This window comes from Beta vulgaris, chromosome 4 (genome assembly GCF_026745355.1).
Source record: "Beta vulgaris subsp. vulgaris cultivar EL10 chromosome 4, EL10.2, whole genome shotgun sequence".
NCBI classification, from domain to species: Eukaryota; Viridiplantae; Streptophyta; class Magnoliopsida; order Caryophyllales; family Amaranthaceae; genus Beta; species Beta vulgaris.
This window is the reverse complement of record NC_079205.1, coordinates 60592582-60714048: the sequence shown is the minus strand read 5'-3', so window position 1 is coordinate 60714048 and position 121467 is coordinate 60592582. Positions and strand designations below refer to the sequence as shown.

The 121467-nt window shown below is 34.0% G+C and overlaps 12 protein-coding genes, 1 long non-coding RNA gene and 2 pseudogenes across 29 annotated transcripts; 10 read left to right on the top strand and 5 right to left on the bottom strand.

Moving 5' to 3' along the window:
• Positions 1-9492: 9492 nt before the first annotated feature.
• LOC104890226 (tyrosine-protein phosphatase DSP3) lies at positions 9493-18160 on the top strand. Of its 3 annotated transcripts, none has more exons than XM_010675630.4 (6): positions 9493-9649; positions 15306-15506; positions 15744-15837; positions 17251-17299; positions 17405-17448; positions 17617-18160. In XM_010675630.4, the coding sequence occupies exons 1-6, from the start codon at positions 9630-9632 to the stop codon at positions 17875-17877; spliced, it is 669 nt and encodes a 222-aa protein (XP_010673932.1). In that variant the 5' UTR covers positions 9493-9629; the 3' UTR covers positions 17878-18160. The 3 variants fall into 3 exon arrangements, with proteins under 3 accessions (XP_010673932.1, XP_057250485.1, XP_048499556.1); XM_057394502.1 differs by lacking the exon at positions 9493-9649 and adding an exon at positions 13320-13393; XM_048643599.2 differs by lacking the exon at positions 9493-9649 and adding an exon at positions 14909-15192.
• Positions 18161-27539: 9379 nt separating this feature from the next.
• Positions 27540-29271, top strand: LOC130591214 (probable WRKY transcription factor 2; annotated as a pseudogene).
• A 3815-nt stretch (positions 29272-33086) lies between these two features.
• On the top strand, positions 33087-40670 carry LOC104890227 (hypothetical protein). Of its 3 annotated transcripts, XM_048643596.2 has the most exons (7): positions 33088-33479; positions 34311-34355; positions 35544-35657; positions 36970-37050; positions 37403-37567; positions 40203-40246; positions 40342-40670. In XM_048643596.2, the coding sequence occupies exons 1-7, from the start codon at positions 33168-33170 to the stop codon at positions 40400-40402; spliced, it is 822 nt and encodes a 273-aa protein (XP_048499553.1). In that variant the 5' UTR covers positions 33088-33167; the 3' UTR covers positions 40403-40670. The 3 variants fall into 3 exon arrangements, with proteins under 3 accessions (XP_048499555.1, XP_010673934.1, XP_048499553.1); XM_048643598.2 differs by lacking the exon at positions 35544-35657 and having other exon boundaries at positions 33087-33479; XM_010675632.4 differs by lacking the exons at positions 40203-40246; positions 40342-40670 and adding an exon at positions 37983-38164 and having other exon boundaries at positions 33087-33479.
• Positions 39326-40051, top strand: LOC104890230 (hypothetical protein). The gene has a single exon (XM_019248881.3). It carries the CDS (start codon positions 39430-39432, stop codon positions 39742-39744), a length of 315 nt encoding a protein of 104 aa, XP_019104426.1. The 5' UTR covers positions 39326-39429; the 3' UTR covers positions 39745-40051.
• LOC104890228 (probable WRKY transcription factor 2) lies at positions 39704-47289 on the bottom strand. Of its 7 annotated transcripts, none has more exons than XR_007273711.2 (6): positions 45865-47287; positions 44127-44297; positions 42849-43726; positions 42609-42767; positions 41493-42479; positions 41151-41390 (listed from the first exon to the last, which is right to left on the bottom strand). XR_007273711.2 is itself a non-coding variant. In XM_019248880.3 (6 exons), exons 1-5 carry the CDS (start codon positions 46267-46269, stop codon positions 41786-41788), a joined length of 2307 nt encoding a protein of 768 aa, XP_019104425.1. In that variant the 5' UTR covers positions 46270-47287; the 3' UTR covers positions 41151-41390; positions 41741-41785. The 7 variants fall into 7 exon arrangements, 6 of the variants coding, with proteins under 6 accessions (XP_057250484.1, XP_019104425.1, XP_019104424.1 ...); XM_019248880.3 differs by having other exon boundaries at positions 41741-42479; XM_019248879.3 differs by having other exon boundaries at positions 41151-42479; positions 45865-46501; positions 46894-47287.
• A 936-nt stretch (positions 47290-48225) lies between these two features.
• Positions 48226-51349, bottom strand: LOC104890231 (seipin-1). The gene is made up of 2 exons (XM_010675638.3): positions 50592-51349; positions 48226-49328 (listed from the first exon to the last, which is right to left on the bottom strand). Exons 1-2 carry the CDS (start codon positions 51306-51308, stop codon positions 48630-48632), a joined length of 1416 nt encoding a protein of 471 aa, XP_010673940.1. The 5' UTR covers positions 51309-51349; the 3' UTR covers positions 48226-48629.
• Positions 51350-54564: 3215 nt separating this feature from the next.
• LOC104890232 (uncharacterized) lies at positions 54565-66943 on the top strand. The gene is made up of 15 exons (XM_010675640.4): positions 54565-54871; positions 55674-55904; positions 56580-56894; positions 57663-57770; positions 59951-60140; positions 60972-61234; positions 62933-63062; positions 63398-63462; positions 63912-64160; positions 64237-64313; positions 64502-64593; positions 65581-65663; positions 66135-66206; positions 66362-66487; positions 66559-66943. Exons 1-15 carry the CDS (start codon positions 54743-54745, stop codon positions 66601-66603), a joined length of 2175 nt encoding a protein of 724 aa, XP_010673942.1. The 5' UTR covers positions 54565-54742; the 3' UTR covers positions 66604-66943.
• An 836-nt stretch (positions 66944-67779) lies between these two features.
• On the bottom strand, positions 67780-70798 carry LOC104890233 (putative 4-hydroxy-4-methyl-2-oxoglutarate aldolase 2). 3 transcript variants are annotated; one of them, XM_010675641.4, is made up of 2 exons: positions 70640-70798; positions 67780-68467 (listed from the first exon to the last, which is right to left on the bottom strand). In XM_010675641.4, exon 2 carries the CDS (start codon positions 68447-68449, stop codon positions 67949-67951), a length of 501 nt encoding a protein of 166 aa, XP_010673943.1. In that variant the 5' UTR covers positions 68450-68467; positions 70640-70798; the 3' UTR covers positions 67780-67948. The 3 variants fall into 3 exon arrangements, with proteins under 3 accessions (XP_010673943.1, XP_048499551.1, XP_048499550.1); XM_048643594.2 differs by lacking the exon at positions 70640-70798 and adding an exon at positions 70352-70485; XM_048643593.2 differs by lacking the exon at positions 70640-70798 and adding an exon at positions 68587-68610.
• Positions 70799-73613: 2815 nt separating this feature from the next.
• LOC104890234 (isopentenyl-diphosphate Delta-isomerase I) lies at positions 73614-79574 on the bottom strand. Its single transcript, XM_010675642.4, has 6 exons — positions 79211-79574; positions 77898-77953; positions 76359-76450; positions 75145-75247; positions 74921-75058; positions 73614-74153 (listed from the first exon to the last, which is right to left on the bottom strand). Exons 1-6 carry the CDS (start codon positions 79459-79461, stop codon positions 73897-73899), a joined length of 897 nt encoding a protein of 298 aa, XP_010673944.1. The 5' UTR covers positions 79462-79574; the 3' UTR covers positions 73614-73896.
• Positions 79575-85143: 5569 nt separating this feature from the next.
• LOC104890235 (uncharacterized) lies at positions 85144-85694 on the top strand. Its single transcript, XR_789653.3, has 2 exons — positions 85144-85296; positions 85411-85694. It is a non-coding gene; the product is annotated as an uncharacterized LOC104890235 (long non-coding RNA).
• Positions 85695-89608: 3914 nt separating this feature from the next.
• On the top strand, positions 89609-94354 carry LOC104890236 (uncharacterized). Its single transcript, XM_010675643.4, has 8 exons — positions 89609-89767; positions 90280-90303; positions 90715-90820; positions 90923-90991; positions 92042-92535; positions 92867-93128; positions 93628-93836; positions 94006-94354. Exons 1-8 carry the CDS (start codon positions 89613-89615, stop codon positions 94070-94072), a joined length of 1386 nt encoding a protein of 461 aa, XP_010673945.2. The 5' UTR covers positions 89609-89612; the 3' UTR covers positions 94073-94354.
• Positions 94355-96375: 2021 nt separating this feature from the next.
• On the bottom strand, positions 96376-101759 carry LOC104890237 (hypothetical protein). Of its 2 annotated transcripts, none has more exons than XM_048643592.2 (4): positions 101402-101759; positions 100025-101244; positions 98208-98943; positions 96376-96868 (listed from the first exon to the last, which is right to left on the bottom strand). In XM_048643592.2, exons 2-4 carry the CDS (start codon positions 101181-101183, stop codon positions 96670-96672), a joined length of 2094 nt encoding a protein of 697 aa, XP_048499549.1. In that variant the 5' UTR covers positions 101184-101244; positions 101402-101759; the 3' UTR covers positions 96376-96669. The 2 variants fall into 2 exon arrangements, with proteins under 2 accessions (XP_048499549.1, XP_010673946.1); XM_010675644.3 differs by having other exon boundaries at positions 101420-101759.
• Positions 101760-104616: 2857 nt separating this feature from the next.
• Positions 104617-107226, top strand: LOC104890241 (mitochondrial inner membrane protease ATP23). Of its 2 annotated transcripts, none has more exons than XM_010675646.4 (2): positions 104617-104786; positions 106422-107226. In XM_010675646.4, exon 2 carries the CDS (start codon positions 106436-106438, stop codon positions 107021-107023), a length of 588 nt encoding a protein of 195 aa, XP_010673948.1. In that variant the 5' UTR covers positions 104617-104786; positions 106422-106435; the 3' UTR covers positions 107024-107226. The 2 variants fall into 2 exon arrangements, with proteins under 2 accessions (XP_010673948.1, XP_048499548.1); XM_048643591.2 differs by having other exon boundaries at positions 104622-104779.
• A 304-nt stretch (positions 107227-107530) lies between these two features.
• LOC104890238 (wall-associated receptor kinase-like 8) lies at positions 107531-110816 on the top strand (annotated as a pseudogene).
• Positions 110510-115056, top strand: LOC125491569 (wall-associated receptor kinase-like 8). Of its 3 annotated transcripts, XM_048643590.1 has the most exons (5): positions 110510-110647; positions 112249-112751; positions 112845-113166; positions 113282-113461; positions 113748-115056. In XM_048643590.1, exons 2-5 carry the CDS (start codon positions 112293-112295, stop codon positions 114932-114934), a joined length of 2148 nt encoding a protein of 715 aa, XP_048499547.1. In that variant the 5' UTR covers positions 110510-110647; positions 112249-112292; the 3' UTR covers positions 114935-115056. The 3 variants fall into 3 exon arrangements, with proteins under 3 accessions (XP_048499547.1, XP_048499546.1, XP_057250483.1); XM_048643589.1 differs by having other exon boundaries at positions 112249-113166; XM_057394500.1 differs by lacking the exon at positions 110510-110647 and having other exon boundaries at positions 111005-113166.
• Positions 115057-121467: the final 6411 nt, after the last annotated feature.

Below are 121467 nucleotides of genomic sequence, written 5' to 3'. Positions count from 1 at the left end.
CTTTAAGTTAAAACTGACCGGTGACCCTAGCAAAAAGTAAGATAGTTGTTATAGATCAAATTTACGTACATAAGACTTACTACTTAACTTATTAGACCTAGCTAATCAATTTTGATTTTTTTTATAGTTACAATTAATTGGACCTAATTAGATCTAATTAGTGCTAGAATTATATATTTTTAATAGGAAAAAACATAAATTTAGTCGTATACTATCCAATGACGATAAATGGGTAGAACATTAGTGTTTTCCATTCTTTCAAATTTATTTGATATACTCATATTTGGTGTATTGGATATATCAAAATACATATTACTTTGTTGGATTTGTGTCACAAATCCCACATTAATTAATTCAAGCTTGCTTTGTAAGCTTCGGAGGAAATTCACACATACCTTATACTTTTTTTGGGCCCCCTCTCGAAAATCCGTGGTAAAATGAATTTTCTTTGGTTTGTCCTCGCACAGGGCCACTCTCATACCATTTTTTATATATTGGATAATTAGTGCTCGTCGTCGTGGACTTTTGTTACCTCTTTTGAGGGTTTTTCCCACGTTAAGCTACTTATCTTATCCATCTTTTACCTAATTTTCTTATTATCACTATTTGCTTCCGCTTGCGCTCCTAACCCCAACAACCTTCAGTTTTTCTTATTTCAATTACAGGAAGAATAGATATAATTTGTTTGTAAATAAACCAAACTGGATCATTATCATTCAATTTTTTATTTAAAGTACGACTTTTATCATACACTCGTTTGAAATGTACGACTTTTATCAATAAAGTACGACTTTTATCATACACTCGTTTGAAATGTGATTCCGTGAGTATGATACATGGACTAACTTTTTGCTCATTACTCATTTGGAAGACTATTTTTTAGCTTCATTCTTTAACTGAGACCTCCAAAATGAACAAAAAAGAGCCTTGAGTGTTGGTACACCCCAATGTATAGTGAATGCACTCCATGAAAGCCATAATTATTAAATATAAGGAGTTGTAAGTTTGGGCGAACTCGATCACTATCATTCAATTTTTTATTTAACTAACTTTTTCATTTTAAAAGTTAAAATTTCGCTACCATTTAACAAAATCCATTAAGTTTCACACAAATGACACCTTGAAACGCAATATCTTTTCCCAAGCCGCCACCTTCATATTACACGCACAACTATATACTATTATATGTACCACCCTCTACACGTACTTTAATCGTTTATAGAGAATTTATGATCAAATCGCATCTATATTATTGTCTTTTATAGGTCTTGATACACACAAACAAAAAAAAACCACCACCTCCTACTCATGAAAACAATATAAATAATAGTAATACATAAAGTCCTTTATAGATCAAATCAAAAAGAGTAGTTAAACTTAAATCCATGGGTCTAAGTGTTCTTGGCGGCGCAATTAGTCATGATCCATGACGAACACAGTCATGGTGCAGACTGCCTTGTAAACATCTAGGAAGAAGAAGAAAAATGGACGAATTCAGGTTGTCATTTTCCTCCTTATATGTCATTGATTTGTCCCAATTAATTCCAGTTCCCATTAACATATCCTATTCAAGAAATTTTATGAATCATCAGCCACATCAGGCATATCTCACGGATTCACAAACCCCAGATTAATATTCAATACGTCCAAAAAATTGTTGCTATTGTAGATGTATCTAATAGGTATACTTTAACTGATTTACCTGAAAGCATACATTAAAATAAACTCACCAATCCCAAATCGATATTGAGTATTATGTCTAAAAAGAACGTAGTACTATTGCTATTGTAGATCTAAATGAAATAGTGAACTAATTTACTTAAAAAGCATACATTAAAATAAACTCGTCTTTTGTGTGGCGTCGTACCCTTTAAAAATGATGGTGCATGGGATATTATAAGTAATTTCATATACATACATTATTAATTGTATTATTAATGTTATCAACGATCTGATATACTTCCTTCATTTTGAAATAAAGAAAATGTTTATCTCATTTTGACGTAGGAAGGTTAGCGGATAAGTTCGATAACGAAGTTCGTCAAAAGAGCCTGAAATGATTTCTAATAATCGGGCTCCGGAGTCCGATTGCTTAATGTAATACCTTTCTGGAAGCGGAACGGGCCAACGAGTCAAACTCACCGCTATGTTGTGACCTATAGGCTTTCTAAGCCATCCGAGTTCGTTTAGGGCCCAAAATCAGCATTTTAATTATTTTCGTGTTTTATTATTTCCTTAATTTCGTATTAGGATTTTGTGTTAAGTATTTAAACATTATTAGGTCATTAATGGGAGGCAGTTTTTGACTTATAATAATATCACAGAGTTCCTACTCTTTTCTTGTGGATTCCGGATTTTCTACAGATTTATCGCTGGTAAATCTGTTCATTCTTGATTGACATTAGCGCTTGCTTTTCTCCATATTTTTTGACTGCGTCACTTTTATCTAAGAGCTTTTTGAGAGAAATATTTTATTTATTTCAAAACAGAGAATATATTCTTGTGAGTAACCTTGTTCATGCTTGTTAGTTGTAAGTAACCCTAATCAATACTGCTATATTTGATCGCTCTATTTATCAATTGTAGTATGACACCGTGCATATATGAAATTTTTTTTTATCAAAGATGTTGAATATCGATATATCTATCCACTTAATTGCTATTTGTTCATGCCAAAAAAAAAAACATAAAATGGATCCATTCAGACCTATTTTAAATCTAGACGTTTGTTGATATGGCAACAACAAAATTATAATTTAGAAACTACATGAGGACCCTCTATATCATACGAAACATATTTTTACAATTGATAATCAAGTAAGCATGAATATGATAAAGATGGCTTATTTTGTTTTAGTACGGTATACCTTTTTCCCCTGTTATATTATTTTACAGATTTAGTTTATGGAGTCTTTGCACCTTGAACTTAAATACCATTATGGCATTATCATAGTCTATTTACCAAGCAAGGCTTGGCTTAGTGATAAGATTTGGTCTTATGATTTCAGAGGTCATAGGCTCAAATTTCACTAAGGGGTATTTGGGGTGAGGTTTCCCCATCCCTTTAAGTAGTCTAACCTGCAAACCTGACTGGTTATACGGCTTATACCTATGGCTAATTAATCAAGTCGTGTCGTGTTCGGGTTCAGGTTAATAATAAACGAGTTGAACATGTCCCAACCCAAATAAAAGTATGTATGATTAGATTTTGTTTCCAGAATTCTTGCTCTACAATTAGTATTTAAAAAAATTTCACCAACTTTAACACAACTTTTTAGGAAATTTATATTAATGAGTTGAACGGGTCAAAGCAGGTTAATTTCGAGATGAAAATGTCAATATTAACCTAATTTATTTAATTAAATGGGTAAGTCGTGCCAACACATTTTTATATCTCTGCTATTTTTCATTAGTATTTGATCCCTTCTTTATTTCTTGAAATCAAAGAACAAATTATACTTGCTCTGTTTTAGAACACTTGCAACCTTTCGCAGATTTTTAGGAGCATGATAGACCAGGAAAACAGCCATATTAATTATACAAAAATAATCTCAACCCTTACTATTCAAAAAAAAAAAAATCTCAACCCAAATTCACTTTTTTCAGGTCAGATTCTAGTTCGGTAAACGAGTTGGATCGGTTTTTCACAACCCTATTTATACATGTGCAAGGTGTCAATTCAGTAAAGTTTTTTATCTTACCAACTTTAAAAATAAATAAATTATCATAATCCATTTTTTAAATTTAGGAAAAATACAGAAGAACGAGTTCTAACATAGTTTTTATGTTAAAAAGAGTAGCATTTCATACGGTGTATAAATTATACTGCGCAGACTTTAAGCGAACCATGTATGTAACACGCACGCGAGTATGTTTGGGATAGATATTGCATGATCATGGCCATATATGAAATAGAAGTATAATTTACATATACATTAATACATGTAGCTAAAAAAGGTCTAAGACGGAATATAATATATTTATTTCATGTACACATTGCCAACTTTCGTAGACCAATCTTGTTAGTACATGAAGCACGAGTGCATGACGATTGACGCATCTGTGCACCCTAGAGGTCTTTCCCTAATTCCCTTGTACTCCTCAAAATGCTCATGAAAGATTGGCAAAATTGGCACCACAAATTATAGCTCGAATGCATCAAACACCACAAATTTTAATTAGTAGTGAAAACATACACCATAAACTATTGATGTGGGTGCATTGTGTGTTAGAAATAACACCAATAGTACTTTAAGGTCCATCATAAATGTTTTGTCGTTAATAAGACTGATTTTAGTAGTGGTGGTTCGATGAATCAGGTGAGTTAATGGGTCAAGGATCCCACTGTAATGACTTCGTTAATTGGATAGACTGTGGCAATAGTTGTTGCCATGCATGGTATATGCCCCCATTTTTATCATAACAAGGTTGCTCCTTAGTTTACTTCCTTCCATCTCCTTAATCACGACTCCTATGCCAATCAGTATTGCAATCGCATTGTCAATAGATACACCCTCGTCGATTTTGTTTTTGTTGATGAGGTTGTTGTTGTTATGGCACACAAGAGATGTTGACATTGACGAAGTTGGCTTGTGAGGATCGTTTGGATTGGGCTTGTTGGTTGGTGTGCCATTTAATTATTATTTTTAGAGTGAGAATTTTATAGTACTGAAGGCAAAGTGTAACGTTTATAAAGAGGCTGATTGGGGTATCCAATAACACAAATAACACGTGATTTGTCATAAATTTTCAAACAATTTGGGAAATTTTTCTAAATAAAAAGTAGCATAACACAATATATACTATATAATACTATGTAGTGCCCATTTAGTACTTGGGCGATAACAAATGACTTCAAGGAAAATAATTTTGTATGTAATTTTGTAAATACAGTTTCATATTGATGTTTATGGTAATATTTTTTTATGTAATAAACCCACCCCCAACATATATGATGATGACTTTTCAATCTCATGAATACCACATTAATATGGAATACTACATATCATGAAACCCTTCAACGCTCATTGTGAAGAAAAGAGATTTACTTATTGTTTAAAGAAAAAGGCTTTATACGGGAAATCATAAAGAAGGATTAAAAGTTTCATGTTACTTTTATCTTTTCAAAAGGGGGGACAAGGATAGAACAATTATGATTTAGATTATGGAATCATGGAATACTTTATGCTGAGATTAACATAGTCCAACAAGACTTATATGAAAAATTCTTACACAACAAAATAATACAACCAAATTCAATACGACATATATATACACGAACTTAAACCAAGATTAGGGTTGTGCAAAGATTCGGGTCCGACCGGATTCTGGACCGGATCGGATCGAAATTTGGACCGGACCGGATCAAAATTTGGACCAGACCGGAGATTCATGTATGGTCCTCGGTCCTCAAATAACATGATTTTGTGTTTCCGGTCTGGACTAGTTGGACTGGAATTCTTTTTATTTTAGTAAAAGAAAAGTTGATAGACTAAAAATAAGTTTTAAAAGGTAGAAAGTTAAAAATCTACTATTTATTAATTTAGTATTATTGTTATTAAAATTATTAATTTTTAATTAAATAAAATAAAAAATATTTTTTTTAAAAAAATATACATTCGAATCCAACAGGTCCAAGATCGGATTGGACCGAAAAAATAATTATGATCCGGTCCAAAAAAAATACCAACATCCGGTCCACCATTTTAGCCGGTCTGGACCGGTACGGTGCACACCCCTATACACGATATAAAAACAAAATCAACCGTTAGCTTATTTGATTCTACTATCAACTAGTCATATTTGTACAATTACAGTATGCTTGGTCTAAGACCGTCTTATTCTAAAGTTATTGTAAGTCTACCTTACCTTTTTTCGTCATAAAAGATTAACTTGTTAAGCTAAAATGACCACTTTTAGACAACTTGTCACCTTTACTTCTAGTATAAGGGATACTTTTAAGATAAAAAGTTATCTTGTTGTGTTGTCCGTCTTACATGAGATTTTTTTTATATATATATTAGATAGTTTTTTGATATAGTTTATGACCAACCTAAGATCGACACTAGACTTAATATGAATGCCATTTATTCACCCAAATAACCAATTCTACTCACATGTATATACGTATATATAAAATATATGATGACAAGGATGTGTTTTCTTCACACATAAATCATGAACTTATCTTAAGTAAATTAATTAAATCTAATTGATCTTTATTGGAACTTATTTTTAAGTGTTGTGTTAAACCCGATCATAACCATTGAATTTATTAGACCTAAAACTTATTTTTTAAGGTGAACGGAACACATGCGAGAGTTGTATTGTTGTCTGCAAAATCTTTTTTCTCCTTTGAAAATATGCTGAACGGCTTTTGAATAAAAAGTATGTTTCAAAAAATCTTCAAACAAGAAAAAAAAAGTTACAGAAAATAGTAAATTCTTGGATGAGAGTATGAGAGTATGAGACTATGCAGCTGTCGTTCTAAAATTCCCCGAAAAGAACTGAAGAAGATACTCCAAACTCTTTAGATGTCGAAATTAGCTCAACACTTCATAAACATAAAGTAGTTCGACACAGCAATGATTAATTTCTGATCGAATATTAAACAAAGCACTTTCTTTGTTCCAAGTAAGAAAAAATATGCCATAATTGATTTGCTTACGGTACTGTCACTACCAATTTTATAATTATTCATTGATTTGATTTATGAATAGATGATGATACTAAAGTCATGTTCTCTTTGACATAAAACAATTGAATTAGACTGAACTGATTAAAACTGAACTGAGCCGAACTGAATTGGTTGCAACTGAACTAAACTGAATTGAAATAATGAATTAAATTATAACTAATAGAAATGATAAATGGAGCTGAGCTGAATTGAACTGGTTGCAACTAATCACTGAACTATTGCAACTGAATTGAATTGAACTGAAAATAAGTTGCGCAGAACAAACCCTAAAAGAAATTTGAAAGATAATGTATGTAGAAAACAAGGAGAACAGAAGAAGAAAAGAGATACTTAAATTAATGAAAGAAAGCTAGAGTCTTGAAAATCAATGGAGATCTACAAGTTTCTCTCTCTAAACACCCTAATTATAAACTAATAATGATATAATATCCGAGCTCCTGAAATAAGGTTTAAAGTCCTATTTATAAGCTAAGATTAATATAAACCGACATAAGTTAGGTCACGCGAAAGATACGACATAGGCAGAAACATTAGTGGCTTTTGATTGCATGTTGCACGGTCGAGCATAAATCTGCACGGGCATGCATGCGGGCGAGGGAGTGGCTTCAACTCAACTTTGAATAGTTATAACTTTTGATCTAGAACTTTTTTTGCACATGTAATATACCGTTGGAAAGCTCTTGAAGTCTATATTCCAACCCAGTTGGAATGACATTATTATCATTCTTGTGTCAAAAATTATGGGTAAAATGGTGCAGAGATGTCATATTAGCTCATTCACATGTTAGCTCATCGGTAAGAGTTTTTGCATGAAAGAAAATTGTAATATGGCAGACATACTTGTCATGTCACATAAGACGGGGGTGGCATGTGGCATGCTATAATAATATATGACTATATCTAACACGGTTTGATGATAGATTACTTTTCCTTTGGGCCTCCACTAGGAAACTCCTTGAAAAGAAGGACCCTACTGGACCAGTACCTCTGCAGGTCAGCCAATGCTTGAAGTAGAGGATATAAGGAAATCCCTATTCCAAACACAAGCTAGTAGTAGGTTCGAACTTGTGATCTTAAAGTTACAAGGTGAGTACCCCACTGCTTCCACCAACCAAGTTTGGTTACACGTTATGATAATAGATACTGATATTGATTATATTTTTTACTCGTTACACAATAGGCTAAAAAATTACGATAGGATATTCATTGGTTGATTGAGGGATATCTCATTACTTTACATAGGTTAAACCTGTTATTAACTTTTAAAACATTACTGACCAAATTACTGACAATAACGTTGAACGGGTCCTTTGCAAGTTTGCAGGAATCAAAATTACTGACCAAATAGATTCTAGGTAGTATATAACACCGAACCAAAAAAACACCAAATCAACATAAGTAAGGTGCATAATAGTTAATAATTAATCGTTCTCAATCATATCGTTTGATTAATTTGAAGTTGTTACTGTTATTCGCGTATGATGGTTATTGGTTTGTGTCAATAAAGCTTTATTTGTAGTAGGGGTGGCTAACAAAAATATTTAAAATTGTCATCGATTGATAAGCTATTATAATAGAAACATACATAGATTTAGATGCTCCAATAATCTGTCAACGTACCTAAAAAGCTGCATTATTAACACTATTGTAATACACATACAGATTCCATGAAACAGAAATGACGTCCTTAGTTGGGCCCTTCATATGTGTGATGCTCTAATTATTATGAGCTTCTTCATTCTAACTTCATCAGTTTTCACTCGTATCGTATCCGATTATTCAAAGTATCACTCACTTTTGACCCAATAATTTGTAAGATGAAGATTATTTACAAGTGTAAGAAATTTGAGAACTCGCTTTATAGGGGGCAAAAATTGAACCCCTACGGTGAAAGGAGAGACAATTAATGTAAGCAGGTCAACCTTGATTCTTTATAAAATTGATTTGATGCATATGACTTATTTATCGTCTTTACATGAAGTAGATGAAATAAACATGGATGAATTTTTCTGTTGAGAAAAAATATATAGATGAATGTCAAATTTCATTTACACAAATCAATATACCGATAATTTAGTTATTTGGGTTAATTGAGGTCTATTGTATATTATAACCATCAAAACCTTAATGGTAACTAAATTACTAAACAAAAGCAAAATTTTGAAACATATAGAAAATCTCTCCTCATTAATATGTGACTAGTAGGTACAGAATTCTCATGACTTTGTTGTAATAAGAATAGAGAATTGCTATAAGTAGGGTTTGCCACAGCATTCTTCGTCTTCGTTCGAAGCTTTAATTTTCTAGCCATGACATTAATCGAGGGCTTTCTGTTTAATCCCACTGTGTCGTCTTTTATATTTTCATAAGACTTGACCAACTAACTCAGTCAACATCCATACTTTCATGTATGGGATGATTTATAAAGAGCCTAAAGTACATATTTATTCAAATAACTTCGATGTCGACATATAAATCTCATTTTTAAACAGTAGCTTATATTCTAGGAGATTTTATAATAGTAACAACAATATTATTCAGCAAAAGATCACTTTTAAATGAATAGTCATTAATTACTTTAACCATGCATATATAAGAACCTATTAATTTTCTTATATTAAAAAAAGTAGTGGTCCATAAAAAAAAGGCTAGAAAGATTCAAGAATCATATATCACTATATCAGCAGTGTGGCTTTTCTAGTTATTGGTGGGACGCAAGCATTTCATATTATCCCTATATAAAGAGTCAATTTGTGTGGACTCTTTCTTCCACATTGAAACATTATTAGTAGTAATCTTAACTAATTTCACCTACCTCACATATACACACTCTTTTTTCCTCTCTTCAATTACTATATCTTATTATTGGCTAATCCTATCTAGAATCTAGAAGTCTAGAAGAAGATTGACTAGTACGAGGCTATTTCAATAGATGGCATGCTTCAAATGCAGGTAAATCTAGCTTACTAAGTTTGGCAACTTTTATTAAGAATTGTTTATTAGTACAAAAAAAAATGTATGCATGATTATACCATTAACATGAAATTTTTTTACATTGATCTTTTGGCCTTGTGAATTTATGATCATATAATTTTCAATGCATGATGAGTTTGGTAAATAATCGTCTCATAATTTATATTATTAGATGTAAATTGCTTATTTAGCAAAATTTTATTTATAGATAAAATGATTTTAATATAATAAGTTTTAATTCACAAATACAATGATTATTGATAAGTTAAGACGAAATCAGATAAGCTAAAATAAGTTAATTAGACAAGTCAGATTGTAGAATCATTTAATACATCTTCGGTAATAGTTTAATAAGAGCATGTGGTGTTGAGTTTGTGGTTTCACCTTCTATACACTCTCGCAAGTCGAATCCCCACATGCAAGTCATAACCATTTCTTACGATAATATCATCATTGCACGTAAAAATGTTGTCATTCGATCCATCAAAAATATAACAAATATCATAAAGTATACATAATCGATTAAAAAAAAAATAGCTAACAAAAAAAATAGCTAAGAAGGATTTGAAATAACTACAAAAGCCACGTGTCAATCAATGACTTACTTTCTCATTAACTCACTAATACATCCATATATTAATATATATCTCCTCTAAGTGATTGTACAAGGGATATTCATCTTAATTTTAAAAAAATCTATAAATAGAACTATGTCTATATCCAACAAGTTACGTATATAGTGGGATTTAGGTGGAGTGTATATATATAAGCCAATAAGTTTGACCGTTGAAGTCAATGAACTTATGCTCCTTTAACACGGCGGCATCTTCAGCACTCATTCTTTCTGTTATTAACAATTTTGTCGAATTGGAGAAACCACGACAAAGTTTCTAAGAGTATATTAAAGGCGCATCACAGTGTATACACGCTGTGTGGCACCTTTATTCCTCTATTAGAATTAGCTTGCAATAAGATTTGAACCGTGACCTCTTGTTATTATACATGACGCTATTATCATATCAATCAAGTTTTAATCATGATTTAAGTGTCCACATTATTATATTTGTACCTTTTAATGTTGAGTTTTCCTTAATTTATCTTAATGAAAATGAAAAAAATGCATAACAAATTCGCAAAACAGTATCAACTCGGAGTAACGTCCAGGACCCAAATACTAGTATATTATGAATAACTGTCATCTACCAAGGATGTCTTGGCCTAGTGGTTAAGATTGAGGTGCTGTGAACGATAGGTCACATGTTCGATTCCTCCTCCCCTTCTTTGTACTTTGTACCGCCTTATAATATTTATGTGAACAATCCTCATACATTAAAAGACTATAAAATCTATTTGTCATAAGTTGTTTTCTTTCATTTAATATATTTTACTCTATGTCATCCACATATGTAATATATTTTCAATGTTATAAACAAGGAAAATAATATCATTATTAATTTCATATTTAAGATTGTTATAGTTGTTGTCCATGTAAGAAATCGACCTCATCCAAATTAAACTCATGATTAGTTGGAATATAAAACTAGCCAATTTTGTATTTATGAAGTTATAGACTTGTAGTGAACAAATGTATAGTCATAACTCATAAATAATAAGAAAATTATTAAAATTTATAGTGAGGAATGTCGCAAATATTTGATAATATATAACAAAGGCAGATTGAGAAATATAGGTCTGTTCAATATGATGAAAAATATCCCAATTAGTACGTTAGTCAATTATCTAGTTCCAAGAGTCTTGTACTCTTTTGGAATTTTCAGTTGAATCTTGCTAATTGAGATAATGTTGTTTTGATATATCTTCTTTCTTAAGGAACTATAATTTGACCTTTTGCTAATTTTCGAACGACAAAAACATAGGGAGGATTGAAAATGTTATCCAAGTAATATTGACTTCAACGTTTAATCTAGAGTGCCCTTCATATGTTGGAGTTGTATGTTGAAAATTTATTAGTTATCCATCTCAAAGAGAAAATGAAACAAGTTATTATCTTTTGATAATTTAGTTGATTGTCATTAAAACTTCCAATTGATACCATTACAAAATTCCAACCACAAGAGTTGCCAATACATTAGTGAGAGCGCAAGGCCTGTCTTAGTGATAAAGATTTAACTTCATGACTTCAATGTTATGGGATCAAATTTCACTAGGGACTCTTTGAGGTGAGATTTCCCTTACCATTCTCGCTCCTTCCAAGGAGTCTGGTCTGCAAACCTGAATATTTATACCCGTACAAGATATCAGTTCAGTAGAGTCATTTATCTTACCAACTTAAAAAAAAAACTCGCGCGAGTGCAAGAGGCCTAGCACCTAACTAATTGGACTCTCGTTTTTTGTGAACTATAGAGAAGCTTGGATCATAACTAAAAGCTGACTTTTATGAAGTTCAAGATGAAATTAGTAAGGTTCTAAGGACCTCTATTTTCAGTCATACACCACCTTACCGCGTTGAAGGAATATTACGTGGCTAGTAATTGATTTTTCAAATAATACATATATGTGAAATAAGAAAATATTTGTTAGATAAATAGATAGGGAAGTGAGTATAAAACTATAATATATATTACAATTTTCCCTATGCCTCTAAATACTTTACTTGATAAAATTCATATTTTTCACTTAAGATTGCTTGAGTGGTGATACGAGAAATCGAGAATACATTTACTATATACATCTGGTTGCATCATGTGTGTAATAAACGTAATGTAATTTTCGCTCATTTGCTCATTTGGAGTTTTTATCATTTCTACTCGCTTTGACCATTTAAGGTTGTACCCATTCAACTTTTATTTTGCTAATTTGGGATCAACTTAATAAACAATGGGCATTGAAATACTCTTAGATATATTCTATTTATTATAATACTATCAGGGATTATGAATTATGATAAACATGGTGGTGATAGGATTCTAACCTTAAAAGTTAGATCTATTAATACATATTGTTCAAAACTTGTCACAGGACTTTATTGAGGATAGAGATGGCAATGGGTAGGATCTGGACAGGGTCCTCTAGGATCCAGATCCAGATCCGTTTTTTAGGCAAAGATCCATATCCTACCCGGATCCGCTGGGTAATAAGAATGAGGATCCAGATCCAGATCCAGATCCGTATGGATCCTACGGATCCGGGTCCTAAATGGATCCAAAACGGATCCTTGTTTATTGTCTTCAAACTATCCTAATTTTCACAATAATTAAAGATTTTAAACAATAAAGTCATCTAATTTAAACCGAAAAATACATTTTATTTTTGAAAAGTAACCATTGTAACTACTTACAACTATTCAATTATCAAAATGTAGATTAGTTATCAACCCAATTTTCGAACTCAACTATCTAGTGAATTCGGACAAAAATCGCACATTAATTGGAACAAATCCAAAATTCAAGCGAAAATCCGTTTTACATGTAATAACTAATTTTATCAAAATATAATATTAAATTATAATAATATTATAAAAACGGGTAAACGGATCTGGATCTGGGTAATTATTTAGGACCCGGTCCAGATCCATATTTTTCAAGGAGGATCCAGATCCTACCCGGATCCATAGGGTCCAAAATATGAGGATCCAGATCCATCAAAAATGGATCTGGATCCACGGATCCGGGTAGGGTCCATTACCCACTGCCATCTCTAATTGAGGATGGGGGTTTGCCGTATCTTTTCCCTTATGAGATTGGCTCTTAAAGCAGGATTAAGGTTGGTCCATAAGGTGTCAAATTAATTGAGTCATTATTCTTTCCATATATTTTTGGTGCTAAGGTGAACTTGGAATTTTATGGTAGTATAACAAAATCAAACAACGGAGTATTAAATAATGGTTTAAGCTAATTAAGCCACCGATAAGCTATATTTTATAATAGTAAACAACTTGTTAAGCTCTGAAGATAACCCATGTAATTTATTTAGATGAAAAAAAATGTATCCTTTGGAGTTGATAATTTATCACAAACATAAGTCATAACTTGGTGGTTCGATGATGATTTATAAAGTGGAAGATTAAATATTTGAGATTTCTTAAAATTAAAGCATTTGTTTTTCACTATATGAGTAACAAAAGATTATTCTAAGAAATGTAATGTTGCATGCCTATGACACGACATCCATGTAAGCATTTGTCGTGACTGCGTGAGGCGTGACAGGGTACAAATCTTACCACATATTTTAATAATATATATTAATATTTTTTTTTCTGTCCATAAATATTGAATTAAATATACTACGAATAACTTTATTCTTTAAAATACTCTCAAATAACGAATTATGTGAAGAAGTAGGCTCTACTTCGACAATTAACATAGAAGTATAATATATTGTTAGCTAATGTAGTAGCGGTTTGATTATTTATTAACAATGAGTCTAATTAACTGATTGTATTAGCTAATAGTATAAGGGCATGTTCTCCCCGTCTTATTTTCAGTTCATTTCAATTTAGTTCAGTTCAATTCAGCTCTGGACAATGCTTTTATTCTCATATATTACTACTCATTTCAGTTTAGTTTAGTTCATTTCATTTCATTTTATTTCAATTCAATTCAGATTAATTCAGTTGTTTTATGCCGAAAAGAACAGACCTAAGAGTATTTGGCAAATAACTAATATATGCTTGATTGTATTTTAGCCTACTTTTCATTTCACACAATAATTCCAATCTTCTCTCACCAAAAAAAATCATCCCACTAGCTTTTTCAACATTAGAAGTTCAACCTTAAGAAGTTTTTCAAATCTCTATTTACCAAATACCAATATCAAAAAATTTAATCAATCAATCATTTAAACTAGATCAAAACCTCCAATTTACTCTCAAATATCTCTTTACCAAACAAAATCAAAATCGGATAAGTATGAGTTATATAAACTAACAACACACATGACACATCCATACACCAAAAAAGACCTCGAGCCACAATCCAACTCATACTGCTCAATTATATCCTTTTTTTTTAGGGGAAATTATATATTTTTTTAGAGGAAATTATGCCCTTTATAGAAGTAAAATAGTAATACTTCTTTATCTTTTTCCTTTCATCCAATTCACAAATCCCAAAAAAAAAAAAAAAAAAATTCACAAATCCCAAAAAAAACCCTAAAAACAATCAACTATCTGTTTTTTTTTTTACCTAATTAATCCTTAAAAAAACCTCACTCAAAGTATTTTTTTTTTCCAACAAAATCCAGTTCTAGAATTTTGTTGACTTGGTTTAACCCAAAATAATTAAAAAAATATATATTCAATTAAATAAAAAAACCCTATTTATATTCTTGTATATGTGTTGGTATATTAGTGAGCGTCTCCTTCACAAGAATCCTAACGGGCAACAACTTTCTCTCTCAAGAATCCTACTTTCTTCCTCTCCCTCTTTTTTCCCCTTTCTCTCAAACCCCATTTCTTTTTTCTCTCTCCTCTTTTATGGGGTTTTCAATTTCTCTATAAATTTTCCTCCTTTTTTTTCATAATGTGGGAAAATTTTTGAACAAGATTCTGATAATGTTTCTGGGTTGGTGTTGAAAAAATTTGATCTTTTTTGTTTTTCTTGCTTCTCCTGCAAAATTAAAGATCTTCTGTAAAAAAATTCCAATAAAATTTCATTCATTTTTTTGATTTTTGAAGAATGAGCATTATGTTGTGGGAAAAGCAGCAAAAAAAGGAGAAGAAGGATGAAAAAGAGGGTACCAAAATTGGACAGGAAAAAGATGATATTTTGATTCCTCCTACAAATTTTTCAATGGTGGAAGAAGGGCTTTATAGATCTGGGTTTCCAGAACCTTCCAATTTTGGCTTTCTTGAAACCCTAAATCTCAAGTCAATTATGTAAGTTTCTTTTGAATTTTGTTTAATTAATGTTATTTAAGGTTTTATTGGATATAGTATGATTAATTGGGTTTTTATGAATTTTGTTTTGTTAATGTGTTTAGGGTTTATTAAATATAGTATGATTAATGGGTTTTTTTTCTGAATTTTGTTTAATTAATGTGTTTGATGTTTTATTAGATATACTTAAATGATTAATGTGTTTTTTCTGACTTTGTTTTTTCAATGTTGTTGTAGATATTTGTGCACTGAACCATACCCAGAAGAGTATTTGAAGTTTCTTGAATGGCATAACATTCAATTATTTCAGTTTGGAATTGAGGGGACAAAGGTATAAATTTGTCTTTGTAAATTTTATTGAATTGGGATTGTTCATAGAATTTGATTTTTTTGATTCTTGTTTTTATGGTAACTTGTTCTTTTGCTGGGTTTTTTTATGGTGAATTTATGGATGTTTTCATGCTTATGTTGTGTATATATATAAAAAAGAATAAACCCAATACTTAATCTAGGGTTTGAATTTTAACCATAGATAGTGTGTCTTTCTTGGATTATTTTTTATTAGATTATAGATAGAAAGCATTATGATCTGTGATTTTTTGCACAAGTAAATGTGAGGTCTATCAACAATAAGATTATACATTTACTATTGAAAATGATATTTGTAAAGCTGGGATATTGAATTTCGTTTGTGTTTGTGCACGACTTCAAATATTCTACTCGTTAATCGGATATTACACTACCTTTACCTGGTTGTGAATGGTGATTTTAAATATGGGGAAGTTTGATCAAAAGCTTAAGAATGGTAGGGAGCTTGTTGATTCTTTAGATTCCTATCAATTTTGATGGATGATCCTTAATTAAAGGATATTTGGTTACTGTAAAGTTATTAATCTCCATATTTTTAGATCTTTTCTTCCATTCCGGGAGATAAGTCTCTTGTCTTAGTTATCTTTGACGTGTTTCCCTCGGTTCACAATGAGTTTTCTCCCGACCTTTTTTCATAGCATAAAGTCCGTGGAGGGAAATTTTTGAAAGTTACATATGAAAAGGGGATATGTAGGAAGGCTTATTTTTTGATATCTAGGGGATCATCTATACTTAAGATCACCGTACCATATTAATCGAACTTTTGACATGTGGTTGGAGCTTTTGGAGGTTCACATGAGTGGGCATAAAAGCCGCTTTATCTTTTGCCCAACATGACTAGCTTGAGTCATATATGCATTGAAGAATCTAATGGGCCCAAAAAAAAAATGTATGGATAGAGTTGGAAATGCAGGAGTGTTTTTGCACATTTCCCCCTTTTTAGAGCTAAAGTATATATTAGCTGATTGTATTGCCAATGAATTGTTAGCTGTTTCTTTCTTTAAGAGAATTGAAAATTGAGAACATTATCTTTTCTTTTGGGGTTGGATAATGGAGTTAGGTTGCTGAGGAAGTGAGAATGGATCCAAGTGATTAATCTTAAAACCCATAATATGTGAATTGATGGATGTCATATTAGCCTCTCTATGATAAGGTTGTTGGCTTGTTGCATTAGAAGACAAATTGTTCCCATGCATTATTGAGTGAGTGGGAATAAGTGTTAACCTTCCAGAACAGGAGAGTTGGTTCTTGGAAATTAAGTGACCATGTTATACATGTTGGAGCAACTCAAAATCTATGTCGTCGTGTTTTTTACCATGTAAAAACCTTGATCTTTATTGCTATATTCTTATACAATTGCTGTGGCTTATGGCAGGAGACAATCCCTGAGGATGTCATCTCTAAGGCTCTTAGCATTTTAATAGGTAGTTCTGCGTGAACTATTTTCACACAAATGTGCAATCCTCTTAGTTCACTTTCATGAATGCGCGGACTTCATTCATCTAATTTGACTTGCCTGTTGCTTGCAGATGTAAGAAATTATCCGATTCTAATTCATTGCAAACGTGGAAAGGTAACGCCTTAACTGCAATTTTACTTTTTTGAGTTCCAATGTTAGTCTCAAAATCCACTGTATCAATGTAGCTAGTTTTCTGTATTGAAATCACTTTTATAGCTGGAAAACAAAGGATATATTTACATTGATAATGTAGCTCATGTGGAACCATGCTTGATATTGCAGCATCGCACAGGTTGTGTCGTTGGTTGTCTTAGGAAATTGCAGAACTGGTGCATGAACTCAGTGTTTGAGGAATACCAGCGCTTTGCAGGAGCCAAAGCGCGATCAAATGACATGAGATTTATGGAGGGATATGATGTATTGCGCATTAGACAGTCGCTTTACAGCCTCATTTACCAGTACCATGGTTATGGTTCGAACAAGAGGCGTTTGCTCGACAGAGGAGAAGACAACACACCTAAACCTCGGATCAAATCAAGCTAGCCAAAGGGCAAGTTTCTGGCAAACCTTTTGTTTGCCAGAACTTTTGCTTTATTCTTTTATATACTAAGATGGGGAAGTTTTGTTTTTGCGGTGCTTTTGCCTACATTGATTCTCAAGTCACTTTGGGTCCTTTGCAACGATTGTTGATATCTCACATTTTTCTTTTTTCTCTTTTTTTTGTGTCTTTTTTTCTTTTATTATCCTCGTGACTGATTCCATAGTACTAATTTGAGAGAAAAAAAAGATGTATTTTTCATCAATTTAATGAAGGAAAATTGCTTTATACTGATGTATCGACCAAAGAAAATTTCTCATATTGTCTCATCTTTTTTTTTTTCCTTGAGAAACAAGTTCCATGTTGTCATATATGTCATTGCCAACCCAACTCTCTCGTTTTTTTTACACTGGAACATTGTTTGCATGATCAATTTGATGAAGATATATGTGTCAACATATACAATATTAGCCCTCTGATTATACAAAACAAAAGGTTAAATAAAACTCTCTGAGTTGAGGGGTTTGACTTGTCAATCAATTCATATGGCTTCGAGTCTAACCAATATCCATCTGAACTCCGTTTACTTGTAGGAGTACGTCTTGGATCTGCCAGTTATGTTATAGCCGGAATCCTAAAGTTGAGTTACCTCCGATATAGAGCTAATAGTAGCTCAGGCAAAATAAAGTGAGCTGATGTGAAAAACAATATCCATTTAAACTCCGTTTACATGTAGGATTGCGTCTTCGATCTGTCGGTTATGTTATGGCCCGAGTCCTAAAGTTGAGTTACCTCCAATATAGAGCTAATAGTAGCTCAGACAAAATAAAGTGAGCTGATATGAAAAGTTGCAATTTTTCATCATTATGAATCCTAAATTGTTTAGTGTTTCTAATTTTATTCAACCAATTTTTGTTTCAATTTTTTTCATTTTCTTTTATTGTTGCGTAGTATGAAAAAGATGTAAATGAATATTTCATTTATTGGAATGTTCATTTCCATCTCAAAAAGACATATATTAGGCAAGTGACACGAGGTATTGAGGATGAACCCACTATATTACAACTAGTAGTATTTGACTTTGTATATCAACTGGGCCTCCTTATCCCTTTCATTGTGCAATGTGCATGTGTTTATATAGTTGGCCTTTTATTTTGGTAAGAGGACCAACATCTTTATTTTTTTTCTTTGTAGTTGACTTGACTGCTTTTTGGAGTTAACACTTGCTTTTGGATCCTTTATCCTTTCTTCCAAAGAAGAGATGCATTGAAAAATTCAATGGGCACTAAGCTATCAAGTATTGGGATTTGCCGATTTGGGGAATGTAATGTAATGTAATGTAATGTTAGAATTGTCACATTGAATCATCTTCCCTTCTTCTAAATTGTTGGTTGAAACTATATTTCCAAATATCGAGTTTAAAATGGAGAGTTTGTCTTGTAACAGACCGTCTACTTTTAAATTAAAATTAGGCAATGGTAAGTTCAATATTAAAAAGAGAATAAGCCTAATAATGACTAGGTTAATTTCTTTCAGTGACTGATTTAATTCATTTAGTGACTAGGTCTACTTTTATATTTAAATTAGATCTTCTCTTTTAATAATTTTTGTAAAATGGATGAGTATAAGAATGTGTAGTCTTTTATTTTTTTTAATTAGGTGAGAAAATATAATTGTGAAAGAGTATATAGTGGATCCAATAAATAGAGCAAATCATGGAAGAAAGAAGTGAAAACTTTTAGTAGATTAGTCTCCTCAAAATAAAATATAAACATTTACTAAATTAGACTGAAGTAAAATTATTTTTTTAAGTGAAAGTACTAGGTCAGATTGTCTGACCCAATACTTTCTGTCAGACGGGCTCTCTCTCTCCTCCATATTCACACACCCACCCGTAGGTCGTATGCATATCCATTCTCTCTCCTCATTCCTCAACCTCCCTTTGACTTCCCCTTACTCCACCATCTTCAATGCCGTCCATGCTACGTACCTCTAACTTCTGGTTTTAAAACCCCAATCAAATTTGCCACGAAGCAACACAATCTGCCTTCAGAAACCAAAGTATTCACTACCGATTCAATCGCTTTGAACTCCTCACTAAACTCCGAATGCAAAACCAATGAAGAAAAATGCTCATCCACGACAAAACCAAGAGACTTCACAACATCTTCCAGCCTTGGCACCCATTGATGCAACCACCAGTACTTATACTCTCAAATCATTTTTGTAAGATCTAACTTGGATAATCATCAATAATATGTTCAAGATTTTCTCTCTCATCTTCATCTCTCCTCTGTTTAATGGTTGTCGCGCCGAATTCTTCACGGGTCTGGTATGGTGGGTTTCGTGGTGAGTTTGCCCGATTGATGATGAGAAATCAGAATAGTTAGAGAGAGGTAGGAAAGGTGTAAATGTTAACTCGTTTTTGGACGATTTTTTTCCAGTTAATGCTTATAATGTTTCAGTTGATGTCTCTTTCATTTCAGTTGATGTCTTTAACTTGTTTTTTACAGTTTCAATTAATTGATTTATTATTTCAGTTCATTGGTCTATTCTTTCAGTTGGTTGATTTATCCTTTCATTTGATGTTGTTTTTGTTTCATTTAGACATTTCTACCTTTCATTTGGTATTTTTGATTTTTGTTTTTCTTTAATTTTTTGATGTTTTCAGTTGATTATTGTATTCTTTCAGTTGAAACCAACTGAACAAAAATTGAAACCAACTGAAAAAGATTGGAACCAACTGAACAAAAAGTGAAACCAACTGAATTTTTTTTGAAACCAACTGAAAAAATATTGAAACCAACTGAAAGTCGTCCGACCAAATATTATAGTCAGACGCGTCTGACCCAATACCTTCTTTTTTTATAATTAGATGAGATAATCTAGTTGTGAAAGAGTATGTAATTAGTTGAGAAAATGTGAAGTTGTAAAAGAGTATGTAATCCACCCTTAAAATTGTCATGTAATCTTCCATTCTTCCAAATTTTTCATGGAAATAATATTTTCAAATATCGAGTTTCAGATGAAAGAGTACAAGAATGTGTGGTATTTAATTATTATTTTTTAATTAGGTGAGATAATATAGTTATGAAAGAGTATATAGTGGATCCAACAATAGAGCAAATCATGCACAGAAGAAAGAAGCAAAAACAATTACTAAATTAGACTAAGTACAATTACTTTTTTTTAGTTAGGTGATGTAATCTAGTTGTACAAGAATATATAATTAAGTGGATCTAATAAATAAAGCAAATCACAGAAAAGAAAAATAAAATTTGAGGGACATATATTTATTAAAATTAGAATGTGTAAAAGTAGGAAAAACTATATAAAACGGATGAAAACAAAAAGTAGACAAAACGTGTAAGATAGATGGAATAGATAATTTCCACGAATATATGTATGTGAAAGCATTGTTACTAAATATTTTTCATAATGACTATTTTAAGGATTTAATTACAGTAAAATTTAGGCACTCATACAATAGTAAAAACCAAGGGAGTTTGAAATGGAGAGAGAATACCATATGCTAAAATTGACATTTGACAATGTACATAAGTGTCCAAGGAGGAAATATATGGCTTCTTTACCCGGACCAGTGCCAAGATCCTTTTGACTTGTCTGGCTGGTCTTCCTACACTTTTGATTAATTGGGCCAACTTTAAAATGCAACTTTACTCCACATGGATTTTTTATGTGCCAAAGCAAAAAAAATTGTATAACAAAAGGACAACATGTAATTAAATTAACCAAACATAATCTAAAAACAAAAATTATTAAAAGAGACGGTCTAATTTTAATATAAAAGTAGACATAGTTACTAAATGGATTAAACTAGTTACCGAAAGAAATTAACCTAGTCACTATTGGCTAATTCTCTTCTTAATATTAGGTTTACCATTGCTTGATTTTAATTTAAAATTAGGTGGTATCTTATAAGACAAACTCATTTAAAAAATACAAATTGAAAAGTTACGAATCATTTTCCATATTAATTGAAGCAATCCTATACTTGATCAAAGTGAGGCCAGCCTAAAAAATGCGAGGATTCAGACATATTTATTGGGTCCAAATTCAGCTCGGTTCCAAGGCCCGATCCCAGTTTTTTTTACCTTGGTATGAGTTATGGGTACCTTAAATGATTTTTTCGTTCAAAATTTGATTAAAAAAACTCGTTGTTTTTTGCCCGGAAAGTGGGATTTGGGCCGGCCAGACTACTGAGCAATTTTTAGGCGTGGCCCAGCCCGACATTTGATCATCTCTACACAATTCTTTTATTTGAAAAATTCTTGTTGATTGTAATATTATCTTGTTTCATAATGAATTTTATCTATCTTTTTTCTCATCACATGAGTTCTAATTTATCTATATTCATGTCTCTCTTCCATAAAATACCGTACTTATAAAGTGAGTAATCTCCCCTTATATATATATATATATATATATATATATATATATATATATATATATATATATATATATATATATATATATATATATATATATATATATATATATATATATAAAGAAGAATCTTTCAAGCCATGTGGCGCAAAGTTAGAGCTTTCAAGCCCACGTGGCATGCTTTATTGATCAGAATTTTTCGAAGCTCAATGAGATGGTCCACGTGGCAAGGGAATCAAAGAATAATCCCCTCCCTTAATCATGCATATAATTGATTTGACTAATCTATATAATTGACGTCAATTACGGGTTTCAATTGATACGTAATCTATATAATTAAGGAAATAATTATTTAGGTTCCCAAATTTCACGTTTAATCAAATACGTTAAATTAGATTTCACGTAATCTATGTAATTGATACACTCAATTGCACGTTAAATAAAAAAAATACTGCAAATTAGTAATAAACATCGATGTCAATCACGGTTGTAATTGATACGTAATCGAAACAATTAAGGAAATAATTAATTAGTTACCAAATAAACCAACCAAGCTAATATTAAGGAAACAATTTTTCCTTACTATGAGAAAATTACATATATAAATAAATTAAATAAAGACCTAAATTATACATGGCCATACTTAGTATAAATACGAATGGTCCTTTGGCCTTTGTCTCACCACACCACACCATAACACAACTTATCTGAATAATAAAAATTAGAAGAGAGTAAAAATGGCGTCTTTAGGATGGCCATGTCACACCATAAAACAGTTTTTTTGTATCTTATTCATGCATGTTTACGAAATTAGCTTTAAAAAAATACTAAAATAACACAAATCTAACAAACCATATACTTGATACGTCCATAATTGAAGATTTATGTCATCAAGTCCCTTGTGAAGCACAATCCGCCTCAATTGAAGATTCTGCGTTACAAGCAAAAACGTGTGAAGAAGGATGGCACCCGAAATTGACACATTCTAATTTCTTTAATGTGGATGCAATGGTTTTAACCCTATTTCGTTCGGGTCGTCTCTCATGTCATAAAGTGTCAACTGAATTCACGCAAGATATGTGTTTGGATTCACCTATATGGGATTCTACTGAAGACGTTTGTTCATCAAAAACTGGGTTTAGGACCTACTTGGATTGTGATAAATGATGTTGTACTACCTACACACTTTACCTCCAAGGCTTAATAAAGTGTGCCATGAGTGTTTCGATGAATTGAATTTGGTCGACAAGAATCTTATTCGTTTTAGAAATAAAATTTTGTTGTGTTATATTGCAAACAATGACTAGGAAATTTGTTGTAGGTTGTCATTCAAGTTGTCTACAAACGCTTTTATATTAAAACTATTTAGGATTACATTGTATTTCTTACATATGTTAGCATATATTTTGTGGATACATTGTATTAAAACTATTTATACTTGTTATTATGTATGCAACAAAGTAATCAGTTGGTATGTTTCATATGTCGTAATAGCCTAATGTTTTTGCCAAACTGTTATATTTGTAATGTATATATTTCCGAATTTTAACTTGCTTAGGCATGATAGTAATATACTGCATCACGTATTTAAAATAATGCAAACATAAATTATTGTATCGTATTACTATTTCCCATATATATATTAACATTTTCTATTATTCCACCTTACAATAGATAAAAACAATGATGAAAGAAGATATACAAGGTTATTCAATACGGTTTAGTAGGCAATCAGTGATTTGACTATTGAAATGACTTGATCCATAATTAGGCACATATTTTACCCTCAGTAATTCAGGAATACGACAAACCATAATATAAGCTACTTTCTTACATTTTTAGTACACATAATTGTGGAACTTTTATAGAATAATAAAAAATTGAATATAAAGTTATTCATCATAGAATGTCCTTACTATAAATCTATAAGTCCGTAGAAATTAAAGCATGTAAAAAAATCATTCCACATGTAACTGATATAGTTGATAGTTATGTTGTTAACATACATAAGTCAAGCTAATTGAATATATAATTAATTTATCATGTATATAAATTCAATTAATTATTAATAATTACACACAAGTAAAGAGAACACTACCTTCTTATATTAACTTCAACCGTCTTTTTTCTCACATTATTTCTTCAATGGCCACCACCTTTTGCATGCAAAGCTCGAAAAAAACAAATATAACTTGTGTATTTAACCATATAGAAAATCAACTAAAATTATGAACTCTGAACATAAAATACGGCACGTATTCCCAATTCCGTATTTACAATACACTTATATTTAGTCTATTATAATTATACACAAATTATATATATATATATATATATATATATATATATATATATATATATTATATATATATATATATATATATGAGTTTCAAACAATGAGTTTTACTCACAATATATTTTATAACATGGTGTGCACACTCGTACATAGAACATGATGTGCACATGTTCATTGATAACAAGCCAAACCTACATACATGAATAACAAGCCGAATGAACACATGTACATGAATAATAAGCCAAATGAACAAATATGTATCTATGTTAGTACATGTTCATTTGTATCGATTTTAATATTCATAATCTAGTTTTTCATATTCATCGTGCGTATGTTTCTCTTTATACAGACGTGTATGTATTAATTTGGGCAATAGCAAAACTACTAAAATTTTGGAAAAATATGCTTTGTAACCTTATTATTCGAATTATCTTATATTTTCTATTGCAATTAAAAAGAAAAAAATATATCAGCAATTTTTTTTTGTTGAATTAGGAGTAATAGATCAGGAATTCAAGGCCGTATTTGGGCATGGGCGAGAGGGGCAGGTGCCCAGGGCCCCAAAACACATAGCCCAAATAAGTAAAGGTAAAAGCGAATAAAAGGAAAAATAGAAAAAAAATGGAAAAGAAAAATATCACTGCAAAACAGCAAATGCGGTCGACAATTAAACTTATTGCGAATTAGGTTTCTTATTCCATTCTCCCACTTGTTTTTCAAATTCAATGTCAAACGCTCGAAATTTTTGGATAATTTCTCTCTTTTCTTTGCAATTTTTGTTCTTTATTCGATTTTTTTAGGTTTTGCAAATTCTGAATTTTATTATTATTTTTCGACAAGAATTATTATAATTATTTGAGAATTTCAATGACACACTGTATTTTTTCATAGTAACAAGTATTATACATTAAATAAATTTAATTTTTCTAAAAACTTGAATAAGTTTTGTGAAATCGGATTGTTGCTGATTAATTTTAATGAACGACTGAACTCGAAATAGATTGGCCATAGAAGTAGACAGATTAGGCCATGAAAATATGTTTTTATTTTATGTCATGTTGTAGACCCTTAAAGGTTGTTAATGCATATAAATTTCAATTTTCTTTAGTTTTTAGTCTTATACTCCTACTTGTATTTTCGTTTAATATAAAATTTTGATATTTGTATATTGTAGAACTGCATAAAGAATCGGAGTAATAAAATGATAAATTTAATTTTACCCCTAGTGTTTTTTGTTCTGAATAAGTTTAGGTTAGTTCATAATATTTTATTAAAAATAGTGCAAAGCAAATTAATTAAAAAGAACAGACCAATCATCCATAATTTTTTTTAAATAAAATTTTGATATTATATAATATAAATAATTTTTTATCACTTTATTTCGGTTCAAGTTAAGTTTTTCCGCCTTTGGTCCTTCTATGATGGATGATTGTAACTTTATTTGTAATTTCTTTATTAATGATTTAATTGTGCATCTTTTCACTTTCTTTTTTTGGGTTTCTGATTGACATATTAAATTATCAAGTATTTACATCCTTATTTTAACGTCTCTTTCACAAATTTCAGACCAAAAAATTGTTTATTTTTCGGTCTAGACCGAAAAATAAAACATTAAAAAAACTTGGACTTAATCAGAGCCCTAATATGTAGGGTCGCCCTTGGGCTCCAAAATCTCATAAACGGGGCTGCAGATTTAGTGCACTGCCAGTATCGAATATCTCATACATTCGTAGAAGAGTGTAGTTTTATACTCTTAATTTGTTATGCGGTGGCTGGTTCAAATAACGAGTTGATTTTATGATAGTTTTTGCCTTGATGATTCGGAAGAATTAACTGTGTGACTTTAAGGTTTTGCACTTCAACCAAAGGTGGTGGAATCTCGAAACATAGGCGCTCGACCATTTAGCCAATTATGAGTGGTAACGCCCATCCCCACTTTTCAGTGGCAATGTTCATGCAGTAACTTTTCAGCAATTAGGAGTCCCCTCTAACCCCAACATAATTGACGATTGTTAAGTAAATGTGGGTGCCTAGGGAGCAATGCTTATTCTAGCTCAGTCAATTCTATGTTTTTTGATCTTCTTTTTTTTGCTATATCTAGTGAATGTCTTAATATAACACTGTCTTATATGAGTACTCTTATCTTATAAAATGTTTGTGCAGTTCTCTTTATTTGTTTTCCTTGTTGGGGCTGGGGATGGAGTGGAGAGGTCAAAAAGCATCTAAAACTTCTTGATTCACTCGTCACTACTTCACATCAGAAGTATGGAGATAGAATAGCAGGAAACATGATTGTATCTACAAATGTTCACGAACCATTTCGTTTGACATACTTATGTTTGATTCGTTATAGTCTAATTAGAAATTCATAAATTTCTTAGTAATAAATAAGTCTCACCAAAATGTTGAAGATCTTGTAGAAAAATATCTAGTCCTCTTACCGTGCTTGGGAGAGATGGAGTAGATTTTTGGAAAATTTTTGCAAGTCTTGTCGTGCTACTTGCTAGTGTTTTTATATTTCTTATACAACCATCATTTCATTATTCTTTGACTTTTTAATTATAAGGGGTAGATTAAATCAGCTCATTGAATTGCCTAAGGATCGAAAATAACCTCTACTATTGTAATGTTAAGCTGCTTACTTTTAGTCTCTTTACCTTGCAAGAAAAGTAGAAAAGATCTTTAAAAGTATTGGGTAGTGTTGTTGTTGGTTTGTGTTATGTTGACTCAGAGAGCTATAATCATGACCGACATAATCTTGACCGATCTTTATCTCCATGATATTTTTGTTTCACCTGTTTAATATTAAGCATCAGTTTTAAATTATTCAGTTTATGATGTTTTGATCTGATAAATAGGTTTTTTCCATTGGTGATTTGGCAACGAATATCAACTGTCAATCTCTAACCTCTTACATCCCTAGTGGACTTTAAAATTCCTGTGCGGCTTTGTAAGGATGTCGGCATGGATAACCATGATGAATTACTACCTGATAGAAAAGTTTCAGGACCGACTATGAATCCAAAGTCATCTACTTATCATCAACAATGTGACTCAAACATTGCAGCCTGTCTTCAAATGTCTCACGAAAATGGGACTTCTGTGCAAGATGATTCAGGGATTCGTGATTACTTGGACAGAGAGCAGAGTGAAATTTATCCTCACACTGGGTCTGTAAGAATTGCAGAAGATGACTACCATTGGAGAAAATATGGATAGAAACAAGTCAAGGGAACTGAAAAAGGTTGAATGTTCTCATGATGGCCAAATTACAGAAATCATTTACAAGGGTGCGCATAATCATTCAAAGCCTCAACCTTATCGGAAATCAACATTGGGCTTATCGACACCATTTAATGAGATATCAAAAATAGGTAATGATATTGGCTCTAGTATGAAAGCTAATAATGGCTCAGTCTGGAAAAATATACAACATGGATATACAGATGTAGCATCTGACTGGAGAATTGATGGGTTAGAGAGGACATCACCAACATCTATGGTGACTGAAGTTTCTGATCCACTTTAAACTCCTCAAGGAAAGCAAATGGGTGTGCTGGAATCAGCAGGAACACCAGAGTTCTCATCAACGATGACTAGTCATGAGGATGATGAAAAAGATGCTGCCACACAAAGAAACTTTGTGATTGCACATGAATGTGAAAACGAACCAGCCTTGAAAAGAAGGTACTGCATCGACATTTTTCATGTTGCACTGTAAATCAAGAAAATTGCATGGCACGTCTGAATTGATTCTTTGTCAGGAAGAAAGATAGTTGTTTTGTTGAGACAATTTTCGGTTCTAGGGCTGTCCGTGAACCAACAGTTGTCCTCCAGTCAGAGAGCGATTTAGATATACACGATGACGGGTATCGTTGGCGCAAGTATGGGAAAAAGGTTGTCAAGGGAAATCCGAATTCCAGATATCTCTTAACCCTTATTTAACCTCCCTCTTTGAACTCTCCTCTCCTTCTACCAACAAATTATTGTCTATGTGCAATATACCTTGAACTGAATAATTTACGTAAGGCAATTATAACGTTTTAAAAATTGTGTAGGAGCTACTACAAATGTACATCTACTGGATGCACGGTCAGGAAACATGTGGAGAGGTCCTCACAAAGTAAAAAAATTTGTGATAACGACCAATGAAGGAAAGCACAATCATGAGGTGCCGGTTGCTAGAATTAGTAACCATGCAAATTCAAGCAGTGGAAGTTTGCCTGTAGCTGCAACTAGTACCCATACGGTGCTAACGTTAACAAGAAATTCTCATATTTCTAAGCCTGAACCTCATATAGAAACCAAACTTCCTAGGCAATATAAGCTCTGGGACTCCAGTTTATCCCATGAAATTCCCTGCCCCGCCAAATTGCACTCCATATGGTCCTCTTGATTTGAGTAGTCAACATCCAGCTTATGCTAGTACTATTATACCAGACCTCCCAGATATTTCCTTCCCACTTCCACTAGGGTTTTCCCGTTCAGTTGCCAGTTATTGCAACCCTGACATATTGCACTCTTCGGTTCAATCCATGTATCCAGGACCGCAACTCAAACAAAATGATGTCCAACTCTTGAGCCTATGCAAGAGCGGAAGGACGATTCATTCATTGAGACAGAACTGCATACCATTGACCACACAAATACTTCATCTTCAGTATACAACCATGTCTCTGGAACATTTCCGTCTTGAATGTTCTTCTGCCCCTTATGATCATCACTAGATCAGTAATAAGGTAGAACTGTCTGACCTCTGTTTCTTTTGGGACCTCTTTCTTAGTTCCCAGCTTTATTTGGTTAGACGAAAATATGTTCAATGGAGAATTCATATCCATTTCACTTATTTTTTCTGAAAATTTTTGTTTGCTCAACTAAACACTCTTAGTGATGGCTTAGTTTTCCTGTTTTGGTATCTGTTGTAATAATGATGTTGCCCCGCTTTGCACTAGCAGAAGTCTCTTGCTCAGGTGTTCACTTGGTTCGATGTATTTCCTTTATCTCTATTCTCTCGGCCTGACCATTATGTTCCTATTTCCATTCTTCGGAATGCTGTCAATTTCAGATGTTCACTTGGATTACTTCAGAGGTGTTTTTCGAGGAAATGAAACTTTTCATGGAAATTAAATTCCCTGTATACCAAACGACCACTTAAAAAATGTTTATTTATGTTTTCCTATTGAGGGTGTCCCTATTAAAAAAAACCCTTATATACACATATCCAATGGTGTGATAGTTATGTACAAATATCTCCTTTAATTTATCATATTACAGACACACAATAGTACCAAAACTAATAGCATTTGAAAGTAGTTTGGGTACAATATGATTTTTTTTGTACCAACCTCAAGAGCACTTGATATCAATACATAGAGCCGGTTCTATTCACCTTAATTTTCAGTTCTTATTAAAAAAAAAAAATAGATTCTAATACGTTTAGATAGCAAAAATAAGATCATCAATAACAACAACGCCTAAATGGTGCAATACATGAATAACAAGTCGAATGAACACATGTACATGAATAATAAGCCAAATGAACAAATATGCATCTATGTTAGTACATGTTCATTTGTATCGATTTTAATATTCATAATCTAGTTTTTCATATTCATCGTGCGTATGTTTCTCTTTATATAGACGTGTGTATGTATTAATTTGGGCAATAGCAAAACTACTAAAATTTTGGAAAAATATGCTTTGTAATTGTAATTTCTTTATTAATGATTTCATTGTGCATCTTTTCACTTTCTTTTTTTGGGTTCTGATTGACATATTAAATGATCAAGTAGTTACATCATTCTTTTGACGTCTCTTTCAAAAATTTCGGACCAAAAAATTGTTTATTTTTCGGTCTAGACCGAAAAATAAAACATTAAAAAAACTTGGACTTAATCAGGGCCATAATATGCAGGCTCGTCCTTGGGCCTCCAAAATCTCAGAAACGGGGCTGCAGGAACTCTATCATTGAAATTCTCCTCTGTTTTCTACTAGTGCTTCTCGTTCTTTTGTCTGTTCTCTCTCTTAAAATTATCTCAAAGCTTTCAAGTAATCAACTAAGTTAAGTTATCCCTACCATTTAATTTGTCGCTGCATTTCTCAAGTGTTTCAGGTTTGTCCTACAAATCTTATGTTTTTTCCTCAATTTTGTATTAACAATTTTGTATATGGCTTTTTCGATTTCTTGTTGTGGGTACTTATTATATGTACTTTTATCTTATTTTTGCTCAACCATATTCAAAGCTTTCACTAATTAAAATCTGGGTCTATGCAAATACACCCAAGGCTCTGTTCTGTTCAATTTATTCTCGGTCTTTATAAGTTCAGTTCAATAAACATAAGCAAAAATAAGGTTTGACAGCCCGACACGTTTATAAAATAAGGTATAATATTAATAAGTTCAGATAGTATCTATTAAGTTTACCTAAGTAAAAATAAGTCGAATAGAACATACCCGAGTCTAAATCAATTGCTAGCCAATTAGAGGCTGAAAAATAAGGGATACAGTGGATATGTAGAACAAGATGACGAGGGGGAGAGAGGAAATGCTTAATTCAGATCTGTTTGAACATGTTTTCTTTCAGAACATTTTTTTGGTGGTAGATTCAGCAAAAACAATAGTACATTAATCACAAAAGTTGGTGTATTTATGCAGAAAGGGTAGTATATAAAATACTGAACATATGATCTGATTATAGACATATTATCAAAGTAATATTTTTGGTTCCAATATATTACTTTATTGATTACATGTACACCGATTTTTACTAGATATAGACAAAAAACATGTAGAACATGCCACTTTATTGATTACATGTACACCGATTTTTAGTAGATGTAGACAAAAAACATGTAGAACATGTCTGAATTGAGCAAAGCTCGGGGGAGAGAAAGAGATTGTTTAGAAAAATCAATTTCCTTTATATCAAATGAATGATTGATTATTGCGATTAGTGTCATACATGATGACTCGTTGGGTTAGTGGCATAGTGGTCATATATGATGGTAATAATCATGAATTATAATGTAATTTGCAAGAATCTTATGTCCATATCCATGGTAATGGAAAACAAAACATGTGGATCGGATTTCTTCATGAATTTCCATTACTACTTAATACCACATTTCAAAGTGGTAATAGATGGTAATTAAACTGGAGGAAGAAATGAGATGTTTTGGAATAAATTAACATTACCATGGATATTAATATGGGGATTCCTTTGCAAGATTACATATTTTTTTTTTGAAAAAGAAATTTCATTAATTGATGGAAAAAGAAATTTCATTAATCGAAGGCCAAAGGGCATACAATAGATATTAAAGAAAAACAAGATACAATTAAATAAGGTTAAATCAAATTCGTGTTCGAAGAAACTATAATGAACTAGATTGAACAATACAACGCAACCCCCTTGTATTTGCTGAATCAAACATCTATTGATGATAAAGTCTATCATTATGATATAGTTTGGGAGGAGCATTATTGATCGAGCCATGTTAACCGCATCCGAGATACCAATACCTTCATGTTGAGTCTTGAACTTGAACCAATAAGAACAATTTCTCATACCTAAAAATAAAAAAAAACTACACTCACAACTCCCATAGGGGAGAAGGAGATCTCCACAACAGAGAGTAAAAACCCCCTAACAGGGTATGAAGAAATCTCATAAAGAGATACAAATTTATTCAACAAAGCAAAAAAATAAACTAAAAACTGAAAAGAAAAAGGAAAGGGGGCTTACCAGTTACCATGGATGAAATTATCCATGACAGCCCCAAACCAATGAAAAAGGAGTAGGGGAGACTAGGGTTTTAGAGAGAAAAAAAAAGAAAAGGGGAAGCTAGAGTTTTTTTTTCCTTTGCAAGTTTACATTACCATTACCACTTTTAATAAACATTAGCTGTAAAAAGAATATTTTGCAACCTTTATACTTCCTCCATTTCATTTTACTCGCTACACTTATCAATTCATGGAATCCTAGGCATTTTTTGGAGAAGAGAGAGGTAGAGAGTAGAAAGAAAAGGGACCCAATGTGAGAGGAGAGAGATAGAGGGAGTTTATTGCCCAAAAAAGAAGTGTAGCAAGTAATATAAAACTTCCCACAATGAAAAGTGTAGCGAGTATTATGAAATGGAAGAAGTAAAATGAATGAAGTATCAGCGTTGTTAGAAGAAAAATTACAATGTTAAAATTATTCAACTTAATCAACTACTCCCTCTGTCCTAATTTATTTGCTACATTTTTCCATTTAGATGTATCCAAATTTATTTGCTACATTTGCAAATATTTCCATATATAATACATAGGTCTCACACTTTATTTACAAATTTGCCATCACTCCCTCCTTGGTTTTTGTAAATATTTTCATATATAGTACATAGGTCCCACAACTTACTTATTTGCTTTTTTTGTTAATTCTTGTTATGGCAATTGTCCCAACTCCCTCTTTGGTCTTTGTGATAAAACAAATGTAGCAAATATATTGGGATGGATGAAGTAGTATATCAGTTTCAGGCTTTGAGCACCTTACCCGTTCCAGCTTAGGTGGTGATCAAGTGGAAGACTAGATATAGAGGTGCAAAGGAGAGATGGTTTCACAATCATTACAGCTGCCACTGGCTTCATCATCATCTGCTGGACCTTCAATGTTGTCTCACCATTACCATCTGTGCAGCAGTAACATACCACTTTTCCATTTTGGTAATACCAACCATGTAAACACTCTTCTCTTTCTTTCCCTCAATCATGTCAATCGTCGTTACTGCCGACCAATGGTTCAACTCGCTCGTGTTAGCATGAATGATTCTGAGGCAGTATTCCCCACAACTGGAACAGATTTTGTGGAAGAAGAATTAGAGCCAACTCCTGAGGATCTCGAATGCATCAGCGAAATTAAAAGAGTAATTTTCTCTCTTCTGGTTTTGGTTTTGTAATTGTAGACTGTTTGCCAGTGTTATCTAATTCGCCTTTTGAATTCGCCAATTCGCCCAAAATGAGCCAAAAATGAACCAAAATCCGACCATAATTCGCTTTTTTCAAGTCGAGATTCGTGGGGGAATTAGGAAATTAGGTAACACTGTCAGTTTGCCTGTTGTTCTCTGCGTTTTTTTTTTTGAGTAAAGAAAATATCATAATTTTTTTTATTGTATGTTCAACAACTTCAACCTGTGTTTTAAGGCCGACTTTTGTAATTGATTTCAGCTACACGTAGTGACATTTTTAAGGTGCTGAAACAACTAGCTGTTCGACAAGGTAAGTAAAGATCAGTGTTACCTAATTCGCTATCTAATTCGCCTTTTGAATTTGCCAATTCGCCCAAAATGAGCCAAAAATGAACCAAAACAGACCATAATTCGCTTTTCTCAAGTCGCGATTCATGGGGGAATTAGGGAATTAGGTAACACTGGTAAAGATAGACGAGGCTTAAATTGACTTCAATTGAGACGCCATTTTCAGTAGTTCTAAAATTAAGAGCGGAAACTCTTTTTTTCTCCTTCTCTAACATGTTACTTCCCTTTGACTTAGTTGTTTGATGCATATAGGAGGGATTTATGTAACAGTAGCTTAGGGATCAATTATAGACCCAGAAGAAGAATTGACTTTAGAGTGTGAGAGAATAGAATGAGAAGTAAAAAGGCGAGAAAATTAAGAAAGAAAGATGTTTGATTAATATAATGCATCTCCGCATAGGAAAAGCTATTTATAGATTGTATTTGGATAATTTTGTGTAGGTTTTGGAGCTGCTGAGGAAGAACAGGGACATGATTTTTGGCGAGGTACATACTATCTTTGCTTTATACTGCGTAATATTGGCTCTCTGCTATTGAGTTGTCTCGGTTTTTCTTTGTGTTCTTCGGTTATTTTACTCCGCATTGTACCTTTGAGTTAGAAAAATTTTACTAGGGTAATTATTGAGGCAGAATGTGAAGTTTAATAGTTGTCTTCCAATTTGAACAGGTTCAATCTACATTGGCATTAGAAAGGCTAATAGATGATTTGTGTAGCATTTTGGCTTTTTTGTAGTTCTAGTTGGAAATGCATTCATGATTTGAAATCGGTGTTATGAACAACTCAAACCATAATCTTGCTCAGTAGTTGCTTAGAACCAAGATTAAATCCGCTGAAGCTCACTCATCATCTCAGAGTATGTTAACTCAAATACTGTAGAATAATGTCACACGTATTTGTTTGGCTCAATACTATTATATCTCTTGTTTCATTTGCCACAAAGTCTCAAGGCAGTCTCATTGATGTCTCTTGACTTTAACCTGTATTACGCTGTACTTGTAAGCGAAACAACCTCCTAGATACATCTATTTCGCGATAAGTTGCCTTTATCCTAACACGCAAACCGTATCTAAAACACGCAAAGTAGCTGGATAAATCTAATAAAAATGCTTAGAAATAAATCTTTTTAGCAAGCTAATTATAGGATTCCTACTAACCGAAATAATTTCAATTTTCTAAGCTCCGGTTTTCAACTAAATGTACATAATTAACCAATGTCCTCGAGCACCTGTAAATTTTTTGGACCTCTAACTAATCTAATAAATATATTTCCCAAAACATGTCTTCACAATCAGCACTCAGCAGCACATTCTGACCAGTGGATGGCAGTCTGGTCTTGGAGTTTAAGTTTATCAGAGGATAAGTGGCAATTCTTTTGGTGATTGTACTGCTAATTACTTTTTCCTTATAGTATTCTTCTCATCCTTGATTTTTATAGTACTACTTTCAACTTTATGTATGTATGCCATGATATTATGTAGTTGCACGCAACTTGGTGCTGCTGATGTGATTCTTTTTCTGCCACTTTGGCCTCTTGCTAGTATTAGTGACTTGATAGAACTTAGAAGTTTACTGAAGCAACTTTTTTTTTTCTTCTGGGATATGGGGTTTCTTGACAGAAAATACGAAGTATGTTTGCAATCATCAATCAATGCTTCCTTTGTCTGGTTTTGTAGGTCAAGTTGACTATTATGATCGAGGACCCTAGAGAAGTTGAGAGAAAAAGGTTAATTGGAATTGATGATTCCGATGGACCAACAAGGGAGGAGTTGGTTGCTGCTTTAGAAGAAGTAAGTTTGTCCCTTTGTTTTCTTCACAAATTGTGGTGTATTAAAAAAAATCTAAACATGTGGCTATGTCAATTCATTTGAGAATTCTGAAGTCTGAATTTCTTTTACATGCTGGTCATGAGATTCTGAAGTCCCTTTTCTGTTCTGCCTTCACATATTCATCTCAAACTATATTTACAAAAGCAAATTGAAGTCTCTTTCTAATTACCATGATTTGGATATAGCAATAAACTACAAAATCAAAGGCTTAAAATCAAACCTATAGACTATATCCATCGGAGGTTACCAAAAGAATTACACAACAGCGAGCAATTAACAGATTCTAATTTAGTAGCCAGAGTGAACACTTGTCACAAGGAACTGAGGAAGCGGAAAGCCCCAGAATATTTCACACCATAAGGTTTGCAAATTTTATTAGATTGGGGTGTACCAGATTTAGTGGCACGGGATTTGAAGAAACGGAAGCTTACCCTTATAATGCCACAGGGGGCTTGAATTCTTGAATTCCACATGACCCCGTATGTTGTCTGAAGGAACTGATCTGGGAGTGGGGTAGATATAAGGAGGAACGTCCCTCCAACTGTCAAGTCAGATATGGCAAGGTAGAAGAGGAAAGAAAGACAGTTAAGCATGAAGAATTGAAGAGTGTAGTTAGTTGTAGACTAGAATTCAAATTTCTTAATTCATGCCATGATAGATGCGAAGCATGATGTAACACCCATGAGATGGCACTTCTTGGACCCCAATATCATTACCTTGGTAACACCCGTAATGTTTCTTTGTTCTATATATGGTAATTGTATCTAACACTTCTAAAATAAGACGTCAAAACTTATTTTACTTTGGATACTTTATGTCGGACATGGATACATGTCTAAGTGCCTAACTCGTCTATTATTGTAAATCGTCCATAATTTTGTCCCAAAAATGATGTATCGAAGTAACGATACCTATGTTGCAGTTTCGAGGATTCGCCATGGATACTTGCTTTGATGTGATGATGTCTTCTGGGCCTCATCCAAAGAAATAGTTAAATTGATGAATTTTTTTGATCACGTTAGTTTAATGGCACTGCACAAATCTTAGAGCAAGAAATATGAAGTCTTAGGAATGTTGGAAATAGGACCATGTATGGGAGATTCTTGTATTTATTCTCATGGTCATCAATTAAGTGTATCATGAATGATCCAAAAATTTCTACTTAGCGAAAGTATATCAACAATTTAGCAGATTTTATGTCTATTTGTCATATCCTTCTCTGGAGATAATAGGAGGCTAATCACAACTTATTGCCTGTACAATGTTCATTCAGGTTAACGATGGAAAAATTCCAAGAAATCGTTTTGCCCTACGTATGCTCGCAGAGGAGCTGACTAACTGGCCGAATTTGGAGGTATTATTTTCCTGCTGAACTATATCTTAAGACTGATTTACTGATTGTTGTCCAAACCTTTTCTTTTGGTAATGTAAGATTTCTAGCTTTAGGCTAACATTGAATTTTTGTCTTTATGATCCAAATATTATTGATGTGAACTGCTCAGTCATTGACTTATGCTTTTTGTACAGAGTAATGTTTTTAGTGTTCTACCTTTGTATATATTGATGAGCGAAACAAAATTGGCAGATCACACTACATTCCCTATATCCGATCCAAAACTTAGTTCTCCCTATTACATTTCCTCAAACCAAAAAGCCTCTAAATGGTATTACCTTTTTTTCTTTTTATATTTTCTTCTTGGCTACAGGTAGCTCCTAAGAAAACAACAAAGAGCAGATCCCTTTACGCAAAAGCAACTGATACAGGTATTGATCCTAAAGTAGCTGCGAAGAGGCTCAACGTTGACTGGGATTCAGCTGCTGAGATTGAAGCAGCTGACACCACCGATGACACTGAAGTACCTAAGGCAGTGGTGTGTTTCTATTTGAGAATGCTTATGTTCAAAAGTTCATATTCTCATTACTTAATGCTGTAAATCTCAAATGGCTGGTTTTCTAGGTTAGCTAATCTCCCTGCAATGATATAGTTCTACCCTACAAGAAAGTCGTAACAAGTTAATCGGGGTAATTATTGAATAGAGGAACTATATGCTGTAGATTGATTATCATGATGCCTAAAACTTTGTATAGAATAGAAAATTGAGAATTATAAAGTCATATAGCTCTCATAATCCACAGATTTCAGATCTCAACTAATCAGAACACTTTCATTTCTAGCTTTCATACTTCGTTTTCCGATTGTCAGCAATTTATAGCATAGTAAGATTTATGATTATACCTCTTCAAAAGTTATTATGTGTGCTAACAGACTAGTTTATTGAATTCCAGGGTTATGGAGCATTGTACCTTGTCACAGCCTTTCCAGTCATAATTGGGATTTCAGTAGTTTTGATTCTATTTTATAACTCCTTACAATGAATTCAAGCTCTGTTTCTCCATAATGTACAATCTCCATGAATCAACCAATTACTTTGTCTACTGTGTATGTTGAAAAAGCTTGGTTCTTGTCATCTTGTGTAAATTTCTTCTTATCTTTCTCTATTTGGAGTGCTTTTCTACTGAGATGTCATTAGTTAAGCTGACAGTATGCATTACAATTCTTCGTTGTTCTTTCAAACGTAAAATGGATTCATGTGTATAGTACATGTATTTCCCCCAAAAAAGAAAAGAAAAAGAGTGGTACACTTTGGCATCGTTTACAAATAACTAAATAAGGCAACCTTTTAAGCACATTATTGTCTTTGTGCATCTTGGAGCTTGTCTTTAAGCTTGGCTCGTTAAATTTTGTTTGCAGCTTGACTCGAGCTCGATTAGCTTGACTTGACAGCTCGAGTTTTTTTAATTTGTTATTTCTTTATATGCTTATTTTACTAGTTTATGAAGTATGACTATTAATTATGAGGTAAATTTTAATTGCACTTGGTAACTTGGATCCTATTTCTCAAAAAATTCAAAAACTTTTATATTAAATAATATAAATTCTTAGAAAAAAATATATATAAAAAATTATGGAGTTGCTAATTATAATCCTAATTATAGTCTTTGTAATTTTGTCCATTAAAATAAAACCGATGAGTACTAGTTTAAAATTTTATGACAAAATTTTCTTTGATCCGCATTACTCATGTTTGATTATTAACAAATTAATACATCTATCCACTAGACAAACACAAATTCTTTGGTAAGACCGTCTGACGTTAAGCTTAACGCCAGAAGTCCATTAGTTATATTTTTTGGACAATTAGTTATACTTTTTGCAAGATTAGTTATTATGTTTAGGATAAAAGTTACGATTGTATAGTTATTAGTTATGATTTTCGAAATAGTTATAATTTTTTGTTCAATTAGTTATAAATTATTGTTAACAGGTTTGACGTTAAGCTTAATGTCAGACCATCTTACCAAAGACCTACTTCCAGACAAACTACTCATTAAAACTAAACTACTAGTTAAAAAAATAATTAACTCTGTTATGTCTTACCACTTATTAAAGTCCACCCAATGTTTTTCCTTAGGAGTTGAAGTGGCAAGTCCACATAATAAAACCACATCGAAGTGATCAAACATACCAATAAGGCAATTAGTAGATAACTTTAAAAAAAAAAAATCAAAATCCCTAAAATACCCCTCTTAAATCAAAACTTTCATAATCATAATAGAATACTATTTCTTTCACCCATTATCTCCCTCAACTTTATAAATTAGGGTTTTCTTTTCTCTCTCACCCCCAAAATCGCAATCCCTGAAACCCTAGGAGAGAGAAAATCCACAAATCATGACAGGAAAAGCAAAGCCAAAGAAGCACACAGCAAAAGAACTCGCCGCCAAAGCTGACGCCGCAACCACCAATCGTGGCGGCGGAAAAGCCGGCGTCGCCGATCGTACTGGCGCAGTAAAAGGCGGACATGCGAAGATGGAATGTCCTCTTTGCAAAGTCACAGCACCTGATGTGAAATCTATGCAAATTCATCATGATGCAAAACACCCAAAAATCCCTTTTGATGAAAACAAGATCAACAATCTTCATGCATCTGGAACTTCTGATCCCAACAAACCTAAACCTGGGATTCGTGGTAGTTTGAAGAAATAATTTTTTGTTATTGTTTTTTTTTTTTATGAAATTTGAAGTTGAAATCTAATTCTGTGATGTGGGTCTTTAGTAGTTTGTGGAATTATGTGATGGGTTGTTGGGATTATGTGAGATAAAGATGTGGGTAAGATGAGATGAGTTGAGGAGAGAGAAAAACAATGTTTAATTTTTGTTGATTTTTGTTGCTGTTGATGGTACTTTGAAATATTTGGGAGTTTTTTCATGTCTTTCAAAAAATTGTATAATTAGGGGCTGTACTTTTGTTTCAATAAAGTTCAGATCCTCAAAGTTCGTCACTTTTTCTAAATTTCTTGTTTTTGGTTGATTTTTGAATTGTAGGGTTTATAATTTTGATGTTTTATGATGTGATGATAAGTTATGTAAATTTGGACCTCATTGATAAGATGGGAAGAGATAGACTATTATGTTGATGGAAATTTTGCTGTCTTATACTATAGGTAGCAAAAACAAGTAGTTTGATGATGGTGGAAAAGATGGAAAGGTATGCAATATATAGAATAGTTGTGTATAGATATTATCTTTGAATCAGGGAAACCTTAGGTTCTAGCAATTTTCGTGCTAATATTCGAATTTCAGGAACGTAAACATTTCGGAAGCAGGGAAATTTCACGTCTTAGAGGTTTTTGTGCTTCATTAGTGAATTGAAAGCTATGAGTGTGAATCAAGATTGTGGAGGCAGTAGGAAGGATGTTGCATTCCACAGATTCTTGAGGGGAAGAATAATCTTTCTGGATTTACATTTAAGAAATTTGCTTTGTTGTAACATTCTGCAGATGAAACAATGGGCTAAAATCTTGCTTTTAGTAATGTTGTTTAGTATGTTAAAGATTGCTAATTTGCTCATTTCTGGAAAAGATGGCAAACAGAAAAGCTCAGTATATGAAATATTTATTTTTACTCTTATACATCATCACATATGTTTTTAACAGAAAGATTCACCATTCACCTCACCTGTGCCGGCAAGCGGCAACGAGTGTAAGCTGCAAACTCTTAATGCTGATGCTGTTATAGTAACTTGGAGAAGGAATTTTCAATCTTGATTAATGCTAATGTTGTCATTGTAACTTGGAGGAGCAATCCTTAATCTCAATTAATGCTAATGTTGTCGTTGTAACTAAGAGAAGCAATCCTTAATCTCGATTAAATGCGAATGTTGTCTTTGTAACTTGTATAAGCAATCCTTAATCAGTACATAATTAATGAGATAATGCAAGGAACTACTATCTTAGAAACAATAATGAATAAGCTTTCGAGGAACAAACTAACAAACATCAACTATATCTAGACAAAATAAAGGCACCACTTTCGAGGCTCTAGTGTTATCTCTGAAGTGTACTTTGCTGTTTGGTAACTATAGCTGTGAGAAACAAAAGAAAAACAACCAATTGATGGAACAAATGTGAAGAACAACCAATTGATGGAACAAATGTGAAAAACAACCAAATATTGGAGTAATTTTTTCTTAAAAAAAAAAATTCCATCATGAATAGGGAGCGGAAATGTAGAAATCAGGTATAAATGTCATGTTGCAGGTGGAACGCCAAGCTAGCTGTTTCCATGGCTCTCGAATTCTGATGTCCGTCTTTCCATTAAGAAGACACCTCTGAAATAATCCAAGTGAACATCTGAAATTGACAACATTCCGAAGAATGGAAATAGGAACATAATGGTTAGGTCGAGAGAACAGAGATAGAGGGAAGACATCGAAAAATTAACCAAGTAAACACCTGAGCAAGAGACTCCTACTAGTGCAAAGCGGCGCAACATCATTATTATAGCAGATACCAAAACAGGAAAACTAAGCCATCACTAAGAGTTCTTAGTGTTTGGTTGACCAAACAAAAATGTTCAGATAAAATAAGTGAAATTGTTATTCGTGGATATGAGTTCTCCATTGAAGATATTTTCGTCTAACCAAATAGAGCTGGGAACTACGAAAGAGGTCCTGAAAGAAAAAGAGACCAGGCAGTTCTACCTTATTACTGATCTAGTGATGATCACAAGGGGCAAAAAAGAACATTCAAGAGTGAAATGTTCCAGAGACATGGTTGTATAGTAAAGATGAAGTATTTGTCTGGTCAATGGTATGCAGTTCTGTTTCAATGAATGAATCGTCCTTCCGCTCCTGCTTAGGCCTCAAGAATTTGACATCACTTTGTTTGAGTTGTGGTCCTGGATACATGGATGATTGAACCGAAGAGTACAATATGTCAGGGTTGCAATAACTGGCAACTGAACGCGAAAACCCTAGTGGAAGCGGGAAGGAAATATCTGGGAGGGCTGGTATAATAGTACTAGCATAAGCTGGATGTTGACTACTCAAATCAAAAGGACCATATGAAGTGCTATTTGGCAGGGCAGGGAATTTCATGGGGTAAACTGAAGTCCCAGAGCCTATATTGCCTAGGAAGTTTGGTCTCAAAAATTCATTACCACACTCCATTTTTGTATCTAAATGAAGGGGAAGATCTTCTACATGAGGTTCAGGCTTAGAAATATGAGAATTTCTTGGTAACGTTAGCACCGTATGGGTACTAGTTGCAGCTACAGGCAAACTTCCACTGCCTGAATTTGCATGGCTACTATTTCTAGCAACCGGCAGCTCATGATTGTGCTTTCCTTCATAGGTTGTTATCACAAATTTTTTACTCTGCGAGGACCTCTCCACATGTTTCCTGACCGTGCATCCAGTAGCTGTACATTTGTAGTAGCTCCTACACAATTTCAACACGTTATATTTGCCTTTCGTAAATTATTTCGTTCAAGTTACATTGCACATCGACAATAATTTGTTGGTATAAGGAGAGGAGAAAGAGGGAGGTAAAATAAGGGTTAAAAGATACCTAGGATTCGGATTTCCCTTGACAACCTTTTGCCCATACTTGCGCCAACGATACCCGTCATCGTGTATATCTACATCGCTCTCTAACTGGAGAACAACTCTTGGTTCACGGACAGCCCTAGAACCGAGAGTTGTCTCAACAAAACAACCATCTTTCTTCCTGACAAAGAATCAATTCAGACAATATGTCGTGCAATTTTCTTGATTTACAGTGCAAAAGTGAAAATTGCCGATGCAATACCTTCTTTTCAAGTCTGGTTCGTTTTCACATTCGTGTGCAATCACAAAGTTCCCTTTTGTGGCAGCGTCTTCTTCATCATCTTCATGACTAGCCATCGTTGATGAGAACTCTGGTGTTCCTGCTGATTCCAGCACACCTGTTTGCTTTCCTCGAGTAGTTGAAAGTGGATCAGAAGCTTCAGTCACCACAGATGTTGGTGATGTCCTCTCCAACCCATCAATTTTCCAGTCAGATGCAACATCTGTATATCCCTGTTGTATATTTCTCCAAACTGAGCCACTATTAGCTTTCACACTAGAGCCACTACCATCACCTATTTTTGATATCTCATTAAATGGTGTCGATGAGCCTAATGTTGACTTCCGATAAGATTGAGGCTTTGAATGATTATGGGCACCCTTGTAAATGATTTCTGTAATTTGGCCATCATGAGAACGTTCAACCTTCTTCTTCACTTGACAATCTCCATGAGTACATTTATAGTAACTCCGAGGATATTCACTTCCCTTGACTTGTTTCTGTCCATATTTTCTCCAATTGTAGCCATCTTCTGCAATTCTTACAGACCCAGTGTAAGGAGAAATTTCATTCTGCTCTCTGTCCAAGTAATCACGAATCCCTGAATCATCTTGCACAGAAGTCCCATTTTCGTGTGGCATTTGAAGACAGGCTGCAATGTTTGAGTCACATGGTTGATAAGTAGATGACTTTGGATTCACAGTCAGTCCTGAAAGTTTTCTGTCAGGTAGTAATTCATCATGGTTATCCATGCCCACATCATTACAAAGCCGCAGAGGAATTTTAAAGTCCGCTGGGGGATGCACAGAGGTTAGAGATTGACAGTTGATATTCGCTGCCAAATCACCAGTGGAAGAAACCTATTCATCAGATCAAAACATCATAATCTGAATCATGCTTAACACTGATACTTCATATTAAAACAACAGGTGAAACAGAAATATCATGAAGATAAAGATCAGTCAAGATTATAGCTCTCTCAATCAACATAATACAAACCAACAACACCACTACCCCAATACTTTTAACGGTTTTTTCACCAGGTACCCTTGAGGTTTCACGAAATGCACCATGTATCCTTGTTTCGAAAATGCACCAGATGCACTTGTGATTTACATAAAATGCACCAAATACTCTTCATGAGATAAGGGTACTCATATAAGACAGGGTTATATAAAGACATTCACTACATATAGCAAAAAGAAAGAAGACTAAAAAAACATAGAAATGACTGAGCTAGAATAAGCATTGCTTATGTACCTGATTATCTACATCATGGAAACATGCCAAAGAAGTGGTGTCAGTACAAGGCTTGAACATGGCAGAACCACCATCACTTCCCTTGTCGACATGCGCAGGTGATGTAGACGTTGACATATGACCGTCTCCATCAGGGCGGCGTGATGCAAAAGTTCCTGTAGTCGGAGATAACTAAAGGATAAAAGAGAAAAGGCGTCAATAGAGTAAGTTACTGAACTTCTATTCATCGCTCCAAAATTACTTATAATCACCCCAAAAAAAGTTAAAATCACATTTATAACTTTTTTTTTCCCTATAACACCACCATCCACCTCCTGCCAGGCTACCACCACCACCATCGACCTCCTGCAAGGCTGCCACCACCACAATCCACCTCCTGCCATGCTGCCACCACCACCTCGAACCATCAGACCCCACACACCCCAACCAACAACCCCTTCTCTCACCACAAAATTTGTGGCAGCCATGAAGAAAAGCCACGACAGCAGGTACGTTCTCCCCCACCGCAGCTTTGGTTGCGCAAACCAGGCGAAATCTTTTTAGGCCATGGGCGAACATCCGGCCCGGACATTCACCCATTGCCTAAAAAAATTTCACCAGCTTTGTGGGTGGTGGAGGCGGTCGCGGGAGGTAGGTGATGGCGGTGGAGGTCGCAGGTGGCCATGGAGAGGTAGGTGGTGGGGTTGGTGGGGTGGTGATGAAAAGATAAAATATAAAAATGAATTTGAGGCGATTTTGAAGCAATTTCGGGACGATGTTTAACAATCCTATAGTTGATTGATGGTAAATATTATAAAAATAAAAATATATTCACACATTTAACACCATTGTGGTAAAACTAGAGGCACTATTTGAGTAAGTTGTCTCTAGTTTTTTTTGCTCGATTGATGTGTTACAATCTTGTATTATTCTATGTATTTTAAGGTTTAGTGGTTAATAAGCTCGTGGTTAGACTATCACCAAGAGGAGTTATATTCTCCCTATGACTTATTATATTATTAATATTAATGAAAGGTGTCTGATTAGGATTAAAATTTGTGAAAAATATTCTTTTGAATGATTAGATGGTTAATAGTGATATAAGCCTTTAGTTTGTGTACAAACTATTATTGTTTGATTCAACTCTAAAAAAAAAAATATTATTGTTTGATTAAATAAATTTGAAGTAATTGGAGTGAATAAATTCCACATTCAGATGATTAGGAGTGTATTTTAATCAATTTCTTATCAGGTTTCATATCAATTATATTACTGCAATTAAAACTATGCATACATGATACATGAGTCCAAATGCAACAATGAAAAATGTTTTATACGATGAGTCAATATATATTAATATAAATAATAATAATAATAAAATATATGGGGCCTCAAAAATTTGTTGGGCCATGTGTGATCTATGTCGCACGTACTCTATTAAAAAAGGAAACGGACAACCACTATGATCTTAAATTGGTTTTTTATTAAATTTGCTTCTGACATTCAAAGCCCGCCAAGCCTTTGCAATTATTTTTTTTATTTTTTTAATGATGATTGTCTCATGATGATTCTCTCCTACAGTTAGTCACTTGGCTCAAAGTACATAAAGCAAAATAAACATATGAGTTGATATAACAATATGATCAAAATAATATTTTCTATAATCTTTGCCAGACAAGATTCTAGACCTAGATGCTTGTATGTGTATGCCAGTACATGAAACATTATGAATCATAACATAATGAGAGAAAGAAATGACCTGTGAATTTGGCAGCAAAATTGGAGAGTCAATCAATGTGTGTGGACTACTATCGGATGATACTGTAACATAAGGCGAGCATAAAGCATTCGAAGATGGCAACAAGCTATTACACCTAAATAAAGGAACACAGATCTTTGAAGCATTGAATCCGCACTTAGTTGCCCTTCTCTCTGCTATGCTCATACCATTCTTAATCAAACCCGAATCATTGATAACCATCGATGAATTCGATTCATCGTGACAACCATTAGACAATGTGGACTCCAAATCAAACTTGGAAAAGCTCTCAACTTCTTTCTCAAGGTCACTACCACAATTCTTAGGTGTAAAACCTGGATATAATTCATTGCTACTCATCACCAAATCTCTCCATTCATCTTGTCCATCCTTAATATCTTCCATAAACTTGTCAACTACTATTATTTCACTAATTTACATTTCCAGTATCAAAATTCTGAAAAAATTATTAAAATTTTCGGTTAATATCTTCCATAAACTTGTCAACTACTACTTCACTAATCTACATTTCCAGTATCAAAATTCTGAAAAAATTGATTAAAATTTTCGGTTAATATCTTCCATAAACTTGTCAACTACTACTATTTCATTGATTTACATTTCCAGTATCAAAATTCTTAAAAAATTGATTAAAATTTTTGGTTAATATCTTCCATAAACTTGTCAACTATTACTATTTCACTGATTTACATTTCCAGTATCAAAAATCTGAAAAAATTGATTAAATTTTTCGATTACTCAGTATAGCAGAAAAAAATTAAATTAAAAGTTAATCAAAAGTAATAAATCAGCAATTTTACAAAATAAACTACTCCAAAGTCAATAAATTAGATGTATGATACTAAATTTCCAGAAAAGTTCCTTCAAATTTGTTCTACAACACATCAATTCCGTTCAATCTAAACTATTTATAACACATTACTAAGATGATCAATTCAATAAAATGGTAATAATAAATTCGTTCAAATTATTTCTCTAAAACCCTAAAAAAAATTGACTAAATAGTACCTCACTGAAGCTCGAACTCTGCGATTAACCTGAATAATTCTTCGACTTCGCTAAATTCAGTAAACAGCGAAAATTAAGTTGCAAACAGTGATTTTCTGAATTCTAAAAAAATACCATCAAATAAAAAATGGCAGTTTAAGAAAGTTTATCAAAATCATTTGAGAGAAAAATAAAAAGATAGAGATTACAAATTTTTAATGAGAGAAACCAAATTTATTAATTAAAGAACGAATTCCCAAATTGATTTTTTGAGTTTCAAGGTGATGAATCTTATAGATATGGGTGAAGTTTTAGGGTTTAAGAAAATATAAATGGAAAAACGTTTTTGATTTTCCTATAAATTTTATTGGTGAATTTTCGGAATTACAGTTATGTTATGCTTGCACGTGCAATTCCTTCCCGCCGCATATGCTATTTTTCTTCCATACATTTTCTAAAGGCAAAGAATTTTGTGAATTTTTATAGGAAAGTTCTCATTGATAACCTTTAGTTTTGACTTAATTTCCTACCATTTTTTCATTATACATACATCCTCGATCTAGCTGACGAATGTCTCGGGGTATTAGATATAAAATATATTGTTCTACTTAATTACTCGTATTTATACAAAATAATAGAATAATATAATTTCAATGCAAAGCATTTAAATGTATTAAATGTTTTGCATTGGAATTATACATTATTATATTATTTATATAAAAATGAGTAATTAAGGATTTGTTCTCCCCAACTTATTTTCAGTTCAGTTCAGTTCAATTTAGTTCAGTTCAGTTTAGCTCTTGACAATACTTTTACTCTCACATATCACTATTCATTTCAGTTCAGTTCAATTCAGTTCAGTTCAGTCCAGCTGTTTTATGCCGAAAGAACAGGCCCTAAGTAGAACAATATTATTCTTATCTAGCGCTCCCGGGTGTTTGTTAGCTTTTGTCATATATCCTTGACAAAAAAATTTGTTTATCAGATGCTCTTATTTTTTGAAAAATTTATCATATACCCTTGAGTTTCTTGAAATCATTAAAATGTCACTAATAACTAATAGTGATTAACTCGATTAGTCATTAATCCTACAAAATCCTAAGTAATCCCAATTAATCCTAATTTTCTCCTCTTAACCCACCAACATTCAACCAACCCCGCAACTCCCCGTTCCCTGTAACCCGGTGGTCCAAAAGAGGTCACAAGTTCCAATCTTGTTGCAAGCTAATTTTACTTTTGCTAATTGACATAACTTATATAGACATTGTACAATTGTCACGCACGACTCTTATTATAGTTGTATAGATATAATGTATTGATAATTTGATATCGATTAGGAGTAATAATAACTAATTGATCAATAACAATATTCCAGCAATTTTCATATCACGGAATTGTCTTATCTCCTACATAAAATCAACTTTAAAACAACAAATTTAACAATTACATCTAGAAGTCTAGAACAACAAAAAAATAAAAACTGAAGTTCAGATCTCCATCTACATCGGAGGAGCAAATTTGTTACCCGTTCATCACTAACCAACTTCCCATTTGTTGAGTTGTTTCCTTGTTATTAGGTGGGCCTTGTATTACTCTACTTCTGCCCTACAAAATTAACCATAAGTTCATGGCTACATTATTACATTCATGTAATGATGTAATCATGTACTATAATCACATTTGGTGGAAGCAACAATACCCATCTGAGTCCGGATCATCTAGAGTTTCAGTGTAACATATAGCTAAGCTGCATTGTTCTAACTTCCCATACAAACCGATTCCGAATCACCAATATCTTCTTCCATGTAAGGATCAATGTCATCTTTAGTTATAGTATAACTCGAAGCCGATGTCGAACCAACATTCTCTGTGAAAGTAGTACTCATACTCAAAAGCGCAGCTTTCCTCTTCCTCCTATATTGCTGCCATTTCCTAAGTGTTTCCGAGAATTCCCTTCCCTCGGATACTCTTCTTTCCGGTTTCCGTTCTCTCGTAATAGCCTCTTGTTCTCGTCCCTCATACCGGTCACTTGCCTTTGGTATCGGGAAAACCAATAGGTTTCTAAAGAAGCAGAGAACGAACATAAGAAGCACGGCATAGACATACAATGAAGTCCACACATAGAAAGTCCATTTCCAATTATGGACCAACTCTTTCACCCTAGGTAGCTTGGAATGCATTAGGATCTCGGCCTCGTAGATTTGAGGTAAGTAGGGTGTCCCTGCTCGAGGCATCAATGTAATCTTGACTGCTTCTGTTCTCATAAGGCTGTCCTCCTTGTACTGGAGCATTTGTACCTTGATCGTCTGAGTCTCTCGAGAGATTCCCAGTAGTATAGGGATTCCCATTATCAAGGTGCGCATTAGTCTAATAGGATGGCTATGGAATTGTAGCATCGATGGTTGGCTCGACCTCGCTATTAGTCTCCCGTTGGTTGACACAACTTCTGCCATTAGCTGTTTACAAAGATGTAAATTGATCAAACAGAGCAATTAGTAACACACTAACACCACTTATCAATGCTGCCTAAAGTAGCCTCATGTTAATTGAGCAACATAGATTAATATGTTAATGCACTAACCAACTACACTACCATACTCATGTTGGTCTTCGTAGGAGAAAAATGATTTGAATACAAGATAATATTTCTATTTTTAAATCTTCACATGCACGTTGTTAAATAATCTGAGACGTATTGTCCGAGACAAGAACTAGTTTACCTTCTCCATTACATTACAATTTACACTTGTGGTATATAAATGTACATTATATAGTGAACTTTTACAGGAATAATTTCTTTGAAATATAATGATACCCATAACACTTTCTCTGTTTTTTAGTCCAATTCGATGAGAGAACAATGTATAAAAACGAGCAATTGCAAGAATCGCTAAAAGGAACTAAAATTCCCAGACAACAGAAGTTGCGCAGAAAAGAATAAAAATTCCGGTACAATTGTATGGTAGCTGCACACTCGCAAATTCACTAGCACCATTTATTTATTATCTTGAATCTGCTCTGCGCATATTCTTGGAAAAAACTATATAGTCCACCATAGTATTCAATATTTATGCTTCAATTAACAACTTAACTAAGTAGTGATTCATATTTCCAAGGTAAACGTACGCAAAACACAAAATGATGGTACACTACTATGAAATTTTTTGCCTCTAATAATAATATATATTAAAATATGATAAATGTCATTTTATACGAGTTTACTCATGGTACACCCGGTGTACCCTTTACACCCAGGGTATTTTTGTAATAAATTAAAACTTTAGGTGCTCATTTGATACTAAATTTGCTCATATGAGCATTTTGCTCATTTGCTCATTTTGCTCATTTACTAATAAAAGTGTGCTCATATGGGCATTTTACTTATTTGCTCACTTGGCTCATTTGCTCAATCGCTCATTTTGCTCATTTGAAGAAAATAATCTCATGCTCAAGTGTACTATAAACATTCTCCATTTTATACATATAAATGTCAATAAACTTTTAACTAGTAATCAGTTAATTTGTAACTAACACATTTATAAAAAAAAAATTTATCAAATCAGCAGTCAAATCTCGTGAACAAAAAGTTAAAACTCTAATAACAAACTCTAAACTCTAAATTCTAACCCTCAAACTCTAAAACTCTTTTTGCCAAAGAAAGGCAATGTATGTTTCGACTTTACCAACTAAACTAGTTGTCGTTAATATAAAAACTTTACCTGAAAAACACCAATATCACGGTTGTAATCAGAATCAGGAAGCAACAAGACAAGAGAGACATGAAAAGTATGACCAACAGGAACACCACATCCAGCACTACTACTCTTACTCTTCCCTCCAAACACAAACACAGCTTGAGGGTGAACATCAGTATAATCAAAATGCAGCTTCTCTCTAACAAACACAGGATATTCCACCCAATAATTAACCAACACCACCCCTAAAACAACAGCCAACATCATCAACATACTCAGCACTATACCAGCATACACTGCACCCAATACACCATATCCAACCTTCCTAACCACCTTCTGAGCTTCAGTTTGACGACTCTGATGATGATCATCCGCATTCGCATCGATATCAGCACCACCACCACCACCACCACCACCAGCATGAGGATGATAGTAATGGGTAGAGTTGGTGGAGGAGATAGAAAATGAGGGAGTAGGGAAAGTGGTGAGGATGGAGGTGAAAGTGGTGGCTAAAAAGTCTACTTGTGTTTCTACTAGTTTTGGAACCCAATTTGTTACTACTATCATTTTTTCTAACACTCCTTTTTCTTCTTCTTCTTCAAACTCCATTTTTGTTGCAGTATATTTGAGCTTGATGAGATTAGAAAGAGAGAGAGATTGTGTGTTATTTGAGGAGTGGAGACTAGACATGAGCGGTGGTGTAACAAGAGGAGTGAACAACCTTTGACATGTGTCTTTCATATGAGGGATCGTTAGGAATTAGGTGTTCCCACATTTCTATGTTTTTATTTTTTCAAAATCTTTTGATGTCCTTATCATCAAGTATATCGAGTCCAAACATGCAATAGCCAATATGTTTATGCAACCATTATAATAGTAGGAAATTGTGGAAATTGTATGAATGCATGTGATAGGTTATTAATATTTTTTTTTAGGTAAGGAGAAAACGTCCTAATAGAATTGCAACTTCGTACGGGTTAACCTTTGAGTTTGTAGCCAATGTTTTTGGGAGTTGGGGAAAGAGAAAGGGTAAAGGAAAAGCCCCACCCTCAAAATGTCTTTAACGGGATTGTTTCATCGCTAGATATAAACCAAATTACTAAATTAAGTACTTTGGTGATAGTTTTGTAGTACGGTGACTCCTTAGTGGTTTTAGTATTACTTTTGATTTTTAAAGGTATTAGGATTGATTAAGTATAACTTTTTATGAGAGGGATTTCTATATTCTTCCTTAGAATTTCAACTTATAATTCCAAATTAAAAATTGATTATCAAATAGATCATTCGTTTTATAATTGATGCAACCCTTATTTTTTCAATGTAAGGATTTATAAATTATAACCATGAAATTCCACTTTGTACAAAATAGATACCAAAATTTTTCAAGATTTTAACTAGATAATATGTTCCATATTAATTTAAAATGTGAAAATAAAAGATAAAACACAAAAGGAATGAAATCACTTGGGTAAATTTGGAGGAAAAGAAGAAGGGAGATGAAAGGAAGGAATAAAATGATTTATTTTTATCCCTTTTTTTAAAACTACTATTGAATCCTTATAGCATTAGAAGGATTTTGAAAGGAATTGGAAGCTTATTTTTCACTCTCGATCCTTTCTGTCACCTTTTGGTTCCCTACCTTTAATTCTATAAGTGGTATACAAACAAAGTATTAAGATTGTTGAGATAACCCAATAAGATTTAGATTTATAATTACAATTAGGAAAATGATTTGTAACCCTTAGTTGCAAATAAAAAGCTAATGATGGAAACATCAAGGAATAAATAAGCATTAGTTATATGACATGTGATTGCGTCATTAATTCCTCAAATAATATTATTATAGGAAATGTATTTAATGCTTATTTGCAATTCTTAGGGGTTGCATATATCAAAATTCTTTTTCTTGTTTTTTATCTATTTATTAGGAGAGACAATAGGCTAGTTCCTAACATAGGACCAACCTAAAGCATCCTTATGGATGATAGAAAGAAACAGAAGATCATGAAGTTCAAACCAGCAATGAGGAGGCCGACTCGCGAGTCACCGTACCCTTGTGAGCCAGAAAAATCGCCGCTTGATTTGTTTCGCGAAAACAATGGTTGATAGAGAAATAATCCAACACCCTAAGATCCATCCCCGCATCCAAAATTAAACTATTAATTTCCCAAGGATCAACCAAACTTTCCTAAGGGAATTAATAACCACAAAGTAATCTCCACCCACAATAAGACGAGTAATACCTAGTGAACCGCTGCTTTAATTCTTTCTAAACCCCAAATTTCAGCAGTCAAAATAGACAAACTATGATGGAGACTCCCAGCTCCCATGATGAAAATCATTCCATGAGAGTCACGTATAATAAACTCAAAAGAAGTAGCACCATTGTATAATTTAGAGCCATCAAAATTAAGCTTGAATTCATCGCTATTGGGCTTAGACCACGAAGCCTCTTTGGAAATCTTCCGGGTCTTAGGCTTATGGGGAATGGGAAAGCATTCCATGAGAGTTAAAACGCTTTTTATCGTTATACGCACATATATACACTCAGCTTGTTTCATAAGTTTTTTTTTTTTAATAAGGTAAGGAAAAACCTTGACAAGTTAAGGGGAATAAAGGAGAGCCCAACTTGCCAAGGGTGAGAATTGATCCCACTACCTTATGCAACCGAGAGGGAAGCTCTAAACATGCACTACGCTATCCCTCACTCTCAGCTTGTTTCATAAGTACCTTCATTATATTGTTAACGTATGTACTAAGGAAATAATGAAATTAGTGAAAAATGGGTCATAATTTAACTTTTAATTGGTAAGAGAGAGAGAAAGTTGTTAAGATTCATCAATGTAGTTTAATAGATCAAGTGTTGAGAAATTGGTAAGAGATAGGGGGTATTATCGAAAATGGAATAATTAAGGCTCCGTTTGGTAGGGCGTAAAATATTTTCAGTGTAAAATGATTTTCATGGAAAACAATTTACAATGGAAAACACAATTCCAAAATTAGTTTTCCGTTGTTTGGTTCGATGTAAAAAAAATGATGAAATGAAAGGAAAATGAAAGGGAAAGTAAGGAGGTAGTGAGAGGAGTGTACAAGAGAGAGAAGGAAAATAGTTTTCCCTTCATTTTGAAAGGAAAATGGTTTTCCATCCTTGAGAGAGTAATTTTACCCCAAGGGAAAATGGTTTTACACTCTTTTGCCAACCAAACAATGTAAAACTGAAAATAGAGGAAAACAGTTTTCCGGGAAAACGTTTTACGCCCTACCAAACGGAGCCTAAAAGTAAGAAAAAAAGTGAGAAAGATAAGTAGGAAAGTAAAAGTAAGAGAGCGACACATTAATTAGGTGAACCAACTTATCATATAAGTAAAAAAAAGTGAAATGTTCTTTAAAGAACAAAACCCTAAATGACAAAATATCCACGTTAATAAATTTTTTTAATTAAAACAAAGAGAGTAGTCTATAATTATATTATTTAAGGTTTTTAGTTATTAAGAAACTATTTTATATCATAAGGTTTTTAAAAAATTTAACCATAAATATCTACTTAAAATGTTTCCAAAATGGAAAAAATGATAGTCTATAGACAAATTATAATGATTTTCTATTGCTATGATGAAGGGTTATTAATACCTTACCATCAAATTGATCAATTATCCCTTATTTTTCCATTAACCTAGTAATTAGACTCATAAGTAAAATGACTCAATAATCAAATCCTACTTTCTAAAAAAACTTGTACAAATAATCCTACTCCATATGAGCCATGAAGGCAGTACAAAGTACAAATAAGGGGAGGGGGGATTCGAACTTGTGACCTATCATTCACAGCACCTCAATCTTAACCACTAGGCCAAGACATCCTTGGTAAATTCCCTTCCTTTCTTTGTACTGTCTTGATAAGTCATAGGCATAAAAAAATTCACATAATTTTTTTAAAAAGAAAAAGTGTGCTAACTTTTAAAAATACCAAAAATATTCCCATTTACATAATTTGGGAATAACACCAAATTTCCCAAAAACCCAGCAATTTCCTCAAAACCTCAACTTAACACATTCAAACCCAAACAAACCTCGATCCACAGCGTAGAAAAACTAGAACAAGGAAAAACAGTGTAATTAATACTGCAAAAAAAAGGGTTTTAAACTGCTGAGGTTTTAGGAAGATTACAGAGAAGATGGTGCAAAAAAAAGCAAGCAAAGCTCCAGAAGATGCTGAAGAACTTACTCATGTTCCATTGCAAGCCATTCTTTTGGCTGATAGTTTTGCCACCAAATTTCGCCCTATTACCCTCGAACGTCCCAAGGTAATCTTTTGATTCAATTAGTTCAATTTCATTTAATTTCCTGTTGAATTGATTGGTTTATGTGCTCCATTGATTGATAATCAATACCCATAAAAAGTTTTCAACAAATTTGACATGGATATTGAGAATTGATGATTTTTGGAGGTTTTAAAGATCATTTATTTGATGTTGTATCTATCTGATTAAGGGTTTGTTTTTTTGGACTGTTTATTATGTTTAGTTGAAATTTCATGTTTAATAGCTTTGTAGCATGTGAACCCATGTCTATGATTTTTGCATTGGGGTTGATACTCCCTCAATTTCTTTTTAATGGTTACACTTTGAGTTTTGACACTATTCATAAATTTACGCTTGACTTTCATTTGTGATTAATGGGTAAGGAAAAATATTGTCATGTGGTATTTTGTTCAATTTGTGTCGATAAGTACTTTTCGAATATCAACTTTTTATTAATATATACAAATGCAAATTTAGCGATATTAATGTTCAAACATACATTGAAAAGGTAGATGTAAATATTAAAAATAGAAGCGGAGGGAGTATTTTGATATACTCTATGGTTGTACCAAAATCATAAATGTTGTTTAGATTAATGAAGATTAAACATGGTGTATTCAATTCTTAATAGTGAAGTTTTGGAGTTATGATTAGTGTTGTTGTGATGACTTTTAGTTACATTATTCTGGGTTTAATTCGGGGTAAGAGAATTTGTGAATTTGTTATGGTTTTGTTTGTGAGGATTTATTGGGGTATTGTTTTTCTTAAAAGTATTCTGTCTATAAGAGCTTTGCTGCTGTTACAGGTACTGCTACCCCTGGTTGGCATTCCGATGATAGATTACTCCTTGGCGTGGCTTGAATCAGCTGGGGTGGAAGAAGTGTTTGTGTTTTGTTGTGCGCATTCAAAGCAAGTGATTCATTACTTGGAGAAGTCTCAGTGGTTTAAGCATCCAAACATGGCTGTGTCAACTATTGAGTCCCACAATTCGATCAGTGCTGGAGATGCCCTGCGCTTGATATATGAACGCAATGTGGTAAGCACATATCTTTATACGTTATGCTACCCATTTGTTCAATGTAAAAGTGATTTGTATATTCTGTTACTATTAAGTGGTAAAGTTCTCCTATTTTTCTTTTTCTAATCATTGAGAAACAAAATTGCTCATTTCTCTGGGTAATAAACGTTGCATTTTATTTATTTGGTCTCTGCTTTTCTCTTTTCCTTCCCCTTGTGGGTGGGAATTTTTATTCTGTCAGTTACATAGGAACTGAGGAAGTCGGAGACGACATATGAAAAACTCCTTTCCTAGCTCCTGCCCCATTCTTGTACTCTTTGTTTCACTATCTTTTGTCGGCAAGTCTGTGTTGTATTGAGCATTGCTTCTACTTTCTACCTTTCCTCTCACTCAATGTCTTGTGGTTCTGTAGCAGTTGGTGTCAAGCACAAACGCTTGCTTAGTTAAAGGTTTGCTTCTTCCATCTGAATGCGTAGCAAGTCATTTGACTTTCACTTGTACTTTGTGCTTGCTTGCAATGGTTTCTAAACTCGTTTGAGAAAATTAATTAATTGAAAAGCAGGTTTGCTTCTATGTTTGGTTGTGTTCTTATCTGGCATTGCTTTGTTTTGTTTGAAGTGTGTATAATGAAGTAAAGATTTGCCTTTCTACCTGTTGCATAAACTTTCAATAACTATATCTTTCACGCTCTAGATACATGGAGATTTTGTTCTCATTACCGGGGACACAGTAAGCAACATGTCACTTGCGGAGGCACTTCAGGAACACAAAGAAAGAAAGAAGAAAGACAGTAATGCTGTAATGACTATGATTATCAAAAAATCGAAGCCTTCAGCGATTACTCACCAATCACGACTTGGCACAGATGAGCTGTTCATGGCAATCAACCCAGACACAAACCAGCTATTGTATTACGAGGATAAAGCAGACCCTGTCCAAGGAACTATAACACTTGAGAAGTCGTTGCTGGCTGATAATTCCTCAGTTTCTTTGCACTATGATATGCAGGTATGTTCTCTAAACGTAAATCTTGACTAATTTTTCTAAACCCTCATGCACTTTTTTTTTATATGATCCCTTCCTTGAGAATCATTAAGTGTATATCTGGGGCAGCATATCAAAATATTATCTTGTGTCTCGTGTAACTTCTTCAGCAACACCTCCTGTTTCCTTGATGTTCTCTAAGTAGATCCTTTGGTAGTCCGGCCGAAAAAAACAGAATATTGTCTTGTTCTTTTGATCTCCATGTCCGTCTACTTTTGCGGGTTTGGTAGTCGCACTCAACTATTTCCATGGTTTGCCATCTAACAAACTATATAGGGCTCTGAAGAGGTATTTTCGACACGTGGCTTTGGTTTTTCAGGGGCGGCAGTACCTTAGGTGTGAGTGATATTGAAGTAGGAAGACTAGGAACCTGCCCACACATAGCTTTTTTAGCATGTAAAAGGTTTATGACGTGATTTTAATGTACGTGATAGCCTCCTTGTATCATTTTTGAAGATAACAATTATAGAATTGCAAGATGGTTCGTTTGTTAGAGTGGATCCTTGGATTATTTGTTTACTCTTAAAGGTATATATCCATCATTGAGAATTATTGCATTATTGGGAAATCTTAGGCACACTATATCTGTTCACAAGACCTGTTTCATTTCCATGCTGTTGCTGCTTAATTTTGTTTATGTTGGTGGAAATATCCACTCACCAAAAAAATAGGTATAGAAAATCTTTATTTATACACTGAAATTCTTGTCGTAACTGTCGCTTCATTTTGCAGGACTGCTACATTGACATATGTGCTCCAGAAGTCCTTAGTCTTTTCACAGACAATTTTGATTATCAGCTTCTTCGCCGTGATTTCCTTAAGGGACTTCTTGTGGATGACGTACGTTGATTCTTCTATGAATTTTATGCCAGCTAATTGAAATGTAGGAATATGATGCCAGATTGGAACTCATTTCTTGGATGCTTTCATGCTGATTACTCTGTTATGTTCAACTGGGTCTTTCTCATTTTGTACGTCTCTTTTACTCTTCTACTGTTTGTGAAATAATGAACATACGTACTTAGGAATTTGGCTTGTGATGAGACCTTTCAATCAGAGGCACGGTTCATTAGGATGCGGTAAAAAATGCTCAACTCTGGAATTTGGGTTAACCCTCCGGTTAAATTGTTAAAAATCATCTTGGCCTTTTATTTTTTGCTTGATTACTATAGTAGTTCAGGAACCTAGTATATAGTAGGCAAACTTTAAATATTGCGAGGCTAGGAAATTTGTCTTTTCTAATACCTAATAACTACTTTTTGGGTCTGGGTAATATACCCCGGTAATTTAATAAGACAAAAAGGATGTATCTTTTGGGGTTGACATTTTGTCACAAGCACAAAGATAGTGACTTATAAATGTGAGAGGCCAAGTATTTGAGACTTTTTACAATCATCTTTCTTCCTTTTATGAGTAACAAAAGGGCATTGTAAGATATGCCATGTCACTTATGACATGGCACCATGTCAGCATTTGAGAGAAAGGAGGGCAAAACGTGGCAGGTTGCTTTTGTGCATGCGTTATAATAATATATATCGATTAATGTTTAAATCTATTATTGAGTACATCATCTTAGTTTTTACTAGGCAATAAATAACTTTTAGTTTATTTTAAGCACAAGATATCTACTAGACAATAAACACTTCTAGTTTATCTCAAGTACATCATATCTCCAATTGGCAAAGACTATAATTAATCCATGATCTTCACGGCATCTGCGGTGGCATGATGGAACTAATGCTTGTCGTGGGAAACCATGGGGGTGGTGGGAAGGTGGGGGGGAGATGTAGGTAGGGATGAGATATATGTGAGAAGGGGAAGGATAGGCGATAACCTGGCCATGTGAGATGAATGTTGTATTTTTATGTGTGATGTTCAGTTGGTTTAGGGTTTTATTAGAGCTATTATTGGGCTTGGGTGGTTTTGTTATGTAATTAAAGATGTAAGGGTGGTTATATCTAGTGTACATTTGGTTGAACATAGGATGCCATTTTTCCCTTATGATTGCAATTCCTAGGAACTGTGAAATTTTGTTTGGTTGATCTTGGGAAGTAAAACTTTCGATGAGATTTTCCACTTATCTAGGACGACCTAGGTAAGTAACTTCCTCCATTTTTTGGGAACTAGAATTTCCTAGGAAGTAAAATTTCTATTTCTATTTTTTAGTCAACCAAAGAACTCCAAATACTTCCACATCCTAGAAATTTCTACTTCTCATATCTTTTCATGTCAACCAAACTAGCATTTGTGTCTTCAATTAGGTGGTTTCGAGATTGATGGCATTGGTTAGGGGTGGTTTTGTGCCAAAAAGTCAATGCTAACTTTTACAATCAAAGTGCGCCCTTCAATAGTTTTGTGATTCAAAGGATGTGTGAGGGTGTTTATGTAGCTGCTTGGTATTTGCCAAAACGACTGTTACCTAATTTATGGTACTAGAATGGGTATCTAGCTTGTTGAGTTAGCCAAAAAGTGTATTAGTTGCATGTAACAATTCGCCTTCTTCAGATTGTAGTTCATGGGGGTCTAGCGAATTATTTAACGCTGACCATAACTATTTTCTGGCATGATGCACTTGAATATGTGCTAGCTCACTGCTTATGTAATGTTATTTATTAGATGATCTAGGCTCTCTTTTCTTCTGTGATTATCACGCTTGGCATTGTACTGCCCACAAGTAAACTATTGCCATGATATTTCCACAAGATAATAGCTGGAACTCCGAAACTTACTGAAATCTCTTGCGATTTTTCTACTTGAGTATTTCTTTCTGAGTGTTTTCCACACGGTTTGGTTGTAATTTAAAACTTCTCAACCAGCCAAAGATTGATTCTCATATCTGCTTGTAAACAAAGAAACTGTAGCACATTCCTGCTCACGCCTACTTTAGGTCTTGATGGCTTGATGCAACCTGTATGCCTGTATGCTGATATCTTATGACAAACGATTGTGTTGGTTATATTTATAAGCATCGTCTAATTATGCATGAGATTTTGAGTTTTCCTATCATTTTTTGTCTTCAGATTATGGATTACAAAATTTATACTCATGAAATTCGTTCAAATTATGCTGCTAAAGTTGAGAATTTTAGAAGCTATGATACCATCAGCAAAGATATAATTCAAAGATGGACTTACCCTCTGGTACCAGACATCCAATCTTTTGGAAGTTCTGTGATGAAACTTGGAAGGCAAGGAATGTACAGCGCTTCAGGTGAGGATGAGAAGCAACTAATAACCTCTGGAAAATTTACCCTTAAGCTTAAAGATACTCTTTTATGGCTCAGTAATTTTTTCTGTAGATGTTTCTATCTGATCACATCCAAGGTCTTATAGAAACTTTTCACTTGCTAGTTTAAGTCTATCGATCCATGAAAACATACAGAGTGGCTAAATTGACGATGATAATCTTTCTTTTACCCTTGATTTGCGTCTAAATTGCAATGGCTGTGGCGGATTTGTCACTGCTTTAGATTCTTCTTACCTTTTTCAAGTTTCAGCATTATCTTGTATTTTCTTTTTCCTTAATTTGTTTTTACTCACAAATTCCATCTTTTGGTGTCTTACAAAGTTACAATATTTTTGTGATATGAGTTATGTATGTCTCCATGAGGAGGAAATTAAAGTGGGTTTCAGGTTCCTGTGTGATACAAATATAAATTTCGGAATCTGATAATAACCAACTATTTTTTGCTGATTGAAAAAAACAATTTTTTTAATTAACATCTTGTCAAGCAAAATCTGGGAATTTAATGTGGATGTTTCCTTTGGCTTCTCTTTGCTTTGAAATGACCCGTTGATTATTATTTTGCTAGTAGATACGGTGTTCTTAATCTAAGGTTTATGTGTCATGATGGCTTGCCAGATTCTTATTTGTGAATCATTGATCTATACTTGGACTTTTAATCTCTTTTCTCTTCCTTGTTTGTTTATGCTATACTTCTTGTTCCTTCTTTGTTTAGGCTGCAGGAATATGATGCTGCTACCTTAATTGCCTTTTATTGAAGTTATTTTACACTCTGGACTTACTTGTATATTCTTCCAGATATAGGTTTATCGAGTAATGCACAAATTGGTCCTTTTACTCTTATTGGTAAGGGATCCACTATTGGCAGCAACAGTAAAGTTTCGAACTCTATTATTGGGGAAGGGTGCAAGATCGGCTCAAATGTTACAATACAGGGTTCATATATCTGGAATAACGTCACCCTTGAAGATGGCTGCAAACTAAAACATGCAATTGTATGTGATGGGGCTGTGATGAAAGCTGGAGCAGTTCTGGAACCTGGTGTCATTCTGTCATTTAAGGTATGAATGTCAAATTTGTGTTGATGTAATGTGATAGAATGAAATGGTAGTAATTGGATGTTCAAGGTAATTGGATTTGATTTGGTAACTTTAAAATATCTTTCTATCTTCATTTACAATATTTTTAAAACATTTGAGAGGATTTTGGGGGGTGTTATGTTGGGCTAATTATATTTTAAAATTAGGTAAGTAGTTTTTTTTAACCATATTAGGACATAGGGTTTTTCCCCCATATATCATATGCTTCTTTGTGAAGTTGATGATTTCTATACTTAAGTTGTAGGCTGTAGCCCATGTCCTTGTAGCAAATTAGTAAATTGATGCTATGAGACTGGGTATCTTCTTCAAGTTGCTGTAATAAGGCTAATGTTGGTGGCAGGAGCTTTCTACGCAGGATTTCAAATTGAAAATTCATCAAAGATAGTTGGAGGAGATGTAATAGGGGTTGTGTTTCCTATCTTGCTTGTCAATTATGGTTGACAGCCACCTTAGTAGTGGTTGCTTCTAGGGTGGTGGAACTGGCTTCTTTGTTCTCCTTGTATGCGTACTTTGGTATGGATAATGTTTCTTTTTGTAGGAGCCTAGGAGGCAATGACATCTTATTCACTGTTTTGCAAATTATAGTACTATACCATATCTTCCTTTCTGTTAAGGCAGAGAAGATCCGGAATGCATGTGATTATTTGAAATGTAATTCACCTATTGGAGTAGTCGAGTTTTATAGAGGTTAATGTGATGCTACCATTCTTGATCCATGATGGCCATTCAAAGGATTAAAAGGAAATTTATGGAAAAATGAAGACAATATTTTTGTTGGTTTTCTGGAGATAAAATGAAGAAATCTAATATGAACTTGAATTAAAACCGTTGCACAAAGCTTTAATCCAAGATTCAACCACTAATTCTCATACAAGCTTCAATTAACGGAACAAAGTGAGTGATATTGTAGAAGTACAAAGTGATTGAACGAGGGAACCAAATGTGATGGTGTTCTGCGAAGTTTATTTCAGATTCCTTTGGTTGGATAAAGCCATAAAGCAATGGATAATGGAGCACAATTTGACTTTTGGGAGTTGAATTCCCTTTTTCCCCAACTCTATTGTCATTCTATTTACATCACAGGTAGGTATGAAGGAAATGGTTGGCGACAATGTCCAATTACTGTTTCTTTTTCTTGGAGGGTTTTTATTTTAGTGGGTGGCAGAGGTGCTCATGGATTTGTTAGGAAGCCCTGCTTCTTAGTCCCTTTCAAATCATCCATCTTCAAGTGTAGGTGGGGGATTCTTATGATTGTTTTGTTTTTCCTCCTATAATAGGTTTTATTTCCATATTCCCTTGATTCACATTCTTTCTCCCGTATTCAGTCTTTTAATAGAGCTTGCTGAACTCTCTTAGCACTCATTTATTTATTAGGGGCTTTTGCTACGCTCCTTCTGCTTGTATGGCTTTCTTCTGGGCAATTTATGTTCTGATTTTGTGGAGCAGTATTTCTCATTGAATTTTAACGCTCTGGTCTTGTTTTTAGTATTCTTCCCTTGTTTTTTTCCTTTTAGAAACTTCAACTTATGACTACTTCTCTTTGTTGTTAAGGTACATTTTGTTGATGAATATCTAACTTTGATCTGTAGTTATATCTTTCATTTGGTCGGCGTCTTATGTTTTTCATCCATTCGTGTCTCAATCAATTTCATTATTCAGGTGGTTATTGGGGAAGACTTTGTAGTTCCTGCTTATTCAAAGGTTTCTTTGTTTGAAGAGCCAACTTCTCAAGATAGTGATGAAGAGTTGGAATATGCAGACAGAACCAGTGCGATGGCAGAAATAACATGTATGTAATCTTCCAGCATGGGACACATTACTCTAAACACTCAAAAGAGAGAGGGGGGAGGGGGAGGGAAGAAACAACACTCAGAGCTTCACATTTTTTCTACTCAGTGACCATGCCATCAGTTAGCTACATGGGTTGAGTCCTATGTGATAAGTTTGTTAATTCTTCTTGAGTCTTTCTTTTCTTCTTCTATGATCCCTCAATTGATTCTTCTCAGACAAACTCCTTTGGACGTCCATCATATATTCAGAGCTTTGCAAACTTCTGTCTTGTTTCCTTGAGATTTTCACTGTCATGTGCATGTTTATGTTCTCAACTGCTATTTTACTGTGCAGCAATCAGTGCTCCAACTGGGATGTTAGATGGGGAATTGGCATCCAGAGCAGCTGAGGCTTCTGAGGTATTTTCTGCACTTTGCAGATTGCATTGGTGTAACCCACTCCTTGTATATGATATTTTGATTGTTTACCCATAATACACACACAGTAGTCAGTACACTTGCATTCTTAGGTGCATGATTTAGGTTACTCTATTGGAAGTAGTTGAGACTGTTGTTTAGATAATCTGGGAGAATATTCGTCTCCAGAATCTTAATGTTTCAATAATTCTTGGCGGTTGTTGGTCTAAGTGGTCTTTTCTTCTATATGGAATTCCCAATCTGTCACGACCAAGAATCAAGCATATTTATCTTTATTTTTTTCGTGCCCATCTTGGATAATTTATGGTTTATGTGTGCTGTTTGTGTATGCACTCATGCGGATGTGTGATTGCATGTGTCCGGGGGGGGGTTATCTCAATCAAAATATACCAGCCATGTAATATGCTGACATCGTTTCTTTTACATACAAGGTTGGTGCTAATGGTGCTGGCTATATCTGGTCAGTTTGTAAAGGACGAGAAGAAGAAGAATGGAGACATTCAGTTGCACCGATTTCTGAAGACAAGCTTGCTGAGATCTTGCAAGCTGCTCCTAGTGTCGTGGACATGCCTTCTCTTGGCAGTGGCACCCCTCCGAACTCTGGAGAATTGGTCCGAGGAAGTAATCAATCTGATAATTATGATAATGAAGATAACATGATGGACTACTTTGAGAAAGAGGTAATAGTTGAGGCTTATTGCCCGTTGTCGGTAATTTTCTAATCCCGCTCAAGTCAATTTCTCCCATTTCTTGCAGGTTGAAGCAACTTTCCAAAGAGCTGTGCAAATAAATATCAAGGATGAGAATGTGATATTGGAAGTAAATTCGCTACGGTAAATTGTCCGTTATACATTATTGTTTACTCTGTCCATAATTTCTTGGAAATGTATCCTGCAAGTAATCTGATAAGCTCTGTGGTTGGTTTTTGAATTATTTGTCATCAGTTGACTGTCAACACCCTGTGTTTAATTCAGGGAACAGTGCTTGGCTAATTTTGAGGCTGATATATTTGTATTTGCAGCTTGACTTACAATATGAGTGCTGCAGACTGTGCTGGAGCTTTATTTTATTCAGTGATGAAGTTGGCTTTAGAAACACCACATAATTCCAATAGTGAGTTTTCTATCACTGAAGTACTTGTAATTGCATATTTGTTACGATATTATGTTGTCTTGCTTCATTTCCTGGTAGGGGTAGGACTATATATTTACCTTTAGCAGATAATGAGTAATCAGTGCAAGAGATGTCAGGCTGTCTATGCCCGCTGAATTTATTCTTCTGGCATTGTTGTTGATTTTGTCCATCCCATGTGTTTGTTAAAGTTTTCTAATTAGCCTTGCTTGAATTGCCTCTGGAAAGGTTCGTTTGCTTTACTTTGTGGTGTAATGCTATTTTAATCTTCTGTAACTTTCTTGCAAATCAACTGATTAAAAGAGCTGGAAATGCTAGCAAATTGCAAGCCCTTGGAAATATTGCACTGTGAGGGTTTGGTCTTTTGTTTGTATAGCCACTCAAGCTTAGTTCAAGCATGAGTGCTGATAAGTAATAAAGACCCACTTCTCTGTTCACATCAGAAATTTGGGACGATGTAGTATGAAAAAGACGCAAAGGGTTGTCACTAAAGGAGGCTAAAACAATCTCATCCCTCAAACTGTCATGTAACAATTTATCTACAAATGCAAAAAAGGTGGTATGTAACATCCAATTCTTACTCTAGTTATAGAATAACCACAAAATCAGGGACATGATTTTCTTGATGCAAGCATGTTCTCCCTTCAGTAATTGCCTTTTTAAAAAAAAAAATTACAAGTGCTCCCTGGCTTTGCTAACTGATCTATCCTCCAAACTTAACTGTGAATGACTTGCAAGCAGGACCAGATGTGCAGATCAACGATCCTATGATTGAGATTATTTAGACCTTGCTTTTTTCATACGCCCTAATTCCCTTTTTAGGGGTATCAATATGTGAATGCGCGGGTAACGACCCACCCCGGGCATGGGGGTGGAGCTTAGCTTTAGTTTAACTGACCATCATTGCATCATCACATGCAATTGCTATTATTATCTGATTATAAGCTGTCTTCAATTTATATTATCCAGGCGAACTCTACAAAAATGTGGCCAAAATAATCAATACTTGGAAGAAGCTTTTAAAGTACTACCTATCGTCCATAGATGAAGAGGTGAGTACCAATGTCTGCTGACAATTAGATCAGAATATTACCTACTTCCATGGGTTGGTTAGATTTTAGTGGATCATGAAATATCTCCCCAAAAATTGCAACTGAAAATCTCATTTCTCCTTTTATTTGCATTTTAGACTACCAATAGTCAATTTCTGATTTGATGACCTTTGGTAATCAGATGTGCTTTTTTTTAGATTGACACTGTAACTATCAATTGCTCTCCTCAGTGATTCTAATCTACAAACTCAGTTGTCATTCTATTCAATGTTATTATGTTGCTGGATCTGAAAAAAGAAAAAATTTCCATAGAATTTCTTATGTCCCACTAAATAAAGTTCATGTAGAAACTTGTGACTGAGACACCAATGTATGTCACACGGCTTTAGGTAGACATTCTTAGTGAGATAGCGGGAGGAGTTTGATATTGCAATCTAGTTCTTTGCTAATTTTGTAATATTTTTATTGCAGATTGAAGTGATACTGAAGTTTGAAGAAATATGCGGCGAGTCTGTAAGAGAATTGTCTCCTTTATTTTCTCAGGTATATCAACTTCTAGACGATCAATCCTGATGTGTTAGATGTACTGGGGGGGGGGGGGAGCCTAGAAAGTAAATGCTGCTATGTGATTTTGTTTTCTTTCTTGATTGCATGCCTGAATTATCCTGATCAACTTATTGTTGAATCTTTATTTGCAGATCTTACATCTTCTGTATTCATGTGATATCATCCAAGAAGAAGCAATACTATCATGGGAATCTGAAAAACAGGGAGCCGATGAAGCAGACAGGGTGTTCTTAAAGCAAGCTGAATCATTCATTGAAGTAAGAAAATATATACTTGATAGGATAACCCACCCTTGAACATTTTATTCATGTATTACGTGTTGGTGCAGTGGCTAAAAAATGCATCGGAAGAGGAATCCGAGGAAGAGGAATGAGTAGTCGCGAAATCATCAATAATGGATTGATCACTGCATGGACCATGAAGCTGACAAAATGCCGGGATTTTCTGCAGACAATCATGTACTAACTCTGACATGAAGTCTGTTTGATATTCTTGCTACTCCATATTGCAATGAGTTCCTCATACGAATGATTAAACGGCTTATAGCTTGAAATGACCCAGAAGTCATGCCTTTGTAACCTTGCCATAGTTAACATGATCATCATCTAATTGTGGCTGAGCATGTCAAAATTTTGAAGTGGGTAATTGAGTCCAGTTGTAATGTTTGTTTGGCGAGCATTATTGAGAATTAATATATATTTTTCTTCATTTCATTGCAACATGTAGAGTTCCACTGGCATACATAACTTTAACTATCAGTTATCTATACGTAAAGTTTATAGAGTTAGATATTTTTAGCAGTATATATTAAAATGAATCTATCAAATTATACATGATTACGGGCTTGCTCTTTTCGACATAAACCAATTGAATTGATTACAACTGAACTAAATTGAACAGAACTGAACTGATTGCAATTGAATTCTATTGAATTATAACTATAATAAAATGATAATTGGAGTTGTATTGCAACTGAATTGAACTGAACTGAACTGATTGCAACTGAATTGAAATGAACTAAATTGATTGCTACTGAATTGAACTGAACAGGCCCTACGTTTATCTTTATGGATATATAGTAGATATGAATTCTAGTAAGTTATCTTCTTCCACCTCTCCATCTTTTTGTTGGATGGGGGACTTAACACTTAAGAATCCCCTTTTTCTCGCCATTTCCTCTTCCATTAATCTTTCAAGCAAAGAATCTTGATGGAAGTTGAAACTTTGAAACTGATTTTATTCTGTACATTTTAAGAAATAGTTGATTCAATATATTTTATTCTGTACAGCCTAAAAGCCACAAGTTCTGAGATGCTAGTAGTGCTTTAGTTGCTAAACCAGCTATTTATAGAACTGAAGAGAATTAGCGAAACTAATACTTACCTAATCTAAATTACCCTAAGCAAACCTTAAGTGCACCCAAAATTACATGATCTTACCCTGAAATTTAAGCGCGGTTAATGATAAATTATGATTAGTGGTGACTTGATAGACCCGAACTGAAATTGATACAATCGAGAAGCAGCGAAAAAGCATACCAAGTTTAAGATGCACAAAATACATTTCATTATTGCAAACTCAAGAAAATGGTACATTATAAGCTATTAACTATTTATATGGTCCAAATAAATAATATATATTCTCAAATACACTCACAATCAACATATTTCAATCGACCAAATAAGATAAATTTGCCATTTGCCACACTAACCATATGATCAGACGCAAAGTTCAGATCGCGATACCAGAATTCCATCAGTGTCAGCATAAATCCATTCCCCATCACTGATTCTCGTCCCAGCGATAGTTATTGGTACATGCTTCTCCCCTACACCTTTCTTGTTAGCCTTCATAGGATGCGAAGCCAAAGCTCTGACCCCGATATCACAGCCGTTTATTTCATCAACATCCCTGATGCACCCGTTCACAACTATTCCTGACCACCCATTGTTCTGAGCTTGCTGTACTGGATTACCTCCCAATATCGCACATCGCAAGCTCCCTCCACCATCGACAACGAGAACTCTACCATTGCCTTTCTCCTCGAGAAACTCACGGATTAGCACGTTGTCTTCGAATACTTTGAGGGTGACTACGGGTCCACTGAACACTTGTCGTCGCCCGTATATCTGAAAGATCGGCTGTAGGGCTCGCAACTCACCACTTTGAATTAGATGTGAGTTAGCATCACAAACTTCAGCTGTTGCCACTAAAGCCATGTATGTTACTTCAAGGACCTGCAGGAGAAATCATATGCAAGGATGTTCAGCACAAGTATCAGTTGCTTTAACCATAATTGACAAACTATGACAAAACAAGGTAATCAGGTGGATTTTAGACCTAAATGAACACATACTTGTGTCACCAAGATCAAAGCTACTTGACTGTAATGTAGCATTCTTGTAGATTTTGGAAATTGAAATACAAGAGATGTGATATTAGGCAATCTCTGACACAACATGACAAGAACATGAAGTTACTAAGAGAAACCCACTGGATTTGATAAAGTTGGCTTATTATCCATTTCCCTAGCTACATTCTATGTAGTTCTTTGATATATTTTTGCGAACTCCCCAAGATCCACAAGAGGGCAAACACGACCTCTTACCCAAATTACCAGCTCTAATGAACACTATCATGGATTTAATAAGGCTCTCGTCTTGGGTATGTAATGAGGAGCCAAGCTAGGTGTACGCAATCCTAAAGAGAGTGTATCCACTTCACCCTAAATCAGACTACACTAAGCAACTCTTTCTTCATTCTGTTCAAAGTAAGTAAAAGCAACATGTTCGAAAGATGAACTTGAATTTTCAAGGCGTTATCGGATGAATCTTTTCTCATCCATAATTTACTCTCCGGTATCACTAACTTCTTCCCTCTGCAAAAAATTAAAAAAAAAATAAGGGAGCGAAGAGGGGATCGAGGACGAACAAAGAAGGCCAAGGGAGAAGTCGGATGGGGAAGAATCATTGACATGTAAGTTAGTAAGGTGTTTTCCACTTATTTAACCGATATTTTTCTACTTCAAAACACTTCTACTAGAAAGATGTTTCACTGCCTCATCTCGCAAAACATCTAAAGTAATAAATGTGACTCAAGTTAATGTGTAACTCTCTTGCTATAGAACATCTCAACATTCATCTATTTGTCCGCTATCATACACAATTCTTTCCTACATGATACAAACACAAGGCGGTAGCATAGACAACAGATCCTAAATGATATTATCGAACATGAGGAGCTCAAAGTTCCTCACCATTATATATAGTTGGGAACATAGCCCTCTAATATAAAAACTTCCTAAACAACCCATATGTCTCCATATCCCCCCCCCCCTCCCCCTCTTCAATTTTCCCCAACAACTTCCCCGTTCTGAACACAATCTGCTCACAATTACAAATTTGGACCACCTCGAGTCCTTGATTAAACGTAAACAGTCGAAATGAACATGAAAGCCCTGTTCTCACCTTCTTCTAACTGAAGTACACTGATTTTTACTTACTAAAACTGATGTCAACAGATCAAAACTGATATCTGCTCATTCACTAGTGTTTATGTCATATTCAATTACCAATTCTTACCAATTAACATTCATTCTAGTGATCAAAGCCGATTTTCCTTAATTACAACTGATCACTAATCATGAAGAGGCAATTTTATAAGTTCATCATGAAAGCCTCTAATTTTAGCACTAATCACCAAAATATAGCCACTGATCTACCTTGCAATAATTCATTAATCCATCAACTAACTCAAAGTTAAAAGAGCAAAATAACAACCAGCTACAATTAACATTCCAAAGAAGAATTTAATCTTAAATTAACTTTCAACATGCCCAAAAGTCAATAATTTGTCAAATGATCTGGGAAGTTAGTAATCAGTTAGACAGTTACTCATCTTTCCTAATTTTTTTTTTTTAAAAAAAAAAAAGAAAATTCATATAAATCCTATATCATTATGAGATACATCAAGTGATCAAGATGTGAAATTTTAAAAATATGACTTTATTACTATTCGCAGCATATATAACCAGAAAATATCACAAAAAGAATCAGAAAATTTATTGCCCAGAAAAATTACAATCTTTAACAACAGAAACAATAACATTAATAACAACTTACTTTAAGATTTGATTCAAAATGCCCATAATTGAAACAGATTCAGGTATCTAATCATTGAACAAATATTGACATGAAAAACATGAAAATTGAAATATAAGAGAATATCAAAGTATAAAATTAAAAAAAAAAAAACCCAAAATCCCATATAAATTAACAACCCAAAGATTTATCATAATGACAAAAAAAAAAAAAAAAAAAAAGGACTTCTCCTTTTATATTATTGATCCAAGAAAATGTAACAGAAATCAATTATAAAGAGAAAAAAAATGAAAGTTGAGAATAAATTACCTCTCAAATGAAAGCTAAAACTTGCAAGAAATATTCTTTTTAGATGGAGAAGAAGAAGATGAGAGAGAGAGTGAGTTAAAGTTGTGATAATTCAGGCGTCTTCAATCAATCTATGACAGGAGAAATCTTTTTCTTTTTTTAACTTTTGACATTTGTATAAAATTAATATCTTAAATTAATCTTAAGAAAGGAAATAATGACATACGAATATTATTAAAATTATAGAGTAGGATTGTAGGAGTGTCGGCTTTAGTTACTAGTGAGTAAAATGGTACGAGGATGAACAGTCATTATCCTAAAATTAATATCATGTGGATTTCTCCTAAGGGAATAGAGACAAATTACTAGGAGTAATCACATAAATTGTGCATCTCTTTTGTTAATTATAATTTTAGGACTTTTTCCATGAATAATATTAAAGGGGTATTAATTTCTTCCATGCGTTAAATTTGAAATTAATTTTATGAATATCGTCAATGCAGGATAGCACGCGAGAAAAAATATACTTCCTCCGTTCCATAATAAGTAAAACACTTACTATTTTAGAACGTTTCAAAATAAGTGAAACATACCTTAAATGGAAAAAAGAAAGTGACAAAATGACAAGAGTGCCCATCACAAACTTGTGTGGTTTGCTTTTCTCTCTCCTCCTTTTGATAATGAAAAGGGTATTTAATGACTTTTTGGCTTTTGAAAGTGATGTTTATTAAATCTTGTGCCCAGATCCTATGTTTCACTTATTATAGAACGGAGGAAGTATATATTTTTCGGCAAAGTAAACCACTACTCTTATAAATTTCAGAACTTATTCCATGAATAATGTCAAAGGGGTATTAATTTCTTCTATGCGCTAAACTTGAAATTAATTTTATGGATATCGTCTACGTAGGACAGCAGGTGAGGAAAAAATTATATATTTTTCCGCAGAGCAAATCACTACTTAGACTAGCGGTCAACTTTAAATTAAGTAGCTACTGATGTAGCGGTTTACGAGGTAAAATCGCTACTTTGAATAGCGGTTTATACCGTAAATGACCAGGAAGTCCAAATGGGAAAATGCACGCCACGTGGGAGTTGTGCGCCTCGCGCACCTGGCTTGTTGGGAGCATGGCGCATGCTGGTTGCGAGCCGCGCAAGCCAGGTGCGTGGGTAACACATCTCCCACGTGGCGCACATTTCCTCCTTTTGTCTTGCGTTGGTCTTGTTCTGTAGAAAATTTTCAAAAGTAATGTTATTATAGTATTTTCCAAGACGAATCCAATTATATAAATTTTATTTATCATATTATGAGAAATATTTATGATCAATTTAAATTTTATAAAACATAAATGTCTTATATTTTGAAACGGAAGGAGTAATAGTTTATCACGGTCCTTTTATATATCATGTGTATGCCATAAGCCACTCAATTGTAATTGATGTTATGTGACCATGTCTACAAGAATATAAGACTTTGTTTTTTTTGTTTTATAAGACTATGTTTTTTGTTTTAACAATTGGGTAATAAGACTCTATGTTAAGATACATAGATTACCTCCAAAGTAAGAAAGCTTAAGAATATAATCTCCCATATAATGATTGAGACAGGCATATTTAGGCTATGTTTAGTTCACCTGAAATTTTCTGATCTGAACTTATCTGATCTGATCTGAACTTATTTTTTCTGATCTGATCTGATCTGAACTTATTTTTTCTGAACTGATCTGATTACAAGATCTTATCTTTAGATTTCTCTCAATATATAAGAAAAAATATAGTCATGTGGGGTCTTGTTTGATTCGTCTCAATGAATACTTTATTAATATTCAATCATTATAATTTTTACTAATATGTAATGAAAGATATTTAATAGTAAAAATGAGTTTAAAAACTGACAGATCTGATCTGATCTGAACTTATTTTTTCTGATCTGATCTGATCTGATTAGATCTGAAATAAGCAAAAATAAGGTGAACTGAACATAGCCTTAGTCCATTAAAATTGCGCATCACCCAGGACAACGGCCTACCACCACTACTTTTTCATGTGATTGTATTCTTGTGAAGGTTGATATCAAACCATTACTGTTTATGATAATCATTTTCCATTTTATCACTATTTATCAACAAATTTTGACAAGTTTTCTCTCACTGTTATATAAGAAAAAACATATTTAAGCGGGATTTTGTTAAATTCGTCTCAACACGAGAATCTAAAATATCAACTTTTTATAATTTTTACTTATACGCAATTAGAGATATTAACATTCAGAAAACATCTCGATAAACGTGAAAACGCAAATGGTGTAACTATTTTAAAACAGAAAAAGTATAATATTTCCTTACTGGTATAATGAGTTTTCGAATAGTTTGCTTCTATGTAAAGTATACCATGATACCCAAGCATGATCCATCTATCTCAGTTCATAGTAATTTGTATGTTCAAGCTATTCTATAATGACTTGGAAGTTGGAACCACCATCTTAAAATGTCATGAATGTTCCCCATACTAATCTCTAACATCCCCAATGTCCCCTATAAGTCGTGACATAGTAGTATATGCCCAATGTCCCCTATAAGTCGTTGTGACATAGTATTATATGCCCAATGTCCCCTATAAGTCGTTGTGACATAGTATTATAAACAATTTACGATATAAACCGCTATACATTTGCCTCGTAAACCGCTACCGACTTAACTTAAAGTTCAATTACTACTCTGAGTAGCGGTTTGCTTTGACGAAAATTTAAAAAAATTGCGTGCTATTCTATGTGAACAGTATTCATGGAATTAATTTCAAGTTCAACGCATATGAGAAATTAATACCCCATTTGAAATTATTCATGAAAAAAATTCGAAAATTTTCCAACAGTTAAAATTATTACACCTATTTCTTAGCCACCCAATTGAGCTTAGAGTTGGAAAGAAAATGAGAGTTTGGATGAGCTTATTCAAACCCATGTTCAGAGACCAATAAAACCAACAGCCCAATACCATATCATAATCACTGTCTTATTAAAGAGCATTATAAATCTGTTATATCTCAACCAAGAATAAGTCCACTCTCAAATTACAATTCCAGAAAATTCAGGTAAAATTTAAGAAAATTACAAAAGCATAAACAAGCTTTTCCTGCTACTAGACAGGACAAGTGTGGGGGCAAACAGGCCAAGGCAACAACAGATCTTTTTTCCCTTTCTTTTTGACATTGCTAAAAGACAACAAACACAACTTTTTTATAGGAGACTAACAGAAATAGTAATCTTGAGGAGCCAGAGATTAATCTAAGAGCCTGTGAATAGTAAGCATATCAGCAGCTTCCTTAATGGTGCCCTTTTCAACATGATCCCACCAATTGTACAAGAAGTTATCGACGACAAGCCTGAACCAAGGAGAGAGCTTCACACCCTCCTCACCCGCATCAGCTTTCCGGCAAATCTCCTTGAGATCTTCTCGGCTGACGTACTTGGCATCAGCCACTTCATCAGGGTTTGGTGTCATTGAGACATCTTTTACAATGAACAGCAGGTAATCAACTGCAACACCGTGCAAATTTGAGTCAGTCCGCGAACTAACTTCAAGAAAAAAGCACACGGGAAGAAAGATACAGTCGAACTATGACGCATACTCCCTCCGTTCAGAAATTATAGTCTCTTAGTTACATTCATATACTATTTTAGTCTGCCCAGAAGCCCAGCAAAAGCTGTCACCTTTTCTCATGTAGTCATGATTTATGATTCGGTTTTGCAAAATGCCGCTACTTATAAATTATAATAACTGATGAGAAGATGATGGAAAGGACTCGATTATTAATGAAGGGGTTCTTATGTGAATTCATGTAATATCTTAAAAGTTTGGTATGTGGAAATGGGTGTATGGGGATTATAGGGTGTGGATAGGGACAGGAAATTGGTGATTACTGATTACTGATTGGAATTCATGCAGATATTGCCAACTCCCTGTTTAGTTGGTGATGGATTAGGTTGGAAAAAACTAGCAAATTTACACAAACCACCTTAGTAATACCCTTCTCCTTTCTATTTACTAATGGCATCCATGTTGGTAATTTTATCCAGTACCTCAATTCCCATATTACCTCCCCCTAGGTATTTGAAAGACGGGAATACAAGCTATGAACTCCTATTCCCCTTTCACCCTTGTACTCACAAACAAACAAGGCTTACTGAGAAACTGGAATTGGAACTCCCCCAAACCCTCTATTTCCCAAAAACAGGTGCCCTACATAAGGGGGTGGAAGCAAATAAAGGGGACGTAAAAACGGAGATGGAGTAAAAGAAATTACGCTCATGCTCTCCCCATTTTCCATCCGATGGAGCCTTGTACAACATGCGTCCAAGAGGAGTAAATTGATCAACTGGCACATCTTCAGCTGGAATGCCCAGCTCATCTAGAAGCTTCCTCTGTGCAGCATTCCTCACACCTAACAGCAGAGAGCAATTGGTTGAAAATTTTTGACCCAAAAGTGCAGAAATACTTAATTGCATAAATTAAGAGAGATTTAAGTACCAAGAACATCCTCCGGAATCAGCTCTGATTCACGATACAAAGGATGACTACAACACGTATTGGTCCACACAAGCGGAAAAGTCACCTTTGTGGAAGAACGTTGCTGTACATAGAATGAACAAGTCAAGAAGCTGATTTAACACAACATTATCTCAAATGTCTACTCAAAAATCCCAAAATACATCTACTCTCGCCCAATGCTATGTAAGAATCATGTTACTCAGACTCTTTATTTCCCTCAAATACCCATGTTGGATGTTCAGAACTTGAGTACAGGTATAGCCTATGGACACTTCAACATAACAATTTGGGCTGATTATGTAAATTTTGCATAAAGTAGCTGGTTCCGACACTTGGATACCTGCTCGTATTCGATATGAAAACCTGAGTCCTCGACACTTTGGCACACCAATGTTGCACTATTTTGACTCTTACAGGCTAGCCACAAAACCTATGACTAGGAGTTACATGCAAAGGGCAAGGATTAGAAAGGTAGGGGTTGGTTGTGAAAAATGACCACGGATGCATGATAATCCAAAATCAAAAGTTACAGAAGCATGAATTCAAACTCCTGTTTACAAAATTGGCAGTTAGCTTCCTCTTGCTAGAAACGCATACTGTGCAGGGTCAATAAGTAACCAGGTTACAACTAACATAACTAAGAGCTATATAGTACAATATGAAAGTAAACTATTTCCAGTAATTGGATCTTGACACTAGCAAGACAAAAATGGAATCAGATTCAATGCCATACTCTAATCTGTTATAGCAATGTACGAATAACATTATTGCTTTAAATAACAAAGATGAGGATATAAGACAATAAAAAATTCAACATTCAAATCCATTTTAAAGTAAAATGAAAACAGAACTACAACTTTTGACAAGGACTTTTGGGGGTAAACTCAAGGCACTGGATGGAATTTGAATTTTGACAAGGAATTCATTGATGGATAAGAATCAGATGGGTCAAGCAAACATATGGTGACCTCTGAGACTCTGCATACAAGAGCATCCAAGTGAGGTTATCGTCTCATCGACAGGAAGTCCGCTAGTTCATTTATGCATCATACATAAAGTGTAAGGTTCTAACTTAGAGAAGATTAGCTGATCTAACCTAAAGTAGTTCTAAACATCCAATTATAAACTTTAACTTTTAGATAGAATGGTGAACAGACATTTGTAACCTTCCAATGGTGAAGCAGTTGAAATACCTGAAGAAGTAATTCATATTTTGAATTGAACAAGAATACGCTGAAAGCCCGGTGAAGTGCCTTCCCTGCATTGATGTTCTCCATCAAGTGACCTGTAAAGTATAAGCAAATACAAAAATTAGATGGAAACAAGCCCAGGAAACCCCGCAAAAAAATGAAATAAGGCAATGCCACTATCATAAGTAATGCGATGTCCCAGCTGTCCATTAAGGAAACATCTTAACCCAATTGTTCGTTTAATCTCAGTATGCAATTAAGAATTATCTATACTTATTTATTTCCACTGTCATGTTTCAACCAAAACTGACAAGCTATATTTCACAGCAACCGAAACAGAAGTGGAAAAAGAATTCAAAAACAGGAGTTTAGAATAAGTAGCAAACAACAAAATGTCCACATCTTGACTATGAACACGCAATACACACCTTTGTAAGTAGTCTAGAAGCCAGTTATGTAGATAATGATAATAATAATAATAGTGTGGAGTTCAAGTTTGGAGATATTTTAACTTCTTAAAGAGGTATTAGTGGATATCAAAGGTGATTACGAGTATCTAGAGGTCAGAAATGCCAAAGAACCTACAGGTAACAAATTAATAATAGCAAGACTTTCTGCCAAGTTTCTTAAAAGTCCCAAACACTATGACTCAGACTCGGGGAAACATAACCTTCGCTAAAATCTCGGCGACAGAAAGCTGAGAAGCATTAAGAAGGGCTATAAACATAATAATAATAAAATGAAATCCAAAGAACAACAAATGTTTGCTCACTACACACAAAAACTCCAAGCAAACTAAAGCTACATTGATCCTAATATTACATCATATCACTAAAGAGCTACTAATTGGATTTCCACCAGCAAATCTTATAATTGGATTATGCAAAAACTCAAGATAAACACCATTGACTAGTTTATCTGAAGGCATCAGGCATCAAGTGGTCATCAAGGTTTGGTTTGCGCTAAAGATACCACTTCCCATTCTATGCTACTTGAGTTCACCAACAAGATCCAATAATTGTTCTGACTTTCATGCTTATGACTTATGAGGATCAAACTTGAGTTTAGGGTGAAGCACCAAACATGCAAGCCAATAGCGGTCGCTTTGGTTTGCATGTTCGGTGCTTCACCCTAGTCATAAATGGTGGTAATGAACGCATTGTAGTGTATATCTGTAAAGGGAATCCTATGTTATTACCCATGATAATGCTACTTCATCCCAAAATATCCATTTTCTTCGTAGAATTTCATTACCACTTGGGAATGTGGTATTGGTGGTTATAGAAAATTTATAAAGGAAAACCAATGTTCTGTAACGAAGTTTCATGAAATTTTCTTTAACAATTTACACTATAATTCATTACCATTACCATTACCATTACCATTACCATTACCATTACCATTACCATCATATATGACCACTAACTAAACAAATATAGACATTGAGCTACTGATAATTAGGGGTTGAATTGACTAAACACTGATTTAATTCTTAGCAATTAACAGTATCTCCAAACTATCAGAGGAGGCAGAAGAACTCACAGTTGTACTTGGTATCGTGGCCGATTACATTATCAGTCTCATCCACCAAGATACATCTGTAAAATAGTTAGACAATGCATTAGAAAAGAGGATATAGCAGAGTCTTGTGCAGTTTAGTCCTTATTGGCAATCCAAATTGAAATATTAGGAAAATGACCCGAGATTTGATACATGTCGACAGCAAACCGTATAAGCAACATGAAGGCATGTCAATATTTAGATCCTAATGCACTCCAACACTTTGAACATTAAGCACAAGGTACATATTTCCAGCATGAAGGTTCATGTAAGAACTCTGAGATGCACCATATCGATTTGTCACAGCGAAACCATCAAGGCAACAAAGGCACAGATCGGATTCGTCGCACTTGTAAAAAGGAACAGACCATCACATTAACATAATGAGCTTAGAAAGCTAACAAAAGTCACAAGGTCTAGTATTTGGCAACTGATCTCAGACATAAAACCATTAAAAAAAACTAGCTTTTCCCAGAAAGAATAGCATCATTCAACCATCTTTGTAACACCCATTGACCAACTAACATCAATACTTCCTCCCCTCCACAAAGAATGCAACACTTGCATTTTCCCACCACTATACAAATAATAACATAATTATGTGAGATCTTGTTAAATTTATCTCAATGTCTAGTTTCAAAATACTTCCTCCGTGTCTTTTTAAATACAAAAATTAGACTTTCACGTATAACAAGACATTACTTTGACCATGTATATCTATAATTACATATAGTTAAAAATTATAAAATTTACATATTATAAAAGTGGGTCATGAGACGAATTCAATAACATTTCAGCTAACTATGTTTTTCATTATGTACAAATCATAAATCTTAGTCGAAGTAACAGATGTGATTGTGAATAGTGGAAAAGTCCAATTGTTGCATTTAAAAAAAAGGAGGACGTATATTTTTTGACAATTTGCACTAATACATAATTAAATTTATGTATGGTCCGTCAAAGTAGTGCATTGAAGACCGTGAAAACTCAAGTGTACAAAGCCAATGAAGCATATGACAAAACATTTGCTACCATAAAAAACATTACCACATGAATTACTGAAATTCAACATAATCAAAGCATAACCCAGATCAACATTGATCATAAATAAGAATCTCCAATACTCAAAACAACAAAATTCCATACCTTGACCAATCAATTAAAAAAAAATCAAAATAAGCTGAACCCAGAAACAAATTAATCAGTAACAATCAAATTCAACTAATAATCACAAACTTTCTAACAAAATGAGCAAAGTTTTGAAAAGGGTAATTTTATAGTGAAAGAAAACTCACTCATCTTCAAACATAAGTCGTCTTTGAACAGCATCCATGGTAGAATCAGCAAGAATGTCATCCATGGTAGAGGTGACCAAAGATCGAGCGAAGAAAGAAGGAGAAGAAGAAGAGAGGAGAGAGAAAGAAGAAGAAGACAGAGATTTGGGTTTGTTAAGAGAGAGAATCTGGGAAGTTTTGCTGAGGAGAGAGAAATTGGGAGGATTAAATTTATAGACAGTGGTGGCGAAAATTTTGAGATGAGATGCCATTACTATAAAGTCTATACTATACTTGGGACGATGATGATAAATTGATAATTGAAAATTGTAATGAACATTTTTATTTTTTGGGAGGTTTTGTAATTGCCAATATTTTATATTTGGGTTGTGTTATGTTATGTTGTAGTAGCAAAATTAATCGTGTTTATTGGTTATTTTCTACACTTGAAATGGATGTTGTACATGAAATAATCGTGTTTATTGGGTTTTTTGGCTATATATTTTTCTTACGTTTCGTTTCCTACGCATAATATATGTTGATATAGTGATATGCATTATTTTGAGTGCGAACGTGTCATAGAAGTATGATTATTTATGTCATGTTTAGTTAATGTGTGAAGAATAATATTTGGTAACAATCAATTTTAAATAGTAAAAATCGGTTAGAAAATAAGTTTTCGTAGAGACCAGATTTTCATTAGTTCTAATTAGCAAAAATTAATAAAGTGTGTAAGAGAGAAAAAAAAACATTAGAGATCGTTAATTATCAGTTTATACTAAATAGTAGTGTTGTCAGCAAAAATGAGTAAGTGATAATAGTTCTGGTTGAGGGGATATTCTCCCCAACTTATTTTCAGTTCAATTCAAATTCAATTCAGTTCAGTTCAGTTCAGCTTAGGACGATACTTTTACTCTCACATATCACTATTCATTTCAGTTCAGTTTAGTTTAATTCAGTTCAGTTCAGTTCAATTCAGCTATTTTATGCCGAAGAGAACATGCCTTGAGTGGAAATAAGATGATGTGAACATGGTTTTGATTTGTGAAGTTTTATTAGGTAATGCTCATAATATGAGACCCGATCTCGTTTACGTCATTGTACTTTATGACCTTAGCGTTCCATACACCCAAAAAAATCAAATACCATACTTTGATATTGCTGAAAGATCTTAGTATTCGTACATATTTTAATGTTCATGATTTTGATATATTAGGTTCACTCGTTAAAACTCATTTCTAAAAGTATTGAAAGCTTTATTGCATCACTTTGCTCGTACAAATAATAAATCAATATTGTCATGTTATTTTGAAATATACTTGCGCCATTTTTTTTCTTTGACTGTGGAAGCTAGTTTGCGTTTTTTTTTTTTTTTTAATGTTTGTACTAGGAACATGCATTATAAGTATTTAGTTTGAATATAATTTATCGTCTATCCAGATAGTCGAATAGCGAAAAAACATAGCATGACTCAATTTTGTTTCAATTTGAGTGAGAACATGAATGTTTCAACGTAAAATCGATAAAAAGAATTGTCTTTTACTGTTTTTAAACCCAAAAGAATGAAAAAATGTCTAACGGGAGTTGTGTTTTAGTTTTTATTCACTTGTCATCTCATAGTAAGTCAAATTTAGTTTTTAAAAACGTGGCCTTATTATAAACTAGTTAAATTAACGTATTAAATTAAATACCCTTATTTGAGCAAAAAAATTAACAAAATAGACGAATAAAATCATATCAAGTAATTCTATAAGATACTTTCTCAACCTGATCATACATTAAGAACACAAATTAAAACAATATCAAAATTTGATTACAAAAGTGTAAATTGAAAACACAGAGTTAACAAAATCAGTGGTGATTCTATAACAAGATCTGATTCTAGCAAGATCTTTTGAAGTTTAGATAAATATGACTGGAAACAAAAACAAGTTGATTTGAGATCATATTCATACGTCTTGATTTTCTAGATCTGAAATTATTAATAATAGAACAAAATAAAGAAGTTACTTCATATTATAATCATGAAATTGATCTTCTTTTTTTTTTTGTCAACTTATGAAGTTGCTGGATCTGCTTTAGGAAGTATATAGGTAGATGCATGATACACATGGCTACATTGGCCTTGGCTCGTGAAACTCGAGGGACCTTTCTTGTTTATTTCTCTTAACTTCTTTCCATATTTAAGGTCTAGGAGAGCTTGTACACGTTATATATTTCTTTTAAATTTATATAATCTATACTTTGTGACCATTAACATATTTTATGTTGATTATTGTTTGTGATTTATATACAAGTAAAAATATAATTGTATGAAATTTTATTAGATTCGTTTTAAAAAATATTTTTGAGATACAATATATTGGTACTTAATATTTTTTTTTAGATAGCAGAGTTGAAATTTCTTGTAAGGAGGGGAAATTTGGGGATTCCTCTTGCAATGAATGAGACTCAGTCTTAGGATCATTAAAATAGCTGCAGGGATGGCAATTGGACGGAGCAGGTGTGGAGGTACCACACCCACATAAAGTTCTCATCTCCATTCCCGTCCCACCACCCGTTGTAGTGGAAAATTCAAGACTCATTCCCGCCCCTACCAAGTACGTATTTAAACTCATCCCCGTCCGCCACCTGCATGGGTTCCCGCACCCAATTCGTACTTACTTCATCCCCCCACTACCACCCGCATCGGTATCGCACCCGCTTTGTACCCACGTCATACTCACATACAAATTAATATAACTATGTAAATGGAATTTTAATAATAAATATGCGGGGAGGATGGGGATGCAGCGGGGCGGGCGGAGATGCGGCGGGTCGGACGGGGCAGGCGGGGACGGAGCAGGTATATCATAAAATCCAAACCCGCTCCATCATCCACTACGGATACGATTTTAATCCTTAGATAGGAGGTGATGACTGATGACAATGTCACTAAAATATCACCTACTGCTCCCGGTAATACTTAATTTTTATAAACGAAGTTCGAATCACTATTTATTATGTATATATATACTTCACTTTTTAATAGAGTACTACTTTTAATTTGTACGAAATTTGATGTTTTTTATTAGATCTCTATTATATAAGGCAACACATTGGGGACACCAAAAAATAGAAAAAGGAAAAAAAAAAAGATAGAGGATAACTAACTGTTTTTCATTTGAATGAAAAAAGGGGAAAAAGTATGACATTTAAACTGAACATCGATTTTTTGAGAAAACAAAATATAAAGACAATTTTTCTAGCCAATTAATTTTATTTTCTACTTCATTTGTTATCACACATTATCGCACGCATTGCGTGCATGTAAGACTAGTTATCATAATAAAAAAGTGTCATTTACAATAATTTTTAAATTATTACATTCTATATAAATTTTTAAAAAAATTATATTACTTATTAAGTAGGACCCTACTTTTATAATTCGCAGTGGGCAAGTGATAAATTAAAAAACGGTTTGGTCAACATTAAAAACACACAAGTGAAATTTTGAAGTTGTCTGTTTGATAAGAATATTGGAAGTGTACATGAAGATTTTTACTTCCAATTAATAGACAACGTGTTTACCTTCCCCTAAATAAGTGAGACTTTTGAAGATCGTTTTGGTGTTGTCCTTCAACAGGTTTCCTCTCATTCCAGGTCGATTTCATCAAGACCTTTGTCCCACATCCTCTTTCCATCGCGCGAGATTAGTATAAGTTGGTCTGAATATGTAATAGGTTGTTTTTATTTCATCGAGTCTGTAGGAGCCAATGAAGCTCTTCTAGTTTCCTTGGCTTTGTCTTCCTTTTAGTTGTACTAGTATTAGGTTGTACTTTTAATTTTACTTAATGCACAATTTCTCGATGTCCAAAAAAAAAATAAAAATAAATAAATAAATAAGTGAGACTTCCCCTGATCAACAAAGTAACTTGTAGAGAAAGAGAAGTAGCAAGTCTCTTCACTACTAGTACAGAGGGAGAAAAAAAAGGTTGCATTTTTCGGATAAATGAAATACTTTCTGCTATGATCTTCCAAGTGTTTGCTCCATTGACCATTAGGACTAAGTAGCTTTTCTAATTTTTGATTTTGGTGAAGTTAATAAGAGATAAAATTGGTGGCAACATGTGTAATGAATCCGAAAGTAAGATGACGGGTTTATATGTTTGTGTAGAGGACAATTTTTAAGATCAAGTAGTTGTTCACTTGGACAATGCTACGAGATAATTTGATAAGAGAAAAAACATGTATGTATTTATTTGTGGTCGATATTTTGCCACAAGCACAAGTCATGGCTAATGGCTTGATGGTTGTATGATGACTTACAAAGTGAGAAGTCGAGGGTTTAAAACCTCTAACAAATAGGGTGATCCGTTTGCGCTCTAAAATTCTTAACTATGCATATATATATATATATATATATATATATATATATATATATATATATAATATATATATATATATATATATATATATATATATATATATTATAATTTTGGCGACAAGTACAAACAGATCAACTAGGACACTAATTTACCTTGTCTAGCTGCAACGGCTAAATTATGAGTTGGGGTGACATCCGTTCTACCTACTTTCCTTATTTCACAATAACTAAATTCCCTGCGTATGGCTCTAATATCGTGCATTAATGTGGATATCTCAAAGGCTTGATACGGGCTATCGATAGCTCGAACAACTTCCATTGAATCTGAGTGAACTTGAAGGTGTCGGATTCCTCTCAGCTTTGCTTCGTACATGCCTCGATAGACAGCATAAGTTTCAGTTTGAAGAGACGACGAGGCGACAATTATTGAATTGCCTTCAAAGGCTCTATCCATATTTACATAAGTTGACCAACCAATTCCTGCTCGTGGATGCTTATCCTTATGTCTTTTCCAGGCACCATCCACTAACATGACACAAATATCTTGCTGGCAATTAGAAGTTTGGGAGCTCGGGATCTCCTGTTGGATTCTAGATGAGGAAGGGATATTATTACGATAAGTTTCCCTTATTTTATTGCTCTCAATACATTCTCTGAGAAGGGCTTCTTTTCGTTGTATAATGTTTGTAGGATCTTCATATAGAATATATATTTTAATATAGCGGATTTTGCAAAGAACAACAATCTTTAGATATTTTACTAGTAAAGTTCAATAAGAAAGTACTATATATTGGTTGGTCAAGCTTTCAAAAAAAAAAAAAGCAATGCGTGCAAAATTTACTAGATAATACATACAGCAGTAATTGGTTACGTCCCAAAAAAAAAAAAAATCATTGGTCATGTTGTATTCTAGATCCTTTCTAGAGTAACAACTGTAATTTCAAGGAGACATGGAAATGCATAAGAACTTTTAAATGGAAATGGAAAAGAGATAAATCTCTCTACGTGTAAGTGGAGAAAAAATGAAATTATAGCAACATCCGATTCATTATTTACAGATAACACATATAGTAAATAATTTACAAATCTATCATCATGCCTCTCGTATCGAACTAGGCAGGGTCCGACTTAAAAATAGGTAAAACTGTCCTTTTGGACTAAATTAATGAAAATTCAGTTTAGTCCGGACAGATTTTGTTCAATTCAGTTAATTTTCTCTCACAATTTTAATTAAGTTTAACATAATTCAATTCAATTTAGACAAATCAAATATAGTTCATTACAGACAAATTAAGTTCAATTCAGCCAAAAAAACATAACTACCCTATCCGTTCCTAAATACTCCATCCACCTTATTAGTTTATCGGTTTCTTTTGCACAAAGTTTTAGAAAACACAATGTTGTGGGGACATAAAAAGAAAAAAAAAACTATTATTTTAAATTAAAGTTGTATGGATGTGTGATGAAAAGTTAGTGTTTCCATTCCAAAAATAGAAACAAAAATAATAAATAAACTAATAAGAAACATCCAAAAATAAAAATACGGATAAACTAATAAACAACGGGTTGTAGTAGACTACTCCACTACTAACACTACTACTCTATTCTCTAGTAAACTCACCAATTAGCATCACTAAACCAACTACACCCATAGCCGATATCTGGAAGAACTCCTCAATGTGGAAAGACAAACCTACTGGAATTAAGATCCTTTGGATTTGGACCATTGGAACTGCTGCTGGTACAATCGCTCTCTTTCTCTCTCCTCCATCTCCATATATCATATATGATTTCCCAGTAATTTAACTTCCATGTTTAATTTAACTTTCATGTTTAATTTTCTACTTCATTGCAGTTCTTCTTACTTGCGTTTCCAGAACCCGGGTTCGAGACATGGAAAAACTCATGGACCAAAAACAACATCATCATCAACAACAACAACAAGGGTTATCCTCCGTTGATACTGTTCTTGTAGATAGTTCTTTACCGTCTGATGATAATGATCATTAGAGAAGATCAATCATAAGAACAAAGGATAGAAGAATTGTCTCCTTTTTTTTTTAATGTTTTGTTTTATTATTGAATTTTAACAGGAATTCTTGAAGAATATATGAAGTTCATTGAGATGTTTCATTGCTATATTGTTCTGAATTGTTCAAGGGAAATTTAGGGTTGGTTTTGTGTAATGCATGCCAAGTGTTTGTTGTATTGTTTGAATGAAAAGCCAAATAGGCACACCTTTTTTTAGGGCCCCCTTTCGAAAACCCGTGGTAAGATGAATTTCGTCTGGGTTGCCCTTGCACAAGGTGACCCAGATCAGGTCCAACAAGCCCCAATCTCCCCCCGCCCCCGACAATATTGAAATTTTGCTTCCACCAAGATTTGAACCTTGGGCTTTCATGTGGGAGATAAGAAGTCATACTTGAACCCAGGGGTCCTTGGTTCAAAATAGACACTGTGTTATAATGTGGGTGTGAGAATTATTAACGAATAAATATAATTTTATGTGGTTCACTAACAATGTGTGTTAGCCGAGTGTGTCTTTGTTGGGTTACTCGAAGGGTGTGCTCGTGGAGGTTCTTACATTGTAAGGCTTATGGGTGTTGGAAATTTCGAGTCTTCGGATTCTTTGAGTTTAGCTTATGGGAGAGGTTTAGAGGATTCCTTACACTGTGTTGGCATTTGTGTCAACTTGTCAAGTAATGAAGAAGAGTTTTTCAACTTCTCAATCTCCAAGGAAAAACTCTTCATGAGTTTATTATGCAGCTAACTTGTTTGGTTGTGCTATTACCTGCTTGTGATTTATTTATTCATTGGCCTACACTTGTGCTCACAACTATGAACATTCCATTTCTTTTACTCTGTTGTTTCTTTGTTTTGCTGTCTCCAGTGGTAGTATTTCGATTTAGCCGAATGAAATGGGTCATTATATTGCTGGTGGAATAAGTACATGAACAAGAATGCGGACCCTTTTGACAGGAAGAGTTTCATGAATGTTTTAGTGAGATTATGATAAGCTGAATCCATTGGAAAGAAAACCTGATTTGACCTGGTTTATGTGATGATTCAAGGGATAGATTATGTTCATCTAGACCTATCCAGACTCTAGTTTAACAGGGTCAAGACCATAAAATATCTTGACTCACCATTGTGATATCTGATATTAGTTGCATCCACGACTGAGTCCTCCATCCTTCTTCTCTATCACTAGTATAGGACTGAAAAGTAGCACAAGTGGTACTAAGGAAGGAAATTGGTGAGTGACTGTATATCATATTTCATAGCTTTGGCTATGCAAATATTGTTTAGTTCTAGCGAGTTCCTCGATACAACAGCAGTACAAGTTGCTGCATTGCCCGAGATGTAACTGCACAGGTGGTGTAGACTGTGGAGGACATGAGATTTGCAGTGAAATGACAAGGTCTTGTATAATGAATCATAGACGTCATGAGTACTTAGCAGTTAGCACCGTGATCTGCAATTTAGTCCTGCAAATTACGGGAGGGTTGGGGGAGGGGGGTGAAAGAGTTTCAAGGAGCAAGGTATTACTGAGAAGTTACAAAGTCTAAGAATCTAAAGCAATCTGATATATATGGTCTTTATCAGATTTGAGAACAGGTCAGAGTTTAACACTTTGGTGAAGACCTCTTGGTAACCCCCCCTAGTGCTGTTACATTCCGACTTTTCTGAGGCTTGAGCCGAGACCTTTGGTTAAGCTGGAACAACAAGCCTGTTACAAGCTTATCCAGTTATCCAAGTACTTGTTGGTCACATTCTGAAAGACTTAAATCTTTCAGAATTGATCAAATCAATTTATGAAGACATCGATTTGATAACTTTAAAGTCCTATTTTCGGACATGAGGCTCGCAATATCTTTTTACTCACATTTTGTATACAATTTTCTCTTTTTACCGCACCTTTTCCATTTCTCTCATAAATATTGCCCCTTCCCCTTGGTTTGATGAACAACAAAGCAAGTGAATTAAGTGAGGCAAGAGGTGTATCAGTGTATGTCTCAGTGGAGCCATAAAGGTGATATGAAGTGTAAGAACCATACTCTTCTATGTCACATTTTGATTCGTTCGTAACATGATCTGTGTATGTGTTTCGAACTATCACGTTTATGATTCCGGTGCTGTGATCTCCAAATTTTTGGTTGCTTGTATCACAAATCTGGCAACGGGTAGTTGGGAGTATTAATCAAACATGTGAACTTTGTCAAAAAAAGAAGTGGATACAAAGCCTTGAAGTGCCCACTTAGTTGAAATAAGTTAGCTCAACAGTATCTGTGTCTCTTTATCTGTCTCCATCTATGTGTGTTTCTGAACTGGTTGTGTTTTAGAAGTGGAGGTATTGCATGAGCTTTTGCTGGCTGGGATAGGGATTTTGATATGTTTCTTTCTTGTACTTCCATATAGGTCACTATAAGGAACTCCTCTCTTTTAAATAAAGTCACTTATTTTCACTAATGATCAATATATTTAGTTACACATTAGTAATTAATAAAAACAAAACTATAGAATTTGATTCTTTGAAATTGGATGTTGAATAAGTCTGAATTGAATCAAAGCAGATTTCACATGATGATTTCGATATTTATGCAAGTGATACATTGAGTGTTTATCAACTTTGATCACGCAAGCAAGTAAATGAAAATAAAGGCTTATTTGGTTTTCAATTCAATTTACAAATTGAGTGGGAAAAATTCAGATTCTGGTTTTCAAGAATTCAATTTACAAATTGAGGGCATGTTCTCCCCAGCTTATTTTCAGTTCAGTTCAATTCAATTCAGTTCAGTTCAATTCAGTTCAGTTCAGATCAGTTCAGTTCAGTTCAGACTAGTTCAGTTCAGCTCTTGACAATACTTTTACTCTCACATATCACTATTCATTTCAGTTCAATTCAGTTCAGTTCAGATCAGTTCAGTTCAGATCAGTTCAGTTCAGTTCAGTTCAGTTCAGTTCAGTTCAATTCAGTTCAGTTCAGTTCAGTTCAATTCAGCTGTTTTATGCCGAAGAGAACAGGCCCTGAGTGGGACAAATTCAGATTCCGGTTTTACTCACTAGTTTGGTTTGTTAATCTTGTATTGGGCACTGTTTGCAAATTTTGTTAGACTTGAGCCGAACTAAGCTCATGGGTCAACTTGCACGGCTTGTCCACCTATATCTAGCATTTTTAACGAAATATTTTAACTAGTTGTAAAAGTATAGAAGATCAATGTTGCTTGTAAGTAGTAAAACTCATTCTTTTTTATAATATTGTCAATAATTTACATTGATTAAAGCACAAATCACTATGACATTAGCTCACCATCCATTTCGAGCCAATGTTATGATTTTGACTTGATTAGGCCTATGTCGGATTGAGCCTTACCCAACCAAGCCCAATTGCTTCAGGCTAAGTTCAAATAAGATAAGATTAATTCAAATAAGTTGAGACATACTCTTAAGTTCACAATAATCATGACTTGGACATGTAAGTGATATTATCCAACTTTAATCATCGTAAACACAACAAGGGATAGCTCAGAAAGCTTTCTTTCAGATTCCATAAGATCCTTGGACCAATTCTCATAACCTGCCCATGTCACCAGAAAAATGAACCACTGCAAAAACGATATATAAGATAACCCTATAAAAATCTAAAAGTAAAGTTATCAAGCAAAAACTAAGTAGAAAGACTATATATCTAATCTAATTGTTAGATATCTAAACGTGAAACAGAAAAAAACTCATAGACCCATTTCAAGTGAAATTACAAAATTACCCCTACACTCACGCTTTGTCCCTCCATAGTTTTTTTTTAATTTCTATTGTTGTTTTTCTTCTCATTTGAATAAAAAAAAAAATAATTCTACATTCCGATATCCAGTCTTTCTCATATAACTAAATAACCATATCACTAATTCATACCATAATCTATGGGTATTATGCTATACATCAAAAATCAAATCCAAAAATAATAATAGTGTGATTATTTTCCTAAGTATAATCTCTAACATTTTGACACATAACATGATAACACATTTTAAGGAAACATAAAATATTTATAAGTATATGAATCTCCTAAATATCTCCCAAGTAGAAGAAGTAGCATATATTTTTCTCTCTCCTCCTCTCCGCCTCCTTCTTCTTCTCTCTTTCTCTCTCCACAGCTTCGCCAGAAACACATACGCTCACTTCTTTCGATCCGTCTCGGCCTTGTTTATGAGGTAAATCTTTTCTCTTTTTTTTTTAATTTCATTTTCTCCTTAATTTTCTCTCATAATTTTTCTCTTTCTTTTTTTTCATTTCGCCTTTTTCAATTTTTTTAGATCTGATTTTTCAACTTTATTACCTGATAATAATTTCGCCGATTTTTTTTTTTTTTTTGTTCACTGTAAGATCGAGCATGGTCTGGTAATTTTATTTGGTTTTTGTTGTTGTTCTTCAATTATTTGAATTCACTGATTGTTTAGTTTGTGCGGAATTTTAATTTATTTTTTTATTGAATTTTGTTAGCTAGGGTTTTGTGTTGAATTGGGAATTTAGGGTTTTTTTGTTTGTTTGTTCATGTTTTGATATCTTACTTCAATTCATATCTAGTTGGTAGCTTCATTTGGTTCTTGAATTATCTGTTAAATTTATAATCTTAAATAAGTTTGATTTAAAGGTTTTATGTTTTGGGATTTGTTTATTGATTTATTCATTTTTGGTTGATTTTGATTGTTTGTTCTTGATGCAGCTCGAAGGAGAGACCCACTCTAGGGTGAGTTTCAATTTCTCGTTTTCTTTTTGAGTTTCAATTAATTATCTTGTTATTATCAGCTGAAGTTTTGCTTTCGTATTTATTTGACGGGTCACTATCTCATGATTCATAGTGTTGTAGTTGCTCATGAATGATTAGGGGTTGTCATGTGTATGAATTAAAGAAAGGGTTAGGTATCCATTTCGGCGTCGATAAATTAATTGTACGAATGTGTTCCCTTTTGAGATGTCACTCTTAAAAATGAATCGAATTTTAGACCAAATTTAAATATGTAGAATTTAAATGGTGAGTATACTGTATGGAGTGAATTTGCTAACAGTGTATGATTGCTGGTGGTTTATCTGTTAAGTTTCTATTGATTTTCTTATGTGGAAAACTTATCCTGATTTGGGTAATTTGTTCTGGGTACAGTGGTACGCGGATCAAGACCCGCAAACGGAATATTGCAGCTCCTCTGGACCCTGCAGCATTTTCAGATGCAGTGGTCCAGATTTATTTGGATAATGCTGGTGATCTGGTATTTTTTTTATCCGCTTTTGCTGTTAGCTGTATTTGATGTTCTAATTAGATATCTTCATTGTAACATGCATTTCTCTGATAAATTGTTTTCTATCTATAGGAACTTATCGCAAAGAGCATTGAATCGTCGGAACTTGACTTCTCAAGATACGGTGACACTTTTTTTGAGGCAAGCACCTTTTTATATATCCCTTGTGGAGTGTAATGCAATGTTTTCTGTGTTTGTGTGATGTTTTATGACAGTTTGTCTTTCTGTAAGATGCATGCTGCTGTCTGGTTGTAGCTTGTACTCTTTGTTTATTGAACTAATGATTAAAGGCTGCTATCTTCAATATGGTGGAAGGAGTAGCATTATCTTTGTGATCTGCATCAGGAAACTTCAGCACCTGTCTGAGCCACAAACCATAAACTTTATATAAGGAAAAGAGATGTACTAATGAATTCCACTTCAAAGACGAAAGAATGAAGGGGTGGGATTACATTTTAAGTCCCATATTGGGATGTGTTCCAAATTTATTTACGTAAGACGAGAAAACATGGGTATTAAGCAACTAGGAAAATTAAAAACAGTAAGACAGTTTTGCTCTAATCTCGTGGTTTAGTAGTAGACAGTTTTCGATGGTTTTAGATATATTAAATCTTGTGTTACAACTAGTGTTGTCTAATCTATGATACAAGAGTGGGTATGAGCACGCAAGTTACTACCTAGTCTTGTAACATTAGCCCAAAAGTGTACCCACCTTTATTGTATTACAATACGCAGGTGGTTTAGCATATTGGGCAACCCTTGGTGCAGCAAAATGTGAGAAATTCTTTAACTTTTTAAATTATCCCAATAAAGAATGATTACATGTAAACTATGACATGTAGGGAGGTCACTCTCCTAGGTTTGACCAGAGCTGGACAATCATAAGTTGCTTTGTCGTACCGGAGGGCAAAAAGGGAGTCGGTCTATACCCTTTGATTTGTTTAGATATTAATCTCTCGCTCCATTTTCTGTAATTTTTTAAAGATGTCTAGATTTTGAGGATGGATCTCTTGTTTTATCTCTCATCTGTTGTCTCCACACATTGTCCTTGATTTGTTATTTTCCGAATGCCAACTGTAACGCAAAGTGTCTTAGCTAGATCACTAATTTTTTACATTATGTGCAACTTTGAGAATGTCTGACTGGGTGCTATTAAAATCATGTGGAAGATAACAAGTGTTTTAATTGCAGGTACTCTTCACTGGGGGCCGCACACAACCTGGAACAACTAAACCTGATGAGGGGGAGCGCCACTCTTTCTCTGTAATTCATTGTGAACCTAAACGTGAAGATATTTTGCCATCTGTATTTTTCATACAGAAGATTTTACGCCGAAGGCCTTTTCTTATAAAGTATCTCGAAAATGTCATGCGAAGATTCTTACAGTCTTTGGAGCTATTTGAAGACAATGAAAGGAAAAAATTGGCAATTTTCACTGCTCTTGCATTCTCCCAGAAGCTGTCCGGTCTGCCACCAGAAACAGTGCTCCAGCCCCTCCTCAAGGACAATCTTGTGGCAAAGGGGCTAGTTCTTACATTTTTAACAGACTTCTTTAAGGAGTATCTTGTTGAGAACAGCCTGGATGACTTGATTGCACTCTTGAAGCGTGGGAAAGTTGAGGACAGACTGCTTGATTTTTTCCCGTCTTCTAAGAGATCCCCTGAGGCTTTTTCTGAGCATTTCACGTGAGGATACCTTCTTATTTCTACTTGTTTTGCTTCTTTGAATAGCGTGCTTTTGAAGTATATCTGTCACATTCCCCATCTGTTTTTGGGCTTTCTATACTTCTGCTTCTTCATCATAGTTGGTGCTATGATTTTTGTCCACACTGCATTAAGGTGGTCAGTGTTAACTTAAATGTACAAGTTGAGCTCAAGTTATTTCAATTATAGAATCCTGAAATAAGTACTGTTTCGTAATTGAGTGCATTAGGAAGTCTGCTGCATTTCTCTCCCCATCAAAAGAAACTTGCTGGTTTTCTGATGGCTACTTTTTTTTTTTTTTTTTTCCTTTCAGCAAGGAAGGTCTTGTTCCATTGGTCCAGTACAATGAGAAAAGGATGTTTGAGGTGAAGCTGGCAGAAATGAAGTCTGCATTAACAACTCAGGTAGCAGAAGAAGCTGATGTAGAAGAAGTGATTGAAACCGTGAAACTTCACGTGAAAGATGCTAGGCTCCCTGATATTGAGGTTGTTCGCCTGCTGTGGGATGTTATCATGGATGCTGTACAGTGGTCTGGGAAAAACCAGCAGCAGAATGCTAATTCTGCATTGCGCCAGGTATGTTTCAAAGTTTAGACATCTTCTCAAAGCTTAAGCAATGTTTTTTTTTTTTTTGCTTTGTACTTTCTATGAGCACATACAATGATGTTTTACTTAGGTCAGTTTATTGTGGGGAAAAAATTGAATGGTATATACAAGATGTTTTTGCTGAAATATAGTTGGCACAGTGTGTGAAATCTAGTTGTGATCATTTTGATTGTGAATTTAGCCTCCTGACTGGTCTGCTTGCCCTTATGCTATATCACACTCGAGGTAATAGATAGGTTATGTGTTTATGGTCACAAAGCATGACGCACCTCTTGCTTCATCAATCCCTTATGCTTGCGATTAGTTGCTTCGTCCATCTAGCATGATCCGCCTTTTGCTTTGTCTAAAATGTATGCGTATAAAGTAGCTGACCATGTGATAAAGAGGTTATCTATTTTCTGTTCTGGCATATGGGTTTGGGGTGGTTTATCTTATTCTTATGTATGTCCTTGTCTGTCTCATCTAATAGGTCAAAACCTGGGCAAAGCTTTTAAATACCTACTGTACCAGTGGGAAGCTTGAATTAGAGCTCATATACAAAGTTCAGATCCAATGCTATGAGGATGCGAAATTGATGAAATTGTTCCCTGAAATAGTAAGGTCCCTTTATGACTTAGATGTGCTCGCGGAAGACACTATCCTTCACTGGTTCCGTAAAGGAACAAATCCCAAGGGCAGGTAAAGTTTCCAATTCCTGATAAATCAACTTCTCTCAAGTTAATCATCGTTCAGTTTCCATATCTTGCATCTTTTGTTTTACATATTTCCCTATATGTATATGTTTTCGTTTCTTTCTTTGACGAGTAAACTGTGTGAATTTATTTTTTTATGTTTTGGATTTTTCCAGGCAAACTTTCGTGAAGTCGCTTGAGCCCTTTGTGAAATGGCTGGAAGAGGCAGAGGAGGAGGAATGAAGAACTCAGTGGTTGTTACTGCAGGAGTTCCCCTACCTTTCCTTCAAGTACCCTTTGTCTTCTCTAAGCTTTGAGTGTTTGCTAACGACCGCGAATAATATTTGTTATGTTTCTGAATTGTGATAATACGATTTATGTATTTGCGATCGTCTTTTCTTTTTTCCTCATCTTTCTTCAGTTTGTTATTCCCCATTGATGATTTGATCTTGTTCTGTATCATGAAATGGTTTTATTAGATGCCATCGGAACAACCTTATGAAATTATCGGGCATGTTTGTTTTCTTTTTTTTTGTTGATATTTTGGTTTGGTCTTGTGGTGAGTTCGAAAGTAGATACTTCCTCCGGTTCTTTATACGCATCATTTCCACTTTTGAGAATATATTCTCTTTGGGCCTATTTCAACTAGCTTATTTTCATTTCAGTTCAATTCATTTTAGTTGAATTCATTTCACAATTTAGTTAAGTTTAGCTTTGGATAATACTTTTACTTTCACATATCACTATTCATTTTAGTTTAGTTTAGCTGTTTGTGCCGAATAAAACAAGCCCTTTCTCTCCTAACACATGAGGGTACACACGCTGAAAATTTCGTTAGTTTGAAAAGTATAGAGCTTTGTCTTACCCATAAAATAGAAGAACTGCCCTATTATTGAAGGACACAATTGATTGAGGATTGTATTTAAATTATTGACACATATTCTTTTAAAATTATTTTGAAAAAATGGAACCAAAGGTTTCCTAAGCGTAACTAGGGGAGCTTTTTTTTAATTGTTAAACTTAAAATTTTTAATACCAAATTTTAGGACCTATTTTGTTAGGATGGTTTATATAGATATGTGGTTTTATAAAATTCTAATTATTAGATATATGAATGAAAAATAGATAATATGGCTAGTAAGGTACACGATTTCTTCTATTAGTTTTAATATATAACAAATTATCCATAGTTTTTTTTTTGAAAGAAATAAATAATCCATGGTTGCTGCTCAAGAATTTCAGCCATTTACTAAGTTTCTCAACCATAATGATCGAAGATTAAGTTTATTGGTTAACTAATATGATATTTGACTCCATATTTGATTAGCACTTATCAACCACTTGTATAATTTAGGGTCGATTTGATTCAATTTTTTTTGTCTTATCTGAACTTATCTGATTTTATAAGATATTAAATATGTTAAGATAAGTTGAACAGAACAAGGTCTTAATTATCTGGCAAATAATGGTGTGATGTGATCTAGATGCAAATTCGCCTCTATTATTGGTTGGAGTAATAGATACTCTGCTGTTTGATGCTACAGTACAGATTAGTTTATGTTTGAATTAATTATTCTGATCCCAAAATGCTGACTTAAACACCACTATAATAAAACAAAAGAAAAAGGAAGAAAAAACACCACATAAACCAGATTTTCAGATCTAGAGTATAAATTTGTTGATTAAAGGACCTGCCTTTCAGAGGGTTGTTAATTTACTTGATACTAGTATATGTTTGGTATGTTCTAACAGCTTAAATAATAATAAGACGTCAGTTTTCAGTGTTCATTTTTGTTATTTACAATTTTCACATTTGAGCTAAAATTCCCACAACTTTATATTAATTCGATTTTGGTCATTTGTGGATATAAGTTTTATTTTCATTTTTCAGTCACCAATTATAAACCATAGGACATTACACAGTGTAGGTTTCTAATTGAAGAGTAGATACAAGAAAGATCTGTTCACCCCCTTAATTATGTCTAATTCCTGTGTTATCTCCTAATCGTTTCTCTGATGAAGGTGGATAATCCTAACTTCAATAGATCACGGCCACCAATGTCGAAATTAACCCCCAGTCGAGTCGGATTCTACAAAGAAATTAGGCGTTACTTAGCTTGAGGTAAAGTGATGAAACTGAATAAGGGAGTGAAATCTTTTAGTCATCTTTAGGGTGCGTTAATATTCTCTTCTTTCTCCCACCACTACAAGCATATTAGTACACCTTGTCGGTTGTTCCGCAACCATTTCACTGCCATCTTCTCGCCATCGCAAGCGACTCATTCTCTCAAGCTTCGAAAAATCTCCTCCTCCGACTTCAGTTAATTTGCATCCATCAAATGACATTATAAATGATAGCATTTACCATTATTTATTAGTAGAAGTATATGGCCAAATTGAGAATGTGAATAATCAATCTGGTAGAATTAAAAGAACGGAAAAAATTAGTAGTTCAAAATACAAGGGAAAAAAAAGTGTAGCAACTAATTTTTTTTATAAAATACGCATAACTAAAACGTCGTTCCCATGCACGAATAACAAATAAATGAGTGAAGGAACTTCTAGTTCAGGATTCAAAAAGTGAATAATCAGCAAATTGCAATTTACAATGAGAAATGGAGGTGCAAAGGGAGAAGATCAGGAAATCACATTTAGTTACTGCTGAGTTCTAAGTACAGGACAGTTAACAGTTTCATGCGTGTATATATACATTCATATACAAGTCAAAAGTACCAAAAAAAGGATGACTTTGTTTCTGGATATCACTTCTGCAATGTAGATCAGTTGTATTTGCACATCAGCTGACAAAGAACAAAAAAAAGGCGGCTTACTGCATCGCCTTACTTGTACTGCAGATCACTCGACATGGGAGAAAAAAAAGGATCCTCTCTTCTCGTATAGATGTCAATCAACTGTCTCGCATACTTTGTAGCAAGTTCTCTGCAATCATCACGATCATGCTCTTGCAATTCATCCACTGACTTCTTCATTTTGCCATTTGGATCCCCGTCTATCAGAAATTTGGCTAGAGTACTCACCCTGAAAGCAGAGTACATGTTTCAGACAATATAATACTTCCTTCGTTTTCAAAATATTGCAAAAGTTACTTGTGTACTATCCCCATGTTTGCTTTGAGCATTTTATGTATAAATTTCATTAGATTTTGTCTCAATGTATATTTTCAAAATATTGACTTTCTAAATTTTAGACTAATAAAAAATTAGAGACATTAATAGTCGAAGTTGTTTCTCTAGCTTTTGTAGTGGATAAGATGAAACAAGAAAACAACAATAATTCCCCTTACCATATGCAACTAATCTACAAACATTTAAGACTCCAACAACTGCCCAAACAAAAATCTTTCCACTTAATAACCAGAGTAATTAATCAAATACAGTACTAACAAGAAGGAATCATTCTATTCAGAGCATGAAGGAAAATGATGATGTTATCATGATGCCAATTAACATAGAAATGCAATAAATCTCCTACAACTGCCTCTTCAATTGCTTCGTGCCAGAGCTTCCAGTACATTTTCCTTAAAATATATGCTACTCGGAATTGGCCACTTGGTTCCTCCTGCCAGACATGGATACATGTCTAAGTGTCCAAGCGTTCAACTCGGAGATTTCATGAAAAGTTCCATGATTTTTTGTCGAAAATGAAGTATCAATGTCCGTACCCATGTTAGCATGTCAAGTATCTGACACAGGACTTGACGTACAATGAAGTTTTACTAACATTAGTTAAAGCAGTCAACGTTTTTGCATGAAAGTGATGACTGATCTCTCAACATGAAGAAAGAAGGCAGTGTGCTTCATACATCAGGATATTTGGCTTCGGATGAAAAAAAGGGATTATGAATGAAAAGGCACAAAAATCACATAAGTAGATAGGGATAGAACTAAATTGTATGAAGACTGGAGATGACATCATATGAGGAAAATCATGATTCATAAAATAAGTATTGCATGTTGACTAGCCAAAGACTGGGTTTGTGTAAAAAGAACTACTTTTGGAAAGTATCCTCCTTTGCCCAACTGGTCTAAGACTTTTTGGATGTAATTCAATCACTTGGTTCTAAAGATTAACTAATTCATAGAGCCAGAAATCAAAATTCAGGACTCCTACATGTTTTCAAGTAGCTCAACTAGATTAGCAATAAGAGGAAGTAACAAGTGAGTTAACGACCAACACAACAACAAGATAATAAGCAGCATTAGGGATATTTATGAACTATTCTTCCATATCAAGAAACTTCAGCAATATCATGCATATACTCACAGGTCAAAAGTATTGCATGCTTAACTAATATTCACCCTCAGTTAATCAGAATTCAAGAAGAGTGAAATATGTATATAAAGAAAATAGTTGTTACCTCTCAAAATCACACTCCTTCAATCCTTTGCTTCCTAAAGAGACTGAACCATTCACCCCAGAGGATCCAGACTTTTGTTTTCTATGCAGTGCACAAACTGCTTTGGCACAAAAGTCAAAGTCCTGCTTAAAAGCACAAATCATATCAGCAGAACATTCCAACTTTTTGTTCTGCTTCCTTTGCCGAAGAGTGGTCATGTAATCTTCAACCTGAGGGCTCAAGAGTCTATCAGCTATTGGAGTTCCATAATTATACATCTTGTCACTACCTTTCCTGTCATCATCTTTTTTGGAAGTATCTATTTGCCCTCCTCTGCTGACTTCACATCTTTTTATAGTTGCCAATTTTTGGCTCTGGGAAGTAATAAATTTATGGTCCCTTCTAGTAGGTGAAAAGGCATCAAGTGATGGTTCCTGCTTGACTTGTTCGGAATGCACATATTCAAGTTTCCTGGTCTTAAGTTTTGGGTTCAGGCTATCATCACTAGAACCATCATGATTATGCCACTCGGGTACACTTCCAGGGCGATGCCGTTTGTTTTTTCCACCCTCGGCATGCTTGGGATTCTCATCATCATCATCATCAATGATGATCGGGGTCCTCTCATTCCCAGTACCTCCTCCTTCTCGTGAATGTTCTGCATCGAAATCCAGTTTCCTCTGAACATCTTCTACAGATTGCTTGTCAGACTTCAAACAGCATCTTGATGTATTGACACAAGAAACTACAGCAGAATCTAGAGTAGAAAGAAAATCAGAAAGGGCAACATGCTTTTAGCCAAGAAACATGATCATATAACAAAAGATCATTAGATAGACCACATAGAAAGCAATATTCACAATGGTTTTGTAAAAAAAACGACCAGGAGATTAAGCATATTCCACAATCAAATAAACACTATTCCTAAATATATAAGAGGCTTCCATGCCATTATAATTGCAATAATGAAACTTTACGCATATGATCTTCCTTCTTTAGATAATGGGATTACACATGTAACCAGGTATGCGAGCAGTTACATCACCACCAATTATTTGTGCACTTTTGCACTCACAATAAATTTATTATGCTAAAAGAAACAGGTAGAATTTCAAAAATAGAAAAAGCCAATTTATGCTATTTTGCATCCCATATTCCCATAATAATGTTTCTGGATTCTCACAATTTTACATTTCGCCTATGCCCTAAACAGCAGTAAAAAGTAAAAATTTCCACCATGGATAATCTATGCTACCCCTCTTAAAAAGAACAACCAATGAACTGAATAGCAACTTTCACATAGATTCCATGAGCTGATTGCATAACAAGAAGACAAAAAGTGGATGTTGTTTACATCTCAGAGCTATATCCCTGTAACAGACTAGGAAACATGTAAAAGAGGATTAACAAAATATATATGAAAATAAAAATACAAGAAAAAACCAAACATGCAATCCAGTCTTGCATGGATCCTCAGCATTCTCAGGGTTGGCATAACAACCCTAATCATGCAAGGTCCATAAGGAAGATATATGAAGAACTTGACATCATTAGTCATGAGTAATAACAGACAATGCTAGCATAATAGAAGCAGCAAAAGAACCAGAAAGATGACACGGCAGCAGAAGTATTCATTTGACAAAGTCATTATTGACTGAAGAGCATTTCACCAAAAACGGTATTCATCAGTTTCAACTCTCAACTGAATGTTTGAACCTCACAGACAACCAATATTCAACACTCAACAGCATGATGTGTCACTAATCACTATGACTAAAAGCAAGATAAACGGACAGCAAATTGATCAAACACAGAATAATTACCAAAAGAGCATATACCTGCTTCCTGAGGGTTTCCATATTTAACCAGTCCAGCATCGCAGGTGAGACCAATTTCTTCAGAATCAAGAGCCTTGATGATTCCACATAATATTTTGCCAATATGGGTACTAGCAAAGCTTTGATATTTCCCCAGATCCAAGCACAGACCAGTGATCACATCTCCCTCAAGCTTCGAAAACCTCTCTTCCACCTTCCCCAACTTTGCTGTAAATTCCCTTTTCTCCACAACTAAACTCTCTTTCTCCTTTACAAGTTCTTCAATTAGCTTATCTTTTTCTTTCGCAGTTTCTATTTTCCCCCTCTCCAAAACCTCCATATCCTCTGAGAGCTTCTTGATTGTCGCATCCTTGTCTTGGTTGATTCTCCTCAATTCTTCAGCAAGAGCATCAGATTTTGCCTTTTGCTCCTCCAAGGACACATTCATCTTTCGCATCCCATCCAACTCTTCCCGCCAACACTTAAATTGAGCCTCAACTTGCCTCTTCTCATTCTCCTTCTTCTCGAAAAGTTCTTTGATTTTCTCCTCTTTCTCTTTCTTCAGTTCTTCAAAACGGACATCATAATTTAGCTTTTCCTCCTCCAGAAACACATTCCTCCTCTGAACCCCCTCCAACTCTTCCTGATGAGCATTAAATTGAGAATCCTTCTTTCTTACAAGCTCGTCTATTTCTTGATCCTTTTCCCTCAACTTTCTATGCAATGCAGACATCGTATCACTCATATCAGACAAGTTTTGAATTAGTTCTTGCTTCTCCTCCTCCAATCCCCTAAGGTCGCCAAGCGATCGACCATACCTTTTATTAGCACTCTCCTCCTTCTCCTTCGCCAAGCTCAATTCCCTGGCTAAATCTTTACACTTATCATCATTTATATCAGACTCCCTCAGCAATCGACGACGTTCCTCCTCACACAAATACTTCTGCACCTTCAACTCCCCAAGCTCCGCCTCCAAAATGTCACTCTTCTCCCTCAAACTTGCCACTATTTCCTCTTTCTCTCTCCTCAAACCCTCCTCCCTTGCCCTCAACTCTTTCACTGCTGCCCTAAAATCGGTTTCGAGAAATGAAGTTTTCAGGGACTGAATTATATCTGTAATTGAACGATTCCCAGAGCAATTGCTGCTAGTGGGTGTTTGCTTCAACGAATTTGAACTCATTTTTTTCTACCCACAATACAAATTTCAGAATTTTCCACTATGTTAACATCAACAATTAGCCCTACACAACAAGAGAAGATTTTATGTAATTTCTGTTAAATTAGAGCCATAATTCTTCCAAATTGAATGTATACATAATAGTACATGAATACAAGTACACAACTACTAAATATAACAATTTTATCTAAAAAATCAGAGTAAATTTAGAGGGTTAGTACCAGAATTTAGAAACTGACCTTCTGGGTGAAGATTGTTCCCAGTTTTGCGCATGAAAAATACCCAAAATCAGAAAGTATGCTACAAAATGAAGATGATTATAACGAGTGTTAACTCATTTGAATGAACACAGGGAATTTGGTTGTTTTTGGCGATGGGTGAAGAGAGATGAAGTTGTTAAACGGAGAATGGAAGGACATTTCTCGTGTAAAAATGGCGTGAAAATTGAAATTTTGCAAATTTATGGGAAATGACAACTGAGAATTCAGACTTGTTTGGTTCACAGTCTTCACACTTCACGTCTGTTCACTGTTGCATGTTATGGGAAATGTTTGCATTTATTGAATCCCCAATATATCACTACACTTCTTCGTTTATATAAAAAAAATTACACCTGTGGAGTATTATTAAAGATACTTTTGCGTTTCAGTCGTGTTCTCTTCACTTTTTTAAAAACTAAGTTTTAGATGCAATCGGTTTAATTTTGACGGTTTAGTTCACTTCAAATAAGTTTAATTAGGTTTAATCAGGTAAATAAATTTTAATTATGTCCAATAAGTTCTAATCAATTATAAGAACTAAGAAGCTTCAAATGTCAATAATTAATAAATTTAAATTAGAATATACTGGTCCACAATGATTTTAGATTTTAAAGAATAAATAACTTATATTTTGAGGAGTTAAAGAATATAGGTAAATAAAAACTCTCAACCAACCAAAATATCGAGGGAAAAACAATTTACTCTCCCTAAAAAAAAACATTTTCAAAAAGTGCTTGAAAGTTGAGAAGTTGGGTTAGTGCTAATTACTTTTTTTTATAATTGGTTAGTGCTAATTACTAATATTGCATGGGATAATTTTTTCATTTAACAAATGGATGATAAAAAAATATAAGTCATAATTGATTTTACTACTTTTAAAATGTAATTTTTGGTTGTAATTTGAATTTTGGACTAGTATATTGCAACTTTTTCCTAATTTATCTTGTTTTTTTTTTCTCCAAATGATTCTGAACTCATGCGGGTCAATTCCTGGATCCCGTCACTGGGGTCATCTATGATAAATGACCCTCTCATAGGGAAATAATGTAAGACAAATAACGTCCTAATTTGGAAAAGAAAGACAAAAGACCTCCTACTATATTTTCAAAATTACACAATTGAATATTCAACGAACTGCTGTTATTATTTTTATTGTAATTCGAAAAAAATGACTACCTAATATTGTAATATGCTATAATCTATTAGTGATCTTAAAAATTATTACTCCCTCCGTCCCAAAATATAGTTCACATTTCCATTTTGGGTGTCCCAAAATATAGTTCCCATTTCCATATTTAGTTCCGCAGTTTTTCGTAATTTGTCTAGAAAAACCGTGTCCCATCATTTATTTGCTTCTTGAAATTTGTTTTTTCCTTTGTTTATTCAACCAAAATTTTACAATTAATGCTCTTTCACCAATTATTCTCCACTCTCTCTCCTAAAATCATCTTTTCCCATACAACATTTATTTAAATAAACAAAAAAACTTTACTATCTCTCTTATATTCTACTTGCATAAATTACTGTGAAAAAAAAGGAATTGGGAACTATATTTTGGAACGGAGGGAGTATTATACTATAATTAAGGCTCCGTTCGGCTGAGCGTAAAACATTTTCAGTGTAAAATGATTTTCATAGAAAACAATTTACAATGAAAAATACAATTCTAAAATTAGTTTTTCGTTGTTTGGTTCCATGTAAGAAAAATGATGACATGAAAGGAAAAGTAAAGAGGTAGTGAGAGAAATGTACAAGAAAGATAAGGAAAAGGAAGGAAAACGGTTTTCCGTTCATTTAGAAAGAAAAATGGTTTTCCATCATTGGACTAACAATTTTTCTCAAAGGAAAAATGGTTTTACACTCATTTGTAAACCAAACAATGTGAAATTGAAAAGAAAGGAAAACAATTTTCGAGAAAAATATTTTACAGTCTACCAAACAAACCTTAAGTAAAAGCATTGTTTTCTACTCCCTCCGTCCCAAAATATAGTTCCCATTTCTATTTTGAGTGTCCCAAAATATAGTTCCCATTTCCATATTTAGTTACACATTTTTCCGTAATTTGTTTAGAAAAACCGTGTCCCATCATTTATTTGCTTCTTGAATTTTGTTTTTTCCTTTATTTAATCAGCCAAAATGTTACAATTAATGCTCTTTCACCAATTATTCTCCACTCTCTCTCCTAAAATTATCTTTTCCCATACAACATTTATTCAAATAAACAAAAAATCTTTATTATCCCTCTTAAATTCTACTTGCATAAATTATCGTGAAAAAAGAGAAATGAGAACTACTCCCTCCGTCCCATAATATAGTGCTCACTTCTCATTTTTCACAAGAATTAAGGAAAATGAAAGGAGTTTTAGGATTTCACGAAAATATATATTTAAGTAAACGTTTATTGAGTATTTTTGTCTTGGAACTAGTTTTTTTCTTCTTTTTTCTTTAAAATAAAATGAAAGAGCAATAAATATTCATTGGTATGGTGTGAAACAATAAATAGGGGTACATATTTTAAAAGAAAGTAACGGTATTTTGGAAAGTTTTATGTAGAAATTAAGGATAATTTAGTCCAAACAAATTGATAAAAAAGAAATAGGCACAACATTTTGGGACACCTAAAGAAGAATGCAAGCACTATATTATGGGACGGAGGGAGTATTCTCTTTTATTTTATATAAAAGAAAAAGAAGAAAAAAACTAGTTTCAAGACAAAACTACCCAATAAACATTTACTTAAATACTCCCTCCGTTTCCTAAAGATCTTCCCACTTACTGTTCCTACAGATACCAAGGAAAATCAAGTTGTGTGGGGCATGGTGTGAGTAAAGTAGGAGAGAGAAAGGGGTTAAGATAAATAAACAAATAAAAAGGGGTTAAAGTAGGAGAGAGTAAGGGAGTAAAATTGAATTAATAATGTAATAGTGGACCATATGATAGTGACATGAGAGGGTAAATAGGAAAATTTGGTTTGCCAAATAAGGAATAAAGCAAAAGTGGGAAGATCTTTTGGAAACACCCTTAAACGGAAAGTGAGAAGATCGTTAGGAAATGGAGGGAATATATATTTAAGTGAAATCCTAAAACTCTTTCCATTTTCTTTAATTTTTGTGAAAAATAAGAAGTGAGCGCTATATTATGGGAGGAAGGGAGTATTAGAGTGTGCATTTATTTTTTTTTTTTTTTTTTTTTTTTTGTGGGCTGTATTTTAGGACACCCTTGTCGAAACAAATTTTGTTTACGCCGTTGAACCGTGAACAGTCAACACTTCTGGTCTCTCTCTCCTCAGGCGTCACGTACTCGGAAAGTTCGAGAAGGTCGACGGAGAAACTGATTTCTGTAAGCGGTAAGTTTTCTGCTTTTCAAAAAATGAATCTGGTTAAAGTAATATTTATGATTTTAATGATTGTTTGGTTCACTAAAATCGAAATTAGTCCTTCAAAAAATGAATTTATGAGGATTAATTGGTGTTAATTGTGAAATGAAGTTGGTGTATTGTTGTGAATTGTGTTTTGTATGGTTAGGTTTAATTTATTAGAACTGAAATTAGTTAGCAAGTATGAATTTTTTAGGAGGATAAATTTTGTTGTGCATTTGCATCTGATTTTTAATTGTTGATTTGTAAGCTTATGGTTTTATGAATTGTGAAACTGTAGAATTATGAATTGTGAATTTATGGATTGGTGAATTGTGTGAATTTATAGATATTTGGTTTGTAAAATGTGTTAGTTTGTGGAATTGTGATTAGTGAATCTAAGTGTTATTGATCAACGATTGCAAGAAATTGAAGGTGTGATGGGATGAATGAGGAAGTTTGGACTTTGGATTAACAATGTCCTTTCGTTGCGACATTGAATGGAGGAGATTAAGTTGGAAGATGTTTCAAAGAGAGCTTAACAGTAGCTTGGCCTGTATGAAATGCAAGAAGCAGGTGGATATATCATATATTTTTTCTCACTTCTGAAATAAGTGAGACACTTCTATGTTTTATGTGAGAGCTTTTTAAGAGAATGTTTTACTTATATCTCAATGGAGGAAGTATCATATATGAGATGGTTGAGGAAGATACATATGTCATCGGTAGCTCATAATGCATTCAGCTTTGTTTATAATTTTTATTTGCTCCGTCTAAAAGATGAATCACGGAGGCCCTTTGGTTATTGGAATATGTGGAAACTAAATTTGGTGTTCTAGTTGGTGAGTTGGTCCCAATTTCTTTGTTGTTCGCGTCAAGGAAGGTGAAGCATCAGGGTTAGTTTGATTTGGAGTACTATGAGATGAGTGCTTTATTCGTGGGTATCAACACAGCTGATGATATCGGAGTATGGATGCTGAGTTTGTTATCTTCGGTTTGATCAATAAAGAAACATATTCAGTTCCTTTATCTCCCGCTGGTTTAGTTATTAATGAGATATAGTCTTGGTCGTTAAAGTTTCATTTTTGTGGTTCATCTCTTGTTGGGAGGGAGGAGAATAATCTGGCTGATATTATAGATAGATTTCAGCCTTCTAAGTTGAAGGAGAGAATTTGGCTTGATGATATGCCATATCACTTACTTGCCGCCTTAAAACTATTTAATAGTAAGTAATAGCTGTCAGTACTCAATAGTTCCTTTTTGTTGCTATGATAAAAAAAAAAGTATGTCTCTCTGCTTGTTTACGAACTTGAGATCCAGGCCAATACTTGAATAGGGGGGAAAACATTAATGTCTCCCATTTTCAGTAAAATTATTGCAGATTTGGTTGTCCGATTGGCGGAGGTTTGGTTTGCAACGGTTGATGGGTACTAGGCTACTAGCACATTATATACTGCGCATACTGTACAGCGGATTTTCAGTTATCTAATTTACCATTTTGCATAAACATTCTGTTCAATTGTGGATGTGGTGCATGTCTTTTGCCCTTCTTCCCAGCCAAAAAGAGCGATAAAGTATTTTTGTCAATATAAAAATATAATTAATGAGGGTATTTAATTCACGCAGGTAAGAAAGCCTTAATGGAAGGAAATGGGAATGATGCAAAAGGGGCGACAAAAACTTCAGTTGTGAATGGTGATGGTGTAACTGTGAAGGATTGCCAAAAAATGATCCAAAAAAGCTTGCGATCCCCTATGGTGAAATTTCTGATGGAGAATTTGGAGAAATCTGGGTGTACCATTGGAGATAACTTCATAAAAGCTGTTAATTGCCAGCAGAAAGTTGCTGGTGGCTATACTCGTGGCGGAGGGATAATAGTATGTAGCAATCATATGAACTTGCAAGATGAGGTCGACCAAGTTTTGATCCATGAGCTCATTCATGCTTATGATGATTGTACAGCGAAAAACTTGAATTGGGCTAACTGTGCTCATCATGCTTGTAGTGAGATACGTGCTGGCCATTTGAGTGGTGACTGTCACTTCAAACGAGAGCTATTGCGTGGCTATATGAAGCTCCGAGGTCATGAACAAGATTGTGTGAAGAGAAGGGTGATTAAATCAGTGATGGCTAATCCTTATTGTGCTGAAACAGCTGCGAAGGATGCAATGGAAGCTGTCTGGGATACTTGTTACAACGATACACGGCCTTTTGATAGAGCTCCTTGAGATACGCTAGCTTGGCTTACACAATATTGTTTCAATGAAAATTATGTCTTTTTTCTTAACATTCTGATCAATTTTTGATTGTTTCCCTGCTTCTCAGAGGATCTGTTTTATTTGCTAAAAGGGGTGGGTTTTACTGGAATATTAACCGACATTAATAAAAACAAAAAAAAGGTCTGAACTGCTTGGACATGATTCCGGTCTTCCATCCCTTTGCCTGTTCTCTAACCAGAAGTCTCTCTTGCGCAGTCTGACAGACAAAAATATGTTTTAGATGATTGAATTCTGCACAGTTCATGTCAAACTGTCAATGTTGGGTGCTAAAAACTTTGCTGAGCTTTTATGTAGATTTATTTTTACTTGAATTGAAACTAGTAATGTCACAAGACTGCTATGGTGGGGCCTACAGCCGTGTTACTACATAGAAAGACATTTCCAAGTTCTGTAGATCATTCTATCTGATGGTACATGATAATTAGCTGAAAGCTCTGAAGTTGGAAAATTCTGAATGTTTTTTGTCTTTTTTTGACAGTGAGGAAGAAAAGTATATCAGATTGGTCTGGAATTTTGTCATGGTTTTATATTTTTCTTGCTATTCAATATTAGTTTCAATGTTTTGCAACTACCTAATGAAATATTCTATCTGTATATGAGCAGCAAGTGTCTAATTTGGTCAAGTTGTGGGCCAGAGTAACTGAATTAGTGGCATCATGATAAACCATCACCATCTTATTAAATTTGTTGGTATATGTTTTGGCTACTTCATAATGTTACATACTTACCCTTGAGTTCTTTGAAGCCTAAACTGTATTCTTTATACAAGAAGACAGAGACACAGAATTTGCTGGAAGTTGGGTCGTAACCATGTATATGATGCTTGCATTTCTGGCACTTGTCCTATGGCTGTCAGATTATATAGTCGCAGCAGCTCCACCAATGGCTAAACCTGGCTGTCCAGACAAATATGGGAATGTTACTATTCCTTACCCTTTTGGTATCGGCTCAAATTGCTATTACAATGAATGGTATGAGATTACGTGTAATTCTTCCAATTCTCTGCTCACAAAATTCAGTCTTCAGGTGCTTGAAATTTTCGTAGGGTCATCAAAAATGAGAGTCAATGCTACAATGGTTATCAACTGTACTACAGGAAATGCAACCTGGACAAGTACTAATTTGGGCGGAAGCCCTTATAGTTTCTCTACAGACAATGTTTTTGCTCCTGTAAATTGTCAAGCTACTTCTTTCTTTAATGGCCTAGACAAAGTAGTGGCTCATTGTGGATCAGTTTGTGATTTGACCGCTATGGCGAATGTGATGACGACTCAGGAGTCGATTTGCTTAACTCATCTCCCCTTTTCTCTTAGTGTTTACAGTGTGAACATCTCTCGATCTAAGGGGACTTGCAGCTATGTCTTCTTGGTGGATAGTGTTTTCTTGGAAGATTTGGACTTGTCCGACCCTCAACAATCAGTTTTGCCCGTTCCCAGCAATGGAAGTCATATTCCTGTAGTTCTTGATTGGACGTATAATTATTTACCTAGTCCTTCATCCAATTACTCCAGTCCGTACTGTTCTAGTGCACAGATTGATGGTAATTACATATGTCGCTGCCCTTTAGTTCAAGGCGGGAATCCTTATCTTCCTAATGGATGCCAAGGTATGATTGCCAAACCAAATTCTCCACATCCTCCCCCCCTCAAAAAAAAAAGAAGAAAAGATAAGAACCGAACTTATTCTAGATATAATGTCTTCTTTGCAGAGATGCCACAATGTACAAGCTGCAAAGGTGATTGTCTCATCAATAGTGATGATTATACCAAAACCTTATGTGTTGCTTCCAAAAACAGAAGGACACACCTTCTGGGAGTTGTTTTAGGTAATATTTTCCTCTATTCCTTCATACTTTAAATGCGTGTAATGCAATGCCTGATTACTTTTCAGTTCAACTCATATGCTTGCCTCAGTGTCCAAAATCATCTTAGGCGAGACACCATTATATTTGACAGTTTAACGTATATTTTCCCTGTTTTTGTCATGTTCCTTGCCTGTACCAAAAAAATCTATTTGTCTTACTGGAGGTCATCAAAGGAGTGATCACTAACATGAACTGTTGAAACTCGAAATTCTATTACTTTCACTGATTAGATCACAATTTTTAGAGTTGATGATAAGTTACTATGGTTAAGGAACAGCTAAATCTTGATGTAAAAGGTAAATGAATTCAACACAATAGTTTTTTTCTCGTGAAACATACTCGAGGATTAATCATTGTTGCCAGAGTTGAGGCAGTTGCCAATTTTCAGGCACGAATTAACTATTGTGCTGCTGCTCTGATGTCAAAGTCTGCGTTATCTTTTTGGGTATCTTTATTTCTTATTGCTTTAATCTCTAACTCCATTCGAAAAGGGATGAAAAGAGAAAACCACCTCCATCTCATGCTAATAACCAGAATGCCGTATGACAGGACTTGGTGTTGGATTAGGATCACTGTTGGTGTCTCTTGGTTGCTATTTGTTGTGGCGGTCTTTGAAAAGAAGGAAAGAGATTAAACAGAGAGCTAGGAACAAACAAAATGGTGGTTTGTTAGAAAAACAAATGTGTTATAATGATGGTGTTATGGAGAAAACAAAAGTTTTTACTGTCAGAGAATTGGAGGTAGCCACAGATCATTTTAATGTGAACAGAATACTCGGCCAAGGTACAGTCTTGTCAGTCTATAAAGGAATGCTGACTAATGGAAGGATTATAGCAGTCAAGAAATGCAAGAAGGTCGTTCAAAGCCAATTGGAGCCTTTCATTAACGAGGTGATTATTCTCTCACAAATTAACCACAAGAATGTGGTTAAATTACTAGGATGTTTGGAGACTGAAGTACCTTTACTTGTTTACGAATTCATCCCAAATGGAACACTCTCTCAGCATATCCATAACCTGAGTGAAGAGCTTCACATTTCTTGGAGAATGCGCTTGCAAATTGCAGCAGAATCAGCAGGAGCAATTGCATACCTTCACTCGTCGTCGTTTACCCCTATATATCACAGAGATATTAAGTCCTCTGATATACTTTTGGATGAAAAATATAGAGCAAAGGTTTCTGATTTTGGAACTTCAAGGACCATAACGCTTGATCAGACTCACTTGACCACTCAAGTTCAAGGGACATTTGGATCCCGAGTAATTCCATTCTAACCAATTCACTGAATAAAGTGATATTTACAGCTTTGGAGTTGTCCCCGTGGAGCTCTTGACCAGCAAGAAGCCAATATCTCCAGACAAATCTAAAGAATGGAAAAGTTTAGGAACAGAGTTTCTTCTTGTGATGGAGAATGCCTGTTTGTTGGATATTCTTGATCCTGATGTATCAAAGGAAGCAAAAAAAGAGGAGCTCGTAGCTGTGGCTAATCTCGCTAAAGAATGTTTGAAATTAAATGGGAAGTTAAGGCCTACTATGAAAGAAGTTGCTTTGGTACTTGACGGGCTTCAATCTCGGAGTGGAAGTTCCTTAATAAACCAAACGTTCCCTAAAGAGAATCAAGTGATTGCTGATATGAGTGAGGTAGATACAGCTCCCTTCAGCACGAGCACCTTCTCTTCACATGAAGATGATGTATTAATCGTTCATATGTAAGTTGTGTACTTCAACCTTTTGATTTATATGATGTTCTAATCTTGTCATTGTATAACCTAAGTTTTGATCAGTTTTACACGTGAACTCAATTTATAGTAGTCTGTAATACTCTTCTTGATCACTTTAAAGCTGGCTTGTTATACAATTAACAAAGTCAATTCTACATCTGATATTGCAGCATAGTTTCTCTTTGTATATGGTTGACATATTACAAAGTCATTTATTATATTTTCATGTGAAATTTTAGGTTATAAAGTGTTGAAAGAAGAGCCTTGAGTTTTCTTGTGTAAGTGTGATAATGTGAAGATGTTTAGATGACTAAATTATGCGCAGTACATGTCAACAGCTAAAAATGGCTGACCAAAATTTATTTGAGCTCTTGGTTGATTTGAAAGGAATGTATATTTCTTTCCGGAGGTTGTATGATACCTCGAGGGAGAGGTGGTAGCTCAGTGGAGTAACACCCCGAATTCTAGGGTATTGCCCAGGGTTCGAATCCTCATCCCAGCAATATGTTGGCATTTAATTCTGGACTATCTAGCAGGGATTGGTTTTCGGATTACTTATCTTTTCTAATAAAAAAAAAAATTGAGAGAGATAAGAGAATAGTGAAAAAAAAGATGGACCCTTTCAAAATTAATCAAGTTGGTCAAGGGTAACGCGGGAGTTCTCTATAGTGTTTAATGTTGAGTTGGTAGGTCCTTTTTAAGGGACTAAATGTTCAATGCACAGCCATAGTCCAAGGAAGCAGTTGGGGTCTCCAAAAGGCAAAAGTATTTTTGCCATGGTACAGGTGGTAGAGAAACAGAGACGGGCATGAAACGGAAAACTACTATAATTTTTATTAGAAGAGATAATTGGTTTGAAGACCAACCCCGACTAATAGGCTACTGACCTACATGCTCCAGGTTAGGGCCAACTCAGAAGCCGTAATATAGAACGGACGTCAGACTTGAACCAGGTTCAAGCTGACTGAGAATTCCCTACATATTAACATGATATTTTAGTATTCCCCCCGTCCCATTATATAGTACTTGTTTTTATATGGTCTCTAAGACGTTCCTTTGACTTTCAATATCTTCAATTTTGTATTAATTAAAAATTGTAAACAGTTGATATTATGAAAGTACACATTGAGAAGAATCTAACAAGATATCATATGAGTATGTTTTATGTATATATTAATGAGAATATTTACTAAAAGATTTTAAAGTTTGACTATAAAAAATAAAACAAGCATCATATTATGAGAACAAGGGAGTATTAGTTTTTTTTTTTTTTTCTCTTTACACTGATTATTAATAGAAGTAACTGGGTAGTTAAACGCAAGAGTAATCTATCCCGGCAAAAGTAAAGAGAAAAGTAAAGCCCATGCAAGCTAGAAGTTTCTGAAGAACAAGTCTAATGCAGGTTCTCATGTTTGACATTACTTGTGAATGAAAGTTTTTACCTACCATTAGTAAATTATACTATATGGTATTATGGTTAGTCTAGCTATATATATCCCTTGTAAGACTTCAAATCTTAGCGTTATAAGCGTGTAATACTTCAAACATGAACTTTTCTTGGCTTCTCTTCCTCTCCTTACTGGTTGCAGCCACAGTACCTGGCGTTAAGGCAGCCTTGGTAACACCCACCAACATGTTCACAGCTGCAAACACCACCAGACCTGGTTGTCAGCGTAAATGTGGCGACTTAACCATACCTTACCCCTTTGGTATTGGTCCTAATTGCTCCCTTGATCGCGGCTGGCTAACTGTCATATGTAACACCTCCTATAACCCTCCAAGAGCTTTCCCAATGATTGGCCTTGGGTTTTCAGAAAACCCTGAAATCTTGAATATAACCGAACATCAAATAATGATCCGGAATTCTCAGATAGCATCTAAGTGCTACGATCTCCAGGGGAATGAGGTTTCAGGAAATCAAGGGAACTTTGATATATATGATTCGCCCTTTACTTACGCAACAACAAACAGGCTCACGGTTGTTGGGTGTAATGATTATGCACTCATTTCTGCTTCAGCAGGGACTCTGTCAACTGGGAATCAATTCAATTTTAGAGCTGGTTGTCTAGCCTTGTGTTCCAACCCAGATGAGGTGATCCAAGGATCTTGTTCGGGTTTAGGTTGTTGCCAGACATCTTTCCCAGTAGGCTTACAATCATTCACAGTTACTCTTTCGAGCTTGCAGAATCGCACTATTGGTGGAGTCTCAGCTGTTCAACCTTGTGGCTATGCTTTTTTTGCTGGTGAAGACAGCTTCAGATTTCATGGAGCCTCGGATTTGAGTGGCACAGTGGTAAACAGAACGATACAGCAAGTACCTCTTGTGCTTGATTGGTCTGTTGGAGTTACTCCTAGCACTAGGCTCACGTGTGATCAGGCAAAAAGAAATTCTACGACATATTATTGTCAGTCGAATACAGAGTGTATTGATTCTGATGCAGGAGGATACCGCTGCAACTGCCTCTCAGGATACGAGGGTAATCCCTATCTTGAGCCAGGCTGCACAGGTTAGTAGTTTTCATGTTCCTGTTAATTGCCTTTGTTAAAGTGACAAATTGTTTTCGGTAGGACAGTAGGAACGATTATTTTGATTTCTGACAAGATTGTATTGTGTTTACGTAGATGTTGATGAGTGCGCTGCTGGTTCGAATAGTCCATGTGCCATGGCTTGTCGTAACACACCAGGGAGTTACCAGTGCTATTGCCCGAGTGGATATGTTGGAGATGGATTAAAAAATGGGACAGGAGGCTGCATGAGGATTTCTGATAATAGTTCATCAACACTCAAGAAAATCATTCTTGGTAATCACTAATCCATTGATATTGGGAGAATAAGGGCGCAATTTCTTCACCTTAAAAAATAAGTTTAAGGAAAATAGGTTCACATAATTTTCAATAAGTTCAAATATATTCAAACAAGTTCCAATACCAATAATTTCAGATAAGCTAATATTGATTCAGTAAAATTCAAGTGGATAGAAGGCACCCTAAATGTGTCGGTTCGAATTTGATTTTTAGTATGTCACTGTAACCATTCGATATCTTGACTAATTAATTATCTGTAACTTGTATATTCTAATAATTGCAGGACTAGGCATCTCCTTGGGATCAATGCTTCTGCTCTTTGGTGTGTGGTCTTTGTATTTTTTTATCCAAAGAAGAAAGATTGTTAAGCAGAAGGCTAGATACTTCGAGCGAAATGGTGGCTTATTGTTGCAACAACAAATGTCTTCTGATGAAAGTGTTGTGGCAAGGATGAAAATCTTTACTTCAGAAGAGTTAGAAAGAGCCACTGACAACTTCAATATAGATAGAATACTTGGGCAAGGTGGTCAAGGTACAGTTTACAAAGGTATGTTGAGTGAAGGAAGGATTGTTGCCATAAAGAAGTCGAAATTGGTGGATGAGAGTCAGTTAAATGAATTCATTAACGAAGTAGTTATCTTATCACAAATCAATCATCGGAATATAGTTAAATTATTGGGATGTTGTTTGGAAACTGAAGTTCCATTACTAGTTTATGAGTTTATCCTTAATGGAACACTTTTCCATCATATTCATCACCCAAGTGAAGAGTTTCCTATTACCTGGAGAATGCGTTTGCAAATTGCTTCTGATTCAGCCGGAGCACTTGCATACTTGCACTCATCGTCTTCTACTCCTATCCTTCATCGGGACATCAAATCCTCCAACATACTTTTAGATGACAAGTACAGAGCAAAGGTGTCAGATTTTGGGACTTCGAGATCAATTGCTCTAGATCAAACCCATGTAACTACTCGAGTTGTGGGAACATTTGGTTATTTAGATCCCGAGTACTTTCAAACAAGTCAGTTTACTGAGAAGAGTGATGTTTACAGTTTTGGAGTGGTACTTGTCGAACTTCTAACAGGACAAAAGGCAGTACGTGCTGCATTTGAAGAAGAAAGAAGTTTAACTTCATGGTTTCTTTCCCATATGGAAACTTCTCGTTTGCTAGATATCATAGATAATCAACTCCTACAAGAGGGTTCAGAGAAAGAGTTTCTCAGGATTGCTAATCTTGCAAAGCGGTGTCTAAACTTGGATGGAAAGACTAGACCCGCGATGAAGGAGGTTTTGATAGATATAGAAGCAGTACTGTCACTTCATCTACCTCAACAGAACTGGCCAGAAACTAACAAAGTGTTAACTGGTGCACCAAGAAATGTATCTGATGATTTTTCTACCACAATTTATTTGGAAAATGTCTCTGCAAGTTCTGCTGAATTGTCTTTGTTATTTAATCCTAGATGATGCAATGTATGTCCAAGGGATTGGTTTTATACTTTATCAATAGTGTATCACTCTGTACATGGTTGATCAATTTCCCCTTTCATTTATGGTAATTTGCAGAATTCATTGGGTTTATTACGAAATGAATTATGTCCATCATACAAGATACTCTCTGTATGAGCAGTACATGACATGAGCAAATGGACCATATTTTGCATTTTGAGCTCATGAAATCTTGCAATGGTGTCAATGCTAGCTATCATAGATTTTTTTTTAACTTATTACTGTATTTAAATCTTGCAGGATTTGGTACTTTGATTGGAAAGAACAAATTTTATTGGAAAATTGATATTCTTAGTTCCTTTGTTTGGTTTGTAAAAGGTGGGAAATTTTTTTTACTGAATGAAAGCGTGTTGAGGAACATGACAAAGTAAATGTTACATCGAAATAAAAACATAGAAAAATGACCACGACTAAATTTAGTAATTTCATGGTCATTTAGTACAGAAAAATGGCCATATTGAGCGTATCTTTCGAAATTTAGTGACGAGTAAAATTATGTTTTATAGATATTAGAGGATAATTTGAAGTACTCCATCCGTTTTATTTTAATCTACACACTTTGACATTTTATACATATAAATAAATTTCACTTTGACCATCATTTGTGACCACATATCTAACATTTTTTGTATTAGAGGATGCTTTCATTCATGTTAATCACTAAATTTTTTGTAGTTAATTTTATCACTAAATAAATGTGCTACGTTGTCTTTAACAATTCTAACAGTAATATTACCAAACACTTATACTTTGAATTACTACTTTGACAGCTAACTTGTAACAGCTACTAGCTGGTACAGTTACTAAAATCACTAACAACACAACAACAACTAATAGCTACACAAATGCTAGTTTTGCCAAACAGGTCCGTAGATTGGAAACCGAGTGGACTAGACTTGAGTGACATGTAGTTAAATTTATTTTCAGCCAAACATGTTGCAAGTAAGATAATTCACAGCAAAAGATTTAGCAGCAAAATTAAGAGTCCTAGTAATTATTATCCGTATCCTATACGAACTCGAAATATATATTTTGCTAATCCCAGTCGAAACATATGATGTTACCTTATTATTTATATATACAACCAACCTTGATCAATTTACATTATTATTCTCTCTCATTTATTTTATGTTCATGAAATCAGAGGAAAAAAAACTACAACATTCAACAATGGAAACACAAAGCAAAAAACAAATAAGATAAGATCAGATAAGATTTTATAAGATAAGACAAGACAAAATAAGTTGAACAAAACAAACCCTTAACGTGGTAATGAACTTAACGTCATGTTTTGAAAAGTTAAAGGCACGCAATTAGGCTCTATTCACTTTCTATTCAGGAAATTATGGTCCATTCACTTCAACTAAAAAAAATTATTTTCTACATACTAATGTAATTCGTAGACTATGTAAGAAAAATAGAGAGAAAAAGAGAATAGCAAAAATTATACATAGTAAAAAATGAAACTTGCTACAATTAAACAAAAAAATAGCTATAACATTTATCTAATTACTAAGCAACATAAACTAAAAAAACACTAACATTATGTTCTGTTCAGCTTATTTTGTCTTATTTGATCTTATAAGATTTTATATAAGTTAAAATAAGTTGAACAGAACAGACCCTAACTATCGACTAATAATCATTTAATTCTACGAGAAGGCTTGATCAAATCTTTGATGCAAGGGCGAAGAGTGGTGGAGTAAGAATTGAAACGCAACCTTTGGCTAGAACTATCTTCATACTTGCAAATTACTTTGAGCTTACCATAGTTCTCACCTTCCAAACAATATTGTGACACATTGCCATCAATATCAGCAAATATCAAATTCTTCCCCAAAATAATGAAGCTATTTGTCCATGATGAAATTTCCTTGATGCGCAAAACATCTACAATATCTATATTAATCAACCAACGCCATGAATTCACCTTCTCGTTCTCCTTGTTATTGCATTCAAGTACCCAAATCTTGATCATCTTACCAAAGAACTTAACTAGACAGATAGACTCGAACACGCAATCTCTCATCTTACGCTCCCATCCAAATATCCGAAAAGTACACGCGTTCATATCAAAATCATCTTGATCATCACTATCTTGCGGTACTCTTAGAATTCTTGAAGTCCCACGTACAACATTGTAATGATATAGATATGGCAAAGGATCTTGCGTAAAACAACTTCCATAATTTGATAAAATATACAAACCATCTATACCAAAAACTTGTTCATCAAAATTCAAACTTCGATTTGTTATGACATTTTCATGTTTGAGTACCCAATTACTACCAGCCTCCAAGATAAAAATGTCATACCCACTGTTCCAATCTTCTATATCATGTACGGTAAACATCAATAGAGTATAGTCTAATGGAAACTTAATATTTTCTTTATTACATGCATTACCACATACCAACGTAATATTTAAACTTCCATCAGTTTGATATCTCCTTGATAATTCCTTGTTAGGCAACTTAATAGTCGACCAAGTTCTTGTTGCAGGGTTGCACAGAAATAACTCGGTTGCTTTCTTGAAGTTTACAGTTCTACCTAATATTAAACCATTATTTGACGCTAAAATACGGCCTTTTTTAACTAAGAACTTAAGGGATTTTTTTGGGATGCCATTGTAAGATTGTGGTTTGTATAAGAAGGAAAATTGTAGTTTTCTAACCTTAGTAGTTAGGCATGAATCTTCTTCAATTATCAAACACTCATCAATTTTCGAGAACGAATTTTGACACTGTTTCTCCATGAAGTATGTTTCAGATAGAATATCTTTGCATGTTTTTGTCATGGGTGATAGTCTATGTAAGGTTTTTACAGGTAACCATGACATAATTTCGAATAATTCTCCATTAAAAGACATGGTGACGTTGATGATTCGTACGAGTGATGGAGTATTATGGCGAGAAAAAGCTAAAAACTGAGAACAAGTGAGAGAAGGAAAGGTGAGTATTATTGAAGCTAAATATTTGAAGTATGTAAGTATAAGGTTCTGACTTCTGATCATAAACTATATATAATTCATGAGGAATCCGAATTCGATCGGTTTTAGGGAAACTTTACAAAGTAGAGTTATATCTGAACTATATATAGGATAACGATCTCTAACCCTCTTTTTTTTTTACATAATAATTAAGGTATTTTCTTTTATTTACTTTGAAGAAAGTAATTTATTTTTTTTGAACGAATGAAGAAAGTAATTAAGATAAGTGTTTTTTCAAGAAGTTTAAGTTTGACAAGGTGTACTTTACTAATTTCCTTAAGTTTAACGTTGTAATTTATAAAATAAAGCAACTAACCTAAAGTCCTTGGAAGCCAAGTTTCTAGTTTTAATTTTTGTTTTATGTGTTTTAATGTATGACAACTTTTCTAATAGGAGTAGTAGATCGATCTTTCTCTAGTACCTAGGTTGAAGTTGAATGATAGCCTTAATTAGTTTTTTTTTTTTTCAATTTTCCCCGTCACTTTTAAGTACTGTGTAAGAAAATTATTGTCAAGATATATATAATTTCAAAACATATATACTATATTATCATAAATAATAATAAGATAACTCGTTTTAGGACAATTTTAAGATTTATAAAAACATATACTTCTATAATTTTATTAAGGAATATCTAGTAATAAGTAGTACTTATTGTCTAATCATGTTAGTATATGATCAAATTATATACTCAATTTTGCCTGAGTTTTTTACCGTATATGTTTTGGTAATGAAAAATTATGAACATTGAAACCAGATTAAAAAGATTTTATATGATTTTATATTGTCAAAATTTTGTCAAACCAAGTACATATACCTAGACCAACATAGTATCATATTAAACCCAAAAAACGTGGAGCAGATTAAATTTTAAAAAAATTTAATCAGGATCACTTTATATAGATAAAAATAAAATTAGAGTTTAAAATTAGAATGTTATTTTAAATTACGTAATAAAGGTTGATAACTAACCATAAGCAAAAGATATATAAAAAGAAAACAAATCTGACAATCTCAAACTTGATATGGACTTTAACTCATTCACGCTCGCAAAATTAAAATCTTTTGATTTCACACAACTTTTAAACTTACACTTTGATTATTACATTTCAATTCTCGTAGATAAGGACTCGAGAAAGTTACAGTCTTAGGCCCTATTCTTTTGGATTTATTTTCAGTTCAGTTTAGCGCAATTCAGTTCAATAGTTTCCTCTCACGGCTTTCATTCAGTTTAGTTCAATTTAGCACAGTTCAATTAAATTCATCGCAGTTCAGATAAATTGAGCGTAGTCCAATCAAAAAAAATAGGGCCTTACAGTAATATATCAATCTGATTTTCTTTTCTTCTATATTGCTTTTTAAAACAAATATTATGATAGGTTATTAAATACATTGGTTATGTACTTATGTGTAATTGATGCATACTGTTGTCTGTTGAGGAGCTTTCGACCCAATGAAGCCTAACAATTTGAGAATGGTTATGGGGAAGGTTAAGAGAACTCTACACCTTAATGTAACCCTAGTAGGAATAAGAATAACTCATGGCTTCTTAATCTTAAACACGAACTTTAATTACTAGACATAGACAAGCTTGACATATCAACATATCGATGCAACTATTTGCTTAACCTATTTCTTTAAAATAAAATACTTTGGCTTACTCCAAAGTTTTCCCTGGCAAGAAAGAGAAGGGAAAATCAGTTATTACTTATCAAGATAATAATCAATGTAGTACTTCTTCTTGCATGAGTTTTAACGTTATCCCCATGCAAGAAAAGCAACTATGGCGTTTAATGATGTAATAGAAGTTTGATATTATTAAGGTTATGATGTAGTAGAAGTTTGGATCTTTCGAGTTTCGCCATCATCACCGTATCATGTTGCTTATGGTTTTGCCATTGTTAAGACTTAATTAAGTCATGTTTATCTTAGTTTATTAGTTTTTAGATTTTTGAACGATTACGTTGTTGTATATTTTTTTAGTTATATATATTATTAATAATAGTTAGAAGTTTATTTCATTGATTATTATGTTTATCTTTCATGGTTAGTTGTGGAATTGTGGGTATGGTAGTGGTAGGAACTATGGCGCAGTTGGTTTGCTTCATGTTCTCTGTTACTTGACATACAAGTACCTAGTTCTATTTTTGTTTAATTACAATATTACTTAATTATAATATCGTAATAATTCCTATTCTTGTTTCTTTTGTTTTCTTATGTTGAGCAGAATTTGCACTTTGGGCTTGGCTTTTTCTTCATTTCTTGGACCAAGATTATTCATGATTAAACAAAAACATTATAATTAAGTAATATTAGTAATAAATAAAAATCTAGCATATTATATCTAATAGTATTAAAAATATATTAAATGTATTAAAATAATAATATAAACATACTTGTAATAATAAAATAAGGGGAGATAATTATATTATTTTGCGCATAGTGAAATTTATGTGTATATATATATTTAAAAAGTTAAAGCATTCTCATTAATAAAAAGGTACAGGTAGTATATGATAGAACATGTATGCAAAATTTGATTTAGCCCACACAATAATTTTTTAATGGATCCACACTGAATGTAGGTCAAATTAAATTTGTGTTGGTAAAGTTGGAGTGCTTAATTAGGATTTTGCTTGACTAGAATTATGTATGTACTATAGTTGTCTTAGTGCTAATTCAGGATGGCGCGAGCGAGCGAGTCCAAAATATATACTATCTATGATCAGGGTTGCGTACTTGCGTGTCATATTTTGTAATACTTGCTCTAGCTTTCTGTTTGGCACTAGCGTTTGAGGTTGCGGTTAGCGGTTTGACAAGATTAAAACGCTACTTAAGAAAATTATGAGTGTTTGGTAAGGTAGCGGTTGTAGTAGCAGGTAGCAGTTGAAGTAGATTATGAGTAGCGGTTGTGGAACGTTACCACAAGTAACGTTTGAAATTTAGAGGTAGCGGTCTAGCAAATAAACACTATATAATAGCATAAGGTAGAATTATTAACCAATGTTTTTTAATTTATTATTTTTCCTTTTATTTTTTATTAATTGTTTTATTTTATGGCAATTCAATTTTTATCTTACAATCGCAGAAATGTAATTTAAATATTTACTTTAAAGATAAGATATTTTACAAGTATTTTAGTAAAATTGGTAATATAAATTTTGAGGGTTAAATATTTTATTAGATTTATACGTTTCTTTGAGCAGCTAAAAAGTCTTTGAAAAAATAAATATTGAATTTAACTATTGAACGAACATATGAAATTGTTGTAGTTCATTTTATATTAGAATAAATGTCATTTATTGTCTTTTACAATTTCAACAGCTACTTTTGCCAAACACTTCTAATTAAACAACTAATTTAATCGCTGATCGTGAACAGCTACTAGTAGACAGCTAACAGCTACCCCCAACAGCTACAACTACTGCAACCGCTAACAGCTACTAGAACCGCTAGTTTTGCCAAACATGCCATATAACTTATGAAATGAACCTATCAAGTA

Coding starts and splice junctions, on each gene's coding strand:
- LOC104890226 (XM_057394502.1), top strand. CDS start 13,338: ATGGGGGTTTGCCGTATCTTTTCCCTTATGAGATTGGCTCTTAAAGCA. Junction 13,394..15,305: donor GCTCTTAAAGCAGGATTAAG/GTTGGTCCATAA, acceptor TGATTTTTGAAG/AATGAGCATTATGTTGTGGG. Junction 17,300..17,404: donor GGCTCTTAGCATTTTAATAG/GTAGTTCTGCGT, acceptor TGTTGCTTGCAG/ATGTAAGAAATTATCCGATT.
- LOC104890227 (XM_048643596.2), top strand. CDS start 33,168: ATGGTTTCACAATCATTACAGCTGCCACTGGCTTCATCATCATCTGCT. Junction 37,568..40,202: donor CTGAAGTACCTAAGGCAGTG/GTGTGTTTCTAT, acceptor CTTATACTATAG/GTAGCAAAAACAAGTAGTTT. Junction 40,247..40,341: donor ATGGTGGAAAAGATGGAAAG/GTATGCAATATA, acceptor TTCGAATTTCAG/GAACGTAAACATTTCGGAAG.
- LOC104890230 (XM_019248881.3), top strand. CDS start 39,430: ATGACAGGAAAAGCAAAGCCAAAGAAGCACACAGCAAAAGAACTCGCC.
- LOC104890228 (XM_019248878.3), bottom strand. CDS start 46,269: ATGGAAGATATTAAGGATGGACAAGATGAATGGAGAGATTTGGTGATG. Junction 44,298..45,864: donor TTTTGCTGCCAAATTCACAG/GTCATTTCTTTC, acceptor TTTATCCTTTAG/TTATCTCCGACTACAGGAAC. Junction 42,480..42,608: donor AAGGGAAATCCGAATCCTAG/GTATCTTTTAAC, acceptor GAAATTGTGTAG/GAGCTACTACAAATGTACAG.
- LOC104890231 (XM_010675638.3), bottom strand. CDS start 51,308: ATGAAAGACACATGTCAAAGGTTGTTCACTCCTCTTGTTACACCACCG. Junction 49,329..50,591: donor GTGATATTGGTGTTTTTCAG/GTAAAGTTTTTA, acceptor CTTTGTAAACAG/CTAATGGCAGAAGTTGTGTC.
- LOC104890232 (XM_010675640.4), top strand. CDS start 54,743: ATGGTGCAAAAAAAAGCAAGCAAAGCTCCAGAAGATGCTGAAGAACTT. Junction 63,063..63,397: donor TGCGATGGCAGAAATAACAT/GTATGTAATCTT, acceptor TTTACTGTGCAG/CAATCAGTGCTCCAACTGGG. Junction 64,594..65,580: donor AACACCACATAATTCCAATA/GTGAGTTTTCTA, acceptor TATATTATCCAG/GCGAACTCTACAAAAATGTG.
- LOC104890233 (XM_010675641.4), bottom strand. CDS start 68,449: ATGGCTTTAGTGGCAACAGCTGAAGTTTGTGATGCTAACTCACATCTA.
- LOC104890234 (XM_010675642.4), bottom strand. CDS start 79,461: ATGGCATCTCATCTCAAAATTTTCGCCACCACTGTCTATAAATTTAAT. Junction 77,954..79,210: donor CGACTTATGTTTGAAGATGA/GTGAGTTTTCTT, acceptor ACTATTTTACAG/ATGTATCTTGGTGGATGAGA. Junction 75,248..76,358: donor AATATGAATTACTTCTTCAG/GTATTTCAACTG, acceptor TTCTATGTACAG/CAACGTTCTTCCACAAAGGT.
- LOC104890236 (XM_010675643.4), top strand. CDS start 89,613: ATGAATCTCCTAAATATCTCCCAAGTAGAAGAAGTAGCATATATTTTT. Junction 90,992..92,041: donor ACGGTGACACTTTTTTTGAG/GCAAGCACCTTT, acceptor TTTTAATTGCAG/GTACTCTTCACTGGGGGCCG. Junction 93,129..93,627: donor CTAATTCTGCATTGCGCCAG/GTATGTTTCAAA, acceptor CTCATCTAATAG/GTCAAAACCTGGGCAAAGCT.
- LOC104890237 (XM_048643592.2), bottom strand. CDS start 101,183: ATGAGTTCAAATTCGTTGAAGCAAACACCCACTAGCAGCAATTGCTCT. Junction 98,944..100,024: donor TGGAAACCCTCAGGAAGCAG/GTATATGCTCTT, acceptor TTTCTACTCTAG/ATTCTGCTGTAGTTTCTTGT. Junction 96,869..98,207: donor AAGGAGTGTGATTTTGAGAG/GTAACAACTATT, acceptor CTCTGCTTTCAG/GGTGAGTACTCTAGCCAAAT.
- LOC104890241 (XM_010675646.4), top strand. CDS start 106,436: ATGGAAGGAAATGGGAATGATGCAAAAGGGGCGACAAAAACTTCAGTT.
- LOC125491569 (XM_057394500.1), top strand. CDS start 112,206: ATGAACTTTTCTTGGCTTCTCTTCCTCTCCTTACTGGTTGCAGCCACA. Junction 113,167..113,281: donor TCTTGAGCCAGGCTGCACAG/GTTAGTAGTTTT, acceptor GTGTTTACGTAG/ATGTTGATGAGTGCGCTGCT. Junction 113,462..113,747: donor ACTCAAGAAAATCATTCTTG/GTAATCACTAAT, acceptor TAATAATTGCAG/GACTAGGCATCTCCTTGGGA.